General features: G+C 42.6%; 7 protein-coding genes across 12 annotated transcripts; 2 read left to right on the top strand and 5 right to left on the bottom strand.

The window, feature by feature from the left end:
• Positions 1-5,569: 5,569 nt before the first annotated feature.
• LOC118370571 (L-rhamnose-binding lectin CSL3) lies at positions 5,570-8,786 on the bottom strand. 2 transcript variants are annotated; one of them, XM_035755618.2, is made up of 9 exons: positions 8,693-8,786; positions 8,381-8,416; positions 8,256-8,300; positions 7,980-8,115; positions 7,735-7,853; positions 6,458-6,502; positions 6,227-6,362; positions 6,042-6,149; positions 5,570-5,810 (listed from the first exon to the last, which is right to left on the bottom strand). In XM_035755618.2, the coding sequence occupies exons 1-8, from the start codon at positions 8,721-8,723 to the stop codon at positions 6,044-6,046; spliced, it is 654 nt and encodes a 217-aa protein (XP_035611511.2). In that variant the 5' UTR covers positions 8,724-8,786; the 3' UTR covers positions 5,570-5,810; positions 6,042-6,043. The 2 variants fall into 2 exon arrangements, with proteins under 2 accessions (XP_035611511.2, XP_035611512.1); XM_035755619.2 differs by lacking the exon at positions 6,042-6,149.
• Positions 8,787-14,953: 6,167 nt separating this feature from the next.
• si:ch211-105j21.9 (sialomucin core protein 24-like) lies at positions 14,954-23,207 on the bottom strand. Of its 2 annotated transcripts, none has more exons than XM_035796248.2 (4): positions 23,095-23,207; positions 19,257-19,831; positions 18,994-19,149; positions 14,954-18,758 (listed from the first exon to the last, which is right to left on the bottom strand). In XM_035796248.2, the coding sequence occupies exons 2-4, from the start codon at positions 19,816-19,818 to the stop codon at positions 18,511-18,513; spliced, it is 966 nt and encodes a 321-aa protein (XP_035652141.1). In that variant the 5' UTR covers positions 19,819-19,831; positions 23,095-23,207; the 3' UTR covers positions 14,954-18,510. The 2 variants fall into 2 exon arrangements, with proteins under 2 accessions (XP_035652141.1, XP_035652142.1); XM_035796249.2 differs by lacking the exon at positions 23,095-23,207 and adding an exon at positions 21,860-22,006.
• Positions 23,208-23,700: 493 nt separating this feature from the next.
• LOC118399968 (sodium-coupled monocarboxylate transporter 1-like) lies at positions 23,701-40,393 on the bottom strand. Of its 2 annotated transcripts, XM_035796247.1 has the most exons (16): positions 40,322-40,393; positions 33,860-34,785; positions 32,477-32,542; positions 32,208-32,259; positions 31,901-31,968; positions 31,489-31,643; positions 31,223-31,363; positions 30,981-31,110; positions 26,915-27,003; positions 26,542-26,654; positions 26,219-26,286; positions 26,038-26,124; positions 25,616-25,809; positions 25,261-25,370; positions 24,988-25,073; positions 23,701-24,781 (listed from the first exon to the last, which is right to left on the bottom strand). In XM_035796247.1, exons 2-16 carry the CDS (start codon positions 34,214-34,216, stop codon positions 24,656-24,658), a joined length of 1,842 nt encoding a protein of 613 aa, XP_035652140.1. In that variant the 5' UTR covers positions 34,217-34,785; positions 40,322-40,393; the 3' UTR covers positions 23,701-24,655. The 2 variants fall into 2 exon arrangements, with proteins under 2 accessions (XP_035652140.1, XP_052329196.1); XM_052473236.1 differs by lacking the exon at positions 40,322-40,393 and having other exon boundaries at positions 33,860-37,220.
• A 4,021-nt stretch (positions 40,394-44,414) lies between these two features.
• Positions 44,415-48,844, top strand: tshba (thyroid stimulating hormone subunit beta a). The gene is made up of 4 exons (XM_035795985.2): positions 44,415-44,445; positions 46,736-46,871; positions 47,063-47,264; positions 48,185-48,844. The coding sequence occupies exons 3-4, from the start codon at positions 47,103-47,105 to the stop codon at positions 48,464-48,466; spliced, it is 444 nt and encodes a 147-aa protein (XP_035651878.1). The 5' UTR covers positions 44,415-44,445; positions 46,736-46,871; positions 47,063-47,102; the 3' UTR covers positions 48,467-48,844.
• A 7,767-nt stretch (positions 48,845-56,611) lies between these two features.
• Positions 56,612-72,120, top strand: LOC118399966 (mitochondrial glutamate carrier 1-like). Of its 2 annotated transcripts, none has more exons than XM_035796242.2 (10): positions 56,612-56,760; positions 60,205-60,317; positions 60,486-60,611; positions 62,296-62,351; positions 63,474-63,564; positions 65,881-65,999; positions 66,086-66,275; positions 70,273-70,427; positions 70,543-70,618; positions 70,775-72,120. In XM_035796242.2, the coding sequence occupies exons 2-10, from the start codon at positions 60,298-60,300 to the stop codon at positions 70,920-70,922; spliced, it is 981 nt and encodes a 326-aa protein (XP_035652135.1). In that variant the 5' UTR covers positions 56,612-56,760; positions 60,205-60,297; the 3' UTR covers positions 70,923-72,120. The 2 variants fall into 2 exon arrangements, with proteins under 2 accessions (XP_035652135.1, XP_035652136.1); XM_035796243.2 differs by having other exon boundaries at positions 56,706-56,760; positions 66,089-66,275.
• Positions 72,121-72,198: 78 nt separating this feature from the next.
• Positions 72,199-92,135, bottom strand: tspan2a (tetraspanin 2a). Its single transcript, XM_035796244.2, has 8 exons — positions 91,923-92,135; positions 81,322-81,424; positions 76,717-76,814; positions 76,074-76,148; positions 75,851-75,946; positions 75,663-75,725; positions 73,899-73,982; positions 72,199-73,754 (listed from the first exon to the last, which is right to left on the bottom strand). The coding sequence occupies exons 1-8, from the start codon at positions 91,989-91,991 to the stop codon at positions 73,689-73,691; spliced, it is 654 nt and encodes a 217-aa protein (XP_035652137.1). The 5' UTR covers positions 91,992-92,135; the 3' UTR covers positions 72,199-73,688.
• Positions 92,136-102,953: 10,818 nt separating this feature from the next.
• ngfb (nerve growth factor b (beta polypeptide)) lies at positions 102,954-127,866 on the bottom strand. Of its 2 annotated transcripts, none has more exons than XM_035795984.2 (3): positions 127,727-127,866; positions 107,579-107,722; positions 102,954-103,906 (listed from the first exon to the last, which is right to left on the bottom strand). In XM_035795984.2, the coding sequence occupies exon 3, from the start codon at positions 103,892-103,894 to the stop codon at positions 103,280-103,282; it is 615 nt and encodes a 204-aa protein (XP_035651877.1). In that variant the 5' UTR covers positions 103,895-103,906; positions 107,579-107,722; positions 127,727-127,866; the 3' UTR covers positions 102,954-103,279. The 2 variants fall into 2 exon arrangements, 1 of the variants encoding a protein (XP_035651877.1); XR_008074066.1 differs by lacking the exon at positions 102,954-103,906 and adding an exon at positions 106,761-107,171.
• Positions 127,867-136,364: the final 8,498 nt, after the last annotated feature.

Genomic DNA, 136,364 nt, shown 5'->3' with positions numbered 1-136,364 from the left:
TATGACATCCAGTCGAACAGCCACTTTACAATAGTGCATCTAAATCTTTTAGGGGGGTGAGAAGGATTACTTATCCTATCCTAGGTATTCCTTAAAGAGGTGGGGTTTCAGGTGTCTCCGGAAGGTGGTGATTGACTCCGCTGTCCTGGCGTCGTGAGGGAGTTTGTTCCACCATTGGGGGGCCAGAGCAGCGAACCGTTTTGACTGGGCTGAGCGGGAACTGTACTTCCTCAGTGGTAGGGAGGCGAGCAGGCCAGAGGTGGATGAACGCAGTGCCCTTGTTTGGGTGTAGGGCCTGATCAGAGCCTGGAGGTACTGAGGTGCCGTTCCCCTCGCAGCTCCGTAGGCAAGCACCATGGTCTTGTAGCGGATGCGAGCTTCAACTGGAAGCCAGTGGAGAGAGCGGAGGAGCGGGGTGACGTGTCTTTCATGGAGTTATCAGAATTATTTGAAAGGTCTACTCAGTCCAAGATGATAATCAATTGATTACAGCATTACCCCAAAAATGGAGGCAGGCGGCAGCAGGAGGAGGTAGGGAAGTGGTCTGTCTGCCCAATATAAATTATATTGCAACTTCGTATTTCGTCGTCCTAACGTAGTCTACACTGCTATCTGCCCAGCAGCTAGCCAGCTAGCAAACGTCCACCGTCTACCGAATAGCAGCACTGTAGAAACTATTACACTCAACTGAACGACTTGATTAGTGTAGTGTTAGCTAGCTACATAGTTGTCTTTGCTGTCTTCGTATCCAAGATAATTGTGTAGTTTAGAGCGTGTAGTCTTAGAGTGATTATCTTAATTTACCGAGGTTAGCTAGCCAGCTATTTGTCGTCCTTAACGTAGGAGACACTGCTAGCTAGCCAACAGCTAGCCAACGTCTACTGAATAGAACTTCCGCACTCAACAACCCGGTCGCATTCCGCTTCGCTCCACAGGTAGTATCACATTTTCATTTCATTTCATTACAGCACAACGGTTTGATTTGTTTGATCGTAGCTAGCTACATAGCTAGCTACATAGCCGTCTGTGTATCAAAGATAATTGTGTAGTCTAGAGCGATTTTCTAGGTTAGCTAGCCAGCTATTGTCGTTCTTTTAACGCAACGTAACGTAATCAACACTGCTAGCTAGCCAGCTAGCCCCGAATAGCAGCACTGTAGAAACTATTACACTCAACGGAACGACTTGATTAGTGTAGTGTCAACAACGCAGCCACTGCCAGCTAGCCTACAAAGTCAACAACGCAGCCACTGCCAGCTAGCCTACTTCAGCAGTACTGTATCATTTTAATCATTTTAGTCAATAAGATTCTTGCTACGTAAGCTTAACTTTCTGAACATTCGAGACGTGTAGTCCACTTGTCATTCCAATCTCCTTGCATTAGCGTAGCCTCTTCTGTAGCCTGTCAACTATGTGTCTGTCTATCCCTGTTATCTCCTCTCTGCACAGACCATACAAACGCTCCACACCGCGTGGCCGCGGCCACCCTAATCTGGTGGTCCCAGCGCGCACGACCCACGTGGAGTTCCAGGTCTCCGGTAGCCTCTGGAACTGCCGATCTGCGGCCAACAAGGCAGAGTTCATCTCAGCCTATGCCTCCCTCCAGTCCCTCGACTTCTTGGCACTGACGGAAACATGGATCACCACAGATAACACTGCTACTCCTACTGCTCTCTCTTCGTCCGCCCACGTGTTCTCGCACACCCCGAGAGCTTCTGGTCAGCGGGGTGGTGGCACCGGGATCCTCATCTCTCCCAAGTGGTCATTCTCTCTTTCTCCCCTTACCCATCTGTCTATCGCCTCCTTTGAATTTCATGCTGTCACAGTTACCAGCCCTTTCAAGCTTAACATCCTTATCATTTATCGCCCTCCAGGTCCCCTCGGAGAGTTCATCAATGAGCTTGATGTCTTGATAAGCTCCTTTCCTGAGGACGGCTCACCTCTCACAGTTCTGGGCGACTTTAACCTCCCCACGTCTACCTTTGACTCATTCCTCTCTGCCTCCTTCTTTCCACTCCTTTCCTCTTTTGACCTCACCCTCTCACCTTCCCCCTACTCACAAGGCAGGCAATACGCTCGACCTCATCTTTACTAGATGCTGTTCTTCCACTAACCTCATTGCAACTCCCCTCCAAGTCTCCGACCACTACCTTGTATCCTTTTCCCTCTCGCTCTCATCCAACACTTCCCACACTGCCCCTACTCGGATGGTATCGCGCCGTCCCAACCTTCGCTCTCTCTCCCCCGCTACTCTCTCCTCTTCCATCCTATCATCTCTTCCCTCTGCTCAAACCTTCTCCAACCTATCTCCTGATTCTGCCTCCTCAACCCTCCTCTCCTCCCTTTCTGCATCCTTTGACTCTCTATGTCCCCTATCTTCCAGGCTGGCTCGGTCCTCCCCTCCCGCTCCGTGGCTCGACGACTCATTGCGAGCTCACAGAACAGGGCTCCGGGCAGCCGAGCGGAAATGGAGGAAAACTCGCCTCCCTGCGGACCTGGCATCCTTTCGCTCCCTCCTCTCTACATTTTCCTCCTCTGTCTCTGCTGCTAAAGCCACTTTCTACCACTCTAAATTCCAAGCATCTGCCTCTAACCCTAGGAAGCTCTTTGCCACCTTCTCCTCCCTCCTGAATCCTCCTCCCCCCCCCCTCCTCCCTCTCTGCAGATGACTTCGTCAACCATTTTGAAAAGAAGGTCGACGACATCCGATCCTCGTTTGCTAAGTCAAACGACACCGCTGGTTCTGCTCACACTGCCCTACCCTGTGCTCTGACCTCTTTCTCCCCTCTCTCTCCAGATGAAATCTCGCGTCTTGTGACGGCCGGCCGCCCAACAACCTGCCCGCTCGACCCTATCCCCTCCTCTCTTCTCCAGACCATTTCCGGAGACCTTCTCCCTTACCTCACCTTGCTCATCAACTCATCCCTGACCGCTGGCTACGTCCCTTCCGTCTTCAAGAGAGCGAGAGTTGCACCCCTTCTGAAAAAACCTACACTCGATCCCTCCGATGTCAACAACTACAGACCAGTATCCCTTCTTTCTTTTCTCTCCAAAACTCTTGAACGTGCCGTCCTTGGCCAGCTCTCCCGCTATCTCTCTCAGAATGACCTTCTTGATCCAAATCAGTCAGGTTTCAAGACTAGTCATTCAACTGAGACTGCTCTTCTCTGTATCACGGAGGCGCTCCGCACTGCTAAAGCTAACTCTCTCTCCTCTGCTCTCATCCTTCTAGACCTATCGGCTGCCTTCGATACTGTGAACCATCAGATCCTCCTCTCCACCCTCTCCGAGTTGGGCATCTCCGGCGCGGCCCACGCTTGGATTGCGTCCTACCTGACAGGTCGCTCCTACCAGGTGGCGTGGCGAGAATCTGTCTCCTCACCACGCGCTCTCACCACTGGTGTCCCCCAGGGCTCTGTTCTAGGCCCTCTCCTATTCTCGCTATACACCAAGTCACTTGGCTCTGTCATAACCTCACATGGTCTCTCCTATCATTGCTATGCAGACGACACACAATTAATCTTCTCCTTTCCCCCTTCTGATGACCAGGTGGCGAATCGCATCTCTGCATGTCTGGCAGACATATCAGTGTGGATGACGGATCACCACCTTAAGCTGAACCTCGGCAAGACGGAGCTGCTCTTCCTCCCGGGAAGGACTGCCCGTTCCATGATCTCGCCATCACGGTTGACAACTCCATTGTGTCCTCCTCCCAGAGCGCTAAGAACCTTGGCGTGATCCTGGACAACACCCTGTCGTTCTCAACTAACATCAAGGCGGTGGCCCGTTCCTGTAGGTTCATGCTCTACAACATCCGCAGAGTACGACCCTGCCTCACACAGGAAGCGGCGCAGGTCCTAATCCAGGCACTTGTCATCTCCCGTCTGGATTACTGCAACTCGCTGTTGGCTGGGCTCCCTGCCTGTGCCATTAAACCCCTACAACTCATCCAGAACGCCGCAGCCCGTCTGGTGTTCAACCTTCCCAAGTTCTCTCACGTCACCCCGCTCCTCCGCTCTCTCCACTGGCTTCCAGTTGAAGTTCGCATCCGCTACAAGACCATGGTGCTTGCCTACGGAGCTGTGAGGGGAACGGCACCTCAGTACCTCCAGGCTCTGATCAGGCCCTACACCCAAACAAGGGCACTGCGTTCATCCACCTCTGGCCTGCTCGCCTCCCTACCACTGAGGAAGTACAGTTCCCGCTCAGCCCAGTCAAAACTGTTCGCTGCTCTGGCTCCCCAATGGTGGAACACACTCCCTCACGACGCCAGGACAGCGGAGTCAATCACCACCTTCCGGAGACACCTGAAACCCCACCTCTTTAAGGAATACCTAGGATAGGATAAAGTAATCCTTCTCACCCCCCCCCCTTAAAAGATTTTGATGCACTATTGTAAAGTGGCTGTTCCACTGGATGTCATAAGGTGAATGCACCAATTTGTAAGTCGCTCTGGATAAGAGCGTCTGCTAAATGAAATGTAAATGTATAAATTATCAGAACTTGCAGAGGAATAAAAATAGCATAAATAGGAAAGTATACCAGCTTCATTTGAGGACCAGGATGTTGTCATTTCGATTGCCAAATAGTTGGGAAGCGATATTTGATTTACCGATTCCATGGGACAGGGTGTATGAGTTGATTTAAGACTTGGTTTTCAGCTAATGCAGATTTTGTTGTGAGAATACAGAATCAATTGACCATTTATTTTAGTATTGCCCTCAAGTAGCTTCTCAGGAATGGTTGAAAATGCAAAACATTGATCTAAAATTGACACTAAATATCCTTTGAGATCTGGAGACCAGGTCAATTACTAATATATAGTTTCCCAACTCAGAGTCTATTCAATAGAAATTGTATGTTAATCACAGCATAGTTGAAATATATATGCTGCGTAGAAATCCAAAGTGTCTGGCCAGCAGAGACAGGTGGGATGGGCTAAGGGAAGCTGAGGTTTGGGATGTGGAATTGGAGATACTGGGGGAGTGGAGTTGCTGGGCGAAGGATAGAATGACAGATGTAAAATAAACTCCAACAAAAACTTGAATGACACGGAGGGGTTTGGTTGATACAGTTGAGGCTGATGCCATGCAGGTTTTTGTACAAATGCATACTCATTCAAATGCTCATAGATGGACATGGTTCCATACATGGTTGGCCTTGCTGTTATATTGGCCTGTATGTTTCTCGTTCATTGGTGGTGCAGGGAATGGAATTCAATGTATTTCTCAGGGTGGAATCTGATGCTTGAGGGGCAGCGCTTGGAGGGCTGTATCGGTCAGGTCCCCATTTGACAGTGGGAGATCTGTCTCTGGCTAAGAGGCTGTTAGATGACGAATGTGATGTGGTTGGGCAGCTTCCCTGCAAGTATGTTTATTACCAGATGAAATAGTCAAACTGAATCTACACATCAAGGGAACATTTGGTTCATGAGCCAACCACTTAACGATCAAGGTTTGTAGGGTCTACACAGTGTATTAAAATGTTTACCCATCCAGGCCTGCTTTGTGACCAGATTAGCTGTTGATGCATACGAATTAGGACCAGTAAGAGAGAATAAAGGACACATGTTCAGTAATATTGGTGTGACATTTATTAATGTACAAGAGGCAACTAGTATCGTCTTCCTGCCGCTTCGTTTAATTCAGACCAACAACCACAGTTCAGAAATTGTTTAAGTAATGCTTCAGCACAATGTACACAGGTTTACAATGGTCATTGAAGTTGATTTAGAGGTTGGAGGAAAACAGCACGACCTGATGAAGATATCCCAGAAGCCTTGTACATCTTCAGGTTCCCCAGGAAGATATCCTGCAAGACAAAATCGTCAGCAGGGTAGCCTAGTGGTTAGAGAGTTGGGACTAGTAACCGAAAGGTGCTGACAATGTACAAATATTTCGTTCTGCCCCTGAACAGGCAGTCAACCCACTGTTCCTAGGCCGTCATTGAAGTTAAGAATTTGTTCTTAACTGCCATGCTAAATAAAGGTAAAATACAACACGAATTCTAGTTCCCAGTCATGTGCACCTATACAAAACTCACATTCAGTCACAGGTGTAAGCCACATCCAAGTACTTATAGGTTCCGACACAGGGGTCACCGAACACAGAGTTGGATACCTTGACGATACACTGGCGCTTTCCATCACACCTGTGTGTCAACAGGGAGAGGTTAACACCACAGCCAATGACTTCCAACAGCTAAATGCACACTGAAGGTTTCAGTACCTTTCTGCCATTTTGCTGGTGGTGGATTGGCTGAGGCAGTTGGTGTTTTTGAGTTGTTGATGTGGGCGCCCAATGGAACACACATCGTGTTGACGACGACCATAGTTGGCACGCTGAATACGGATCTCACCTCGATCTGAGGAAGAGAAAGGACAAACCTCGGTGTGGGCTAGTGACTAATATACACGTCACCACACGATTAAAACTGTACGGAAGTGTTGACCAGCTTACCACATAGTAGTTGAGAATCAGAGCCTTCACATATGATGCTGCTTACTGCAAAGACAACACAGGAGTTACACCACTGGCCAGACAAATTAAGACATACATTAGCCTGGTGAAGTGTTAGTGATGGGCACTAACAGGGAATGTTGATTTCAGGTGCATTTTCTAAAAGTCATTATAAACTCGTTAGCATGAACCAAAGTACAAAAAGTTAGGCGCGTCATCTTCCACCATTACCTTTTAGTTTCACTTCCTTATGAGCAGTTCTCGAAATGCTAACATTTAAGGAAACTGGCTGGCTAGACCTAAACTGGTGAAAAAATAAAGTCAACCCGCTACACCTAATCTGTGCAGTTTGTGCCATAAACCCTACAAAACTGTGGGAGTTGCGCTAGCTAGTTACCATTCACTGAAACATGGTAAACCAGATTAAGTGCACAAGCATCAAATAAGCTTGAGACACTTCCCTTCCATGTTCTTGCTGGCTAATTGAGCTAGATATGTCAATTTAACAAGGAACAGCAGCAGCATATGAGACAAGTCAAAAAAAGTTACTGCAAAAAGGGTCAATGCAGATAGTCATTCAGCAGTTATGGCTTGGGGGAAGTAGAAGCCGTTCAGGGTCCTGTTGCTTCCAGACTTGGTGCATCCGTACCATTTGTTATGGAGTAGCAGAGACCAGTATAACTTGGGTGGCGCGAGTCATTGACAATGTAGGGCCTGCCGACACACGGTGTCGAAATCCTGATGCAGGGAGCGCGGCCTCTGATGTACTGGGCGGTACGCGATACCCTCTGTAGCACCTTGTGGTCAAATGCCATACCTAGTGGTGATGCAGCCAGTCAAAAAGCTCTCAATGGTGTAGAATTAATTCAGAATCGGAGGGCTGATACCAATCCTTTTAGCCTCCTGGCAGGGAAGGGCTCAGCCCTCCGTTTCCTGTAGTCCACTACCAGTTCCTTTGGCACCACACTGCCAGGTCTCTGACCTCCCTATAGGCTACTCAAACTAAACAAGTTGCATATCCACAGCTTGCTAGGGTTAGTTAGCAGTTGAGGGTGGTTTACACTTGGAGAAACAAAAGTTAACAAGCTGGTACCATAGGGGAACCAACCCATTATATTCCTTTTCTAGCAATCAGCTGAGCTTACTTTTTTACAAGATTAAAAGTGGGTAGGAGAATTAAACAATGTCCCAATATGCCACAGTCATACCAACACTACGTCGAATCCAAATATGGATGCCCACCGCTAAATATTATTAGCACACATTCAGAGACTGACTTGTTTCTTGCTGTTGGACACAGGAGTATTTGGTGTCCAGGTACTTATAAGTCCCGACACAGGGGTCTCCAAAAACGAAATTGGATGCAGGGACAATACACTCGCTCTTCCCACCGCATCTGTGTGTTTCAAAGACATGTTGAGGTCATGAGTTCATACAGGTAAACACAACAGGTTCCAGCACATTTCTGCCATCTTGCTGGTGGTTGTTTACACTACAGCCAAGGAGTTACAGGTTCTAGTACCTTTCTGCCATCTTGCTGGTGGAGGATTGGCTGAGGCAGTTGGTGTCGGTGAGTTGGTTATCAGGGCGCCCAATAGAACAAACATCGTGTTGACGACGACCGTAGTTCGCACGCTTGATATGGATCTTAGCTCCATCTGAGGGAGATGGAGAACAGTGAGGCACGAAGGAGAGCCAAGTATGGGTCTCTATGGTGTGGGCTAGTGACGTCAATCTACAGTAGAAACTATCATAGGTGGTGGGTGAGTATACTGTTCAGCAGTGTGGACTATCTTACCACATTGCAGTAAAGCATCAGAGCCTTCACACGTGATGCTGATTGCTGCCAAGACAAATACACAGGAATTACACACCACTCACATTAGCTTGGTTAAGTAGTATCATCATTATTACATACAGTACCTCCATCTGTTAGTGTGCAGCAAGCTGTAGCCAGCACTGAAACGACATCACACAGCTCATTCAGCAACATCATATGCACTTGGACCATGAAGCTACAACTCAGCAATGGTCTCTATACTCAAGCATTTCAGTTATACTAAGTGTATTATAGTCAAGTTCAGCATTTGGTTTCATATTCCATGCCTTTTTGCCCAAAAGGAACTGAATGTCCCTCAAATCATATTACATGTACTTCTTTTTACTCACAAATACAAACATTGTCATATATATTGAAATTCTAATCTGCATCAGATACAGATTTTGTATACTCACATGTGACCACCGTCAGTCTCAACATGCGCATGATGCCAGGTACAAACAGAGAAAATGCAACTGATGATAACAAGACCCAATACACCTGGTATTTATGTTCTGTGACATGTCTTAATTTACCCAGGTGTATCTATTTGTCTCCAGGTGCACCTCATTGCAATTAGGGGCCGGCGTTTGCCGTTCAAAACCTGGCTATTGAGTCAGTCTCATGGAGTTAGATAGAGGACTCGAGATGGATGAAATCCATGTTGGCATGAACATTGCCACTGAGGGCTTCCAACAAAGTAGCCATCTCGGTGGAGCTTCTTCGTTAAGGAAGAATCTTTCAGTCGCAAAACCTTTGAGCATTGCAGATATACATTTCATGAATAGAGACAACGTATTTCCTTAATAATCTCCATGTCGGGGAGACATATTTGTTCAATATAGCATATTTTTATCTGAACCTTCCAAAAGGTTGCATCCTGCCTAACGCTCCCCATTATTCAATCCGGGTAATCAGGAGGGATCAGCCAATTAATTATACTCTTGAGCAAACACTGCATAACTGTAGGTGGCATTAAATTGCCAACTTTGGCTTCATACAGTACCTTTTCAAACAACACACTCTGTGATGGTGTGCAGCCTTTAAATTTGTTTGCCAACTCATAGAAATTATAGAAGACAATGGACTACTTTAATAAAATGAATATTGCCTTTATTGTCTCTCATGTAATTACATTTGTTATTTGATTTGAATGGAGCTGCCCTTGCGCTCACGTACTCCATAATGGGACACATATAAAGATGATATACTGTGACTATCATTCACTATGGTCCGATCCCTACGATGTGTTGTTCTGGTGGCTGAAAGTGTGTCCTCTTCCTCTCAACTGTCCATTCTCAGGGCTGCTGGACAGGTGCCTTGCCCGTCAACGTTGCAGCCCTTTGGGTGTTGCACTTATCAGGCTTCACCGCCATGGACCAGAAAGGCTGGTCCTAGTCATTTTGTGCATTTATATGTTCCCAGTTGCCACTCCTGTGATGGGAGACCGCTGCGCTTGAAGGCAGTTTGGTGACCACAGAACCCCAGTACAGGTACTCTATTGTAAACATTATTAAAGTGAACCGTGTTGAATGACCATGTACATATGGCAGCAGTCTGTCTCTATGGTACAGGGTAGAGTACCAGGTGGTATCAGCCCAGTACCCTGCTTTTAACAGTGACTAAGTGTGGGCTGGGTGCTGGGAGGAGGCCGGCTAGAGGAGACTATTTCAACGTCCGATGGACTGGAGTAAGAAACTTCTATCTCCAGTTTCTCAGTCTCTAGGTCACAGCTTTGATGCTCCTGTATTATCACCTCCTTCTGGATGGTAGCGGGGTGACCAGGCCATGGCTCGAGTGGCTGAGGTCCTTGATGATCTTCTTGTGACACCGAGCGCTGTAGGTGTCCTGGAGGGCAGGCAGTGTGCTCCCTGTGATGCGTTGGGCTGACCGCACCACCATTTGGGGAAACCTTTGGTTGCAATTGCCATACTAGGCGTTGACACAGCCCTACAGGATCCTCTCAATGGTGCACTTGTAGAAGTTCATGAGGGCCTTACAGGACAAGCCACATTTCTTCAGCCTCCTGAGGTTGAGTAGGTGCTGTTGCGCCTTCATCACATTTTCTCTACGAATAGATCATTTCAGGTTGATTTTGATGTGCACGCCGAGTAACTTGAAGCTTTTCGTCCTCTCCAGTGCGACCCTGTAGAAGTGGATGGGGACTAGCTCTCTCTGCTGTCTACCGTAATCCACAATCATCTCCATTGTTTTGTTGACATTGAGGGAGAGGTTATTTTCCTGGCACCATTCCGTCAGGGTCCTCACATCCTCCCTGTATGCCGTCTTGTCGTTGTTGGAAATCAGGCCTACCACTGCTGTCAGCAAACTTGATGATTGGAAAAAAGATGCACGTAAACTCAATTTCGAGTCTCATAGCAAAGGGTCTGAATACTAAGGTATTTCTGCAAAACTTTCAAAAAAACGGTTTTGGCTTTGTCATTATGGGGTATTATGTGTTGATTGCTGAGGAATGTTTTTTATTTAATCCATTTAAGAATAAGGCTGTAACGTAACAAAATGTGGAAAGGTCAAGGGGTCAAGGGGCACTGTAGGCTTTGACAAACCTTATACACTTCTGTAAATTTCATTAAAACTACAACATGTCAATGTTCAACCTTATCATGCGATATCTATGCAACAGAACAGATGAACAGGAATGACATCTACTCTTATGAGTGGCTAAAACGAACTAGCTGAATGCCACCACCTTACTAAACTACGCCACCAGTCTTCTGATGTGACCCGCTGGATTCATATCTTAATAACCCAACATCAATAACCCAGCAGTTTTTAAAGAAAAGAAAACAACCCAACTAAGTGGGAAAACAACCCAACACCTGCAACCAAGCAGTTGGATCAACCAGCATGTCTTTTTTAGAGTGTAGGCTCCACTGTTGACTTGTGCTTGGCAGCCAAATGTATAGGTGTCCCCATAATATTTCAATTGAGGAAGTGTGAACATAATAATTTATTTAGCTATCCACGGTTCTCGTAAAAATGCCCCCATCCCGCTGATTTGAGCTGCTGAACAGCAAGCTTATTTACACTTGAGATGCATTTATGGAAGAGCAAGTGTATTTGCCTTTTCCAAAAAAGTTTAGCTCAGTGGGAAATCAGGGATGCCCCGATTTGCGATCTGGAAATCTTTTGCCTACTACATCAACAGACAGGGTTTCATTAAATAAGTCTATAGCCACAATACTTTTTTATTGCACATTAGGCGATGTTCAACTTTAATTCACTGGCACAAAACGTATAAACAAAGTACTCAATATAAAAGTTGATAGATGCAGGCCATTCATATAAAATAATGTATATGTGCAGCACTGTGTTTTCAACATCAATTGATCAAATCAGTTCTATGTTCTCTTGTCAAACTCTGTAATGTCATGGAAAACACAGGGACGTCAATTGAGACTAGTAGTGTCAGCAGACTTTGGCGTGTGCAGAAAAACAGTCGGTTATGCTGGCTGGAAGTGTTGCTCTCCTGCCATGTAAACATTACTGCCATGTCAGATTCACATGGGACTAAAAGGATGGATGTGGTGTATCGTTCTCGTGCACATACTTACATTACCCAATAAAACTAATCCCATAGGTCTTAGTGAACTTTTTATTTCCATTTCATGCATTTTACTGGAAGTGAAACTTTAAGCATGGAAGTTGCATCGTACTGTCACTGCTTTACTCCTGTATAAAATCAGGATTTATGACAAGAGCGTCGTATTTCTTTTGACAGAGCAACATCAGGAAGCCCTTCGATGTTTCAAACCAGAACAAGAATCCCTGTGAGAACGTCTGCAGAACAGCGCAGAACAGCTCAATCAAGACTGCAAGGTTAGTACGTTGTTTATTTCACCAATATGCTGATGAAGAGAATATTCCAAACACAGGTTATGTAATTCATCATGCCCATTCCAATGGGGCATATATTGGTCATTTTATATTCTATAATGTTATTTAGCTTTGTGGCTGTGTAATGAGACAATGGAAAACATGCATTGTTACTTTCAATATCTCTTTAGGAAAGCAGAAGAGCTATTGTGATGGCATTGGATCTCAACAAATAGGAGAATGCAAAGGTCATTGCCAAGAAAGACTCAGTCTTGGAAGAACTGGAACAAAATAAAAGATCAACAAGCAAACATGCATGTAGAGATTCAGGCCACAGCCGATGATATGTAAAGATTATATAAAAAAATATTTTAAAAACGCTGAATGTGAAAAAGAATCTCACGACAGACATTGCCCAGCATGAGTGAGTCCTTTGATGTTCAAACATCACTTATCCAATAACCCGAGGGACACTTTTCCTCCATGTCTCCGTTTAAATAATGCTGAATGTGAAGTCTTCCCCAGGGTGAGTTATGAGGAGCTATCAGAAATGTTCAATCAGCTGCAACTGGAGAAGACTATTCTGGTGTAGATGCAGAATGAATCCTCAGAGGCAACTTTTCTTGTAGCACAACTTAAGGTCTGTATGAATTGAACATGCATTGCTGTATGTATAGAATAATTAAGCAATACGGCCCGAGGGGGGTTGCGGTATATGGTAAATGTATGGTGGGTGGGAAAAAGTACCCAATTGTCATACTTACACAAAAGCAAAGAAACCTTAATAGAAAATGACTCAAGTCAAAGTGAGTCACCCATTAAAATCTCACTTTTAAAAATAAATCCCACTTTAAAAATATATATATTGGGTTTTATATATACTTAATAATCAAAACTAAATGTAATTGCTAAAATATACATAAGTATCAAAAGTAAAAGTATAAATAATTTCAAATTCCTGGGGTGACAGGTAGCCTAGTGGTTAGAGTGTTGGGCCAGTAACTGAAAGGTTGCTAGCTCAAATCCCCAAGCTGACAAGGTTGTTCTGCCCCTGAACAAGGCAGTATACCACTCTTCCTAGGCCACCATTGTAAATGAGAATTTGTTGTTAACTGACTTGCCTAGTTAAATGAAATAAATTAAGCAAACCAGATGGCAACATTTTGATTTAACTTTTTCTGGATAGCCAGGGGGGACACTCCAACACTCAGACATAATTTACAAACCAAGCATGTGTTTAGTGAGTTAACCAGATCAGAGGCAGTAGGGATGACCAGGGATGTTCTCTTGATAAGTGTGTGATTTAGACCCTTTTCCTGTCCTGCTCAGCATTCAAAATGTACTTTTGGGTGTCAGGGAAAATGTATAAAGTAAAAAGTACATACTTTTTTTAGTAATGTAATGAAGTAAAAGTAGTCCAAAATACCAATAGTAGAGTAAAGTACAGATACCCCCAAAAACTACTTAAGTAGAACTTTCAAGTACCTGTATCTTTACTTTACACCATTGCCAATATACCACGGCTAAGGGCTGTTCTTATGCACGACACAATGAGGTGTGCCTGGATACAGCCCTTGTCCATATACCACAAACCCCTGAGGTGCCAATTTATTTAAAGAATGTAGGGGGTAGATCAACTTTAATATTGCAGATAGATTGTAGCTTCCATCAATGTAATTGTCTATATCATTTCCAATCCCCCACATATATTTTTTGTTATTATATACTCTACCAGTCAAAAGTTTGGACATACCTACTCATTCAAGTGTTTTTCTTAATTTGTACTATTTGCTAAGTTGTAGAATAACATTGGAGACATCAACACTGAAATAACACATATGGAATCATGTAGTCACCAAAAAGTGTTAAACAAATCACAATATATTTTATATTTGAGATTGTTCGAAGTAGCCACCCTTTGCCTTGATGACAGCTTTGCGCACTTTTGGCATTCTCTCAACCAGCTTCTTGAGGAATGCTTTTCCAACAGTCTTGAAGGAGTTACCACATATGCTGAGCACTTGTTTGCTGCTTTTCTTTCATTCTGTGGTCCAACTCATCCCAAACCATCTCAATTGGGTTGAGGTCGGGTGATTGTGGAGGCCATCATTTGTTTGTTCATCTTTCCATCGAACCTGACTAGTCTCCATGCAGCTGAAAAATATCCCCACAGCATGATGCTGCCACCACCATGCTTTACTGTAGGGATAGTATTGGCCAGGTGATGAGCGGTGCCTGGTTTCCTCCAGACATGACGCTTGCATTCAGGCCTAAGAGTTCAATCTTGGTTTCATCTGACCAGATAATCTTGTTTCTCATGGTCTGAGAGTCTTTTAGGTGCCTTTTGGCAAACTCAAAGCATGCTGGCATTTGCCTTTTAGTGAGGACTAGCTTCCGTCTGGCCAATGATTGACCTGATTGGTGAAGTGCTGCATAGATGGTTGTCCTTCTAGGCCCTTCTCCCCCGATTGTTCAGTTTGGCCAGGCGGCCAGCTCTAGGAAGAGCCTTGGTGGGTCCAAACTTCTTCCATTTAAAAATGATGGAGGCCACTGTGTTCTTGGGCACCTTCAATGCTGCAGATCTGTGCCTGGACACAATCCTGTCTCGGAGCTCGAAGGACAATTCCTTTCGACATCATGGCTTGGTTTTTGGTCTGGCATGCACCGTCAACTGTGGGACCTAAAATAGAGAGGTTTGTGCCTTTCCAAATCAATCAATTTAACATACCACAGGTGGACTCCAGTCAAGTTGTAGAAACATCTCAAGGATGATCAATGGAAACAGGATGCACCTGAGCTCAATTGAGTCTCATAGCAAAGAGGCTGAATACTTATGTAAATAAGGTATTTCTGTTTTTTTATTTTGAATACATTTACAAACATTTCTAAAAACCTTTTTTCACTTTGTCATTATGGGGTATGGTGTGTAGATTGATGAGGAAAAAAACATATTTAATCAAATTTAGTATAAGGCTGTAACGTAACAAAATGTGTAAAAAGTGAAGGGGTCTGAATACTTTCCGAATGCACTGTATATACACTGAGTGTAGAAAACATAAGGAACACCTTCATAATATTGAGTTTCAATCCCTTTTGTCCTAAGAACAGTCTCAATCCATGGGGCATGGACGACAAGGTGGTCGAAAGCATTCCATAGGGATTACTCCAATGCTTCCAACAGTTGTGTCAACTTGGATAGATGTCCTTTGGGTTGTAGACCATTCTTGTTACACACGGGAAACTGTGGAGCATGAAAAACCCAGCAGCGTTGCAGTTCTTGACACACTCAAACTAGATTGCCTGGCACCTACTACCATAACCTGTTCAAAGGAATTTAAATATTTTGTCTTGCCCATTCACCCTCTAAATGGCACACATACACAATCCATGTCTCAAATCTTAACAATCCTTCTTTAACCTGTGCCCTCCCGTTTATCTACACTGATTGAAGTGGATTTAACAGGTGACATTAATAAGGGATCATAACTTTAACCTGGATTCACCTGGTCAGACTGTCACGGAGAAAGCAAATGTTCCTCATGTTTTGTACACTTAGTGTACAATCAGTTTCAAGTGTCCTCCTTTTTACAGAGTTGGCTACAATTTCATTTCCATCCTCCAGAAAAGGAAGATCTAATTTTACAGCAAATAATATAATAATAATAGAATAATATTAACTCCAATTTACTGATACAGAAAAAATCATGAAAGAAAATTCTAAACTTATGTCACACAGGCATACTAACAACAGTGTATGGAGGTATTTGCTCAATCCAAAAAGTATAACCAACTCATTGCAGCACTGCCACAAAATGGGAAGAGACCATTAATTTTTGAAGAAATTCCAAGAATGAATCTGCCTGCCACCCATTCAAAATCATAAATGGTTTAAAATGAGTAGTGTAAATCGAAAAATGTATCAGTCAAAGTGTTTGACAGCAATACCGTATAAAATTCAAGTCATATGAGAACAGTGGTCCTTCTGTAGCACAGTTGGTAGAGCATGGCGCTTGTAACGCCAGGATAGTGGGTTCGATTCCCGGGACCACCCATACGTAGAATGTATGCACACATGACTGTAAGTCGTTTTGGATAAAAGCGTCTGCTAAATGGCATATATTATTATATTATATATAGAACAGGCTTTTGATGGCTCAATACCTTGGCATCGGATCTATGAATTGATATATAAAACAACAATTGACACTTCAATCAATTATTTTAAATTTAAGCTATAGTATAAAATACTTGCTACAAAATGAATCCTCAATATATTGGGCATTGAACAGTCAGCCTTGTGCAGACTGTCATGAGGACACAGAATCAATAGAACATATTTTATGGTACAGTCCATTGGTGGCTCGATTTTGGAGTCAGGCCCAGGAATGGTTGTTCAGTCTTAATGTCTGTGTTCAGCAGGACCTGCAACCTACATTGTTAGGGAATCTGAAAAACCACAATCAGTCAATGCGAAGTATCATTATACTCCTAGGTAAAGTATACAGTACAGGACCCTTCGTAAGACATCATAGTAAAATGAAGGGATGAATTGTAAAATAGAAAAATGCCATTATACTGGGAAAGATGGGTTAATCTGTGGACATCGGAGCAATGGAGTTAAGATCAGAATGAATAATGGATTGGCCGCTGTGGGTGAAAATCCAACACTTGAAGAAAGAGGAAGTTAGGAATATATATATAATTATTTAACTACAGGTATCATAGAGCGAAATAACTGTAAGTAGCGGTATAAGTATTGTTGTCCATTAGCTGAATCCAATTAGGGTAGAGATGGAATGGTAGGGTGACAAAAGTACTAAGAAGAAAAAATACAAATAATATACATACAAAAAATGTATACAGTTGAAGTATGAAGTTTACATGCACAAATACATTTAACCTCAGTTTTTCACAATTCCTGACATTTAATCCTAGTAAATATTCCCTGTTTTAGGTCACTTATTTTAAGAATGCGAAATGTCAGAATAATAGTAGAGAGAATAATTTTTCAGATTTCATTTCTTTCATCACATTCCCAGTGGGTCAGAAGTTTACATACACTCAATTAGTATTTGGTAGCATTGCCTTTAAATTGTTTAGCTTGGGTCAAACGTTTCGGGTAGCCTTCCACAAGCTTCCCACAATAAGTTGGGTGAATGTTGGCCCATTTCTCCTGATAGAGCTAGTGTAACCGAGTCAGGTTTGTAGGCCTCCTTGCTCGCACACACTTTTTCATTTCTGCCCACAGATTTGATATATAATTGAGGTCAGGGCTTTGTGATAGCCACTCCAATACCTTGACTTTGTTGTCCTTAAGACATTTTGCCACAACTTTAGAAGTATGCTTGGGGTCATTGTCCATTTGGAAGACCCATTTGCGACCAAGCTTTAACTTCCTGACTGATGTCTTGAGATGTTGTTTCAATATATCCACGTAAATTTGTAAGTCGCTCTGGATAAGAGCGTCTGCTAAATGACTTAAATGTAATGTAAATGTAAATTTCCTCCCTCATGATGCCATATATTTTGTGAAGTGCACCAGTTCCTCCTGCAGCAAAGCACCCCCACAACATGTGCTTATTGGTTGGGATGGTGTTCTTCAGCTTGCAAGCCTCCCCCTTTTTCCACCAAACATAATGATGGTCATTATGGCCAAACAGTTCTATTTTTGTTTCATTAGACAAGAGGACATTTCTCCAAAAAGTATGATCTTTGTCTCCATGTGCAGTTGCAAACCATAGTCTGGCTTTTTATTGTGGTTTGGGAGCAGTGGCTTCTTCCTTGCTGAGCGGCCTTTTAGGTTATGTCGACATAGGACTCGTTTTACTGTGGCTACAGATACTTTTGTGCCTGTTTCCTCCAGCATCTTCACAAGGTCCTGGCTGATTTATTTTACATTTCCCATGATGTTAAACAAAGAGGCACTGAGTTTGAAGGTAGGCCTTGAAATACCTCCGCAGGTACACCTCCAATTGACTCAAATGATGTCAATTAGCCTATCAGAAGCTTCTAAATCCATGACATCATTTTCTGGAATTTTCCAAGCTGTTTAAAGGCACAGTCAAATTAGTGTAATTAATGTAAACTTCTGACCCACTGGAATTGTGATACAGTGAATTATAAGTGAAATAATTTGTCTGTAAACAATTGTTGGAAAAATTACTTGTGTCATGCACAAAGTACATGTTCTAACCAACTTCCAAAACTATAGTTTGTTAACAAGAAATTTGTGGAGTGGTTGAAAAAGTTTGAATGACTCCAACCTAAGTGTATGTAAACTTCCGACTTCAACAGTATAAACAATGCAATTGTTAAAGTGATGTTTAAAAAAAGCCCATTGGCTAGTTTGGACATCATTTACAAACTGGAGTAAAAAAAGAAGAAGCTAGATTTGACATTAAAAATCATCATCAATTGGCTGAAAAGTATGAAAGGTAGAGGCCTCATAGCCTGGGGAGCTCTCTCGTTCTTCAGTTAAGAACTCCAGGCGGAACTGTGATCGCTGGGACACATGTAGACGGTTATCAAAATTGAACTCATCCTCCGTCATATCAGTAGTTGTCATAGTTGGATTATAGATTTGTGAACCATCGTAGAGTCCTCCTGAAATTACAAGTGTGTCGTCTGCTGCTAGGGATCCACCCACTGAAAATGAATTGAGTAGAGCTGTAAGAACCAATGTAACATTCACTACAGTAGCACACATGTGTCAGCTGTAATAAAACATATATTAATGTACTACACAAGAATGAAACTCATGTATTATTCATTTGGAGCCTGCATGCACTGTCAATGTGTCTACATCTTAGTGAGACTGACAAAATGCATTTGAGATATTGAAAAAAGATCTAATGAGAACATGATGTATGAATTCTCTTACCTTCGGCCTCAGAGTTGTTATGGAGAGGTCGATGTGAGTATTGCCTCATCTGGTTCCATCTATTCAACATGTACATAAATATTCCCAAAACAAACACCCCAAGCACAACACTGAAGAAAACCGTCATGCCTTTTTCTGAATTGTCTAGTCCAAAACCTGTTGAATAAACCAGGAAAGATGTGAATAATTTAAATTCACTTACATTTGTGTTGCATCATAACTAATCATCTTTAAAGACAGACATATCAACCAGCAGCAGTTACCTTGTGTCACATTATGTGTTGCGGTTGTCATCGACATGGCGGCATTTGTGGTTTGAGGAAGATTCTTAGTGGATTGTTGTGGTGGGATAGTTGATGTACTGTTTTGGTTTTCAGTGGTCTTGGCTGCTTGGGTGGTTGGTGCAGTGGAGGGGACAATACCTGGGACTGTAATGGCTGCAGATGTAGCATTAGCTGTAGGGGCCAAAGCTGATGGTGTTGACTCAGTGGTTGTGTTTGAGCTCACAGCCAGTGCTGTTGTGGTTGTTGAGTTGTCCTGCACAGCATTGTGAGTTGTTGTTCCAGTGCTGTTCTGACTTGAGTTATGGTAACTTGTAGTAGAGAGAGCACTGTCAACAGTGACATTTGAAGGAGTTGACATGGCTGTGGTGTAGGTCTGGTTTGGCGCCATTGTCTCTGTGATTGCAGTAACCAAACGGATATTTGCGACAGTGGCATTATTTCCTCTCTCAGAAGAGCTTGTCAGAGTTGTAGTTGTAGTCAAGGAAATGGCCATAATAAAACTTGCCAGGGGTAGAGAAAGTCTGTGATCAATGGCCATCATGTTCTCTTTGGTCCTATAGTGAACAACATAATAAAGACATGTATTATAAGGATCCCCCCCCAAAAAACAGCTGTGTATACAGTGTTGACCAATCAAGTCCCTCAGGCTGTGTGTTCTAATATAGAAACAACACAAGCCTGTACTTGTTCTATTTTTCACAGTCCAAAAAGGATACCATACATATGAGTCACAACCAATGTTCTCTTAAAATGTTTTAGGCACTGAGCAAATTTCTGGTCTGCTGAGCTCAAACGTTGTGAAAATTCTGTGCAACTTCCAGCGCGCGTTTACTGTGACCACTGAGGCTGTACCCTCTTTAAGTTACAGTTTTAACAGTGGCCAAGTAGGCTACTGTGGCTATTTGATTGTAATGTAGGCCTATCAGAGTGGCCTACCATCAAAAACAATGGACATCAAACAATGCATCCCATAACATTTTAACATGGAAACAGCTGTTCTATCATTCAGCCTACAGTAGCAGCCAATGTGTGGTTTTCAATGTAGGCCTACATGAGACTTTTGAAGAAAAAAACTGTCAGGGCTCGACATTAACCTGTTTATCCACTTGTCCTTCAGACAAGGAGGTAACTGAAAATGAGGTTGTTTGATGCAAGAAACCACTTTACAAAATCAAATGCGTTACTATTCCCATACCATTATTACAGAGAATCAGACAAATTATGCTAACATCTGCCTACTGGCTACTTAGCTTATTCAAGCCTGTCTCAAAATACAACACTGCCCCTTTAACACATAAAAAAAGCTCTTTACCTGACTCACTTTTCAAAAATGTCTAGAAAAGGTACACATGTTGGGCTCTTGTAGGAAAAAAATCACTCCCCTATTGCTGACTACACATTATCTATAACTGGGCTAATAACAAACTAGCAAAGGATATGAACAAAAATGTGCACAGGTGGCCACATGCAGCTCTTGCTTTAATCGCAAAAGAAGCACATCTACTCACGACCACAGCTGTAAAGTCCAGATCAAAGCAAATGGCATGGATCCATACCCCCGAGCTGACAAGGTACAAATCTGTCGTTAACCCACTGTTAACCCACAAATCAGTTAACCCACTGTTCCTAGGCCGTCATTGAAAATAAGAATTTGTTATTAACTGACTTGCCTAGTTAAATAAAGGTAAAATAAAAAAATAAAAATATATGGCAATGGTCTATTTGCATATAGGTTTACTGCAGCTCTGATTGGTTATGCCGCACCCGTCTGCGTACTTTACGAGATGAGACCATGCCTGTCAATGCAATATAATCCTACCCTGTTGCGTTCTGCCTACAATGCAATATCTTGCATTGAAAGTGGCTAATATTGCGTTGATTCGATCACCATTTCCACAGTAACGCAAACGCTGATAGTGTTAACTAACATGGAAAACTCGAGAAAGTTGAGCAAAATTCAATCTCGTTCTTCTCTCAGTGGGCTGTATTTCTTCTGCGCAGTAGTCCCAGGGGAGCTGCGCAGCAGTCACGTGTTACTGTACGCGGGTAGTTTGGAGGAAACGTTGGTGACGACCCATGTTTTGTCATTGTATTCAGGTTGTCCTGCTGTGCCTTTGTATTAGCAAAATGTTACAGCACATGTGTATTTGACCAAGGTAGGCAGAATCGCACCTCTTTCAGCCCACTAAAGAATTAGCATCATAATAACTAAATGAGAGTCTACAGTATAAAAAAAACTACCAGCTCGAAGACGGAGACAGTACAGGTGCATCAAAGCTGGGACATAGAGACTAAAAAACAGCTTCTATCACCACTAGCCGGTCTCCGCGCAGTACCCTGCCCTGAACTTAGTCACTTACTAGCCAGCTACCACCAACCCTTCACCTTAGAGACTGTTGCCCTATGTACATAGTCATTGAACACTGGGTACTTTAATAATGTCTACATAACATTTTACCTACTTCATATGTATATACTGTATTCCAGTCAAGGCTCATTCTATATACCTACTGATGCACACACCTTTCCTATTCATATACTGCCCATACACACCATTATATACATACAGTATATATATATACCAGTCTCAACGTCAACAGTGAAGAGGCGACTCCGGGATGCTGGCCTTCTAGGCAGAGATGCAAAGAAAAAGACATATCTCAGATAAGCCAATAAAAAAAAGATTAAAATGGGCAAAATAACTCAGACACTGGACAGAGATATGGCTTTTTCTTTGTAACTCTGCCTAGAAGGCCAGCATCCTGGAATTGTCTCTTCACTGTTGACGTTGAGACTGGTGTTTTGCGGGTACTATTTAATGAAGCTGCCAGTTGAGGACTTGTGAGGCGTCTGTCATTGGAACACAGGAGTGATGGTTGCTGATAATGGGCCTCTGTTCACCTATGGGGCGACAGAGTGGTTAGAGCGTTGGACTAGTAACCGAAAGGTTTCAAGATCGAATCCCCGAGCTGACAAGGTACAAATTGTCGTTCTGCCCCTGAACAGGCAGTTAACCCACTATTCCTTGGCGGTCATTGAAAATAAGAATTTGTTCTTAACTGACTTGCCTAGTAAAATAAAGGCAAAATTAAATGTAGATATTCCATAAAAAATCAGTTGTTTCCAGCTACAATAGTCATTAACAATGTCTATACTGTATTTAAGATACATTTTATGTTATTTTAATGGACAAAAAAATTGCTTTTTAAAGAAAACAAACAAGGACATTTTAAGTCACTTAGAAATGTCCTTGTTTTTTAAAGAAAAGCAAAAAAATGTGGCCATTAAAATAACATAAAATTGATCAGAAATACAGTATAGACATTGTTAATGTTGTAAATGACTATTGTAGCTGGAAACTACTGATTTTTTAATGGAATATCTACATAGGCTTACAGAGGCCCATTATCAGCAACCATCACTCCTCCATCACCCTACCATTTTTTACTACTGTTTATAATATATATACACTACTGTTCAAAAGTTATATTCCGGTCTCTGACATTGCTCGTTCTGATATTTCTTCATTTAAATTAGTGTTATGTATACAGCACTGACGAAGCTAGAAACATAAGCATTTCGCTGCACCTGCAATACCATCTGCAAAATATACAGTATGCGTGCACGACAATAAAATGTGGTTGGAACCGGAACAATACCAATGCACCTGCCTTCTGAAACTAAGTAGAGGGCAACTGAAATATTAAGCACACATGGTGTTTCATTAATACGTTATCTTTCGACTGTGTTTTTGACCTTCCCTATACCCTACCATTTTATTTTCACAGTTAACATTCAGAAAATAGTTTTAGCTCACCTTACACAGCCAGCACCCGTGAGAGTGAAACCAGGAACTTGGTTTATTGCTTTGTTCTCCACTCCCTACAGACCGCAGAGAGCAGAAGGCTTGCTTTCATGGCCCAGTGAAATGTGAAGTGGGCGGTCCCCTTCTGTGTTCACTTCCTCTATTGTCTGCTGGTTGGCAAGGAGACCTGGTCATTAGTCAGAAGAACTCTTTACATGTAGGTTTACAGTCAACAAATCAGAACTTTTTGTTGATACATTATTAAAACCAGTGTTCCCGAGAGGTAAGAAAGGAAGAAAATGTTGCTGCACAAATCGCTGCACAAATCGCTTTGTCTACTGCATGTTAACTGTATGTGACCCTGGGTATTTGCCCCAGGAAAACAAATTTAAGTAGTATGTTAGTAGTGTACAGTTGTTTGTGGTTAATGAATATGGTCACCTTGGTAAAGATGCATGTGATGTATACAAGATACAGTATAACTGTTGCACTCCAAACCTGCTTAGAAATAAGCATGCATTTGTGTCTAGCTCATTGGCCTTACCAAGCATGTTTATGAAAACAACTTGACAATGAAAGAAATCCCAAAAAGAACAATCACAGCAAGCTAACTCACTATACATTTCAACACAATCTTTATAGCCACAAAATGAATATACAGTCAAATGTGTTGTATCAGCCTCAAGGCCGTAAAACACAAAATAAACATGATCACATATCAACTGCATATTCTCATATTACAAGTCCATTATTTGTAGTGACAAGTAGGTTAGATGTACATTTTAATTTATGTATTTTTAATTAAACCTATTTTATCTATAATCTTAACACAATGTTAAAAAGTCATAAACCCCCACCTCACAACCCATCGACCCCAAACTGTTCACACCCCTCTTGTAGACGATTTATTTTTGTTGTTGTTGGTGTTGTTGCAGTTTTAAAGCTAATTTCCTCCAATTATAGACATTTTGCCATGTCATATGTGCGTTCACATGATACTTTAGTGACTCAACAAAAACAAAGGAGGCCGCTTTGTGGTTGAGGTCCCTGATTAATTCATCTGGCCATGACAACTACAACTATAAGATAGCTGGTTAGCCTCACATACCTACCTAGCTACCATAGGCTACCTAGTTGATCAACTGGACATTTTGGACAGGTTATAAATGGCTCTTTAAAGTCTGTCAGTGAGTGAAATAGCAAGAGGAAAACTGCCCATACACTAACACATTTTGAATTGGTGCCTTGTGCATTCTCTACTATTACAACTCTCGACAGCAAGAAACTGAAAGCCCAGCTGAGTTAAAATAAATACATAAAAATAACATGACTGTTTTGTCGAACCCACGGTTCATATTGACCCTGTTGAATATGGGGTTAGTAATGCTAGTCCTTTGTTCTTGTTCTTCACACACATTTGCTGATTAGGGACTTCATCTGCGTAATTACACACTCGGGCTTCCTTTCTTAGCAATGAATTTCATTACAATAAAACTAGAATGGAAATGTGAGAGGACAAATTGTTCTCTTGGAGCACTCCAGTTGACAGAGTGTATTTAGCTTGGTGACAGCATCACATTTTAGTGACCTTTTCCACATCCTTTTCCACAATGTTAAACTGAGAGTCTTTGAATGCAGCGTTGTTTGATCCATTCTTCAGCTCCGATCCAGCCTTTTCATTTATCTCAGAGTCTAATGCCTGTGGAAGACACACAAAGACCACACCAGTAGCCAGTTAACACACAGACAGATAGGCACAGCCGCAGAACATTCAATACAGACGTAGGCCTACAGTATGAGAGAGAGAGAGAGAGAGAGAGATGGGGGAAGAGAGAGAGAGAGAGATGGGGGGAGAGAGAGAGAGAGATGGAGGAAGAGAGAAAGGGTTGGAGGAAGAGGCTTTACCTCTGAGTCCTTGCCACAGCCAGCGCAGAATAGATCACGTCTCCTTACAAAGAGATCCAAGCGTAGATTGTCCTGCTTGCAACCACCTGGAAAGACACGACACAAGGAGATGTCTGGCTTAAATAAATGCATCCAGTATCAATTTGACTGAGTCATTATACTTAGGGCTAGGAGTTTTTCCGAAACCAAACTCCTCTTCGGGTCATGATGTCAAAACATAACTCATAACATGCACTATGCTGTTAGGGTTAGCGCTAAAGGAGGTGTCCTCACCTGTGATAGCGCTTACCACCAGGCCCACGATCACAGTCACCAGACTGCCCAGGAGACAGAAGTACAAGTAGGACAGGGAGTACCATGAGTCTGCCAGAGCTGGCCGGTCACTGTAACAACAACAAAGAGAGAGAGTCATACCTGAGCAACATTATCTCAGCCCCCCTAACACATTAGCCTCGTGAAATCAGATTCCTTTCGGTGACACAGGATGTAAGCTAGCAAGATCAGGCTGATTTAACAAGGCTGCTAACCCATAGCTATAAGCACCATCGGACTGGTCAAAGGTAGTGCACTATATGGGGAATAGGGGACCTTGGAGACATTGGTTATAAAGTGACTGTGAGTAACTCACTCAGGCAGAGGGGTCAGTGTTACTGCCCCGGTCCATGGGGCCAGGGTGGTGTAGTTCAGGTCCTGTGTGCGGTTACAGCCTGCCACACTGATTGGCAGGGGGTTGGTCTTATCAGCTAGGGGTGGGTATATCTGCGCACCAATCCCTACCCACAGTGTAATAACAAGGCCCACAATCAGTCCTGTTAGTCCCCCCTGCAGGGCATAAGGAAGCAGTCTCAGTACTCTCTTACCTATAGAGATACCGCACATACATTTTTATATTGCCTAACCTTTGACGTTGTTGTATTTAACGACACAATATTGATTATTATGTCAGGACTTTTATAGTGTTTACAGATGTTCATTTCTCTTTGAGTAATGAGTTAATCAGTCTTTGAGTATGAATGATGATTGATATGAATGAGATCGGGGGATGCCTACTGTTGAGTTTGCTGTGCGCCAGAACATGCCTAGTACGTAAAGTCCAAGAAGAGGTCCACTTATCATTCCAAATATGGACAGTGCTGCCTGAAAAGAGACAACTGTTAGAAACATAAAGCGGAGGGGATGACTACCAGACAGCAGGTGGTGCTACAGAGCCACATCTGATTGTTTTTCCTACCTGCAAAATGCTTCCCATCAGTGAAGCTATTGCAGCCATCCCAATGCACAAAAACCCGAAGAAAACACCTGGAATATGTCCAAAGGTAATTAAATATCCCATAAACGTATGATGAACATATGATGATTAAGACTATATTTACATGTAAAGTAACAACATATAATGAAATATAATGAACATACTAAAGGAAAATTCTAACTGACCTTCTATATTTGTATCACAGCATTATTTGAATGAACTCACGTGTCATTTTGTTACTCTGACATAGGGCTGTGGCGGTCATGACATTTTGTCAGATTGTTATTGTTTTGTGTGAAACTCACTGAGGCCCATGTTGATCCAGGACACCTGTTTCTCTGTCAGGTTTTTCCACACTGGCCTGACAAAGTCCTCCACAGTGACAGCCACCAGCGCATTGATGCTGGAGGACACAGTACTGAAACAGACACAATGGCAATAGATGAGGGGAAGAGAAACAATGTCCTTTGTCTGCAGGGAATTCATAGTTAAACACATTCATTGATAGGTTAGTAGTGGAATACCGCTTGTGTTTGGACCCAGGACGGGGTAGGGGGTCGTGAGGTTGGGTTTTCTTACTATGCCAATCAATTTAAATATCCATCTAGACCTTTTCCACCTAGAACATTTGTGTGACCAAACCTTCTCTATTTGGGTTCCCCTTGGGAGTATTCTCACCTTAGGGTGCCACTGTATGCTGCAGACACAAACAATCCAGGGACTCCAGGATAGGCTGCCAGAATGTCCATCACCAGGTAAGGAAGCAGCTTGTTTACACAAACACACACACACACGCACACATGCACACACACACGCACACACACACACATGCACACACATGCACACACTGGTCAGTTTCAACATTTGACAACACTGCCATAGACAAATCAAATTCAAATCTAATCACATTTTATTTGTCACATGCTTTGTAGACAACAGGTGTAGACTAACAATGAAATGTTTACTTATGGGTCATTTTCCAACAATGCAGAGTTAAAGAGAAGAAGAAAGAAAATAGTGACACAGTGAATAACATGGCTATATATAGGGAATAGAAAATAACACGGCTATATATAGGGAGTAGAAGATAACATGGCTATATATAGGGAATAGAAAATAACATGGCTATATATAGGGAGTAGAAAATAACATGGCTATATATAGGGAGTAGAAGATAACATGGCTATATATAGGGAATAGAAAATAACATGGCTATATATAGGGAGTAGAAAATAACATGGCTATATATAGGGAATAGAAAATAACATGGCTATATATAGGGAGTAGAAAATAACATGGCTATATATAGGGAATAGAAAATAACATGGCTATATATAGGGAGTAGAAAATAACATGGCTATATATAGGGAGTAGAAAATCACATGGCTTTATATAGGGAGTAGAAAATAACATGGCTATATATAGGGAGTAGAAAATAACATGGCTATATATAGGGAGTAGAAAATAACATGGCTATATATAGGGAGTAGAAAATAACATGGTTATATATAGGGAGTAGAAAATAACATGGTTATATATAGAGAGTAGAAAATAACATGGCTATATATAGGGAGTAGAAAATAACATGGCTTTATATAGGGAGTAGAAAATAACATGGCTATATATAGGGAGTAGAAAATAACATGGCTATATATAGGGAGTAGAAGATAACATGGCTATATATAGGGAGTAGAAAATAACATGGCTATATATAGGGAGTAGAAGATAACATGGCTATATATAGGGAGTAGAAAATAACATGGCTATATATAGGGAGTAGAAAATAACATGGCTTTATATAGGGAGTAGAAAATAACATGGCTATATATAGGGAGTAGAAAATAACATGGCTATATATAGAGAGTAGAAAATAGCATGGCTATATATAGGGAGTAGAAAATAACATGGCTATATATAGGGAGTAGAAAATCACATGGCTTTATATAGGGAGTAGAAAATAACATGGCTATATATAGGGAGTAGAAAATAACATGGCTATATATAGGGAGTAGAAAATAACATGGCTTTATATAGGGAGTAGAAAATAACATGGCTATATATAGGAGGTAGAAAATAACATGGCTATATATAGGGAGTAGAAAATCACATGGATTTATATAAGGAGTAGAAAATAACATGGCTATATATAGGGAGTAGAAAATAACATGGCTTTATATAAGGAGTAGAAAATAACATGGCTTTATATAGGGAGTAGAAAATAACATGGCTTTATATAGGGAGTAGAAAATAACATGGCTTTATATAGGGAGTAGAAAATAACATGGCTATATATAGGGAGTATAAAATATATCATGGCTATATATAGGGAGTAGAACATAACATGGCTATATTTCGGGAGTAGAAAATAACATGGTTATATATAGGGAGTAGAAAATAACATGGCTATATATAGGGAGTAGAAAATAACATGGCTATATATAGGGAGTAGAAAATAACATGGTTATATATAGGGAGTAGAAAATAACACGGCTATATATAGGGAGTAGAAAATAACATGGCTATATATAGGGAGTAGAAGATAACATGGCTATATATAGGGAATAGAAAATAACATGGCTAAATAGGGAGTAGAAAATAACATGGTTATATATAGGGAGTAGAAAATAACATGGCTATATATAGGGAGTAGAAAATAACATGGCTATATATAGGGAGTAGAAAATAATGTACCCGCCTGCCTGACCATTCTGCCTGCCTTGACAACGAGCCTGTCTGCCACTCTGTACCTCCTGGACCCTGATCTGGTCTTGACCTTTTTGCCTGTCCACAACTATTCTCTTGCCTACCCCTTTGGATTATTAAACATTGTAAGACTCCAACCATTTGCCTCCTGTGTCAGCATCATGGTCTCGCCTTGTGCCTTGATAGTACGAACTATCAAGGCACAGCAGACTTGGATCATCTCTGCCATGCTGTCTCCCTGCAGGGAGCCACCATTAGGAGACATGAGGAGTTGGTACAGGGCCTTTTGGAAGGGCTGCCTCCTGTGTCTGCATCTGGGTCTCACCTTGTTCCTCGATAAATGCAGCCAGTCAAGATGCTCTCGATGGTGCAGCCATTTAACTTTTTGAGGATCTGAGGGCACATGCCAAATCTTTTCAGCCTCCCGACGCGGGAAGAGGCATTGCCATGCCCTCTTCAAGATTGCGTTGGTGTGCTTGGACCATGACAGATCCTTAGTGATGGGGAGACTGAGGAACTTGAAGCTCTGACATGCTCCACAACAGGCCCGTAGATGTGAATGGGGGCATGCTCGGGCCCTCCTTTCCCTGTATCTTTTTTGTCTTGCTGACAGCTTTTTTGTCTTGCTGACGTTGAGGGTGAGGTTGTTGTCCTAGCACCACACTGCCAAGTCTCTAACATCATCCCTATAGGCTGTCTCCTCATCATTGGTTATCAGGCCCACCACCGTTGTGTCGTCGGCAAACTTAATGTTGGTGTTACAGTCATGCAAAGCCACTCAGTCGTGGGTGAACAGGGAGTACAGAAGGGGACTAAGCACACACCCCTGAGGGGCCCCCGTGTTGAGGGTCAGCGTGGTAGATATGTCTGGAAACATGTAGGTATTACAAACTGGGTCAGGGAGGGGTTGAAAATGTCAGTAAGGACACTTCGCAACTGGTCAGTGCATGCTCTGAGTACGTGTCCTGGTAATCCGTCTGGCCCTGACATATTTTTAATTTTAATCTGTTAAAGGTCTTAATCACATCGGCTTCGGAGAGAGTGATTTCACAGTCTTCCGGAACAGCTGGTGTTCTCACGCATGGTTCGCATTTCCCTCATTTGGTAGGCCCATGTCACTTTGCAGCTCGTGGCTATGATTCCCTTTATAATCCATGATAATTTGCAAGCCCTGCCACATCCGACGAGCTGGTGTAGTAGGATTTGGTCTTAGTCCTGTATTGAGGCTTTGCCTGTTTGATGGTTCATTGGAGGGCGTAGCAGGATTTCTTATAAGCGTCCGAGTTAGTGTCCCGCTCCTTTCAAGCGGCAGCTCTAGCCTTTATGTCAGTGCGGATATTGCCTTTAGTCCATGGCTTCTGGTTGGGATATGTATGTACGGTCACTGTGGGGAAGACGTTGTCGATGCACTTAGTAATGAAGCCAGTGACTAATGTGGTAAACTCCTCAATGCCATCGGATGAATCCCGGAACATATTCCAGTCTGTGCTATTGAAACAATCCAGTAATTTAACATCTGCTTAATCTGCTTAATCTGACCACTTCCGAATTAAGCATGTCACTGGTACTTCCTGTTTGAGTCTTTGTATGTAAACAGAGTCATCGTCAGATTTGTCAAAAGGGGGGGCGAAGGAGAGCTTTGTATGTATGTCTGTGTGAGTAAAGATCATCTAGAGTTTTTTTCCCCCCCTTTAGTCGCACAGTTGACATGCTGGTAGAAATGATGTAAAACGGATTTCAGTTTTCCTGCATTGAAATCACCAGCCACTAGGAGCTCTGCCTCTGGAAGAGCATTTTCTTGTTGGCTTATGGCCTTACAGCTTGTTGAGTACGGTCTAAGTGCCAGCATCAGATTGTGGTGGTAAATAGACTGCTACAAAAATATAGATGTAAACTCTCTTGGTAAAAAAGTATGGTCTACAATTTATCATGAGATATTCTAACTCAGGCGAGCAGAACCTTGAGACTTCCTTAATATTAGTGCAGCAATTTATATGCCGTCCATGCCTATATTAACCATAGCTGTCTTACACTTACTTACCTGATCAACTGCCCCTACATCACCGTTAGTGAATGGATCACAGTCTTTGTAAATGGAGTACATGGTGAGGCCGGAGAACACTGCTAAGCTCACAGTCAACCAGAGACCAATTATATTCCCATACAGTGACCTGAGGGTTTTAAAGAAAGCAAACATGGAAAAAACACTCATATTGCTATTCTTCTTTCACAGCTTTTCCTGTATGATTGTTGTACATTGTGGAAAGTAGGAGTGCACCTTACAGTTTGGCTTGGGTTAGGGTTTTGCAAGAGATGTAACGCTGCACCTGTGACTGGTTGATGGAGTAAATGGACACCCACATTACACTGCCACCAACCACGATCGTCCAGAACGTGTGACGCTTCAAAGGGTCTGGATCAAAACTGCATTAGAAGGTATTAAATTGAAAACGCTCAGGAAACTATGCGGGGTCATACTGTGCTGGTAATAAATTTGTATCATTGTAGCTATTCAATCCCTGCATGACATTTGTGGACATTATACTTACTCAAACGCGCTGAGCCTGCCTCCCTGGTAGCAGTCATCCCAGATCTTCCCCAGGCCCCCCTGGATGACAGCCCCCCTTGCGATGACAGCCACAAAACCTGCTAACATGATCACCATCTGAAACACGTCTGTCCATATCACCGCTTTCAGACCTCCCTGAGAACCACAATACAACATGGAGTCAGGGGAAGGAATGTACAGTGTGCCGTAACCTCATCTACACAAAAGAGGTATGTTCATGTGTAGGTTCTGTTGTGTTTCCTGGACCCTAGTAATTGCCCATAACTGGGTTACAGTTTTCCCTGCACGGTCATGTCATGGGGTCAGGAAAAACTCCTGGCCTTGGTCATGTGTATTGTCACAGCAGGAAGGTGTTGATTGCTGATTGGGAGTGTGTGAGATGAGCCACTGACCAGGGTACAGTAGAGGATGCACACCACCCCAGTGGCCACCAGCACTCCCCAGAGGTTCATCCCTGTGACTGAAACACAAAGAAGTTCAGCCCTGTGACTGAAACACCCATAGGTACAAACCCGTTTACATGACTTTTGAGCTGCTGATAGCGTCAATTCATGAACAATTAGACAACACAATCATCAGATCTTAGACCAATTGAATTAGCTAAAGATGTATAATCAGTCAGACCCTCGATAAACGCGCATATAATATTATTGTGGTTTGGATAAGGGACATTACAGAGGTACTTTGCATATGACTTACTTTGATTGAGTGCGAGAGCTGGCGCATATATGACCATACCAGTGTACAGGGCCTGAAAGAAACACAGCAATTAGTTGATTGATGTAAACATATACTTGATGCACATTCATTACCTGAGATGGCCAGATGGCTTCAGAAAAACAGGCAATGGAAAAAAAGGGACATTGTTTGTCGTTAAAGTATTACAGATATTATTGTTTCCACCAAATCCTTGGGGAAGTATTGCCTATCTTTTCATCCCATCTTCATGATGTTAACTGAATATTTACCGTTTGTGTGATGTACATGGATGTCCCGATCACCCGAATCAACTTATTAAAGCGCATCTCCAGATACTGCAGAGAAAATAAATATTTTAGTCAAACCTGGCCTGATTTCATTGGCTTTTTACACTTGTAAATATTTGTTTCTACCCAGCTAACAACAACATGTTCCCAAATTGTTTGAGAACGTTCCCGTAAGTGTCTCATTAGGTCAAGAACCCTCAGAAAACTGAACACGTTCATTTTCTTGTAACGTCCCATGAAATGTTTCTAGAAAATTAATATTGTATATTCTGAGAACATGGTAACCATGTTCTGAGTATGTTCTGTTTCAAATTAAGGGACTAACTCTGACATCAACATCTGCTAAAAGGGTTCTCAGAAGGTCTTTGTTAACACAGATTGTTCCCCTAACTAATGGAAAACTGAACACTCGGACATTAGGGGAACATTACGGGTAACATTACAAAAATGTTCTTTCTCCCTAGAATTGTTATCTGGGTAATCAGGAAGTGATGATAATGAAAGATGCATGTACTTTTCAAGTACATCCTGGTTCACACCTACCCACAACTCTGGACCCAAGTATCTCTTGTACCTCATTCTACCCTCCTGCCCCACATGCACCCCTCGCTCCTCCAGCTCCGTCTACCTTCAGCACCCCAGCAGCAGACTAAAAACTATGGGTGACAGGGCTTTCAGACACTATTAGGGCTGCAGAGTCTCGTTCCCACTTTAAGGCATAGCTCAAGACTGTGCTGTTCGGAAAAGCTTACAAGGACCTCAGCTAATTCTGTTATTGTGTCCTCTGTATCTGGCGACACCTGTATATAGCTTTGATTGTTGTCTGTGTTCTATGTTCTGGATTGTTTTTATTATTATTAATTATTGCAAAATGTTTGCACCTTGGGTCTGAGAAAAGCGCTTCACAAATTAGAATCATCATCATTATTATCTGCAAGCCTAAAGTCTCAACATTATTTTGGATTAAGTCATCAATGGTTTCTTTGTCAAAACAAAGGACATAATTGAATGGACTTTTAATGCAGTTAGTCACACATTTAGTCCTCATAGATGCTGAATGTGACAGATGTAACAGGAAGACACCCCTCCTGGATTAGATTGATTTCATGGATCAGTGATGAATCATCAGTTAAATGACAACGGATAGACATGTTAGAGCACACCCCTCTCATCAACACCTCTCCCTACTGATTCATCTTAATTCCTACATCTAACCTCTTACCCAAGTTCCCCTATTCCTCTTCACTTTATCTCCATCCACGTTGATTGCACTTGCTGTTTGACCGGTACAATAGACCCAGTGGAATGGTCCCAAAAGTACAATGTACCCAAGTGGGTCTGACACTGTCTGGTATATCTCCTTACCTCATAGGTGCTGGTGATGCCCAGGCGGTAGAAGAGAGGGACAAATATCTCGGCGGTGATGATGGACATGATGGCATAGGAGATGGCAAAGATCCAGTAGTCCGCCCCAAACCGATAGGCTTCGGCTGGTGTGCCGATCACGGTGATGCCAGACATGAAGCTGGCAGTGAGGGACATGGCAACGGGCACCGCTGTCATCTGACGGCCCCCCAGCAGGAACTCACCGCTGCTGTTGTTCTTGCGGCCCCGGATGGCTTGGAACAGGCCAATGCCAGCTGCCCCCAGGACTGTGCCCACAAATACCACATAGTCCCACACAGAGAACGAGGCCACGGGGCCCCCTGTGCCCATCGTCATGGTTAATGAGCCCAGAAGAGATCTCTCAGGCAGGGACGACACTTATCTCACCTTTACTATCTAAACACCTTCACCCACTGCTCGTAACTTAGATCTTACAGTTTGATTGTTAGGCAATGTTGCTAATATTTAATTTCCTTTCTTTCCAATGCACACAATTTTTCCCATTTAAAATTCGATCAAATGAATGTTATATGAATTACAGAATTATTTAACTTTCACAAAGTTAAATCAAGGTCAAAATAAAACACTTTTACTAAAATTGAGGCCAACCGTTTTTCAGTCTTCCAAGAGAACAAACCAATAGCACATAAATTCTCAGTCAGCACCTCAGGAATGCCAGTATCAATACAGATTAAGTGTTGAAATTATTGCAGTTATTTGACACTTACAATAGACATCCACAATGGAAAGAAATGTCCTTCTACAAGCATCCTAGAATCCCAAGAACTAATGTCCAATATTCCTATGTGATAAGTCTTGCTTACTTGTTGATGTTGAACAACGCTGAAAACTACTAGCAAAGCATCCTCCCGTTTAGCAAGACTTCCTTGTGTGCTCCCCTTGTCCTGACAAAATCATGGAAGAACACACTATTGGTGCTGGTTAACCATAAATACAACTTTAATGAATCATCACCCAAGGACAACAGATACAGAATTCACTGCACCGCCTTCCAAGATTGTAAAACGGAACGATCTTTATATCTGACTTCATAAAGTGTGTTTGGCCTGCCGGCTGCTCTACCATTCAATAGAAATATACTGTTGGTTTTATTATTGAGGTAAAACACCATGCATTGTCAGCCTGACACTGTTGTAACTGTCGAAGCATGGGAGCCGCATCAAGAACTCCTGCAATATTTATGAACTCTAAGACCAAACATTTTTATTATATTTTGTATCATTTGTGTGTGTTTTTGTTCTACCTTATGTTATTTTTAGTACCACAATTATATTGATTACTGCATTGTTGGGTTTAGAGCTTGCAAGAAAGGCAATTACAATGCATTTACAACCCTGTACTAGTGAACATGACATTAAAACTTGACTGATTAGACTTTCCAGACAAGCCAAGTCAGCTGTGAGATAGAACAACACATGTAGTCATTGATCAGCCATTGATGAGTCATTCGATCCCATTGCATGAGTCAGTATATTGGAAAAATAATTTTAGATGCGAGCACTTTTTGAAATAGAAGACAATGCCCAGTTTTGGGGGAAATTAAGGATACTGAATCACTCAAGGACTCAGTTACAACCTTACATGACCATGAGATACAGGGATTTTTTATTTTTTTATTTCACCTTTATTTAACCAGGTAGGCTATTTGAGAACAAGTTCTCATTTGCAACTGCGACCTGGCCAAGATAAAGCATATCAATTTGACACATACAACACCAAGAGTTGCACATGGAATAAACAAAACATACAGTAGAACAAAGAAAACAAAAAGTCTATATACAGTGGGTAAAATTAAGTAAGATAAGGGAATTAAGGCAATAAATAGGCCATGGTGGCGAAGTAATTACAATATAGCAGTTAAACACTGGAATGGTAGATGTGCAGAAGATGAATGTGCAAGTAGAGATACTGGGGCACAAAGGAGCAAGATAAATAAATAAATACAGTATGGGGATGAGGTAGGTAGATAGATGGGCTGTTTACAGATGGGCTATGTTCAAGTGCAGTGATCTGTGAGCTGCTCTGACAACTGGTGCTTAAAGCTAGTGAGGGAGATATGAGTCTCCAGCTTCAGAGAGTTTTGCAGTTCGTTGCAGTCATTGGCAGCAGAGAACTGGAAGAAAAGACGACCAAAGGAGGAATTGGCTTTGGGGGTGACCAGTGAGATATACCTGCTGGAGCCACGGAGGCCACGGTAGGAGAGTTGTATGGCAGTGAAGCTCGTCTGGAGGTTAGTTAACACAGTGTCCAAAGAGGGGCCAGAAGGATGCAGAATGGTGTCATCTGCGTAGAGGTGTAGCAGAGAATCACCAGCAGCAAGAGCAACATCATTGATGTATACAGAGAAGAGAGTCGGCCCAAGGATTGAACCCTGTGGCACCCCCATAGAGACTGCCAGAGGTCCGGACAACAGGCCCTCCGATTTGACACACTGAACTCTATCAGAGAAGTATTTGGTAAACCAGGCGAGGCAATCATTTGAGAATCCAAGGCTGTCGAGTCTGCCAATAAGAATGTGGTGATTGACAGTCGTCGAAAGCCTTGGCCAGGTCGATGAATACGGCTCCACAGTAATGCCTCTTATCGATGGCGGTTATGTCATTTAGGACCTTGAGCGTGGCTGAGGTGCACCCATGACCAGCTCTGAAACCAGATTGCATAGCGGAGAAGGTATACTGGGATTCGAAATTGTCGGTAATCTGTTTGTTAACTTGGCTTTTGAAGACCTTAGAAAGACAGGGTAGGATAGATATAGGTCTGTAGTAGTTTGGGTCTTGAAGTCCACCCCCTTTGAAGAGGGGGATGACCGTGGCAGCTTTCCAATCTTTGGGAATCTCAGACAATACGAAAGAGAGGTTGAACAGGCTAGTAATAGGGGTTGCAACAATTTCGCTGATAATTTTAGAAAGAGAGGGTCCAGATTGCCTAGCCCGGCTGATTTGTAGGGGTTCAGATTTTGCAGCTCTTTCAGAACATCAGCTATCTGGTTTTGGGTGAAGGAGAAATGGTGGGGGCTTTGGCGGGGTTGCTGTAGAGGATGCTGGGCAGTTGACCGGGGTAGGGGTAGCCAGTTGGAAAGCATGGCCAGCCGTAGAGAAATGCTTATTGAAATTCTCAATTATAGTGGATTTAATGGTGGTGAAAGTTTTTCCTAGCCTCAGAACAGTGGGCAGCTGGGAGGAGGTGCTCTTATTCTCCATGGACTTTACAGTGTCCCAGAACTTCTTTGAGCTAGTACAACAGGATGCAATTATCTGTTTGAAAAAGCTAGCCTTAGCTTTCCTAACTGCCCGTGTATATTTGTTCCTAACTTCCCTGAAAATATCACTGGGGCTATTCGTTGCTAATGCATAATGCCACAGGATGTTTTTGTGCTGGTCAATGGCAGACAGGTCTGGAGTGAACCAAGGACTATATCTATTCCTAGTTCTACATTTTTTGAATGGGGCATGCTTATTAAGATAGTGAGGAAGGCACTTTTAAAGAATAGCCAGGCATCTTCTACTGACGAGATGAGGTCAATGTCCTTCCAGGATACCCGGCCAGGTCGATTAGAAAGGCCTGCTCGCAGAAGTGTTTTAGGGAGCGTTTGGTCGCAGACCCATTACCGATGCAGGCAATGAGGCAGTGATCTCGATTGAAAACAGCAGAGGTGTATTTGGAGGGTGAGTTAGTTAGGATGACATCTATGAGGGTGCCCGTGTTTACAGATTTGGAGTTGTACCTGGTAGGTTCATTGATCATTTGTGTGAGATTGAGGGCATCTAGCTTAGATTGTAGGATGGCCACGGTGTTAAGCATGTCCCAGTTTAGGTCACCTAGTAGCACGAGCTCAGGAGATAGATGGGGGGCAATCAATTCACATATGGTATCGAGGGCACAGCTGGGGGCAACAGTGAGCGACTTGTTTCTGGAAAGGTGCATTTTTAGAAGTAGAAGCTCGAATTGTTTGGGTACAGACTTGGATAGTAATACAGAACTCTGCAGGCTATCTTTGCAGTAGATTGCAACACCGCCCCCTTTGGCAGTTCTATCTTGGCGGAAAATGTTATAGTTAGGGATGAAGTTTTCAGGGTTTTTGGTGGTTTTCCTAAGCCAGGATTTGGACACGGCTAAGACATCCGGGTTGGCAGAGTGTGCTAAAGCAGTGAGTAAAATACAGTTAGGGAGTAGCCTTGTAATGTTAACATGCATGAAACCAAGGCTTTTACGGTTACAGAAGTCAACAAATGAGAGCACCTGGGGAGTGGGAGTGGAGCTAGGCACTGCAGGTCCTGGATTAACCTCTACATCACCAGAGGAACAGAGGAGAAGTAGGATAACTGTACGGCTAATTGCTATACGAACTGGCCGTCTAGCACATTCGGAACAGAGAGTAAAAGGAGCAGGTTTCTGGGCACAATAGCATAGATTCAAGGCATAGCATACAGACAAAGGTAAGGTAGGATGTGAGTACATTGGAGGTAAACCTAGACATTGAGTAATGATGAGAGAGATATAGTCTGTAGAGATGTTTAAACTAGGTGATGTCATCGCATATGTAGGAGGTGGAATAACATGGTTGGTTAAGGCATATTGAGCAGGGCTAGAGGCTCTACAGTGAAATGAGACCGTAATCACTAACCAGGACAGTAATGGACGAGGCATATTGATATTAGAGAGAGGCATGCGTAGCCAAGTGAACATATGGGTCCAGTGAGTGGTTGGGCTGACTCGGGACACAGCGATTCAGACAGTTAGCAGGCCGATGCTAACAAGCTAACAGTTAGTAGGCTGGGGCTAAACAAGCTTGCAGTTAGCAGACCGGGGCTGGCAAGCTAGCAGTTAGCAGACCGGGTTAGCAAGCAAGCAGTTAGCAGGGGCTAGCAGCTAGCAGACCGGGGCAGGCAAGCTAGTAGTTAGCAGCCCGGGCCAAGTCTGGTTTTGCCTCTTCATGCGGTGACATCGATAGACCAGTCGTGGAATTAGTAGGGTTCCAAGTAGCTCTAGGTAGCTAGCAGGCCTAGCAGGTTAGCAGAATGGGCCTTCAGCGGGCAGATTGGAATCCTCGGGCAGATTATGTCGGTATTCCAGTCGTAGAGGATCGGCGGGGTTCCGTGCCCCATACCGGCAGTAGAAGGGGTCCGGATATTGTAGCCCAGGAGTGGGCTTCGGTGGTAGCACAGGAGCCCTGGCCGGGCTAGCTTCAGGCTAATTGGTGCTTACTCCGGGATGGAAACGCTAGCCAGGAGTGGTCACCCGGAATTGCGATTAGCTAGTTGCGAAGATCCAGATGAAAATGTTCCGAGTTTGCGGTAGGAATCCGGGGATATGGAGAGAAATAGGTCCGTTATGCTCTGGTTTGAGTCATGTTGTTTGAACTGGCGAGAGCTTTCCAAAGATTAGCTGATGACCACTAGCAATGGTTTGCTGACTGATAGCTGGTAGGTTGTTAGCTGGCTAGCTTCAGTTGAGGGATTCCAGATCTGAAGTAAATAGAAATACTTAAGAAAAAAGCAGATCCACGCCAGATTGGGTGTTGCGGGTTGCAGGAGAGTATTTAGAAGTTGAGGTTGAGGAAAATATTTTAAAAGATATGCGAAGAAAAATATGTAAAAATATATATACAAGGGACACGACAGGACAAAGACGTCTGACTGCTACGCCATCTTGAGACGGTATCAAACATCAAATTAAAACACTTAAACTGCAATATGCAACTTTTTGGGCTACTCACATAGAAATGTGAGTTATAGATCTGTCACTTTCAATGAAAGCAAGTCTAAGAAGCGGTATATTTGTTCTATGTGCGTTGTTTTTATGCTTCCCTGTTGTTTTCGTTTCATGTTAATTAAATTACCCCCCTCATTATATTACCCCCATTAAATTACCCCCCCCTCATTATAGCTGATTTTAAATCCATAATAATAAACATATTATCACCTAATGTCGTGTTGGATCTTTTTATCAACTTAAGTTATTGTGAACATTACAAGTTTTGAACTTCTATTTGCTATTTATGGCCTGTAGGCCTCATTGACCTGAGCTCAAACAACTTGTTTTTGAGTTAAAAAAGCATAATGTATGGATTATTTTGACTATAACAAATACTCAGATTAAACATATTGTGCTATTTATCAGACTATCTTGTGTCAAAGATTAACAAGGACATTTGTTTTGAAATCGTTTCAAATTTTTAAATAGTAAGCCCAAAATAACATCTGTTGTGTTCCTGGTCAAAACAGACCGGTATGATTTTATTAGTAAAGAAAGGACATAGGCCCAAAACTACACATGAAAACTTTACCATATTACAAAATGAATGTCTGAACATATTAAAGATCAACAGTAACAATAACAGTACTACTAACAATAACAAAAACATTCAAATAGAGTTGACTCCATAAGTGAATGAAACTTGAAAGATAAAAAATAACATACCTTATCAAGGTTGCTAACTCCCCCTCTGTTGTAAATCCAGGACAGTGTTGGGCTTCTTGTCCTCCCTGATACTCACAGTGGTGTGCAGAGTTGTAATCAGGAGCACATTCTTCTTTTTCTTCGGGCAGTAGGACACAAGAGTGTGTGTGTGTGTGTGTGTGTGTGTGTGTGTGTGTGTGTGTGTGTGTGTGTGTGTGTGTGTGTGTGTGTGTGTGTGTGTGTGTGTGTGTGTGTGTGTGTGTGTGTGTGTGTGTGTGTGTGTGTGTGTGTGTGTGTGTGTGTGTGTGTGTGTGTGTGACTAAAGACGGATCATTTTTTAACAGAAACACCAGAGGTTTACAAAAGTTAAATAAAACACCCACAATGGAATGAAAATCTTCCAATTGTAATTTGTGTGGTCAGATGCCCTGTGAGGACTAAGGATTAAAAAGTATGTCTGACATGTATTGGGGTACACAATTATGGATTGATTTAAAAAGCAATATGAGAATCTTAAAATTAATTTCTAAAACTCACAGGCAGCCAGTGCAGAGACCTTAAATTAGATTAAATGAACTATATTTTTCAGAGAGAAAACTTGTAAATTGCTCCAATTCGACCGGAACACAACAGGTGGGTTAAGTTAAGTTTTGTAAATTTTAGTGGTGTTAACCATATTCAAACAACTGAAAATACAATATTTTGGGATAGGGAAAATATATTTCACGGAAGTTTAGAAAGTACAATGATTCTCTTGCTTATTTTGTCACATACACTGAAATTAGGCAAATTAGAATTTTAGAAACTAGGAAATGGCTGAGCAATTTCTGCATTGTGCACCTTCCATTGGTTATCTGTTCCCATCAATGCAGTAGATTCTTTCATTTCCTGGAAGGCAGTACCTCATAAACAAGGTGTATTGAGAGCTTACTATATGCGAATCAAGCACGTTGATTTTACAGTTGGGTGAAGTTTGTTTAAGATTGTGGGGTATAATATGAGATTTCAGATGAAAATAAACCTTCCAGAGCCTGATAGCTTTCAAATTTCAAGTCCCTGTTCTCAGTACTTACTGTTGACAAGAATATTTACTGTAACCAGGAACTGAACATTCATTGGCTTTGAGCCTACTGCTGAGGAACACTGAACAATTTGTTCTGTTATTTTTTCATTGCCACTAGTGTTTCAATTAGTTTAAAGTCAGGTTGCCTTGGTTATCCGGTCAGGCTGCGATAGCCTGTGTCACAGAACAAGCTCTACACCAGACACACTCAATAGGCAGACCGTGGCCAAGTCCGGACCCAGGACCACGGGTCCTGTCTTAATATATATATATATTTTTTTTAAAGTATTATTATTACATTTTCTATTCGGTCAGGATTCGTATCCTGGTTTCATAAGACATGAAAATGTGTCAAATTGAGAGAAATGGGCATTAACGGCAAAATGTTTCCATTACTCCATGTACGGTGTCCAATCAAAACATCTTATTTTGACCAATGGGTAAAATAACATATATTTGAATTGTGTAGATACTACTCTAAGAAAACCTATGGTCCAAACCTCATGTCTCTTTCATAGTCCGTTCAAAAGTTATTGGAGTTTTCCCCCTTCTATTATAGACAGAATTAGTGTGACTAAATCTATCGAGGACAGAGAAAAAAAAGTCTGTAGAGTCCATGCACAAACTAAGAAATTAAGATGTATCAGAAAGAGCAACGTCAGAAGGCTTTCCAATAGATGTTGCAACGTTGCTGTGGGGACTTCCATTCAGCCACAAGTGCATTAGTGAGGTTGGGCACTGATGTTGCGCGATTAGGCCTACCTCACAGTGGGTGTTCCAATTCGTCTCAAAGGTGATTGATGGCGTTGCGATCAGGGCTCTGTGCAGGACAGTGAAGTTCTTCCACACTGATCTTGACAAAACATTTCAGTATGGATTTTGCTTTGTGCACGGGGGCATTGTCATGCTGAAACAGGAAAGGGCCTTCCCCAAACTGTTTCCACAAACTTGGAAGCACAGAATCGTCTAGAATATCATTGTATGCTGAAGCGTTAAGATTTCCCTTCACTGGAACTAAGGGGCCTAGCCCAAACCAGCGCCAGACCATTATCCCTCCACCAAGCTTTACAGTTGGCACTAGGTAGCTTTCCCCTGGCATCCGCCAAACCCAGATTTGTCCGTCGAACTGTCAGATCGTGAAGCGTGATTCATCACTCCAGCAAACGCTTGGCATGGTGATCTTAGGCTTGTGTGCGGCTGCTCGGGCATGGAAACCCATTTAACGACGCTCCCGATTAACAGTTCTTGTGCAGACGTTGCTTCCAGAGGCAGTTTGGAACTCGGTAGTGAATATTGCAAACGAGGACAGACAAGATTTTTATGCGTTACGTGCTTCAGTACTTGGCAGTCCCTTTTTGTGTGCTTGTATGGTCTACCACTTTGCAGTTGAGATGTTGTTGCTCCTAGACTTTCCACTTCACATGAACAGAAATTACAGTTATCCAGGACAGCTCTAGCAGGGCAGAAATTTGACAAACTGACTTGTTGGAAAGGTGGCATCCTGTGACGGCGCCATGTTGAAAGTTACTTAGCTCTTTAGTGAGACCATTCTACTGCCAATATTTGTCAATGGAGATTGCATGGTTGTGTTCTCAATTTTATACTTCTGTCAGCAATGAGTGTGTCTAAAATAGCAGAATCCACTCATTTTAAGGGGTGTCCACATACGTTTGTATATATAGTGTATATTCAAATATGTATAGATAGTATGGACAGCATATGAATGGAAAACATGTCAACAGCAGTAGTTATATTGGATGAGCCATGACTACAACACACTTTACATATATAAAGTCGGCATAAAACTGTATGTAAACATTATTAAGTTGACCAGTGTTCAAGGACTCTATGTACAGTGCCTTCGTAAAGTATTCATACCCCTTGACTTAGTCCACATTTTGTTGCGTTACAGCCTGAATTCAAAATGGATCAAAAATATAGTCTTCACAAAATAACCCTCATTGACAAAGTGAAAACATGTTTTTAGTCATTTTTGCAAATTGTTTGACAATGAAATACAGAAATATTCTATTCACTTAAGTGTTCACACCCCCGAGTCAATACTTTATAGAAGCACCTTTGGAAGCGATTATAGCTGTGAGTCTTTCTGGGTAAGTCTCTAAGAGCTTTCCACACCTAGATTGTGCAACAGTTTCCCATTATTGTTTTAAAAATTCTTCAAGCTCTGTCAGATTGGGTAGTTGATCATTGCTAGAGAACCATTTTCAGGTATTGCCATAGATTTCCAAGTAGATTTAAATCTAAACTGTAAACTGTTGAGCACTGTCTTCTTGGTAAGAAACTCCAATGTAGATGTGGCCTTGTGTTTTAGGTTATTGTCCTGCTGAAAGGTGAATTAATCTCCCAGTGTCTGGTGGAAAGCAGACTGAACCAGGTTTTCTTCTAGGATTTAGCCTGTGCTTAGCTCCATTTTGTTTCCTTTTTATCCTGAAAAACTCCCCATTCCTGACTAAAAGCATACCCATTACATGACGCTGCCATCAATATGCTTGAAAATATGAAGGATGGTACTCAGTGATGTGTTGTATATAAGGGCAAAAGGCAAGACCCAAATGCAGACACAGGAGGCAGATGGTTGAGCTACGATATTTATTATACCCAAAGGGCTAGGCAAAAGGCAGGTCAGGGACAGGCGAGAGTTTATAAACCAGGTCAGAGTCCAAACAGTTCAAGGGGATAGGCAGGCTCGAGGTCAGAAGAGCCAGAGTGCTCAGGCAGGCGGATTCGGCATCAGGACAGGCAAGGGTTAAAATGAGGAGGGCTAAGAAAAGACAGAGACTGGTGAAAAATAGGAGCTAGGCGAAACGCTGGTTGACTTGGCAAAACAAGACAAACTGGCACAGAAAGACAGGAAACAGAGGGATAAATACACCAGGGACTAATGGGGAAAACAGGAGACACCTGGAGGTGGGTGGAGACAATCACAGACAGGTGAAACAGATCAGGGCGTGACATTGTATTGGATTTCCCCCAAACATAACACTTTGTATTCAGGACAAAAAGTTAATTGCTTTGCCACATTTTTTGCAGTATTACTTTAGTGCTTTGTTGCAAACAGGAGGTATGTTTTGAAATATTTACATTTTCTGTACAAGCTTCCTTCTTTTCACTCTGTCATTTATGTTAGTATTGTGCAATAACTACAATGTTGTTGATCCATCCTCAGTTTTATCCTATCACAGCCATTAATTAAACTCAGTAATTGTTTTAAAGTCACCATTGGCCTCATGGTGAAATCCCTAAGCGGTTTCTTTCCTCTCCGGCAACTGAGTTAGGAAGGACTCCTATATCTTTGTAGTGACTAGGTGTATTGATATGCCAGCCAAAGTGTCATTAATAACTTCACCATGTTAAAAGATATATTTTTTTTACCCATCTACCAATAGGCGCTCTTCTTTGCAAGGCATTGGAAAATCTCCCTGGTCTTTGTGGTTGAATCTGTTTGAAATTCACTGCTCGACTGAGGGACCTTAGAGACAATTGTGTGTGGTACAGCGATGATTCTAAAAATCATGTTCAATTATGTTCAATTATCTCATACATAGTGAGTCCACATAAGTTATTGTGACTTGTTAAGCACATTTTTACTCCTGAACTTATTTGGCTTGTAAAATGTTCTAAGAACACAATTCCACTTTGACATGATGTGGTATTGTGTGTAGGCCAGTGACCAAAGAAATCTCATTTTAATCCATTTTAAATCCAGGTTGTAACACAACCAAATGTGGGGGGGAAAAATCAAGGGGTGTGAATGCTTTCTGAAGGCAGTGTACATAGGGCAGCAGTATCTAAGGTGCTGGGTAGAGTCCTGGTGGTAGCCGGCTAGACCAGTGACGAAGGTTCAGGGGTGGGTAATGGGCGAAGGCCGGCTACTGGTGACTATTGAACAGTCTGATGGCCTGGAGATAAAAGCTGTTTACCAGTCTCTCGGTCCCAGCTTTGATGCACCTGTACTGTCTCCACCTTCTAGATGGCAGTGGGGTGAAAAGGCCATGGCTCTGGTGGCTGAAGACCTTGATAAGCACATGGGTGGTGAGAGGAGCCTCACGCTCACTTCACTACAGCGACCTAAAGTGGAAGTATCAAATTCCTTACAAAACCAAAACGTATAGGTGATGTAAATACAAAAAAAACATCTTATGTAACAGCAAATAGTTCAATTGGAGTAGGTTGCAGTTATAGGCATGGAATCCTGTATGACTTTGTTATAGAGCTCATCAGAGTTTAATAGACAAGGTATTTCAGGATGTTACACGTCTTTATGGCGTTGTATGAACTTTGACCATATTTCACAACACATGATTGCTTGCAAAGCTTGATATTTTTAAGCTCACTTTCACATCTTTTTTCCCCAACCAATTGAAAGTGTAACAAAACAAGAAAAGTAGGCCTATGTCCAGAAATAACCTCTCACATTTACATACATTTACATTTAAGTCATTTAGCAGACGCTCTTATCCAGAGCGACTTACAAATTGGTGCATTCACCTTATGACATCCAGTGGAACAGCCACTTTACAATAGTGCATCTAAATCTTTTAAGGGGGGGGGGGGGTGAGAAGGATTACTTTATCCTATCCTAGGTATTCCTTAAAGAGGTGGGGTTTCAGGTGTCTCCGGAAGGTGGTGATTGACTCCGCTGTCCTGGCGTCGTGAGGGAGTTTGTTCCACCATTGGGGGGCCAGAGCAGCGAACAGTTTTGACTGGGCTGAGCGGGAACTGTACTTCCTCAGTGGTAGGGAGGCGAGCAGGCCAGAGGTGGATGAACGCAGTGCCCTTGTTTGGGTGTAGGGCCTGATCAGAGCCTGGAGGTACTGAGGTGCCGTTCCCCTCACAGCTCCGTAGGCAAGCACCATGGTCTTGTAGCGGTGATTTCCCGGTGTTTTTACGTTCAACAATGAAAATTAAACAAACAAAAATATATATATATATATTATTTTATTTTTTGCTCAGTAAATTTGTGGGGCCAAATAAAACCACCCACGAGCCAAATTAGGCTCACTGGCCGCCAGTTGGCGAACCCTGTTGTAGGCCCTATATGCTTAGCAGATCCTGTTCCTAGATTTGAACAACATTTACATTTTTGTTATTTAGCATACACTTCTAGGAGTTGCTCGTCTAGGAGTTGGAAACAGGGTTGTTACTGGACTGGACCAATCTCTGAATTTACCACTTAGTTTTCTATTGTGCCACCAAGTGGGAATGCCACACACTGCATTACATACTGCCAAAGAGCAGGGTTATTATGAGGTTATTACAGGTTAACCCCACACAGTGCTGTACTGGTAATGGAAGTTTGTAGTTACAGAGGATGCCTTTTATTAATGCATGTCATCCTCATAATGGGCCAGGAGTTTCCTGCGTCCACACTGTCAGAGATGGGAGATAATGGTCCAGTAGGATCAAGGTGGATTAGGATGACTGTATAAAGACCATCGGGCTCCATCAGACAGCATCATCAGACCTGCAGGTGCCCAGCTCTACCAGGTGAGTGAGCAGAGCTGACCTGACAGTAAAACTGGTACAGCTTCTTTGTCGTGCTATTGGTGCATGACTGAGTTGTGTTTTATTAAAATGGCTTCTCAAATGCATCAACCTCAATTTTTTTCATATTTCCAACTACAAAACGTTCGATTTGTTCATATTTTATTCTTGCCATTTGCTCTACTTCTATGCAGGTTCTTGATTGTGTGACGGAACATCTTCGCTGTTTGCCAAATGGAATTGTCTGTGGCCATGTGTGGTCTCCTTTGCCTGCTCTTCAGCCAAGCTGTGCCCATGTGTGTGCCCACGGACTACACTCTGTATGAGGAGAGACGTGAATGTGACTTCTGCGTGGCCATCAATACGACCATTTGCATGGGCTTCTGCTACTCAAGGGTAAGTAGCCTATAACCTCAACCAGACATTCTTAGTTCTTTAATGGATCTGTAAAATGCACTCACTTATAAACTTTTATCCCCCCATAAAATATTTGATGTTTTACCTTTATTTTATCAGAGTAATCTCATCGAGATTTTGCATAATATTTTATAAGACCGACCTGGCCATGATAGCAGCAGACTAGTAGATACAGACAAGGTCAATATACAAAATACAACGTGTACATTATATATCCTGTCACACGTTTTGCATTGCAGAAGAGACGCTAAAATATAAGTGCAACTTAAAACTTCAGCTATAACAAATTCCAATCGCAGGAATATTTGACCTACATTGCATGTACAGTATGTAATGTACTGTATATACTGAGTGTACAAAACATTAAGAACACCGGCTCTTTCCATGAATCCAGGTGAAAGTTATGATCCCTTATTTATGTCACTTGGCAAATACACTTCAATCAGTGTAGATGATCGGGAGGAGACGGGTTAAAGAAGGAATTTTAAGCCTTGAGACAATTGAAATTGTGTAAGTGTGCCATTCAGAGGGTGAATGGGCAAGACAAAAGATTTAAGTGCCTTAGAACGGGGTATGTTAGTAGGTGCCAGGCGCACGGGTTTGTGTGTGTCAAGAACTGCAACGCCACTGGGTTTTTCACACTCAACAGTGTGCATCAAGAATGGTCCACCACCCAAAGGACATCCAGCCAACTTGACACAACTGTGGGAAGCATTGGAGTCAACATGGGCCAGCATCCCTGTGGAACAGTTTCAACACTTTGTAGAGTCCATGTCCCAATGAATTGTGGATGTTCTGAGGGCAAAAGGGGGTGCAACTCAATATTAGGAAGGTGTTCCTAATGTTTGGTACACTTAGTGTGTGTTAAGCATTGGTGTTTGTGTGTGTGTGATTACCAGGACAGTAACATGAAGGAGCTGGCCGGACCACGTTTCCTTATCCAGAGAGGCTGTACCTATGACCAGGTGGAGTACCGAACAGTCATACTACCTGGTTGCCCGCTCCATGCCAACCCTCTCTTCACCTACCCCGTGGCCCTCAGCTGCCACTGTGGCACCTGCAACACAGACAGTGATGAGTGTGCCCACAAGGCCAGCAGTGGAGACGGCGCCAGGTGTTCCAAGCCACTCAGACACATCTACCCATACCCTGGCCTGAACAGCTACATCCACCCCAACTGATAACGCTCTCCCTTCCCTGGATAGTTTGGCTGTAATGACCATACTGACCAATACGGCAAGGAGAATGGTCCTTTCAAATCAAGTTTATGGTCAGTAGCCTAATCATTATGATAACAGAACAGCATTGTCGTACTCGTGTGTTTGCGGTGGATACAGTGAGCTACAGGGTGGTGTATCCTATTCATTGTGACATGTATTGTTGCTGTTGTGTTTGGTATGTGAATATGCCTTTTTGTTTGCCACTTTGCTTGCAATGGAGGCTAATCCTGGTATTTCTGTCTGCCTCATGTCTTTCCTGTCCATTGACTCACTGAGCTATTTTGTTTACGGTGAACCAAAAATCATGAATGGGACGTTATTAAAGCTGAAGTCTGTAAATAGTTGTAACTCATCTGAATGAATCACATTCTGTGTAGGAACACAGCATGCGGTCACACTCCACACACATCGCAAATCAATTGTTAATTGTTCATGCTTCGTAAAACAACACTTGTAGACTAACAGTGTAATAACTACTTATGGGTCCTTTTCCAACAAGGCAGAGTTACAGATAAAGATAAAACAAATATAAAATAAAAATATAAATAGTGACACGCAAAATAATTACAGTGAATAACAATAATGAGTATAAATTACAGGGCTATGTACAGGGAGTACCAGTATTGAGTCAATGTGTGGGGGTACGAGGGAATTGAGGTAGCTATGCACATACACTGTACATACAAAACTATGTGGACACCGCTTCATATTAGTGGATTCGGCTATTACAGCAACACCGTTGTTGACAGTTGTATAAAATTGAGCACACCGCCATGCATTCTCCGTAGACAAACACTGGAAGAAGAATGTCCTTACTGAAGAGCTCAGTGACTTTCACCGTGGCACCGTCACAGGATGCCATCTTTCCAACAAGTCAGTTCATCAAATTTCTACCCTGCTAGAGCTGCCCTGGTCAACTGTAAGAGTGGAATTGTGAAGTGGAAACGTCTAGGCGCACCAATGGCTCAGCCACGAGGTGGTAGGCCAAACAAGCTCATAGAACTGGACTGTTGAGTGCTAAAGCAAGTAGCACGTCTATCCTCAATTGCAGCACTCACTATCGGGTTCTAAACTGCCTCAAAGCAACGTCATCGCAATAATTTTTCGTCGGGAGCTTCATGAAATGGGTTTTCATTGCCGAGCAGCCACACACAAGCCTAAGATCACCATTCGCAATGCCAAATGTCGGCGGGAGTGGTGTAAAGCTCGCCCCCATTGGACTAGAACAGTGGAAACGCGGTCTCTGGAGTGATGAATCACTATTCACCATCTGGCAGTCTGACGGACTAATCCGGGATTGGCGGATGCCAGGAGAACGCTACCTGCCCAAATGCATAGTGCCAACTGTAAAATTTGGTGGAGGGGGAATAATGTTCTGGGGCTGTTTTTCATGGTTCAGGGCCAAACGCCATATACACAGTGCCATCGGAAAGTATTCAGACCGCTTGACTTTTTTCACATTTTGTTAGGTTGCAGCCTAATTCTAAAACAAATTAAATTGTTTTTTTTCCCTCATCAATCTACACACAATACTCCATAATAACAAAACAGATTTTTAGAATTTTTTCCTAATTTATAAAAATGAAAAAATAGAAATATCACATTTAAATAAGTATTCAGACCCTTTACTCGGTACTTTGTTGAATTATTTCATTTAAATGCAACCTTTATTTAAGTAGGCAAGTCAGTTAAGAACAAATTCGTATTTACAATGATGGCCTACTGGGGAACAGTGGGTTAACTGCCTTGTTCAGGGGCAGAACGGCAGATTTTTACCTTGTCAGCTCGGGGATTCCATCCAGCAACCTTTCGGTTACTGGGCCAATGCTCTAACCACTAGGCTACCTGCCACCGCTAAAGAAGCACCTTTGGCAGCAATTACTGCCTCGATTCTTGAATAAGATGCTCCAAGCTGGGCAAACCTGTACGATTTGGGAGTTTAGTATCAAGTCGCTCCGAGAAAAAACGGAACACTGGGGTGCGGGTCTCTTCATCCTCATGCGTCCAATCACACTCTATTCATACCCACCAAGTGTAGAGCTGATAGCATTTGACTTTTGGCTAGGTTCAGAAGGTCGTAAGGTGGGGAAAAGGTGGATAAAGCAAAAAGACAAATCACTGTCTCACAACTTTTCTTCAAAGAAAATGACCTAGTTGACAATTAATGTTCTTCTAAAAAAAAGACCAACTGCAATATAATATCACACAAATAGGATTCATAACAAAAAAGAAGAGCAGCATGCACTTTAAGACGGCATAATTATACACTGAACAAAACATTGACACATAAGAAGGTAGTACAAACCTTGAGGCTTTCTGGAAGCGGCATTGCTTGCGATTCCCATCCACTGTGAGCAGTCAGGACAATGGAGGAGATCGCGTCCAAGATGGTCTGGTGAGTCATGGTGGCTGTCCAGTAGCCACTGTTTACAAGTTCATCCAGCCCCACTGTCCAATGTCTCAGACACCGGGAGAAGTTCAGAACAGGAAGGGACAGGTTGTAGTGCCCTGAGTCAGTAGTAATTATTAGGAAGTCATTAATTCCATTCTTTAAACAACCACACAGCTGTGGCACAGCCATGGGCAAAAGACAAACTACAAACCAAAATGTAACACCAAAAAAAGAAAAAATAAATTATTCTATATATACAGTGCATTCAGAAAGTATTCAGACTCCTTGACATTTGTTACATTACAGCCTTATTCTAAAACGGATTTTAAAAATCTACACACAATACCCCATAATGACAAAGTGAATATAGGTTTTAGAAATGTTAGCAAATTTATAAAATATAAAAACAGAAATACCTGATTTACATAAGTATTCAGACCCTTTCTAATGAGATGAGCTCAGGTGCATCCTAATTCCATTGGTCATCCTTGAGATCTTTCTAAAACTTGACTGGAGTCCACCTGTGGTAAATTCAACTGATTGGTCATGATTTGGAAAGGCACACACCTGTCTATGTAAGGTCGTACAGTTGACAGTGGATGTTAGAGCAAAAGCCAAGCCATGAGATCAAGGAATTGTCTGTAGATCTCCGAGACAGGATTGTGTCGAGGCACAGATCTGGGGAAGGTTACCAAAACATTTCTGCAGCATTGAAGGTCCCCAAGAACACAGTGGCCGCCATCATTCATTTTCATATGGAAGAAGTTAGGAACCACAAAGACTCTTTCGAGAGCTGGCCAAATTGAGCAATAGGGGGAGAAGGGCTTGGTCAGGGACGAGACCAAAAACCTGATGGTCACTCTGACAGAGGTCCAGATGTCCTCTATGGAGATGGGAGAACCTTACAGAAGGACAACCATCTCTGCAGCACTCCACCAATCAGGCCTTTATGATAGAGTGGCCAGACTGAAGGCACTCCTCAGTAAAAAGCACATGACAGCCGGCTTGGAGTTTGCCAAAAGGCACCTAAAGACTCTCAGACCGTGAGAAACAAGAATCTCTGGTCTGATGAAACCAAGGTTGAACTCTTTGGCCTGAATGCCAAGCGTCACATCTGGAGAAAACCTGACACCATCCGTACGGTGAAGCATGGTCGTGACAGAATTATGGTGTGGGGATGCTTTTCAGCGACATGGACTGGGAGACTAGTCAGGATCGAGGGAAAGATAAACGGAGCAAAGTACAGAGGTCCTTGATGAAAACCGGCTTCAGAGCGCTCAGGACCTGAGACTGAGGCAAAGGTTCACCTTGCAACAGGACAACAACCCTAAGCACACAACCAAGTCCATGCAGGAGTGACTTGGGGACAACTCTCTGACTGTTCTTGAGTGGCCCAGGCAGAACCCGGACATCAACCTGATCGAACATCTCTGGAAAGACCTGAAAGAAGCTATACAGTGATGCTCCCCATCCAACCAACAGAGCTTGAGAGGATCCGCAAAGAAGAATGGGAGAAACTCCCCAAATACACGTGTGCCCAGCTTATAGCGTCATACCCAAAAAGACTCACGTCTGTAATCCCTGCCAAAGGTGCTTCAACAAAGTACTGAGTAAAGGATGTGAATACTTACGTAAATATTATATTTCTAAAATGTGACATGAAAATAATAGCTTGGCTGTAATAGCTGGTAGCTATGTTGGTTAAGTGTGCCTCAAAATCTAAATCAATCACAGACAGTCACTAGCATAACATCCCCACACCATCACACCATCTTCCTTCATGCTTCACTGTGAGAACCACACATGTGGAGATCATCCATTCACCTACTCTGCGTCTCACAAAGACACGGCGGTTGGAACCAAAAATCTCAAATTTGTACTCATCAGAACAAAGGAGAGATTTCCACCGGTCTAATGTCCATTGCGTGTGTTTCTTGGCCGAAGAAAGTCTCTGCTTTTTATTGGTGTCCTTTTGTAGTGGTTTCTTTTCTTTTTCAATTTGACCATGAAGGCCTGATTCACGTAGTCTCATCTGAACTCTAATCTGGATGGTCTGACCTAGAAAACATGGACAAATACAAATACCTAGGTGTCTGGCTAGACTGTAAACTCTCCTTCCAGACTCATATCAAACATCTCCAATCCAAAATCAAATCTAGAATCGGCTTTCTATTTCGCAACAAAGCCTCCTTCACTCACACCGCCAAACTTACCCTAGCAAAACTGACCATCCTACCGATACTCGACTTCGGCGATGTCATCTACAAAATAGCTTCCAATATTATACTTAGAAATTTGGATGTAGTCTATCACAGTGCCATCCGTTTTGTTACCAAAGCGCCTTATACCACCCACCACTGCGTGACCTGTATGCTCTAGACGGCAGGCCCTCGCTGCATATTCGTCGCCAGACCCACTAGCTCCAGGTCATATATAAGTCTATGCTAGGTTAAGCTCCACCTTATCTCAGCTCACTGGTCACGATAACAACACCCACCTGCTCCAGCATGTATATCTCACTGGTCATCCCAAAGCCAACACCTCCTTTGGCCACCTTTCCTTCCAGTTCTCTGCTGCCAGTGACTGGAACGAATTGCAAAATTCGCTGAAGCTGGAGACTTACATTTCCCTCACTAACTTTAAACATCAGCTATCTGAGCAGCTAACCGATCGCTGCAGCTGTACATAGTCCATCTGTAAATAGCCCAACCAATCTACCTACCTCATCCCCATATTGTTTTTATTTACTTTTCTGCTCTTTTGCACACCATGATGATGTTTTCACTACATCATCATCTGCTCATCATCATCTGCCCATCTATCACTCCAGTGTTAATCTGCTAAATTGTAATTACTTTGCTACTATGGCCTATTTATTGCCTTACCTCCTCACGGCATTTGCACACAATGTATATAGACTTTCTTTTTTTCTATTGTGTTATTGACTGTACGGTTGTTTATTCCATGTGTAACTCTGTGCTGTTGTTTGTGTCGCACTGCTTTGCTTTATCTCGGCCAGATCGCAGTTGTAAACGAGAACTTGTTCTCAACTAGCTTACCTGGTTAAATAAAGATTAAATATATATTTTTTAAACAGTTGATGTTGAGATGTGTCTGTTACTTGAACTCTTGTGAGGTAAAATCTTAGGTGCAGTTAATTGCCGATTTCTGAGGCTAGTAACTCCAATTAACTTATTCTCTGCAGCAGAGGTAACTCTGTGTATTCCTTTCCTGTGGTGGTCCTCATGAGAGCAAGTTTCATCATAGCGCTTGACGGCTTTTGCAAATGTAGTTGAAGGAATTTTCAAAGTTCTTGGTCTTTTACCAAATGGGGCTATCTTCTGTATACCACCCCTACCTTGTCACAACACAACTGATTGGTTTCAAAAGCATTAAGAAGGAAAGACATTCCACAAATGTACTTTTAACAAGAAACACCTGTTAATTTAAATGCATTCCATGTGACTACCTCATGAAGCTGGTTGAGAGAATGCCAAGAGTGTGCAAAGCTGTCATCAAGGTAAAGGCTGGCAACTTTGAAGAATCTCAAATATAAAATGTTGATTTGTTTAACACTTTTTTGGTTACTACATGATTCCATATGTGTTCTTTCATATTTGTGATGTCTTCCCTATTATTCTGCAATGTTAAAAATAGTTACAAAAATAACTTGTTGAATGAGTAGGTGTGTCCAAACGTTTGACTGGTACTGAATGTCATTAAATGACATGTGCTTAACTATGTGGTTTTAATGTACATTAGCTGTGGTTCCTCTTATTTTGGGAGTATTATAACATTTTGTATATATTTTCAATGCATACAACCTAAGAGTTCATGCCTGCAAGACAGAGGCTTAGGTTACAGTCAATCGGTCTGAGGGTTTGAATAGTTTTATAGAACTACTTTTTATTTTAACCCACATTGAAATGAAAGCCAGTGAGACAGCTCAAATTGGTCGGTATATTACAACTGTATTTAGTACTAGATAGAAATGTCCTAACAGGGTAATTGTGCTGCCTGACAAGTTGAACAATGCTAGCCTTGATGAGGTCCTTACTTCTCTTGGGGTTGTTGTATGCAGAGTGATTTCCTTAGGGTCAAGCAACCTGGCTTCAAGCCTACCTCAGGTCAATACCCCCTTCTACCATTTACTGCTCTGATGAGCAGAAGTAAGATAGTGTATGAGGATCAAAGGCTCGTCCTGTTAAGGCATGAGGGATTTGTGATAAAGAAGCACATGTTGTGTTTTCTGAACCGAGGGAGTAGTGTTAAGATCCTAGCCTTGATAAATCGCTCTTGGCGTCTCCCTTGGCGTTCCTTTAGGGCAGGGTTTCCCAAACCTCTCCTTGGGCCCATCCAGAAGTTTCACATTTTTGTTTTAAAACTTAACTGGCACACTTGGTTCAATTAGTCAACTATTCCTCAAGCCTTTTGATTAATTAAATACGGTTTGGCCATTTAGGGTTAAAACAAAATGTGAAACTTCTGGGAGGGCAGGTGGAGAAACGCTGTGTTAGGGTCAGATGCCCCAGGGTAAAGCTCTATTTAGGGAAATACCTGCAATATGCTGCAATATGGTCACCTGTTCCGGTGAGGTCTATGTCTTCTGCTGTGACTTCTGATGACAATCATATACAATTAACATGAGACAGCCAGGACTGGCATATAAGCTCTCTATTTAGAAACAAAACGAAATAGGTACATAACATTTACCATGTCTTGAGGCCTTCTTAAACCTTTTTTTGTCCAGGTTTTTGGTGAATTATGTTGCTGCGGCTGTCTTACTCCATCCATTGGACAGGGGCAAGGCTAATGGAAGGAGCAAGTCACTCGCTTTGCAGCTCGCTCCTTCTGATCCTAAACGATTTATTAATATCAAACATAGAATGGGAATCTGTCTGTGGTTAAAATTTCAACAGTGTGGTATGTACCCATAATTCAAGTGCATTAAAAATATAGAGGGGAATTGGAAAGAAATGGCACTTACAGCTAGCTACATGTTGAAATTATATTGCTGTGTGTTAGCTTTCTTGAAGTGCCTCCTCAAATGCCACCCGTTGCCTGTTGCCGCATCCCGCTCTTTGCTCAAGCTTTTTTTTCTCTATAATAGCATTATTGTATGTTGACATAGAAAAGCAAGTACTTAAATGTGTGATCATATCCTGTGAGACAGTCAAATATATAGTAGATTCACATGTCAGAAGTAAATTGGTATACATTGTGGATGGTTGATTTTCATTATCGTGGGAACTGCCTTAAATTGTGCAAAAGCGAAAGGCAAAGCCTCCACAGTTAACATGTTTTTGTTATTTATCTGCATTAACTCAACTTTATTAACTAGATTTGTATATTGACATTTACACAAATTGTATACAGACAGCAAAATGAGAATTACAGTTTAGTTTAAAATGTGCAGACACCCGTGTAGATATGTAATCATATTTCTATGGGACACACAGACCATAAATAAACTAGCTACGCCATCAAATATCTAATTAAAAGGCTTTTTATGCAGTTTATTGGTTGCAACCCAGCCTCTCATTAACTATGTACAAATAAGCACAGTGTTTTGGGGTACTAATTAATTAGATACTGGGTTGGACTTGACCATAGTCTTAATGTGGAGCGCATGCTACCGCCCACCACACGCTCTTCTACAACTAAAAGGACCAATGAACCGTCAATATGTAAATCTACAAACCACGATTGGATGGATTGGAACTCCACGTTTGACGATTTGGCCCCTCCTTTACATGAATGAATGGAAATTTCCATTATCTCGCGTTCGGTAAATTACACGACTACGAGGCTGACGATACTTTCAAGTACAAGAACGAAAGATCTCATCTCACATTTATTTTAGGTGAGTATCATTATCGAACGTTGGCAAATATCAATATTAATGTATCACCATTGTATTGACAATTGCTATGTCATCGTGGCTCTTTTTCCTAGCAATGCATTATTGGAAGAGGAAATGCAGCGGCTTGTTGGAAGTTAGCCAACGAGCATGCCCGATATCAAATAGCTCACGCTAGTGCTGTTAAATGACATGTCAGAGATTTGAGTACGAGTTGTTGCTATAGATACACTTGATCAGTAATGTTTCAGCAACGTTAGCTATAGCTAGCGAAGTTATTGAATTGGCCATTTCCAGATAAATACAAGCTTACTAACGGTAGCTAGCAAGCGACAAGTTAGTCATCATACGTTACCCTGGCCTTGGTAATGTTAACATTAGCTAAATCAGTAAATGAGGCAATGTTAATAACACATGAATGTTATTGAATAAGGTTGCGTATAGAAAATATAATGGATGAATACACAAGTTAGACTGGAGTTGAATCTTGTCCACATTCGGACACGGACTGTGTCTTAGCTAACTTAACAACTGAGCTGATGCCTCCGGGCCAAGGACACTTTCAATTCATGCAAACGGATGCCTTTGGGGGTAGCTTCATCCAAAGGACACTGATCAGCACTAACCTTTTAACGTTACTAGCTACATGCCCATCTTACTCAAGAGTAGCAAGCAGGTTGTAATATTGCGTTCGTAATAAGTGGGAAACTCGGACAGTACTACTTGAACTGGGAGCAACGAGGCGTGCTCTTTATTTATTTAATTTTTATTTAACAAGCAAATTCGTATTTACAATGACGGTCTACTGGGGAACAGTGGGTTAACTGCCTTGTTCAGGGGCAGAACGACAGACTTTTACCATGTCAACTCGGGGATTCGGTCTAGCAAATTTCAATAACTGGCCTAACGCTCTAACCCAGGGTTGGGGAACCTTTTGCCATCAAGGACCATTTGGATATTTATAAATTAATTCGGGGCCCATATTATTACAAGTGGCAATCTTCTATTTTATTCATGTGTTAATGTGACTTTAATCACGGACATTGGTTTCATAGTTTTAAATATGACTTATGTTTCTTGTGTCCTTGAGAATTTAGAAAAGTGTCAGTCCTATTTAAATAGATATTAGTATTGTACATAATGTTATTATGATTGCTTGTTCAAACTCGCCTCTAATGCGAGTCAGCTGGCAGTGAAGATGATGCTACTGGCAGCTGGTTTTCCAGGTTTGTGTCAGTCAGTCTTGAGCAGAATCGAGTCTTTGTCAGAACACCGATGCAAGTTTAAGTGCATGTCTCCTCAGAACAGAAAAATGCTCTGCACTAATGTACATTTTGTAGGAGAGGGAGGTTGTACCTGGCTTTGAGCTCGTCATTGCTTTGCAGCTCAATGACTGTTGTAGGCCATCCGGCACATCCGCTGGTTCGACGTTAAACGAGGTTGCAAATATGTTCAACTCCAGTTGTTTACTTTTTACACCCTTAAACTGCTCACAAAATGCCTTTGTGAGCTTTCCACACTCACCGGCACATTCCCAAGTAATCTCAGGCTCTTGTCCTTGCGGAGTAGGAATATGCACTGTGTTACCCCTTTCTAGTTGGATTTGCCACAGCTTTAATTTTGTACAATTTCACCTTTGACAGCAGATTGCTGAGAAGCTGTTTCAGCCCTTTTGAGCTTGACGTTCAAGTCAGACAGATACTTGGTTATGTCCACCATGAAGGCCAAATCACACATCCACTTGTCATCACTCAGTTCCGCGACAGGTTTCCCCTTCATATCTATTAATTTTTTTACTTCATCCTTCAGTCCGTAAAACCGCGCAAGCATATTTCCACGGCTCAACCATCATACCGGCAAACCAGAACCATACTCCAATTCAAGATCACTCAATAGCTCCTTAAATTGGCGGTTATCCAGCCCTTTGCTTTTGATAAAATTGATGTTCGACACTACAGATGCCGTTACATTGTTCGGCTTCAGGGACTGTGCGCACAGACTTTCTTGATGTATGATGCTGTTGCATACAATTAAATCACTTAGATTAAGACTGAGACAACTCGTAATTTTTTTTCACTAATGTGGTTAACCTCTTTTTCGAGCCAACCATGGCTGGCCCTCCATCTATAGTAAGGCCACTTAATTTTTCAAACTGTAGCTCAAATTTGCTCATAGCCGAGACAAGTTTCTCAAACAAGCCCTCACCTCAGGTGGTGCCATGCATGGCTTCCAAAGACAGTGATTCCTCCCTTGTGTCAAACTCAGCGGTAATCCCACACACACAAATGGCAAATTGGGCAGTATTTGTTACGTCAGTCGTTTCATCACATGCCAAAGAGAAACTGGATTTAGGAAAAAATAGTTTTTTTTTGGGGGGAAAGACGTCTACCTCCTCCCTGTAGGCTGTATCGTTGTTCTTGACCATGCACCCTCCTGGCTCATGTGTTGAGGATCGGGGAAGTGGAGGTGTTGTTTCCTACCTTCACCACCTGGGGATGGCCCGTCAGGATGTCCAGGACCCAGTTGCACAGGGTGGGGTTCAGACCCAGGGCCCCGAGCTGAATGATGAGAATAGAGGGTACTATGGTGTTGAATGTTGAGCTATAGTCAATGAACTGCATTCTTACATAGGTATTCCTCTTGTCCAGATGGGAAAGGGTGATTGCATCCTCTGTGGCTCTATTGGGACATTTTGCGTGTTTGATTGCCTTACGGAGGGAATAACTACACTATTTGTATTCGGCCATATTCTCAATCACCTTGCCATGGTTAAATGCAGTTGTTTGCGGTTTGTGTTTTGTGTGAATGCTGCCATCTATCCACGGTTTCTGGTTTGGGTACATTTTAATAGTCACAGTGGGTACAACATCTCCTATACACTTTCTGATGAACTCAGTCACCGTATCTGTGTATTTGTCAATATTATTGAAGCTACCCAGAACATATCCCAGTTCACGTGATCAAAACAATTTTGAAGCATGGATTCCGATTGGTCAGAACAGCATTGAATAGACTTTAGCATGGGTACTTCCTGTTTGATTTTCTGCCTATAGGAAGGGAGGAGCAAAATGGAGTCGTGGTCAGATTTGCCAAATGGAGGGCGGGGCAGGGCCTTGTAGGCATTTCAGAAAGTTGAGTAGCAGTGATCCAATGTTTTACCAGCGCGAGTACAACAGTCAATGTGTTGGTAGAACTTCGGTAGTGTTTTCCTAAAATGTGCTTTAAAACCCCCAATTACCATAAATGCGGCCTCGTGATATGTGGTTTCCAGTTTGCATCAACTCCAGTGTAGTTCTTTGAGGGCCGTCGTGGTATCATCTTGAGGGGGAATATACACGTGACTATAACCGAAGAGAATTCTCTTGGGAGGTAATGTTGCGTTTGTGTACCTCGTCCTCTAGACTAAAAGTCTAAATATATATAATCTCCCTGCCTCTTCCCCTCCAGAACTCGACTCAGCTGCTCATCAGCACTTGATCTACTGACCACTACAATATCTCACAGCTCCGTTCTACATCTGCTACCGATCTCAAATATACCATGACCAAGCAGCAGATCAGGTACTGTCACTGTAGGCTTCTCTATCTCATACTGTATGTGCAATAGATGTCTAGATGTTACAGTACAGTTTTCATAAGGGCATGCATCCATTATATTTGATCTATTTCAAGTGCTTTGAAGTTCTGTGATATGCCAATCTGAACATAATCTCAAACTGTTTTTTCCAGCCTTCCCGCTAAACTGATTAATGGTGGTATTGCTGGCATTGTGGGGGTTACCTGTGTGTTTCCCATCGACCTGGTAAAGACCAGGCTACAGAACCAGAGGCAAGGCCAACAGATCTACAAAAACATGTGAGTCCTTCACTCTGTCCTCCCTTCTCGTGTCATGCTGTGTGACTGCATAGTTAAATCTAGATCGTTTTTTGGATGATGATGATAATAATATATATTTTTTAAACTCAAAGGTGTGGAAGGATGACACTAACAGACCTGCCAACCTGAACAATTACAGTTCAAAGTAGCTGGTACTCGGGCGAGTTGTAAATATCTGTAGCGCTCCGTCCCGTGGTCGTAGTACTATTGTCCTTCCGCCAACTGGATGGCAGCTCCCCACTTCGTCCATTGATACCACTTATGTGTGAGGGGAAAAATAGAGTTGGCTCCTTAGTTAACGCGTCATTACGATGAAGGTCGTTAGCTACAGAGTTTAGTTAACTAAGTGAGAATACTTTCTTGCCCACGCATGCTTTGATATCCGCAACGGTAGTGGGTGTGAGGGCATTGACGGGCAAGGAAACGTGCAGGGTTGCGGTAGTTTAGTGCACGTCGCTGCATGGATGGAAACAGACATGGCAGAGAGAGCTGTTTCCGCTAATACTGTCCTTCAGTGGAAGTTGTTAGGCCCACTAATCTGAACAGTATGTTCATTAATCAGTACTTGATCTGTCCTCTTGATATGGCTGTATGTCAACAGTAGGCTGCTAATGATGTGATAATAGTCAGTTCACCAATGACAACAGGGCATGCTGAACGAATGGGAGCCTAGTAGTCGGACCTAACTTGATGGATGAGGTCAGGGATAAAGATCTGCAACAAGCTCATATAGGCCTAGTTCAGTTGTTTCATATTCCATATAGCCTACAGTAAACTAGAGTACGACGTTTCATCCAGTAATTTAATTATTCCGAATTTTCTCTCCGAAACAAAATTAAGAAGCCAGTTTACATTTTCACTAGACTATCCACATCGACACCTATTATTTAGAATAATCACTACCCCAACATTTTACCTAGAAAAATTGTCATTGGGACTACAATTTTATTTAGGATCATACACAAGACTTGGATAAAATGTTTGATATAGTTTCAGACTCGAGTTTCAGGAAATGACAGTTGGAGTTTTTCCTTCCTGACCTTAGGCCTACATTTGCACCACTTTGTCAGAAGATCCTAGGGAGAACCCTGATTGAACATTTAAACATATTTCTTGTTGGCTACTGAAGAGCAGGCAATTACCAAGTACCCATATGTCTATAGCCCATCCTTCTTATTGAGACACTCTTTTTTGCCAACATCATTATTAGGCTTAAAAGGTGCTCAACTGGTAAATTCTTCAAGGTTAGCAGGTCTGCACTAAATGTATCGGATGGGATATCTTGGTCAGTACTTCGAAGAATCCGGTTGCCATTGTGAAAGCATAGACTAATGCCAGGTTTTGAATCCGGTGTCTGTAACGACTGACTCCTGCCATTGTCCTATACTTTCCCATTGAGTAATCCTGAGGAATGTGCGAGAGGGGAGATGACATTTCCCTCTGCTCTGTGCACCCATTCAGCTGTCTTCTCCACTCCCAGCCTTAAGCCCCTTGATGTTCCTTAGTTCTGTTTTACCTACATGGGTAGAAATGGCTGTACTTTGTATTTACAAATTATTTGTTGGATGATGTCTCTCAAACTTTTTGTCACGAATGCAACTATTCGAGAAATAATTCGTAGTAATTAGTTGTTGTGAGAAATTTCCCATCTTTTCTCTCTCAGGATGGACTGCCTTGTCAAAACCGTTAGATCAGAAGGATACTTTGGCATGTATAGAGGTAAGAGTAATTTCATTTTTAGTCTTGGTTTAATAGTAGTGGTTCTTTACCTAGTCAACAGGGGGGGGTTATTAGTGAAATTGCAACAAACGGATGAGAATTTAATTATATATTTGACTTAAAGTATAAGCTGTCAAGTTGCTGTTCACAATTAATGCAGTAGTTGCTCATTACTGATAGAAAAAAAGCAATATTCACATGTGATCTTAAATTGATTGATTGTCACCACAATGTAGTGATGTTTATATGCATCCTTCGTTATGCAAAATGTTTGTTACTTAATTTGAATTTTAATTGAATGACAAATGGTGTTCTCCATCAATCCTTATAAAAGGAAATTGACACATTTTCAATTGATCACATGATCAGTGTTCAGTGACTTGCATTACTATAGCCTTACTGAAACTGAATATTGTATGTAACACATTTATGAGTGGCAACAGTGTCTATTGTGGAGAGGAGGTTGGAGCCTGTTTTATCGGGCTCCATTTGTGTGAGGAATGCTTGTTTTTTTTGCATCTGTGTTTTTCATATTACAGACGTGGATCCCCCTGGGATATTGAGAGGCTAGCCGATATGGCGCAGCCACGCTGGAGGCAAATCATTTAATGGTTCTTACTACACTGCTCTATTTCAACTAGGCAAACATTGTTTTTTTTTTATGTGCTATTTGTGAAATATTTTGCTCCTTCATGTCTTTATACAACTTATTCTCACCTCTCCTGTTGACTCCTTTTGACTTTCTCTGTTCATTCACCAACACTTGTGATCATTGACATTCAGTGTTCTTGGGAAAATGTATATTGTAGAAGTGGCTAAGGCTACCTTCATTCTCGTCTGTCCATCCCCCACTGGCACGTAGACTAGCCTACACCTTAATCTAAAGTCTTCTTCCCACATAGTTTTCTAAAGAAATGTTGGTCTTTCTTACATTAGACGAGCCTAACTTTTCACATTCTCAATTTTCATTTCCCATTCTCTCACTGCATGCCCTTTTCTGGTCTCTTCTTTCATTCATGTTCTGCTTTCATCATGTTTCTCATGTTTTAATGTAACTTATTGTGTTGACTTGCTCGTGATGATTTTTAAGGTTTGACTAATGGTCAATTGTTTTGCCTTCAGGTGCTGCTGTGAATCTGACCCTGGTCACTCCTGAGAAGGCCATCAAACTAGCCGCAAATGATTTCTTCCGGCAGCATCTTACCAAAAATGAGTAAGTGACCGTTTACATTTCTGCCATTTAAAGACAGTGGATTGAGAGGAAGACTGATGTAGTTTAATAGATGTATACTAATGCATGCTTTTGGATTGATGGCAGCATTCGCGTCAAACTGAAAGCGCGAACCACTGAAACATGACCGAATACAAACAGTGTAGCTATTCCCTCCGCAAGGCAATCAAACAAGCTAAGCGTCAGTATAGAGAAAGTAGAATCTCAATTCAACGGCTCAGACACAAGAGGTATGTGGCAGGGTCTACAGTCAATCACGGATTACAAAAATAAAACCAGACCCGTCACGGACCAGGATGTCTTGCTCCCAGGCAGACTAAATAACTTTTTTGCCCGCTTTGAGGACAATACAGTGCCACTGACACGGCCCGCAACCAAAACATGTGGACTCTCCTTCACTGCAGCCGATGTGAGGAAAACATTTAAACGTGTTAACCCTCGCAAGGCTGCAGGCCCAGACGGCATCCCCAGCCGCGCCCTCAGAGCATGCGCAGACCAGCTGGCTGGTGTGTGTACGGACATATTAAATCAATCCCTATCCCAGTCTGCTGTTCCCACATGCTTCAAGAGGGCCACCATTGTTCCTGTTCCCAAGAAAGCTAAGGTAACTGAGCTAAACGACTACCGCCCCGTAGCACTCACTTCCATCATCATGAAGTGCTTTGAGAGACTAGTCAAGGACCATATCACCTCCACCCTACCTGACACCCTAGACCCACTCCAATTTGCTTACCGCCCAAATAGGTCCACAGACGATGCAATCTCAACCACACTGCACACTGCCCTAACCCATCTGGACAAGAGGAATACCTACGTGAGAATGCTGTTCACCGACTACAGCTCGGCATTTAACACCATAGTACCCTCCAAGCTCGTCATCAAGCTCGAGACCCTGGGTCTTCGACCCCCCCTGTGCAACTGGGTACTGGACTTCCTGACGGGCCGCCCCCAGGTGGTGAGGGTAGGCAACAACATCTCCACCCCGCTGATCCTCAACACTGGGGCCCCACAAGGGTGCGTTCTGAGCCCTCTCCTGTACTCCCTGTTCACCTACGACTGCGTGGCCACGCACGCCTCCAACTCTATCATCAAGTTTGCGGACGACACAACAGTGGTAGGCTTGATTACCAACAACGACGAGACGGTCTACAGGGAGGAGGTGAGGGCCCTCGGAGCGTGGTGTCAGGAAAATAACCTCACACTCAACGTCAACAAAACTAAGGAGATGATTGTGGACTTCAGGAAACAGCAGAGGGAACACCCCCCTATCCACATCGATGGAACAGTAGTGGAGAGGGTAGTAAGTTTTAAGTTCCTCGGCATACACACAGACACGCTGCTGCGCCTTCTTCAACCTCAGGAGGCTGAAGAAATTCGGCTTGTCACCAAAAGCACTCACAAACTTCTACAGATGCACAATCGAGAGCATCCTGGTGGGCTGTATCACCGCCTGGTACGGCAACTGCTCCGCCCACAACCGTAAGGCTCTCCAGAGGGTAGTGAGGTCTGCACAACGCATCATCGGGGGCAAACTACCTGCACTCCAGGACACCTACACCACCCGATGTCACAGGAAGGCCATAAATATCATCAAGGACAACAACCACCCGAGCCACTGCCTGTTCACCCCGCTATCATCCAGAAGGCGAGGTCAGTACAGGTGCATCAAAGCTGGGACCGAGAGACTGAAAAACAGCTTCTATCTCAAGGCCATCAGACTGTTAAACAGCCACCACTAACATTGAGTGGCTGCTGCCAACACACTGACTCAACTCCAGCCACTTTAATAATGGGAATTGATGGGAAATTATGTAAAATATATCACTAGCCACTTTAAACTATGCTACCTAATATAATGTTTACATACCCTACATCATTCATCTCATATGTATATACTGTACTCTATATCATCTACTGCATCTTTATGTAATACATGTATCACTAGCCACTTTAACTATGCCACTTTGTTTACATACTCATCTCATATGTATATACTGTACTCGATACCATCTACTGTATCTTGCCTATGCCGCTCTGTACCATCACTCACTCATATCTTTATGTACATATTCTTATCCCCTTACACTTGTCTATAAGGTAGTAGTTTTGGAATTGTTAGCTAGATTACTTCTTGGTTATTACTGCATTGTCGGAACTAGAAGCACAAGCATTTTGCTACACTCGCATTAACATCTGCTAACCATGTGTATGTGACAAATACATTTGATTTGATGTGTCCAACTAGTCATTGACGAGACCAATCCCATGCATGCTTTCTAATCTGATTCTTTGTTGCAGGAAGGGTTTGACAGTGTTTAAGGAGATGTTGGCAGGTTGTGGTGCGGGCATGTGCCAGGTTGTCATTACTACTCCTATGGAAATGCTCAAGATTCAACTTCAGGATGCAGGAAGGCTAGGTAAGCGGGGTCACAGTATTTTCCTGATTTGATTGATGTTGGAAGTTTATGCAAATATATGAATGTATTTTTGTTCTTCATCCCAGCAGCTCAGCAGATAAAGCCAGCCTCGATGTCACCCACTAAGCTGGCTGCCACCAGGGTGCTGAGCAGGTCTTACAACGCGGGGCCCAGCACTGCAACCAGTGCGCTGTCTGCTACCCAAATCGCCCGGGAACTTCTCCGCACTCAAGGCATCCCGGGCCTCTACAAAGGCCTCTGGGCCACCCTCATGAGGTAAGGGATTGTTACACATGAATGTAACTCATGTGAATTTTTTTTTTTTTATGGGGCGCTGGGCTTGAAAACAAACAGGAATATAACTTTTATATATGTGTGTGTTTAAGAACACCTACTCATTCAAGGGTTTTTCTTTATTTTTACTATGTTCTACATTGTAGAATAACAGTGAAGACATCAAAACTATGAAATAACACATGGTATCATGTAGTAACCAAAATATTGTGTTAAACAAATCAAAATAGATTTGAGATTCTTCAAATAGCCACCCTTTGCCTTGTTGACAGCTTTGCACGTTCTTGGCATTCTCTCAACTAGCTTCATTAGGTAGTCACCTGGAATGTATTACAATTAACAGGTGTGCCTTGTTAACTTCTCTGGGGTATGCACCTGGCCAACATCCAGTGAGATTGCAGAGCGCCAAATTCAAATACAGAAATACTCATTATAAAAATTCAGAAGAGATACAACTATTAAACATAGGTTTAAAGATGAACTACTTGTGAATCCAACCACTGTGTCAGATTTCAAAAATGCTTTACGGCGAAAGCATACATTTGAGAACATAGCCCAGCAGACAAATCATTACAAACAGTAACCAGCCAAGTAGAAGAGCTACACAAGTCAGAAATAGAGAGAAAATGAATCCCTTACCTTTGATCTTTGTTTGCACTCTGAAGACATTCATTTATTCAATAAGTGTTCCTTTTGTTCGATAAAGTCTCTCTTTATAAAAACCTCCCTCATTTTTCAGAATACAAGCCTGAAACAGTTTCTAAAGACTGTTGACATCTAGTTGAAGGCATAGGAACTGCAATTTGAGTCCTAAGTCAATGGATACTGTAATGGCATTGAATAGAAAACTACAACAAATTCCTTCTTCCTGAATGGATTTTTCTCGGGTTTTCGCCTGCCAAATCAGTTCTGTTATACTCACAGACATGATTTTTCACGGTTTTGGAAACTTTAGTGTTTTCTATCCAAATCTACTAATTATATGCATATCCCATCTTCTGGGCCCGAGTAGAAGGCAGTTTAATTTGGGCATGCTTTTCATTCAAAATTCCAAATTCTGCCCCCTACCCTGGACCTTAAGTCAATTTGTAGAATTTCTTTCCTTAATAGATTTGAGCAAATCAGTTGTGTTGTGACAAGATAGAGATGGTAAACATTAGATAGCCCTATTTGGTAAAAGACCAAGTCCATGTAATGGCAAGAACCACTCAAATAAGCAACGAGAAACAACAGTCCATTACTTTAAGACATGAATGTCAGTCAATACGGAACATTTCGAGAACTTTGAAAGTTTCTTCAAATGCAATAGCAAAAATCTTTCAAGCGGTATGATGAAACTGGTTCTCATGAGGGCTGCCAAAGGAATGGAGGATAAGAGGATAAGTTCGTAATAGTTACCAGCCTCGGAAATTGCAGCCCAAATAAATGCTTTGGATGTTCAATTAACAGACACATCTCAACATCAACTGTTCAGAGGAGACTGTGTGAGTCAGGCCTTCATGGTTGAATTGCTGCAAAGAAACCACTACGAAAGGTCACCAATAAGAAGAGATTTGCTTGGGCCAAGAAACACGAGCAATGGACATTAGGCCGTTGGAAATGTCAAATTAGTCCAAATTAGAGGTTTTTGGTTCCAACCGCTGTGTCTTTGTGAGACGCGGTGTGGGTGAACGGATGATCTCCGCATGTGTATTGGGGGGGATGCTTTGCTGGTGACACTGATTGGGATTTATTTAGAATTCAAGGCACACTTAACTAGCATAGCCTTCACAGCATTCTGCAGTGATACGACATCCCATCTGGTTTGCGCTTTGTGGGACTATAATTTGTTTTTCAACAGGACAATGACCAAACACACCTCCAGGCTGTGTAAGGGCTATTTTATTAAGAAGAAGAGTAATGGAGTGCTGCATCAGATGGCCTGGCCTCCACAATCCTCCAACCTCAACCAAATTGAGATGGTTCGGAATGAGTCGGACCGCGGAGTGAAGTAAAGCCAACAAGTGCTCAGCCAGCATATGTGGGAACTCCTTCAAGACCTTTGGAAAAGCATTCCAGGTGAAGCTGGTTGAGCGAATGCTAAGAGTGTGCAAAAATGTCAGGCGAAGTCGCTATTTGAAGATTCTCAAATATTAAAAATATTTTTTGATTTGTTTTAACACTTTTTTGTTACTATATGATTCCATGTGTTCAGTTTTGAGGTCTTCACTCTTATTCTACAATGTAGAAAATGGTCAAATAAAGAACCCCTTGAATGAGTTAGTTCTAAAACTTTTGACCGGTGTTATGTAATGTGTGTGTGTGTGTGTGTGCAAGCAAGCAAGCACGGGCGTATACGTACGGGTTGGTCTAATCCTGGATGCCATTTGGTTAAAAACGCATTCCAGCCGGAGTCTATTTCAACAAGTTACCACCTGTTAAATCTATGACTTTGAAATGCCTATTTACTCTTTTCCACCTGACTGCGCAATCCACTGTCTCATCAGCCCAGGCAGACAATTTATAAACTTGATAAACTTCTGGCTGCACTGCTTGACCTGAGCATAAGTTAGCTGTAGTTAGCTAGCAAGCAAGGGATAAGAATGTTGTCAGCCAGTCTCGGGCCTTCGCCTCGGGCCTAACAACTGTGCCAATTTATACTACAAACACCGGCTTCTCTGGCATTATCACTTAAATCTATAACTCAACTCAGCAAAATAAGAAACGTCCCTTTTTCGGGACCCTGTCTTTCAAAGATAATTTCTAAAAATCCAAATAACTTCACAGATCTTCATTTGTAAAGGGTTTAAACACTGGTTTCCATCCTTGTTCAATTAACCATTAACAATTTATGAACATGCACCTGTGGAATGGTCGTTAAGACACTACAAGCTTACAGACGGTAGGCAATTAAGGTCACAGTTATGAAAACTTAGCACACTAAAGAGGCCTTTCTACTGACTCTGAAAACCACCAAAAGAAAGATGCCCAGGGTCCCTGGTAATCTGCATGAACGTGCCTTGCATGCTGCAAGGAGGCATGAGGACTGCAGATGTGGTTAGGGCAATAAATTGCAATGTCTGTACTGTGAGACACCTAAGACAGGGTGGACAGCTGATCGTCCTCGCAGACCTCGTGTAATAACTGCATGGGATCGGTACATCCGAACATCACACCTACGGGACAGGTACAGGATGGCAACTGCCCTATACACCAGGAACGCACAATCCCTCCATCAGTGCTCAGACTGTCTGCAATAGGCTGAGAGAGGCTGGACTGAGAGCTTGCAAGCTTTTTTTAAGGCAGGTCCTCACCAGACATTACCGGCAACAACGTTGCCTATGGACACAAACCCACCATCACTGGACTGGAAAAAAGTGCTCTTCACTGACGAGTCACGGTTTTCTTTCACCAGGGGTGATGGTCGGATTTGTGTTTATCGTCAAAGGAATGAGCGTTACACCGAGGCCTGTACTCTGGAGAAGGATCGAGGTGGAGGGTCCGTCATGGTCTGGGGCAGTTTGTCACAGCATCATCGAACTGAGCTTGTTGTCATTGCATGCGAACTCAACACTGCATTACAGGGAAGACATCCCCTCCCTCATGTGGTACCCTTCCTACAGGCTCATCCCGACATGACCCTCCAGCATGACAATGCCACCAGTCATACTGCGCATTCGGTGTGTGATTTCCTGCAAGACAGGAATGTCAGTGTTCTGCCATGGCCATCGATGAGCCCGGATCTCAATCCCATTGAGCAAGTCTGGGACTTGCTGGATCGGAGGGTGAAGGCTAGGGCCATTCCTCCCATAAATGTCTGGGAACTTGCAGGTGTCTTGGTGGAAGAGTGGGGTAACATCTCACAGCAAGAACTGGCAAATCTGGTGCAGTCCATTAGGAGATGTACTGCAGTAATTAATGCAGCTGGTGGCCACAACAGATACCGACTGTTACTTTTGATTTTGACCCCCAGCAGTAAAATACTTGTTTTATGTTTCAGAGATGTCCCCTTCTCCATGGTCTACTTCCCACTATTCGCCCACCTCAACCAGCTGGGCCAGCCCTCTCGAGATGAATCCGCACCCTTCTACTGGGCTTTCTTCTCTGGCTGTCTGGCTGGCTCTACCGCAGCTGTGGCAGTCAATCCTTGTGATGGTGAGTTCGTAATCTCTTGTCTCAGTTTGTGACACACTTTTATTAAGCTAGTGGAATGTGTGTTTGATTTACTGCTATAGTTCCTGCTATAACAAGTTCTCGCACTTTATTCCAGTTGTGAAAACGAGATTGCAATCTCTAAACAAAGGTGCCAGTGAGGAGAGCTACAACGGTGTGGTTGACTGTGTCAGGTACAGAGTCAGTCTTTTATCACTATTTTAATACTTGTATTTTCCTGCTTTTTAGATCTTTTTGCAACTTCACAACCAGTGAGGTCTAATAATTGATTTACACACATTCCTGAAGTTCAAGCAGTGATGATTTATTTACTCTCTGTCTCATGGCAGTAAGATCATGCGTAAGGAGGGTCCCTCTGCCTTCCTGAAGGGAGCAGGCTGCAGGGCGCTGGTCATCGCTCCTCTCTTCGGCATCGCACAGGTCATGTACTTTATTGGCATCGGAGAGTTCATCCTGGACCTTTCCCCTTTCAACTAACTACCCGTCTGCATGAGATGAGCAACCCTGCCTGGCTGTGCATGGGACTCTCACACGTCGGATGAAAAGTATCTCAGCAAAAGACTTGCAGCTATACACCGTCAGTATATATTACAGAAAATAAACCCACGTAAGGACTGTTGAGGTGTCAGAGCTTTGGAGCCTGGAAAAGACAGGAAAAACTCCTGTATGGTCTAATGGCTGTACTCCACTTCCTCCAAATGTTTTCCTGGCTTATTTAATGGGCTGTGACCAATGTTTTTGCAAGTTTGCAGAACTGGGGACCGAGAACTGCAGGAGGGGCTTTGGCTGGGGAGTCCCTCTGGTTCCTCTTTCTCTGTGAGGGACAGGAGGTGGGGACCACTTCAACACAACCAATGACTGAAGGCCATTTCAAACTTATTTTTTTTTGTCATTCATTGTTTGTCTGCAATTTTTGGGGGGATAATTTAAGATTCTACATCTGTGCTGTTGCTTGAATGCAATACTGTGGAGTAAGGAGATTTTGTGTGGGTATTTCAAAGCAAGTACTGTATTTGCAATCATGTGACTTCAAGCCTTCAACTAATCTGATTTACATGTCTGAATTGTTCAATTCACTGAGGCCAAAAATCTCTCAAAATATTCTAGAAGTAGCTTTTTAACATTTTTTTTTAAAGAAACTGTCACCATTTCACCAAGGTTTAGTTTGCGATCGATGGACCAAGCACTTAATGACTATTCCACAGCAACACCTCATGGTTTGTTGCCAGACAGATGACCCCATCATGGTTTAATGAATTGTCAGCACTGTTAATCTTTTTTTGTATTTTTTATTCTGAATACTTGAGATTAATTCATATGTAGTATATATATTAGAGTTGTGGAGTGTTCTGTTATTGTCCATGTTACTTCAGGGATATATATATTAGGTCAAGACTTAGATTAGTTAATGGTCATTATTTTTTATTTCTTTTATTAATAACATGCCCCTAAATTTCATGCAAATTGTTTTGTATTTTCCTTGAGTGGATTGGTATTTCTACACACTGTAAGGAAGCAATACTTTATCCAGACTGACTGACAGCCTGCCAAATGGCATCACTAATACTATCTGCACCCAGGTAATCTAACACAGGAGTTGACTGTGACATTGGTTCGTATGATGTATTTCTAGTTTTGTTTTAGATGTTTATTTGATAAACTTATACTAACAGCCGTCTGCTCTTAACCGGGTTAAATAGTCTGTATTTATTTGAGCTTTCTCTCGGGGTATCCCAAACATTTTAAAAGAATAGAAACTTGCTCCCATTACTTTTATTTTTACAGGCAATTAAACGGCTACTAAATGGACATGCATTATTAGCATAAACTGGATTCTACAACACAGACGGTGTGCTCGCACAATCTTAACATCCCACAAGAATTCACACAATGTACACTAACTCACTGTAACAGTTCACACATTGCATGCTCTAAAAGAGATCACTCGGGACAATGCTAAATTACATGTATCATCTAGACTTCAGAAGGTTAGACATTTACAGAATGACAGTACTTCATAAAATGTAGCTGCTTCCCCGACCCAGAACACTGACAATTGTTATTTCAGAATGTCAGTCAAGTTGAAACAGGCTCTTTTTGGATTGTAGGCCCACACTCCCAGCTCATAAAAATGCAGGGGATACTTCTTAGCAGAGCACCACTTTGCTAATGGAGGTAAGTGAGGGCAAAAACCATACAGGTTTGTTCAAGAGAAATATGCAGTTGTGTGAGGATCGGTCACTTGGGCTTGTCTGTACAAAGATGTGAAATGTATGCTGCAAGTCCCAACAACAGTTATGTAAAACTCCCAAGACTGGAGTTGTTACTGACCGACATACAAGCAGATGATGGGTGACTACAGTAGCCCCTGTACACGCAATTAACCCTTAAAATGGGAAAGCTGCATTTGCTACATCCATTCTTGGACTTAAGTTAATATGTACGCATTGATACTTGAAGAATATACCGTATTAACGCCTTCATGGGTTTAGTTCAACTCTTGTACCCCGCCAGAACCCCCATAAATGCTTGTAAATGTAAACAAACATATGGCCCCAAGACATGGTTAAAACTCATTTTTATATCATGAATGGTCAGTCCTTGCATCCATAGCTCTGTCTATTCATTTGAGAGTGGTTACAGCCCCATCCCTCAGCTTTTTACCAAAACGGGTTGGTAACACACTGTTTCAACTGTTGATTGCCCTTTTAAGCTGAGGTTACCAAAGACATTGGATCAATAAGGTTTTTAAAAAAAGCACACACAAAAAGGGAGTTTATATTTACAGCAATGCTCCTCCGCCAATCACATTTCTTTCGTCAAAAAAGGAAGACGTTACATGGAATGCTAGCGGTGTTAGAGGGGAAAGATGGAGAATGTCTCAGTGTACTGCCAAATCCTGAGACATGTTGCGCTTGGAGAGAAGCGCAGAGAGGGACCAGATATTTAGTTAACAGAGATGCCAGAGGAAAGAGAGATGGCCTGGTCCCATTGGCTCCACACAGTGCTGGCCACTGTCTAGGGGATGGGGAAATCCTGGTGATATTTCGGGTGTGATATCACACCCACACCACCAAATTGACCCCATGGACTTGTATGGTTTGTGTTTAAAAAAAAAAAAATATTTAAAAGGCTCCCCTTGTCATCCAGCCCAGATGTGATGTCGCCTCCTCATTCAGGCATGGCGATTACAAAAGGGCTGGTGGGTCTGCAGGGTGGGAGGGGTAGAGATACGGGGCCTGTCTATATCACCTCCCTGTTGTTCCGAATTGCACAGCAGAGGACCATACTGAAGATCATACCAATGACCTGACGGGAGAGCAAAAAAAACATCTATATTAGTAGGCTATAAGCTTGTAATACAGTTTTTTTTGCAGTATACTGTGTAACATATTGTAATTAATCATATGTAACATAATGTAATTTGTGCCCGAGTGTCAGTAAGATCCTTACCATTACTCCTGCTACACCAATCCCCACATATCCGATAATGTAGAGCTTTTCATTGAAAAAGACCATTATTGCATTCAGACAGTCCTGGAAACATATAGATATAGGATCATGTCACTTACAATACCTTTATTTACTATTTCTTACAAAACAATAAGAGCATATTAAGGGTATATTAACCATATGCTCTAAGCACAGTTAATGGCACCACTGTACTATAACTAGCTTATAAAACTAAGATTTTTTTTAGTTTGTAATGTGACTAACAACTGTAGGTCTACAGTAATGGCGCTCAGTAGGGGAAAATCAGTTGGCCTATGGTAAAAAAAAAATTGTTTCAACATAAGAGGATTCATCTTTGCATCTTATAGCGTGAAAGCGTGGGAAAGGTGCCTCTTCTTTCCCCAGGAAATGTGGTGTCTTTACTGTCCCTAGGAAATATCACTTCTTATTTAGTGTAAAATGTGGATTCCAAAAGGCTTTAAATATAAAGGTCAGGTGTCCTTTACTTTAAATACACAAAAATATGGTTCTTGAAAGGGAAATGAATAACTTTTTAATACTTTTATTCAATGGATGTAGGAGTTTTTGCCATGTCCCCAGTTGTTATTCAGCAACTTCCACGAGAAATATAAGCCATATTTTTTTTTTTTACAAAATTTAAAATCCTTCATTATTTTATAGTTCTAGTTAAATTCTCTCTTATCAATAACGTTTTTTCTTGATTATTTTATTTAAGATATTCTTTGTGTTCCTGATATCACTTTCTATCCTGTTAATTTGTTGAAATTCTCAGTTTAAGAAAACAACCTCTTCCTACAATGACACCACATTCAGGAAGTGTCATAATTTCTTTGGTGGTAAAACAATGGTGAAATGATCAATTAAATATAAACACTATGTCTCACTCATACATTTCCACCTTATTAGGCTATATTTTTGAGAAAATGTACCAAATTTCTAAAACACTATGTTTGATAGAGAAATTAAAATCCTGTTCAAGTGCTCAGCAGGTAGCCTAGTGGTTAGAGCGTTGGGCCAGTAACCAAAAGGTTGCTTGACTGAATCCCCGAGCTGGCAAGGTAAAAATCTGCCTTTCTGCCCCTGAGCAAGGCAGTTAACCCACTGTTCCCCAGGCGCCGAAGACGTGGATGTCGATTAAGGCAGCCCCCCCGTAACCTCTCTGATTCAGAGGTTCGGTTAAATGCGCAAGACACATTTCAGTTGAAGGCAGTCAGTTGTACAATTGACTAGGTATTTCCATTATGCTAGCTCAATCTTGCTCACTGACAGAGCTTTGGCTAATTTAGGGTCCAAATGTATGCACCTAACAGGTTGGAAAATGCACCAAAATAAAAATGAAGTGCCTGAGATTGACCAATATGTTTTTCTGAAAGTCAAACATGTCCCTTTTCTGATAGAATAATTTTGAAAAGTCCCCTAAAGTTATGAGTTCCAAAGGTCACTGCATAGTATGAATGACCCAGCAGCGCCATTGAGGCAACCTCCATTTTGATGTAGTCACTTTTCTACACGATTGAAAATTAAATACCAAGATACATAAAGAACAAACTCTCAGCTTTAGGCACATACGGCAGATTTAAGCGGCGACCCGGTCGGACACGACTCCAACAGGGTCACCAGGAGGGATTTAGCCAATGAAGTTGGAAGTCCAACCCAGTTGTCTAAAAATGGTGGAAGCCCTCAATGTCGCTGCCCATATTAATATAGCCTTTTGGCCACTAGAGGCCTCTATCAGAGTTGTACCTTTGTGTCTTCATCAGCATCAGGACACAAAGGCGAAGGCATGGAGACACCACAGCAATTCAGCTACGGCAAAAAAAAAAAACATAGGATGTCAAAAATAAATATTGTATATCAAAACATAGAAATGGACAACACTGACACATGATCATGAACATATGAGAGCAAAAATAAAATGTAGTTTAACTCACAACATTGTGGTACATTTCAGCTACAGTAGTGCCGTTGGAATGTTCAGAATTCTCTGAAATAGATTCACTATAGAATTGTTGAACGTCTTCGATGATCTAAAACATAGATTAAGGATGAATCAGTAATTCAAATAAGTAAGAGATCGAGATTGCAGTATAAACAAGTGGTTGTCTTTAACTCACGTTTAATTAAATATCGGAACATTGATTAAAGTGGATATACCTTGTCTTTGCTCATGAATCCAAACACACCTGCAGAAACCTCTGCACCAAAGATTACAAGAAGGCAGGCAAAGAACTGCAAAACAGAGAGGGCAGTGGTATGTTAATTCACAGAGTATCCTGTACATTTGGCCAGGAGATTTCCCTGGTCAGGACATATGGTCAGCTAAAGGTCAGGGCCTACAGTATGCTAATACAGTCGCTAGTGAAAGTCTACACACCCCTAGCATAATCTTCACATTTTGTTGCCTTAAATTTAAATAAAATATATATATATATATATATATTTTTAAAATCTGATCTCCACAACCGACTCCAAATTTTCAAAGTGAATTCAAAATCAAAGTCTTGTGGTGGCAGCATCATGTATCGGCAGGAACTGGGGAGTGTCAGGGTCAATAGAAATTTTAAAAAAAAAAAAAAAAAAAAAACCTAACTCTGGATAAAGTAGTATTTTTTTGCAGAACAATTACACACATGTGAAGGCCAAAGAGATACCAGAACGACTTTCCAATAGGTGTTGATTGTTCTTGAGTGGTCTGGTCTCAGTTCGGACTCAAATTTGCTTAAAAATCAGAGGCAAGGTTTGAATATTGCTGTCCTAAGGCTAGGCACCTAAGGTAAATCTCCCACCAATTACCCACCGACGCAAGGAGACACTGTGACTCCTTCACAGCTCCGCAGCAACCAAAGAATCCCACCAGCATCATGACCCCGCCTGCACCAATCAGGATGTACACAGCTGAGAGAGAGAGAGAGAGAGACACACAGAGAGAGACACAGAGAGCGAGAGAGAGCAGTGAATCAACAGAGGGTGGCAGCATTAGGCAAGAGTGTTAAACATGGATTCTACCACGCAGCAACACAATCTAACTACAAAGTCAAGTGTTGGGAGTATCCAGTATGTAATACTATCTTCATGCTGACTTTATGAACTGTAAGTTCAAATGAGTCACAGAGGGAAAAGTGGTGAAAATTCTCATCATTAAAACAAAGTACTTTCCCACTTCAAAGTGCTCATTGCACATTATTCAAAGTTACTCTCGGTTGATTTGAATATATTTTGCACACCCTGGATAGCAACGTGTTGCTAAGGTAACCCAATGTTCCACTTTGCTGAATTTGCAGCAGTATATATATATATATATATATATATGTCTCTGTAATCTGTCTCATCAACACAAAGCTCATATTTTCAGAGGCCTGTGGATGTCCTCATTAGCTGCTCCACCCCTGCCTGAGCAACAATAACCCTCTCAATACAAGGAGCAGGAAGAGAGACCATCATCGCAGGGCAGGCCTAACAAAGACTCTGCTGGGGTAGCATCTGCTCTGAGACTAGTGTCACGGTCACCACAGCACTGCGGCTGGGATGGTGTCATCTCATCTCCCCTGTGATGCTCCCCCATGCCCCCTCAGCCCAGCCTTCACGACCAGCCCTTCCCCGAGACAGTGAAACAGTGCGACACTTAGACGATGTTAAGGTAGAGTAATGGTACACCTGGGAAGTCCCCATGCTCAGTGTTTGGCTTAAAATCGACGACACAGGCAGGAACTGCTACGGCTCCCTAATTAAACCACATGGGGGCCCGTGGTGCGCTGAGGTTGTTTTCGTTGTTTAAGAACAATAGATAGGAGGTGAGGCGAAACGGTCCACTGTGGCTGCACTCTGGCTGGGAGAGGAAACTGGAAAGAAGAGGGCTTGGCTAAGCTCATAACTGATCTCCTGCTTTACACAATGGAAAACATCATGAGACAAGACAGGCACCTTGCTTTACACAAGCAAAAGCCGGCGATGTTGAGAAGAGAGCCCTCCAATCCAAACACATGTACAGCTCCTTTTCAGTGTCTGCGATATCTAAGCATTTGCATTTCTGTGCTGCCCCAACATTGGTGGAGGTTATCAATGGGCAATGCAAATCTTTGAGCGTTCAGTGTGCACATTGACGAGCACTGTAAGTACACTGCTCCCCATAGGCTTGGCTCAGCTTACACAGACACAGAGGCACAGAGGTGACAGAATGGAAAGTGAATCATCCGTAGGGAATGCTGCCTCCTTGTCCCTCTATGATATCCCTGTCTAATTAGTCTTGTCTTCAGTGCAACTGCAAAAAGGTAACCTTTCCCTCACACATTGTTCTTATGCTGCCCAATATAATATTTATCTTGTATCCAAGGCTCCCTTGGACTATGACAAAACATGATCAATCTTAGTGCTATGTTTCTGCCCGGACGTTTGTAACGTCTCCACGTTAAAATGTGAACTCAAAATGGATCCGAATACGAGGCTGTGCGTGTATTGTTGGCCACAACAAATACAGAAAGCCTTATTGGATACGATTTTGAGTTTGGTTTATGATTCCTGTTGCTGCTGTTCTATTGCTACCATTTCATTACTAATCGAAGCTGTCATCTGATGCTTTATGGGGCTTTGTTTTTTTACTGTGAGCCGGTCGCACATTTACTATCTGCAGACTGCTTGCTTTTCCGCAGAAAAGTCTAGGGGTCCAAGTTATATGTAACACGATTCTCTCGCCTTGTTTTATATAGCACATCTGTTCAGGACAGGTGATTGTTATACATTGCCTGGACATGACCAAACTCAAGACGTCCCTATGTTGGTGGTAGCTCTCTTTGTACCACATGGTTTGGATGCCCAGGCAAGAGCTGGTATAGCATTTGCATTGAAAGCCAAAATGAAGTTATGGTGTCATCATAGCCAGCTACATTGCATACATCATCCCATCAGTGATGACACACCAACCCAAAAGGCTTGGGCATGTACCCAGTTCTTCTTTTTTACTCTTCTTTTACTGCATTTAACTAGGATTTCATAGAAAACGCTGGCATCAGATGTCGGTATCACAATGTGCAATGAATTATGCAGTTTTTGATGATATCATGACTCTCTGGCTGATGGGAGTGGCGGTCGCTAGGAGACAGTCGACTCAGAGGCCACCCAATGAGCTACAGCACCCTGAGGGCAGCAGCCAACTGGGTGAAGGCACGGTGAAGAGTTGGTAAAGTGAGTCACCATTTTTAGGTTACACTCTAAATTTGAAATAACAAGAATAGGCTGCATTCTACTCATGTCCATGGTGACCAGGATATTATACGGAACACCGATACTTAATAATGAATGTTGAGAGGTCACTTGAAACACAAGACAGTCTTTGAATACATACAGTATACAATGGCTAATATAGATTGTGCCACGACATGGGGCAGGCAATGTGTGAATAAAATGTTATTTCAAGTGTAGTTTGCATTTAACCGGACGCTCAGGAAAATGCCCCTCCATGCACTTTCTCTTCAACAAGCTTTTGTGGAGAATATGTGTCTGTTGTTGCAGAAATCAACCTATTATTATGTCCTACGAGGGTATGACCGCAGGCGATTTAGTGTAACTTTAATTTTAGAATAATCCTTTAAAAAAAATACAAGGTTCCTGTCATAGCGTATATGTTCCTATGGGACAGAAACAAGAACAGGTTAGATTGATGGGAAATGCTCCAACAAACACAAAGATACTAGAGGTCGACCGATTATAATTTTTCAACTCCAATGCCAATTATTGGAGGACAAAAAAAAGCCGATACCGATTAATCGGCCGATTTTTTAAATGTATTTGTAAGAATGACAATTACAACAATACTGAATGAACACTTATTTTAACTTAATATAATACATCAATAAAATCAATTTAGCCTCAAATAAATTATGAAACATGTTCAATTTGGTTTAAATAATGCAAAAACAAAGTGTTGGAGAAGAGAGTAAAAGTGCAATATGTGCTATGTAAGAAAGCTAACGGTTAAGTTCCTTGCTCAGAACATGAGAACATATGAAAGCTGGTGGTTCCTTTTAACATGAGTCCTCAATATTCCCAGGTAAGAAGTTTTAGGTTGTAGTTATTATAAGAATTATAGGACTATTTCTCTCTATACCATCTGTATTTCATATACCTTTGACTATTGGATGTTCTTATAGGCACTTTAGTATTGCCAGTGTAACAGTATAGCTTCTGTACCTCTCCTCGCTCCTACCTGGGCTCGAACCAGGAACACAACGACAACAGCCACCCTCAAAGCAGCGTTACCCATGCAGAGCAAGGGGAACAACTACTCCAAGTCTCAGAGCGTGTGACGTTTGAAACGCTATTAGCGCTTACCCCGCTAACTAGCTAGCCATTTCACATCACATCGTTACACCAGCCTAATCTCGGGAGTTGATAGGCTTGAAGTCATAAACAGCAGAGATGCTGGCAAAACGCACAAACGTGCTGTTTGAATGAATGCTTACGAGTCTGCTGCTGGAGCCTGTACACGTTGGAGCAACGACAGTCCTTTTTCGCGAATGCGCACTGCATCGATTATATGCAACGCAGGACACGCTAGAAAAACTAGTAATATCATCAACCATGTGTAGTTATAACTGGTGATCATGATTGATTAAGTTTAATGCTAGCTAGCAACTTACCTTGGCTTCTTACTGCATTCGCGTAACAGGTGGGCTCCTCGTGAGGCAGGTGGTTAGAGCGTTGGACTAGTTAACCGTATGGTTGCAAGATTGAATCCCTGAGCTGAAAAGGTAAAAATCTGTCGTTCTGCCCCTGAACAAGGCAGTTAACCCACCATTCCTAGGCAGTCATTGAAAATAAGAATGTGTTCTTAACTGACTTGCCTAGTTAAATAAAGATTAAATAAAATGTGTAAAATAATAATAATAATAATAATAATAATAATAATTACAGATTGTTATGAAAACTGGAAATCGGCCCCAATTAATCGGCCATTCCGATTAATCGGTCGACCTCTAAATCGGTCGACCCATTAAATACTGTACTTCAAACGTATTCCTACCTAATTAACATTTACATTTAAGTCATTTAGCAGACACTCTTATCCAGAGCGACTTACAAATTGGTGCATTCACCTTATGACATCCAGTGGAACAGCCACTTTACAATAGTGCATCTAAATCTTTTAAGGGGGGGTGAGAAGGATTACTTTATCCTATCCTAGGTATTCCTTAAAGAGGTTAATTAATTAAACGTTGTAGGTGGCTGGGCCATGTTCAGTACTAGGATATGTGCAAAACATTTTTGAAACAGAGGAAGATGTAACACTTTGCTTTGGCTATGTTGTGCAATACTGACCATGGTAACTAAGTACAGTACAATAATTCCAACAGAACCAGTGGGGAAGGTGTTCAGCCGGTCTAGGGTCCTGGTCTAACTGTGGACTCACCTATGAAGAAGGTCTCAGGGGCTCCCTCTTCATTCAGAAGCTGGTCTGTCTTTGGGTCAAACATCAGCCATAACCCCACTGCCAACACCAACGAGCCACACAGCTGGGGAGCAGAAAAGATAAAGCATGCACATACATGAAACAAATAAATCCTCAACATTCAGGGAACATTCACTGAACAACAACGCAACACAGTAATCAATCAGCACATCTTGCACACTACTGTTTAGTCTACACAAATGTGTATTTTGTCATCACAAACCTTGACCTTTTTTTAAAGCTTCATGTTGCATACTACAGATGTGAGATACTGTACAGACCGTCTAGTGTCTATGACCTGACCTTGAGAACAGATCAGGACACTGCACAGCATTGGTCCCCATGAGAGCTTAAATAGAATAACCCATTGATTGAAACCCAGTAACACAAGGTGGTGTCACCCATGACTCCATGTGACTTTGTCACATGTACCATCTGGCTTTTTGTAGAGGCCTGGGCAGATATTCTTGGGCAGATACTGTTCAGTAAAATGCTTTACTCTGAAAACCACAATGACTGTCAAAAAGGCTGTTTCAATGAACATTCAGTATCAAATAATTGACTTCACAACTAACTAGCCCTTGTGTCCGAGGTGTCGATGTTGGCGCCACTGCTGAAATCTAATTAGCATAATGAAAACATCCCCATCAAAATCTGTCAGTTTAAGCTAGAGATATCAGTTTTTTTTGCATGGGCTGCGTCTCAATCCACCACTTCCGCCAATGGTGGCCTTCTGCATCTGCAGTGGAAGGTGGCCAAGCTACAGTGGTGTTTGTCAGACCATGAGACATCCCGAAAATCTGCCTGTAGCAATCCAAAATAACTAATATGACACCTATATGGAAAGATGAGACTCTCACGAGGGTGTTCTGTTATGCTCCATGACCCCCACAAGCGGCACCGTACCGCCGATCTGCCAACTTCTGTCTGTAGCATCCAAACAGTTTGGGCTACACACTAATATGACCCCTATATGTTTTGCTCTAAGACACCCACAAGCCTCACAAGATTTGTCTGAAGATAGCTCGGTACCAGCTAAAATAATTTTTGGAAGTAACAATTATTGAAAATAGTTTAGTGCCAAAAAAAAGGAGATAAATATGGGTAAAAATGTATGACTAATTTCCTGATCTCTCAGAAATAGGACAGAAATTATAAAACAAACTTCCTTTTGATTTATTTTTGTTTTTCCATGTACAGTTGAAGTCGGAAGTTTACATACACTTAAGTTGGAGTCATTAAAACTAGTTTTTCGACCACTCATCAAATTTCTTGTTAACTATAGTTTTGGCAAGTCAGCTAGGACATCTACTTTGTTCATGATGCAAGTAATTTAAAAAAATTTGTTTACAGACAGATTATTTCACTTATAATTCACTGAATTACAATTCCATTGGGTCAGAAGTGTACATACACTAAGTTGACTGTGCCTTTAAACACCTTGGAAAATTAAAGAAATTGATGCCATGGCTTTAGAAGCATCCGATAGGCTAATTGACATCATTTGAGTCAATTGGAGGTGTACCTGTGGATGTATTTCAAGGCCTAACTTCAAACTTTTTCACAAGTCTGGTTCATCCTTGGGAGCAATTTCCAAATGCCTGAAGGTACCACGTTCATCTGTACAAACAATAGTATACAAGTATAAACACCATGGGACCACTCAGCCGTCATACCGCTCAGGAAGGAGACGCATTCTGTCTCCTAGAGATGAACGTACTTCCATGCAAAAAGTGCAAATCAATTCCAGAACAACAGCAAAGGACCTTGTGATGATGCTGGAGGAAACAGGTACAAAAGTATCTACAGTGGGGCAAAAAAGTATTTAGTCAGCCACCAATTGTGCAAGTTCTCCCACTTAAAAAGATGAGAGAGGCCTGTAATTTTCATCACAGGTACACTTCAACTATGACAGACAAAATTAGAAGAAAAAAAAATCCAGAAAATCACATTGTAGGATTTTTTATGAATTTATTTGCAAATTATGGTGGAAAATAAGTATTTGGTCAATAACAAAAGTTTATCTCAATACTTTGTTATATACCCTTTGTTGGCAATGACAGAGGTCAAACGTTTTCTGTAAGTCTTCACGAGGTTTTCACACACGGTTGCTGGTATTTTGGCCCATTCCTCCATGCAGATCTCCTCTAGAGCAGTGATGTTTTGGGGCTGTTGCTGGGCAACACCGACTTTCAACTCCCTCCAAAGATGTTCTATGGGCTTGCGATCTGGAGACTGGCTATGCCACTCCAGGACCTTGAAATGCTTCTCACGAAACCACTCCTTCGTTGCCCGGGTGGTGTATATGGGATCATTGTCATGCTGAAAGACCCAGCCACGTTTGATCTTCAATGACCTTGCTGATGGAAGGAGGTTTTCACTCAAAATCTCACGATACATGGCCCCATTCATTCTTTCCTTTACACGGATCAGTCATCCTGGTCCCTTTGCAGAAAAACAGCCCCAAAGCATGATGTTTCCACCCCCATGCTTCAGAGTAGGTATGGTGTTCTTTGGATGCGACTCAGCATTCTTTGTTCTCCAAACACGACGAGTTGAAAAAGTTATATTTTGGTTCTATTTTCATCTGACCATATGACATTCTCCCAATCTTCTTCTGGATCATCCAAATGCTCTCTAGCAAACTTCAGACGGGCCTGGACATGTACTGGCTTAAGCAGGGGGACACGTCTGGCACTGCAGGATTTGAGTCCCTGGCGGCGTAGTGTGTTACTGATTTTAGGCTTTGTTAATTTGGTCCCAGCGCTCTGCAGGTCATTCACTAGGTCACCCCGTGTCATTCTGGGATTTTTGCTCACTGTTCTTGTGATCATTTTGACCCCACGGGGTGTGTTCTTGCGTGGAGCCCCAGATCGAGGGAGATTATCAGTGGTCTTGTATAACTTCCATTTCCTAATAATTGCTCCCACAGTTGATTTCTTCAAACCAAGCTGCTAACCTATTGCAGATTCAGTCTTCCCAGCCTGGTGCAGGTCTACAATTTTGTTTCTGGTGTCCTTTGACAGCTCTTTGGTCTTGGCCATAGTGGAGTTTGGAGTGTGAATGTTTGAGGTTGTGGACATGTGTCTTTTATACTGATAACAAGTTCAAACAGATGCCATTAATACAGGTAACGAGTGGAGGACAGAGGAGCCTCTTAAAGAAATTGTTACAGGTCTGTGAGAGCCAGAAATCTTGCTTGTTTGTAGGTGACCAAATACTTATTTTCCACCATAATTTGCGAATAAATTCATTAAATATCCTACAATGTGATTTTCTGGATATTTTTTTTCTCATTTAGTCTGTCATAGTTGAAGTGTACCTATGATGAAAATTACAGGCATCTCTCATCTTTTTAAGTGGGAGAACTTGCACAATTGGTGGCTGACTAAATACTTTTTTGTCCCACTGTATATCCACAGTAAAACGAGTCCTATATCGACATAACATGAAAGGCCGTTCAGCAAGGAAGAAGCCACTGCTCCAAAACCACCATAAAAAAAAGCCAGACTACGGTTTGCAACTGCACATGGGGACAAAGATCGTACTTTTTGGAGAAATGTCCTCGGGTCTGATGAAACAAAAATATAACTGTTTGGCCATAATGACCATTGTTATGTTTGGAGGAAAAAGGGGGATGCTTGCAAGCCGAAGAACACCATCCCAACCGTGAAGCATGGGTGTGGCAGCATCATGTTGTGGGGGTGCTTTGCTGCAGGAGGAACTGGTGCACTTCACAAAATAGATGGCATCATGAGGGAGGACATTTACGTGGATATATTGAAGCAACATCTCAAGACATCAGTCAGGAAGTTAAAGCTTGGTCGAAAATGGGTCTTCCAAATGGACAATGACCCCAAGCATACTTCCAAAGTTGTGGCAAAATGGCTTAGGGACAACAAAGTAAAAGTATTGGAGTGGCCATCACAAAGCCCCGACCTCAATCATGTAGAACATTTGTGGGCAGGACTGAAAAAGTGTGTGCGAGCAAACCTGACTCAGTTACACCAGCTGTCAGGAGTGGGACAAAATTCACCCAACTTATTGTGGGAAGCTTGTGGAAGGCTACCTGAAACATTTGCCCCATGTTTAACAATTTAAAGGCAATGCTACCAAATACGAATTGAGTGTATGTAAACTTCTGACCCACTGGGAATGTAATTAAATAAATAAAAGCTGAAATAAATACTATTATTCTGACATTTCACATTCTTAAAATAAAGTGGTGTTCCTAACTGACCTAATACAGGGAATGTTTACTAGGATTAAATGTCAGGAATTGTGAAAAATTTAGTTTAAATGTATTTGGCTAAGGTGTATGTAAACCTCCAACTTCAACTGTATGAACCTGGTATTCAATGTGTGTTCTATGGACTAATAGAAGTAAGGCCATATTCAATGTTTCATCAATAAAAAATGTATATACTTTTTTTTTATAATTAAAGGAGTCTTAAAATTCCAAATAAAATGGCTAAATGATCCTTGGTATAACCATCTTCAGGCAATTCCATATGTTAGCTTACTACAACCCCCCTCCTTAAGGATTACAAGTGGACAACTAATAGTGTAATGTTGTAATAAAAAAAAGACATATCTCGTCTGTCTTTAACCTCTGGGGACTTTGGCCTTCAGAGTACTATGTAGCAGGGTAGCCAGATTAGACACTGCCTTAAGGTCAGTGTTGCATTTGAACCCCCTAATGATAATGGCAAGTATAGGCAGAGAGTAAGCTGATCCTAGACCTGTGCCTACAGCTAAAACTCAGAGCAGGACAGCCCATAGTGTCTCAGCCACAGGCTGTGCCAGCCTCACAGGCCTACAGATGGGTGATGTAACACACTGGCATTGGCTGCCCGTTGGCACTGTACCCCAAACTGACGCTGTACGCTTTCTCCTGTCCACTATGACCCGCCCTCTTTGGCTCGTCTCACAACGCCACTGTTTTTTGTCTCTTAACTGGTAACAAAGGGCTGATGTCTGACAAAGTGACATCACTCTTCCCAGCAAAAAGAAAGTCACATCACAGTGCCAACTTGTATGAGAGAGGGGGATAGGAAATATGGTTGGCCATCGTAGCTACAGTATGTTGGAAATGTACCAACAAACTGCAGTTCTGCAAGAAGTTCAGTAGGCTTATGCTATATGTACACGCTGTAAAATATTACCTGTAAAATTTACAGTAACTTCCTGGCAGCGATTGGCCTAAATGTGTACTGTAATATAACTTACAGTAAGTACCAAGTCAGTTACAGTAATCTCATTTACAGTATAAATTAGAATTACAACATCTTACTGTTATTACTAAGTGACATATTACCCAGTATTATTTACAAGTTTTAATTTGTACATTTTGGTAATTTAGCGGGCGCTCTTGTCCCTTAGCAACTTGCATTTGGTGCATTCAACCAAGGTGGATAAAAATATAAAAAACACACAAATCATAGTCATAGCAAGTTAAACGTTTCTGTAACAGTTACTGAAAATGTGGCTGTAGTTGAGGATGCACTGGTCTTCAAAATAATTACAACAAGATATCTTATGATCTCTGGATAGTGCCAATACATTACTGGAGATATTGATGAGAACTTGATGCCAGCTTCCTGTAAGTTACTATAATGTCAAAGTAATGAAACATACTACAATACTGTAAAAGTGACTAATGAACTGTAAGAACGTAATTTTCTCCACAGTATTTTACAAGGGATTGGAGCAAGCAGGTTGGCTGCTAGGCATTTGTAAAGTTCAGCACATTAACAAATAACTATGTGTTTCAAATCACTTACCATTTTAGAGGCCTTAAACAAAGGCTTCCAAACTGGCTGTGATTACATGGCAAAACAGATCAAATGAATGTGGTTAAATATTCAACCATTAAAAGTTTAAGACCTGCTGCTACTCTGATCTCTCCCCTATATACATACATGTAACTGTTAGGGAACCACTACAACATATCAGTTAAATTCATACAGCTTTCTTACTAACGGGTGCAACGAATATAGCCTCTTACAAGACACACCTCAAAATATGTTAACGAGTCAGAAACATCAATACCATGCACTCACTATTAGTGAGTGACGTTTACGTGTAATACTGGAGCTCTGAAATATGCGTCGAAATAGCTAACGCCTCAAACACACCTACAGTGTTTTTTTGTGTTAAATGGCACACAGCATCATCTGGATATGAGTGCAACAAAAGTTCAATATTCACCTTCTGCAACCATTTCTGTCAAGCTGTCTACACATATAATTTGATGCATGTTCGATAAACCCAACGTGTGCACCACACAGAACGCACTGCAACTGCCTCTGCAACGCAATGCTGCAAGGCACACAAAGCATTGAATTGGAAATGAATGTGCTTCCGGTGTACCAAAACGCAAATGACACTGTTGGTGTGATCGAGGCGTAACTTCAAAGCAGTGTGCGGATGTGTGTATCACTTTATCAGAAGTACGTCATCAGCTTCGTTTGATCACGTGCATTTTTCAAACCCTGTGTTGCAAAAACGCAAGATCCCACTGATTTTACTGTGGTTCCAGTGCTTTCTTCGATTAAGCGGCTTTCAAACACCAACCTTTACTGGATAACATACTTAAAAATATATAGTTAGGATTTTGTACATGTCATTTTACCTGAATGGTAGATTAGAATGTTGAGTAGGGAACATTCAGGGACATCAGGGTATGAGGTTGAATCCTGTTTAAAGTGCATTAGTTTGAAAATAATTTAATGTGAAACCAAACATTCTGCCCTGTTGTTCAAATAATTCATTTGATTTAGTATAGTATAAGCTTCTGTGTTAAGCATCCTAAATAATGCCATATATTCTGTTTTTGAAAAATAGTCAACTTGAAGGCAAAAAAAGGAAAGTATGACGTAAGATGGAATACAATTGATTGTAGGCTATTAAAGCAAACAACTTACCGCTGTGCCACAGAGTTTAGACAATTTCAACAGTAAAATGTTTTGTAAAATGTGCATTCTACAGTGTCTTAGTGTTGAAATTACAGAAAAGTATTACAGTGTGCTGTAAAACACATTTGCAGTATTTTGCTGTGCATTCTACAGTGTTTACTGTTGAAATTAGAGAAACGTCTTACAGTGTAAATCACAACAGTCTAGAGCAAACTATGCATACTGCTGAAATAGATGTCGTAATAGTGCAATTACATAAACCATTTCTTTCATATTTAAATAACATTTTATGTGGAGGTTCATTCACACTTTGAGTTGACACTAAACATGAAGTTCAGTCAGTCCTGTAGAACTGTGACCTCAGAATCTCAGGTACAGATGTAATAATCAAATCCAAATGTAATAGTCACATGCGCCGAATACAACAGGTGACATTTTTTATTCTTTATTTCACCTTTATTTAACCAGGTAAGCTAGTTGAGAACAAGTCCCCATTTACAACTGCGACCTGGCCAAGATAAAGCAAAGCAGAGCGACAGAAACAACACAGAGTTACACATGGAATAAACAACCGTACAGTCAATAACACAATAGAAAAAAATAAAGTCTATATACAGTGTGTGCAAATGGCATGAGGAGGTAAGGCAATAAATAGGCCATAGTAGCAAAGTAATTACAATTTAGCAGATTAACACTGGAGTGATAGATGAGCAGATTATGATGAGCAGATGATGGTGTGTAAGTAGTGATACTGGTGTGCAAAAGAGCAGCAAAGTAAAAACAATATGGGGATGAGGTTGGTAGATTGGGTGGGCTATTTACAGATGGACTATGTACAGCTGCAGCGATCGGTTAGCTGCTCAGATAGCTGATGTTTAACGTTAGTGAGGGAAATGTAAGTCTCCAGCTTCAGCAATTTTTGCAATTCGTTCCAGTCGCTGGCAGTAGAGAACTGGAAGGAAAGGCGGACAAAGGAGGCGTTGTCTTTGGGGTTGACCAGTGAGATATACCTGCTGGAGCGTGTGCTACGGGTTTGTGTTGTTATCGTGACCAGTGAGCTGAGAAAAGGTGGAGCTTAATCTAGCATAGACGTATAGATGACCTGGAGCCAGTGGGTCTGGCGACGAATATCTAGCGAGGGCCAGCCGACTAGAGCATACAGGTCGCAGTGGTGGGTGGTATAAGGCGCTTTGGTAACAAAACGGATGGCACTGTGATAGACTTCATCCAATTTTCTGAGTAGAGTATTGGAAGCTATTTTGTAGATGACATCGCCAAGTCGAGGATTGGTAGGATGGTCAGTTTTACTAGGGTAAGTTTGGCGGCGTGAGTGAAGGAGGCTTCGTTGCGAAATAGAAAGCCGATTCTCGATTTGATTTTGGATTGGAGATGCTTAATGTGAGTCTGGAAGGAGAGTCTACAGTCTAGCCAGACACCTAGGTATTTGTAGTTGTCCACGTATACTAGGTCAGAACCGTCCAGAGTAGTGATGCTAGTCGGGTGGGCGAGGGCAGCGAACGGTTGAAAAGCATGCATTTGGTTTTACTAGCGTTTAAGAGCAGTTGGAGGCCACGGAAGGAGTGTTGTATGGCATTGAAGCTGGTGTGGAGGTTAGTTAACACAGTGTGCAAAGAAGGGCCAGATTGTATACAGAATGGTGTCGTCTGCATAGAGGTGGATCAGGGAATCACCTGCAGCAAGAGTGACATCGTTGATATATACAGAGAAAAGAGTCGACCCGAGAATTGACCCCTGTGGTACCCCCATAGAGACTGCCAGAAGTCCGGACAACAGGCCCTCCGATTTGACACACTGAACTCTGTCTGAGAAGTAGTTGGTGAACCAGGCGAGGCAGTCATTTGAGAAACCAAGGCTATTGAGTCTGCCGATAAGAATACGGTAATTGACAGAGTCGAAAGCCTTGGCCAGGTCGATGAAGACGGCTGCACAGTACTGTCTTTTATCGATGGCGGTTATGATATCGTTTAGAACCTTGAGCATGGCTGAGGTGCACCCATGACCAGCTCGGAAACTGGATTGCACAGCGGAGAAGGTACGGTGGGATTCGAAATGGTCAGTGATCTGTTAATTAACTTGGCTTTCAAAGACTTTAGAAAGGCAGGGTAGGATGGATATAGGTCTAAAACAGTTTGGGTCTAGAGTGTCACCCCCTTTGAAGAGGGGTATGACCGCGGCAGCTTTCCAATCTTTGGGATCTCGGACGGTACAAAAGAGAGGTTGAACAGGCTGGTAATAGGGGTTGCAACAATGGCGGCGGATAAATAGGGGTTGCAACAATGGCGGCGGATAATTTTAGAAAGGAGAGGGTCCAGATTGTCTTGCCCAGCTGATTTGTACAGGTCCAGGTTTTGCAGCTCTTTCATAACATCTGCGATCTGGATTTGGGTGAAGGAGAAGCTGGGGAGGCTCGGGCAAGTAGCTGAGGGGTGTGCGGAGCTGTTGGCCGGGGTTGGGGTAGCCAGGAGGAAAGCATGGCCAGCCGTAGAGTAGAGCTTATTGAAATGTTTGATTATCATGGATTTATTGGTGGTGACAGTGTTTCCTAATCTCAGTGCAGTGGGCAGCTGGGAGGAGGTGCTCCTACTCTCCATGGACTTTACAGTGTCCCTCAACTTTTTGGAGTTAGAGCTACAGGATGCTAATTTCTGTTTGAAAATGCCAGTCTTTGCTTTCCTGACTGACTGTGTGTATTGGTTCCTGACTTCCCTGAACAATTGCATATCGCAGGGACTATTCGATGCTATTGCTGTCCGCCACAGGATGCTTACTTACAAGCCCATAACCATCAATGCAGTTCAAGAAATTGTATTTAGTTTATTTGGTAAATATTTACTTAAAGTAAAAAATACTTTTTTATTGTAACACAATGAAATAACACTATATAAAGAGGGCAGAGGTTAGTCAATGTGTGGCACCACCTAGTATATCGGTCCTGGATGACAGGAAACTTGGCTCCATTGATGTACTGGGACGTACGCACTACCTACCGTCTGTAGCGCATTACAGTCGGATGCCGAGCAGTTGCAACAGGATTTGAACATTTAGTCCATTAGTGCAGTTGCTTGGTCAATAAAATTGACAAAAGTAGGCTACATGAGAAGTGCAATACTGTTAATATAACCAAGTGTTAGTGCGTGTTTTCAGTAAATGTATGTAAATCATGAAGCTCATGCGCAAATTCAACAACAACAAAAGAGTGATCAAACTAAGATCCTTCAACTATATCTGGAGGGAGGTGAGTCGTGGTTAAAGGAGTTACCATGAGAACATGTCTTTGAAGAAATACTGCTGTAAACATTTCATATAACGTGCGAGAGAGCGCGCACACTCGCGCTTTCTATCTCAACCATCAAATAAGAGAATATGATTATATTTGGTAACAGCATGCGTCCATGAAAATGAGTTACGTTGATAAAAATCCGACAACAACAGAGGAAATGTACTTTCCCTCCGGACCAGCAGAATAATATAAATGAATCAGCTTCAGCAGCGTGAGAGATGGATTTGCTGCAAAAAGCATCTGCAATTTATGAAGAATCACTATAAATCACAATAAACATGCATGCACACATGCAACCATGTTTATGATCGAATAAATGTATCGGTGGTAGGATCAACACTTACCCAGAATATGAAGTTGAAAACAAAAAGAAGATATTTCACGCATTTCATCCCACCTTGCACTTTACTCATGATTCCAGAGATTCTGTAAATCCGTCTCTAATACGACCAATAAAACAATGAAAAGACAGCGATACTTTGTTCTACATGCGTCTTTGACATCAACAATAGTCTACAGCCGCGCTGCAATCTCAAAATGACAACATTGGAGAAGCTTTACGCGTGTTGTTGGACCGCCCATTTCCGTCATTGGTTTATGAGTGGTACAAATTAATCCGATGGCAAAACTACTATGCCCTCATTAAATAAACCAATTATCAATATTTTGGGATTTTAAACGTCCACTTAATTTGATTGTATTTGTTTCTTGTAACAAGCCTATTTTATCCTAGGCTGAAACACTTTATCAAAGGACTGCATTCATAAGTGTATGTTTTAAACTCGTGCAATATGAACTATTAACGGTTTGTTATAAATCTATATTATTTAAATACAGTAATGTTTCCCTAAAGACATTATAGCATGTAGAAAAACATGTCTACGCTAAATAGAAATGTGTGGGTTGATTTCATGCTCAATCAAATGGCATTCTATCTACAGATTATAGTTTAAGATTGTATTTCCAAAAACTGAAACTTGTTTGGGTGCAAATGTTTACATTCAATAACTTTCTACCCAACCCGTTGAACTGCATTATGCCAAAAGAAAGCCGAATACATTTACACCAATAAGATAAATCGTCATGGCTGTAATGATACACTCTTAGAAAAGGGTTCCAAAAGGGTTCTTTATGGGAGGGATAGGGTTATACCAAGAGCCGTTTTGATCTGAAGAACCCTTTTTGGAAGACATGGATTCTGTATCGCGACTGTATCGCGAGGATATGAACCAGATGCAGATACAGGAGAAAGGTGCTTTGGTTCTCAGAATATTTATTATCACAAAGGGTCAGGCAAAAGTGCAGGTCGAGGGCAAGCAGAGGTTCGCAATCCACGGCAGAGTCAACAAGGGGCAGAACGGCAGGCAGATAAACAGAAAACGTAGGTATAAATACACAGGGGATATTGTAGAAAAATAGGAGACACCTGGTGGGGGGTTGAAAAAAGCACAAGACAGGTGAAACAGATCAAAAGGTTCTAGAAAGTAGTTTTTTATGATTCTTTGAAAGGCAAGAAGGGTTCTACATTGAACGTTATCATATTTCCCAGCATGCGCGATGGCAGGGTGATTTTCAGAATTGTTTGTTTTGATATGTGTTTTTTTGCATGTATATTGATTGGTTGATTAATGTTATGCTAGACAAAGATACATAGCATAAATGTTTCTAAACTAATCCATACTGTTAATAGGTGGATTTATTGCACCCCTTACCGAGATGGTTGTTACAGTTTATATGATTGAGACAGTCTCAATAATTATTTTTTTCAATCCTGGCAGTCATTCGGAATTCAGGTTGTGGGTAATAAAAAAAAATCACGCTTGTTTGGACATCATAACTCTATTGATGGGAAACTACATTTCCTAAAGCATTGAAGCTTTCCAGGCAATTGTGTAGAAAAACGGTTCATTTACTCAGAGCTTCATTATCAGTTCACAATGCACATTAATGACGTATACTGATCAGCAATTAAAAACAAAGTGAGTATCAGTTTATTTTTTTCTCCACTGATTTATCAAAACTTAATGGCGCGGCTGTAAAGTTGTTTGCTTTAATAGCCTGCAATCAGTTGGATTCCATTTTACATCATGCTTCCCTGTTTTGCCTTCACATGGACTGTTTTTCAAAATGGAATCTATAGCAGTGCAGAAAGTGTGGTTCCACAAAACTCTTTTCAAAATAGTGTGCCATCAACATGATTCGACTTAATACCTTCACATCCCTGGATTGTCCAAAGTTCCCTACTCTACCTGCTAAGCTACCAGTCAGGTGAAATGATATGTACAAAATCCTAACAATATTTATAGGTACGATATCCAGTAGAGGTTGGTGTTTGAAAGCAGCTTAATTGAAGAAAGCACTGGAACCACTGCGAGATCAGAGGGATCTCGCATTTTGCAACACACGGTTTCAAAAAGCATGTGATCAAACTAACCTTCCGACGTCATTGATGACGGACTTCTGATAAATTGATACACTCATTGGCACACTGTTTCGAAGTTAGCTGCTTAGCAATTTCGATGTATGCCTTGGAGCTCCAGTATCAAATGTAACCTCACTACCTAACTCTGTCTGGATTCAAATAGGAATTAAACATCACATTGCAAGCCAGCACAGTGTGACTTACAGGCCTGATGTGGCCTGTAAACCAGGAGTTTCCCCATCACCACTGAGTTAGGGTATAACTCGACCTTCAAATAAAGGCCTTATGATATATGTAATGTTTTGTCATAAATAATTTAATTTTAAAGGATAATAAGGCTGGTGGAACCTTGAGGGTTCCAGGAAGAACCCTCCAAAGATAAAAGGGTTCTCGGTATATCCCTTCATAGAGGGTTCTAGGAAGAACCTTCAGATAATAGTGGTTCTCTGTAGAACCCTGTAGATGTCCTGGAACCATCTATGAAGAACCCTACATAGATGGTTCTAGGTAGAACTCTGCAAAGGTTTCTACCTAGCACCAAAAAGGGATCTCATTTGAGCACAAACCTAAGAACCCTACATAGTTCTACTTAGTAACTTTTTTTTCTAAGAGTGTAAGTAGGCCTTTATATTCGTTCCTAAATTATAAATAAATAAATGAGCAGTGTCCAATGGGCTTTAATCTAGAATCAATATGTTTATTATGGAAATAGTCCTGTGGAATTTTCGTTATACCCAAAACACCATCATGACTTTTGTAGGTCCTATTGCCTCTGATCTGGTGGATTCACTAAACACATGCTTCCTTTGTAAATTATGTCTGAGTGTTGGAGTGCCACTGGCTATCCGTAAATTAAAAAAACTAGCAATGTAAGGAATATGAAATTATTAATATTTTTACTTTTGATACGTAAGCATATTTTAGCAATTATGTTTACTTTCAATACTTAAGAATATTTAAAACTAAATACTTTTAGACTTTTACTCAAGTAGTATTTTACTGGGTGACCTTCAATTTGACTTGTCCTTTTCCATCAAGCTACAGTGAGGGAAAAAGTATTTGATCCCCTGCTGATTTTGTACGTTTGCCCACTGACAAAGAAATGATCCGTCTATAATTTTAATGGTAGGTTTATTTGAACAGTGAGAGACAGAATAACAAAACATCCAGAAAAACACATGTCAAAAATGTTGTAAATTGATTTGCATTTTAATGAGGGCAATAAGTATTTGACCCCCTCTCAATCAGAAAGATTTCTGGCTCCCAGGTGTCTTTTATACAGGTAACGAGCTGAGATTAGGAGCACGCTCTTAAATGGAGTGCTCCTAATCTCATCTGTATAAAAAACACCTGTCCTATCAATCAATCAGATTCCAAACTCTCCACCATGACCAAGACCAAAGAGCTCTCCAAGGATGTCAGGGGCAAGATTGTAGACCTACACAAGGCTGGAATGGGCTACAAGACCATCGCCAATCAGCTTGGTGAGAAGGTGACAACAGTTGGTGTGATTATTCGCAAATGGAAGAAACACAAAAGAACTGTCAATCTCCCTCTGCCTGGGGCTCCATGCAAGAACTCACCTCGTGGAGTTGCAAAGATCATGAGAACGGTGAGGAATCAGCCCAGAACTACACGGAAGGATCTTGTCAATGATCTCAAGGCAGCTAGGACCATAGTCACCAAGAAAACAATTGGTGACACACTACGCCGTGAAGGACTGAAATCCTGCAGCGCACGCAAGGTCCCCCTGCTCAAGAAAGCACATATACATGCCCGTCTGAAGTTTGCCAATGAACATCTGAATGATTCAGAGGACAACTGGGTGAAAGTGTTATGGTCAGATGAGACCAAAATGGAGCTCTTTGGCATCAACTCAACTCACCGTGTTTGGAGGAGGAGGAGGAATGCTGCCTATGACCCCAAGAACACCATCCCCACCGTCAAACATGGAGGTGGAAACATTATGCTTTGGAGGTGTTTTTCTGCTAAGGGGACAGGACAACTTCACCGCATCAAAGGGACGATGGACGGGGCCATGTACCATCAAATCTTGGGTGAGAACCGCTTTCCCTCAGCCAGGGCATTGAAAATGGGTCATGGATGGGTATTCCAGCATGACAATGACCCAAAACACATGGCCAAGTCAACAAAGGAGTGGCTCAAGAAGAAGCACGTTAAGGTCCTGTAGTGGCCTAGCCAGTCTCCAGACCTTAATCCCATAGAAAATCTGTGGAGGGAGCTGAAGGTTTGAGTTGTCAAACGTCAGCCTCAAAACCTTAACGACTTGGAGAAGATCTGCAAAGAGGAGTGGGACAAAATACCTCCTGAGATGTGTGCAAGCCTGGTGGCCAACTACAAGAAATGTCTGACCTCTGATTGCCAACAAGGGTTTTGCCACCAAGTACTAAGTCATGTTTTGCAGTGGGGTCAAATACTATTCCCTTATTAAAATGCAAATAAATTTACAACATTTGACATGCGTTTTTCTGGATTTTGTTGTTATTCTGTCTCTCACTGTTCAAATTAACCTACCATTAAAAGTATAGATAATTTCTTCGTCAGTGGGCAAACGTACAGAATCAGCAGGGGATCAAATACCTTTTTCCCCATCACTGCATCTTTACCTTAACTCAAGTATGACAATGGGATACTTTTTCCCCCCACTGTTTTCACCTTCTCCACTGAGGCTCCGTCGATGTGGATGGGGGTGTGCTCCCTCTGTCTCCTGAAGTCCATGATCAGCTCCATTGTTTTGTTGACGTTCAGGGAGAGGTTATTTACCTGGCACCACTACTCCAGGGCTCTCACCTCCTCCCTGTACGCTGTCTAGTCGTTGTTGGTAATCAGGCCTACCACTGTCGTATCTTCTGCAAACTTGATGGTTGAGTTGGAGATGTGCATGGCCACGCAGTCATTGTTGAACAGGGCGTACAGGAAGGGGCTGAGCACACACCCTTGTGTGACCTCTGTTGAGGATCAGCGTAACAGGTGTTGTTGCCTACCTTCACCACCTGGGGGCGTCCCGTCAGGAAGTCCAGGACCCTGTTGTTCAGGGCGGTGTTCAGACCCAGGGCCATGAGCTTGTTAATGAGCTTGGAGGGTACTATGATGTTGAAGGCTGAGTTGTAGTCAGTGAACAGCATTCTTACATAAGTATTCCTGATGTCCAGATGGGATAGGGCAGTGTGATGGTGATTGCGTCGTCTTGGATCTATTGGGGAGGTATGCAAATTGCAGTTGGTCTAGGGTGTCGGGTAAGGTGGAGGTGATATGATCCTTTACTTGCCTCTCAAAGCCCTTCATGATGACAGAAGTGAGTGCTATGGGGTGATGGTAACTGAACTAAATTACTGTCCTCATGAGCAGAGGTAGCCTGCTTCGGCAACACTGTGTTTTCCTCTAAGCAGGCAAAGAGGGTGGTTTTCCCTTTATAACTGTTACAAATCCCTTTGGCCCGGCAGTCTAGGGGGGGATGGTATCGAGACCCGTAACATACATCATGCAAAGTGGAATAGTGACAAAGTAACGGTGAGAACGAAATAACCACAGACAACTAATGTCTACCGTCAAAACACTCAGGGTTTATTTGCAAACACATGGTAAGGGGGGGCAGGAAAAAGGGGCTGAGCTGGACCCAAGGAAAGAAACAAATATCCAAAAATACCCCTAAGCTAGACTAGCCTACTTCCATACAGCTAACTAACTAACCAAAAATACAGTGGGTGGTCCGCCCAGTTCTAACTAGTTTTCATAGACAAAGTAGTCCTACGGGTAGTGTATGCCCATGGGCAACTTGTCTTGGTTCCCCCTTTTCCCACCGTCAAACACCATAACAAAAACAATACTCACAGGTGGGGACAAAGTGACATGTAGTTGCGAAAACAAAACCAGAGAACTCCAGAGAGATTGACAGAGAGATGGAACTACAAAGAGATCGAGCTTCTGAGAAAACAACTGATTGGGTTTTTAAATCAAGGGAAAGGAAATGTGAGAGGGTAAGGGAAAATGAGGTGTGTCTTCTGATTGATGACTCTATGTTGACTGATTGGGGAATGATGATTGCCCCCTGTGAGGGGAGAATGAGAGAAAAGAAATACACACACACACACACAGGATACACACACAGAATATCTGTATCTGTAACAATAACCCATTATTGTTTGGAGTCCCTGTCACATACAGTACCTGTCAAAGGTTTAGACACAAACAAGGGTTTTTGTTTATTTTTACTATTTTCTACATTGTAGAATAGTAGTGAAGACATCAACACTATGAAATAACACATATGGAATTATGTATAAAACAAAGAAAGTGTTAAAAAAATCTAAATATATTTAACATTTTAGATACTTCAAAGTAGCCACTCTTTGCCTTGATGAAAGCTTTGCACATTCTTGGCATTCTCTCAACCAGCTTCGCCTGGAATGCTTTTCCAACAGTCTTGAAGAAGTTCCCACATATACTGAGCACTTGTTGGCTGCTTTTTCTTCACTCTGCGGTCCAACTCATCCCAAACCATCTCAATTGGGTTGAGGTTGGGTGATTGTGGAGACCACATCATCTGATGCAGCACTCCATCACTCTCCTTCTTGGTCAAATAGCACTTACACATCCTGGAGGCGTGTTTTGTTATGTTGAAAAATAAATGATAGTCCCACTAAGCACGAACAAGATGGGATGGCGTATCGCTGCAGAATGCTGTTTTAGCCATGCTGGTTAAGTGTGCCTTGCATTCCAAATAAATACTGACAGTGTCACCAGCAAAGCACCCCCACACATCACACCTCCTCCTCCATGCATCACGGTGGGAACCACACATGCGGAGATCATCCGTTCACCTACTCTGCATCTCACAAAGACACAGCGGTTGGAACCAAAAATCTCTAATTTGGACTCATCAGACCAAAATACATATTTCCACTGGTCTAATGTACATTGCTCATGTTTCTTGGCCTAATCAAGTCTCTTCTTAATATTGGTGTCCTTTAGTAGTGGTTTCTTTGCAGCAATTTGACCATGAAGGCCTGATTCAATCAGTCTCCTCTGAACAGTTGATGTTGAGATGTGTCTGCTACTTGAACTCTGTGAAGCATTTATTTGGGCTGCAATTTCTGAGGCTGGTAAATCTAATGAACTTATCCTCTGCAGGAGAGGTAACTCTGGGGTCTTCCTTTCTGTGGAATTAGAAGGAAATAAATTCCACAAATTAACTTGTAACAAGGCACACCTGTTAATTGAAATGCCTTCCAGGTGACTACCTCATGAAGCTGGTTGAGAGAATGCCAAGAGTGTGCAAAGCTTTCATCAAGGCAAATGGTGGCTACTTTGAAGAATCTCAAATGTAATATATATTTTGATTTGTTTAACACTTTTTTGGTTACGACATGATTCCATATGTGTTATTTCATAGTTTTGATTTCTTCACTATTATTCTACAATTTATAAAATATTACAAATAAAGAAAAACCCTTGCATGAGTATTACAGTCCAAACCTTTGACTGGTACTGTATGTCTCATGTGTGAGCTGTTGAATTGCGATTCCACTTTGTGTCTGTACTGACATTTTGCCTGCTTGATTGCCTTTCAGAGGGCATAACTGGGCTGTTTGTGCACGTCCATGTTCACAGTCACCTTGCCGTGTTTAAATGGGGTGGTTTGTGCTTTTAGTTTTGTGCTAATGCTGCCAACTTTCCAGTGGCGACCCATCATTCAGAGCCCCACCTGTTCAGCAATAAAAAAAAATACATGTTTTTTTGTTTTTGTTGCCTGTTTTGCATTAAAACATGTCACATAATGTATCAGTTTGCATACAATGTAAAAATATATATATTTAAAAAATTGCCAGTGGAAAATATTCAATGTTCTCTAGTTGCGCAATGATTGGCTCTGTGTTCTGTCACTCATGGGGACACTACGTCACCGCAAAATCTACAGGGAGAGCTTGAAAATTCAAGCCCATTGGGTGCTGCCATAGATTTACATTAGAAGTGCCCATCCAAGAAGGCTCAAGGTCATTGGCCACATATACATTTATGTCAAATTACCTTATATCTACCGTAGCTTGGATTGGACTGATCATGTCAACGTCATACTTTCAAAATCTCAGCTAGCAAGCTAGACAAGGAGTCATCATAAAAAAAAGGTATCCCGAGTGGCGTAGCAGTCTAAGGTACTGCATCTCAGTGCAAGAGGCGTCACTACAGTCCCTGGTTTGATTCCAGCCTGTATCACATCCGGTCGTGATTGTGAGTCCCATAGGGCGGCACACAATTGGCCCAGTGTTGTCTGGGTTTCGATGGTGTAGGCCATCATTGTAAATAAGAATTTGTTCTTACCTAACTTGCCTAATTACATAAAGGTTTAATGTAAAAATGTAATAAGTCATCATGAATCAAGTTGGCAATCTAAAAAAGAATTGGGGGAGATTGCCCCACCAAGGTTTACATGCACCAAGATTCCACAGTAGGAACAACATCCTCTATGCATGTCCTGATGAACCCAGTCAATGTTATTCTCAGAGGCAACCTGGAGCATATCTTAGTCTGCGTGATCCTAACTGCCATATCATTGTTCCATTCAACCAAATTAAAGGATGTTTTATTCAATTTTTTTTACAGTTAAGTTATCTTCTGTTTTCTTTTCATTGTAAGACTAGCAGAGGACCTCTAAGCGTGTATTCTTAGGGCCTCTTGTCCATGGGCAGGAAGGAGGTCAAGCAATTGTGGCAGTGATGGTCAAAGCTACAGTATCTCTGATCACTTTGTTTTGACTCTGTATTGGCTGAAGGGATGTAAACAGTGACCCCTTATGGATCTGTGTCAGAATGGCTGCTTTCTCCAACTAGCCTGTGAAAATCCCTGTTTGACAAATGTTTTTGAAGCAAAATGTTTGTTTTCAACTAGGAATAGTTAATGGTTATTAAATGTAACTAGTTGGTAAAGAAATCACGCATAGAGATTGTTGGTTTAACATTATTCTCTGAGAGGCGTTTGTAGTTGTCTTTACCTGTCCTTTTTCCATGACCAGAATTGTACCAGCTGTCTATGACAGTATGAATGGGATGGGCGATGGTCAGTGTTGTGCAGTCTTTGAACTGTAGGGAGGTTGTAGATCATCTAAAAGAACACCAGAGGGGAGTGTGGACACGTGGTTTACTCTCCACTATTCAATGTTGGCAAAAGTTCAGTGTTTAGCTCTTCTTCAGCTTTAAAACATCCCCTAAAAGGTCTGCCTTTCAAATATCACAGTGGAATAAAAATGCATTTTAGTGTGAATTTGAAAATAAGCACTGTAGGCCTACTATTCATCCAAATACAGTTTTAATAGTAGATGTGGGAGACTGGGAGTTGCAATCGAGACAGCATTGGTTATAGAACCATGGGTCCAAAATAGTAGTTTCAGATACATATTACTAGCCAATACGTCCTTGGTCGATAGTTTGTCTGCATTCTTCACCACAATGTCACTTAGGTTATGTAAACAAAAACATCACCTCTACTTCCTCTGGAATTAACAGAACAAGGGCTCTGAAAACGACTAATGCTGGTCTGCTCTTATATTTCTGGCTTTGGGATCAAAGTATACTGTCTATCTATGACTTCTGTAAACTCTCAGACTGTAGATCCGTGTTCTTCAGTCCTAGTCCCAGGAAACCCACAGGTATGCATACGTTTGTTCCAGCCAATGAGTACACTTGATTTCAAAAGAACCATTGTTTTTGTTTCAATGTAGAACCATTTTGGGATCCATGTAGAACCTTCTGTGGGAAGGGTTCTATGTGGAACCATAATGGTTCTACTTGGAACCAAAAGTGTTCTACCTGGATCCAACAAGGGTTCTTCAACGGGTTCCTTTATGGGGACAACTGAAGAACCATTTTAGGTTCTAGATAGCATCTTTTTTTCTAAGAATGTAATCATGGGCTTCCTGATTAGTTGAATACATTGAACCAGCTGTGTTAGCACTGGGCTGCATTTTTTTTTCCATTAGTAAATTCTGAATAAATGCATATGCCACACATAATAAATGATAAATGAAATACATATGCAACATACATTAAATACATCATTATCCGTGCAAACTTTCATAATATACAATGCATAAATTATAACAAGTCAGACCATGTGGGTCTTTTCAGGCATGGGGTTGAAGACCAGTGCCGTAGCTCGCTTCACAGATGTGACCTCATTGCCCTGTGGTTAACCTGACCTTTATTAGTGTTTACACCCGACCTGCCCAGGTCCTGGGGTCACAGCCAGGAGGAGGATGGATGGCTATCCAGCTGAGTGTTTGGGCTATGGAAATGCTCTACGCAGCCAGGAGAAGATTCCAATCCCTTGATTTCGACCACCTAGCCAGGACTGCTGGACCACATTAAAAGTGTGTGAGGGACGCTGTGTGCGGGGAGTTTCCCGAAAGCGGTGGTCTGTGTCAGTATTGTATTTGCGTTTAGTCATGGGTGAAAAAGCAAAATATGGGAGAAATTAAAGTGCTACTTCAGCTACGGAGCTAACGCGAAACCTTTCAAGGGTGATGAACATGACACACACCTTCTAAAAATAAAAAGTCAAATAAAAAGTGGCAAAAATATGTTTCCTGGGGTGAGTTTCCTAAAGGCTTCGTAGCTAACAAGGACCTTAGCTATTCTCTACATGTTATTTCTTTCCATGATGCAAACGGATTGAGGCAGTGAGGAAAGTCAGCCCGTGGAGAGAAATGTTATCCACAGGGACTTTTTATTTTAGGTATGGCTTGTTCATCCGCCTTGAAATTTGCTCAATTGGAAAAAACAGAACTGAATTTGTTCTGGAGTAAAAGAGATACATCTCAGAGACGCTATGAGCCAAATGCTGACCAAAGGACCTCAAAGTGAGGCTGTATGTTTCTATTCATCCACTTTCTCATGGAGCAGACATTTCTACAGTTTAAAAAAAGTGTAGACACTTCTTTTGACATTGGTCCCTGTGACAGCCACCACCCAGACAATAATGCCAAACAACATGCAGTGCATGTACTGAGGTGTTTAATAAATAACAATATCAACAACAAAACAACAAGTGATAAAGAAATGGTTGGTTTATATACTTGTAGTCCTCATAATCAATAATTTACTTTGTGCAGACGGCTAGGTGAGGGCTGTAGTGGGGCAGAGTCTCAGAGCACTCCAGTGGGTAGGTGGTGGGGGGTTGGGACTGCAGTACTGCAGTGACCATATGATAGTACCAAGTGGTCCTGTCGTCAGTACTGAAGTGACCACATGACCCGTGAGAGTACGGTCACTGTCGCCAGGACTTTCGGCTAAGCACACAGACACAGGCCACGTTGATGCGGATCAGTCTCCAGGCCACCAGGTTTTTGAAGGAAGTCAGCGCCCGCACAAAAGTGTGCGAGTTGGTGCAGTAGGAGTTCCAGTGTCGCCCATCGATGCCCAGGCAGCCATTGCTGCCTCCCCGTGCGCCACGGCACGTGGTCTCAAAAAAGTATTGCTTCTTCTTCACGTTGTTAATGTTCACGTCCGGGAGCACCTCCACCTCGTTGCCAGATATATCTGTGGCCTTGGTCTTGTTGCCTACCCAGACGCTGATGCTCTCACACACAGAGTACACCCCCCGGTGCTTCGGCTGACCAACCCTGCGCCTTGCCCTGCTGGCCCCGGACCCCTGGTGTCCCATGGGCTCAGTGTCGGGCGGCTGGGCACTGAAGAGAACGCGGGGTGAGCGGTAGCGTCGCTTGGTGAACAGTTTGGGATCCACGGTGGGGGCAGAGTTAGGGGTCCTTTTGGGGGCAGGGCCTTGCTGCTGAACGGAGACCGGGGGGCAGAAGTCCCCTCCCATGGTGGCCACTGCCTGGGCACTGACCATGAGGAGCAGGACCAGCATGGACGACCTCATGGACTCACACACCTGGCGGGATCAAACACACACACACAGACATCAACATCAGGGATCAAATACACACACAGACATCAACATCAGGGATCAAATACACACACAGACATCAACATCAGGGATCAAATACACACACAGACATCAACATTAGGGATCAAATCCTGTTCAAGAATTGTAGAAACTGACTGGATTCCCGCTTCATCCATCATCGAGCATACAGACAGGTGGTTTCAAAATAGGTGAGGGACTTTGTCATATTCATCCATAGAGAAAGGTAGTTTGAGGATTATAATGTGTGACACTTGTTAGAGTGTGGGCTCAGTGTGATGGCAGTACTGTGCAGGGATGGAGAGATACAACAACAGCTGTGTCCTTGTCAGGTTACTGGTAATGGCAGCTCGCACAATATGCTTTACACAATACATACTGTGCAGCAAGAAAAACATGTTTATTCTTGTGGTGGGTGTGGGAAAAAATCGAATCACCTTTTATTTATCCCATGCGCCGAATACAATACAACATTTCACCTTACAGTGAAATGCTTACGTATGAGCCCCAAAGCAACAATGCAGTTAAAAAAATATGGATAAGAATAAGAAATAAAAGAAAAAAGTCATTAAAGAGCAGCAGTAAAATTACAATAGTGAGAATATATACAGGGGGATACCAGTACAGAGTCAAACCAGTGCAGGGGTACTGGTTAGTTAATTATGTACATATAGGCAGAGTTATTAAAGTGACTATGCGTAGATGATAACAACAGAGAGAAGCAGCAGTGTAAAAAAGGGAGGGGCAAAGCAAATAGTCAGGGTAGCCATTTGATTAGATGTTCAGGAGTCTTATGGCTTGAGGGTAGAAGCCGTTTATAGAAGCCTCTTGGACTTCGACTTGGCACTCCGGTACCGCTTGTCGTGCGGGAACAGAGAGAACAGTCCATGACTAGGGTGGCTGGAGTCTTTGACAATATTTAGGTCCTTCCTCTGACGCTGCCTTGTATAGAGGTCCCGGATGGCAAGAAGCTTGGCCCCAGTGATGTACTGGGTCGTTCGCACTGCCCTCTGTAGTACCTTGTGGTCGGAGGCCGATTTGTTGCCATATGAGGCAGTGATGCAATCAGTCAGGATGCTCTCGGTGGTGCAGCTGTAGAACCTTTTGAGGATCTGAGGACCCATGCCAAATCTTTTCAGTCTCCTGAGGGGAATAGGTTTTGTCGTGCCCTCTTGGTGTGCTTGGACCATGTTAGTTTGTTGGTGATGTGGACACCAAGGAACTTGAAGCTCTGAACCTGCTCCACTGCAGCCCCGTTGATGAGAATGGGGGTGTGCTCAGTCTCTTTTTCCCTGTAGTCCACAATCATCTCCTTTGTTTTGATCACGTTGAGGGAGAGGTTGTTGTCCTGGCACCACACGGCCAGGTCTCTGACCTCCTCCCTATAGGCTGTCTCAGTGCTGTCGGTGATCAGGCCTACCACTGTTGTGTCATCTGCAAACTTAATGATGTGTTGGAGTCATGCCTGGCCGTGTAGTCATGAATGAACAGGGAGTACAGGAGGGGATTGAGCACGCACCCCTGAGGGGTCCCTGTGTTGAGGATCAGCATGGCGGATGTGTTGTTACCTACCCTTACCACTTGGGGGTGGCCCGTCAGGAAGTCCAGTATCTAGTTGCAGAGGGAGATGTTTAGTCCCAGGTTCCTTAGCTTATTGATGAGTTTTGAGGGTACTATGGTGTTGAACGCTGAGCTGTAGTCAATGAATAGCATTCTCACTTAGGTGTTCCTTTTGTCCAGGTGGGAAAGTGCAATGTGGAGTGCAATAGAGATTGCATCTTCTGTGGATCTGTTGGGGCGGTATGCAAAATGGAGTGGGTCTAGGGTTTCTGGAATAAAGGTGTTGTGAGCCATGACCAGCCTTTCAAAGCACTTCATGGCTACAGAAGTGAGTGCTATGAGTCAGTAGTCATTTAGGCATGGTACCTTAGTGTTCTTGGGCACGGCACTATGGTGGTCTGCTTAAAACCTGTTGGTATTACAGACTCGGAGAAGGAGAGGTTTGAAATGTCAGTGAAGACACCAGTTGGTCAGCACATGCTCGCAGTACACATCCTGGTAATCTGTCTGGCCCCGCGGCCTTGTGAATGTTGACATGTTTAAAGGTCTTACATCGGCTGCGGAGAGCTTGATCACACAGTCTTCCGGAACAGCTGGTGCTCTCATGCATGTTTCAGTGTTATTTGCCTCAAAGCGAGCATAGAAGTAGTTTAGCATGTCTGGTAGGCTTGTGTCACTGGGCAGCTCTCGGCTGTTCTTCCCTTTGTTGTCTGTAATGGTTTGCAAGCCCTGCCTCATCCGACGACCGTCAGAGCCCGTGTTGTACGATTCGATCTTAGTCCTGTATTGATGCTTTGCCTGTTTGATGGTTCGTCGGAGGGCATAGCGGGATTTCTTATTAGCTTCTGGGTTAGAGTCTCGCTCTTTGAAAGTGGCAGCTCTAGCCTTTAGTTCAGTGCAGATGTTGCCTGTAATCCATGGCTTCTGGTTGGAGTATGTACGTACGGTCACTGTGGGGATGACATCATCGATGCACTTATTGATGAAGCCCATGACTGATGTGGTGTACTCCTCAATGCCATCGGAGGAATCCCGGAACATATTCTAGTCTGTGCTTAGCAAAACAGTTATGTAGCTTAGTATCTGCTTCATCTAACCACTTTTTTTATTGATCTAGTCACTGGTGCTTCTTGCTTTAATTTTTGCTTATAAGCAGGAATCGGGAGGATAGAATTATGGTCAGATTTGCCAAATGGAGTGCGAGGGAGAGCTATGTGTGGAGTATAGGTAGTCTAGAGTTTTTTTCCCTCTGGTTGGACATTTAACATGCTGATAGACATTTGGTAAAACAGATTTATGTTTCCCTGTACTAAAGTCCCCGGCTACTAGGAGCGGTGCCTCTGAGTGAACGATTTCTTGTTTGCTTATGGCGGAATATAGCTCATTCAATGCTGTCTTAGTACCAGCCTCAGTCTGTGGTGGTATGTAAACAGATACTAAAATACAGATGAAAACTCTCTAGGTAGATAGTGTGGTCTATAGCTTATTATGAGATACTCTACTTCAGGCGAGCAATAGCTCGAGATTTCCTTAGATATCGTGCACCTGCAGTTATTTACAAAAATATATAGTCCGCCGCCCCTTGTCTTACCAGACGCCACTGTTCTATCCTGCCAGAACAGCGTATAACCAGCCAGCTGTATGTTGACAGTGTCGTCGTTCAGCCACGACTCTGTGAAGCATAAGATATAACAGTTTTGAATGTCCCGTTGGTAGTTTAATCTTCTGCGTAGGTCATCGATTTTACACTCCAAAGATTGCATGTTTGCTAGCAAAATGGATGGAAGTGGGGGTTTATTCGATCGCCTATGAACACGCCTTCTCCGGCATCATTTTACACCAAAAAAAATGAAAGCAGCATTACAGTGTGTTGTATTCTAACTCTACACCAGGAGTTCTTATAGTGACCTGACCAGGAAAAACTCTGTAAACAGGTGACCCTTTTTGAAATTGTGACCCGCGCAGAAATCTTCAGTGATTTTTGCATGTCACTACTCTCACGTAAAGCTTTATGAAAATAAAATTATTCAAATTTGAATTGGATTCAATACATATTTAAAAAAATCTTGTTCAGCTCACCTGTGCAGTGTTTCCGCGTGAAGTGTGGCCCCTGGCGGGGCGGGCTCCTAGAGCACGTGTTCAGAGCAGACTGCCTTCCAGGTTTCTGCCATCAGGCCTGTCTGTCTGGCTCTCTATGGCCCCCAGCTTGGCTCTGGCACCTGCCTATGGCGAGAGAGAAAGACACAAATAACCTGAGGAAGGCATGCAACCAAAGCACACGGTTTTAACAACAACAAATGATTTCTAAAGCCAACGTCAACGGTCCTGCCAAAAGTTGCGGAATATCTTCAGCTTACTCTTTCAGTGTTCATGCACCTTGGTTGGAAAGTGGGGTAGCCACAGTATTATTTCCCCTCTGCGCTGTGGTGAGTCATGCACAGGGTTTGTAAAGCAGCCCATCAAGCCACTCTAAACACGCTGACATGGGAGAGGGATGGCCAAAGAGCGCCAGTGTAATATACTTGTTACATACCAGTACACACACGTGATACACAGGACCTGTGGGATTCATTGTACAGTATGGAACCCACAGGTTTGAACAAAACATTGCTCAAGAAATATATTTAATCAATCCACAGTGAGACATATTAACACATATTCCTCACATGCAGCTGAGGTGATATACTGTCTGTATTAGTGTTTCCATGTGTGGTTTCCCATATGAAAACTATAAACTAGATTTGGGTCTTAGTGCATTAAACTCAATGACTTTGCCACAGACATTTTTCTCATAGATCTGCGAACAGAACACTAAACCCTCTCTCTGTATTGCTCTCCCAGGAATCTCCAAAACATTCCAGTGTAATCCCTCTACCCCCTCTCGCAGAGGCAGCATTGTAAGGACAGTGGATAACCATTTGGGCAGAGAGAAAGACTTAGCTCCTCACCAAATAGCTCTTCTCCAACAACACCTTGTTACTGTCACACAGTCTGACTGCTACTATAAATCAACCACATAGAACACACAGTATCATCCACAGAATCATCCCAACATAATAATTGAGAACACACCACACCAGACAGTCTTTCTCCTGAAGTTAGACAAATGGATGGATGGATGAAGAGGCAAGGAACTTAGCAGATCTGCTCGTAGTATACACTATCTACAGAATACAGTTTTGAGCTGTAAGTTCCTCATCATAGTCACAGCCAACAGGCCTAGAAGAAGGGAGAACGGAATCATATAGTTTGTCAGCCCAATTGCCTTGAACCTTGCCAGATGTCTATCAACACTCTTCGAAAAAAAGGTGCTATCTCGAGCCTAAAATGCTGTCCACAGAAGAGAACACATTGAAGAACCCTTTTTGGTTCCAGGAAGAACCCTTTCCACAGAGTGTTCTCCATGGAAGCCAAAAGGGTTCTAGCTGAAACCAAAAAGGTGTCTCCTATGGGGACAGCTGAAGAAACCCTTTTGGAACTCTTTTTTTAAAGTGTAGTGTACTGTATATAAAAGCCATGTTTGTCTTTCTCTCAGGGAAAGACACATTTTCCAAACCAATATGGAACTCTATAAATGACAGAATCCGAAACATCCTGCTTGCTTTCAGTTACATAACCTTCCAAGAATCTTTGAGACCAGTTACTTTGTACCATGACCACTATATTATTTAAGACTCTGTGGAAGGCACTGTGTGGTTTTTAACGAGTTTACATTGAATATACATGTATGCAATGACAAAAAAAATTGCAGCGTCACTGACAAGTGCAATTACACCCAGTAATCGATATGGTCTGTTAGCTCAGAATAGCGCGGCCCACCCACAACTACTGACCTACAACTCATTAGCTCTAATGGAGTCAGTCCATTTAATGAATTCCGTCTGGCATGACTGACAACCAGACCCCGGCGACACAGACAATCCACCGTCTGCCACACGGGAACAACCCCCCCACCCCTCCCAGAAAACGTTGGCTTCATTTATATGGTAAAAGTCACACAGTGCCTCTGGTAACCTGAGCCTGTCTGCCCGGCCCCCATTCAAAGCCGTCCGGCGTAGAGGGAGCTGTGGCACCGGTGACTTTATCTGAGGGCCACCTCTGGGCTTTGAATGACATGCTGCTCAGTGCGTTGCCGTGGGCATTCTTGCGAAACTGCTCACAGCAGGAATGAAACATAGCATTGTGCTGGCCTAGAGCCTGATATAGCAGGGCTCGGGGGGGGGCAAGCACAAAGAACAGGAGAGAGATATGGATACTGAGAATAGTTTGGTCTTTACATTGTAGAATATCTGTAGTTACCGTAGATAGTTTTATGCTGTGTGAGACTTTTTTTTAATCTGCCTTTATTCAAAGTGACTCATAGAGAGATGCTGCAATGCTTCATGAAGGTTTAGCAGATGCTAGACCAAATGTGTTATCCTAATCAATTAATCAATCTACGCTACCATTCAAAAGTTTGGGGTCACTAAGAAATGTCCTTGTTTTTGAAAGAAAAGCACATTTGTTGTCCATTAAAATAACATCAAATTGATCAGAAATACAGTGCAGACATTGTTAATGTTGTAAATTACTATTGTAGCTGGAATCGGCTGATTTTTAATGGAATATCTACATAGGGGTACAGAGGCCAATTATCAGCAATCATCACTCCTGTCTTCCAATGGCACACTGTGTAAGCTAAGTTCATCAAGTTTATAATTTTAAAAGGATAACTGATTATTAGAAAACCCTTTTGCAATTATGTTAGCAGAACTGAAAACTGTTGTGCTAATTAAAGAAGCAATAAAACTGGCATTTAGACAAGTTGAGTATCTGGAGCATCAGCATTTGTGCGTTCAATTACAGCCTCAAAATGTCCAGAAACAAGTAACTTTCTTCTGAAACTTGTCAGTCTGTTCTTGTTCTGAGAAATAAAGGCTATTCCATGCGAGAAATTGCCTAGAAACTGAAGATCTCATTCAACGCTGTGTACTACTCCCTTCACAGAACAGTGCAAACGGGCTCTAATCAGAATAGAAGGAGGAGTGGGAGGACCCGGTGCACAACTGAGCAAGAGGACAAATACATTAGACTGTCTAGTTTGAGAAACAGATGCCTCACAAGTCCTCAACCGGCAGCTTCATTAAATAGTACCCGCAAAACACCGGTCTCAACGTCAACAGTGAAGAGGCGACTCTGGGAAGCTGGCCTTCTAAGCAGAGTTCCTCTGTCCAGTGTCTGTGTTCTTTTGCCCATCTTAATCTTTTCTTTTTATTGGCCAGTCTGAGATATGGCTTTTTCTTTGCAACTCTGCCTAGAAGGCCAGCATCCCGGAGTCGCCTCTTCACTGTTGACGTTGAAACTGGTGTTTTGCAGGTACTATTTAATGAAGCTGCCAGTTGGTTACTACATGATTCCTTATGTGTTATTTCATAGTTTTGATGTCTTCACTATTATTCTACAATGAAAACAGTGAAACAATCCAAAGGGGTGAGTAGGTATTATATACTCACTGTAGGTATTAGATCATCATATGACTGTTTTGGTCCTGGGGTCATCTCAGAAAATTCAATTAGCGGGAGATGATAAGGATACATTTCAAGCAAAAATGGGTATGTTGTCATACAGTAGAAGGTTTGACCTTTAAGGAGTTGATGCAAAACACATTAGCTCAATTGAAGCCCTTATTTTATAAGGCTGCATTTTACCCCGCTCCAGCGTGAACATTCTAAGAAGTATAATAGCATGCAATTGAAGCATTCTGTTTCCCATTTTCTTGACAACATTCTTGTTTGATCTAGTTGGGGGGTGTATTACTGTTATCACGTGATCACTTTGTGGGAAATAATCTTAAATATGACAATTCCAGAGAGTGAAATTGGCAGGCTGTTTTGATTCACTGCAGATGTGTGAGAGTGGAGGAAGGAGGCTGTCGTCTAGGCCTGCTGAAAGCCAAAGAGGACCTGTAGTAATCAACTGCAGGACGGCTCTGCGTTCCCAGCACACTTGCTCTGACTGTAGAGTTGTGGAAGTGCGATGTAGTCCAGTGTAACTGCTGATCTCGCAGATTGAGCCATCACTTACTATTCCATTCAGAATACCAAGAACTCAAAATCAACAAATGGGATTGTGAAGGGGCTGTGTCTACCTGGAGATAATGTGCAGAGCGTGTGTTAGAAGTTCCTGCAAAGAGGGTGTTTAGAAATGTCTGGAAAGAGAATGTAGAGACGTCTCCGCCAGTGAAACGGGTCTGCATTCTGCTGTTGTGAATTCTGCAATAAAATAAAAGTTTGATGTAATATTGAGAATCCGGTAGACCCCCCCCCCCCCCAAAAAGAGACATCAGAATAAACACTTTTATCTTTCCTTCCGCCATTCGTCCTTAAATGTTTCAGTGTTGAAAACATAATTCACCAAGAAAGAAAAAAGTTCAAGCAGGAAGGCACCGTAAACTTGTATGGAGCTGGAGTTTTACTAGGACAGTTTCATTAGTCACTGATGGCTGTGTTTGGTCTCTGTGCTTGGAGGGAACACAGCGGACCCTTGTCTCTGTACACACTGTCACTTCATACACATTATCCTCACTTAAACACATCTGTCAAAAAGAAGACAGCCATTCCTGTGAACTACAACTACCACAAAATAATACTGAGCAAAACGCATGAAAGGCTTTGTTTTTCCGCTGTAAATTATATATTAAAACTAGATGGTAAAGATTCAAAGATCAGTATTGATTTCTCCATTCAATATGATGTCTTCCTGTCCGATCCCGATCCCTGGTTAGGAGAGGTGTTGGTAAGCAACATTGTAGAAATTGTCTAGCACGTTGTTCTGCTCACTTAAACAAAGAGCCTGAAATATTTTGTCGACCTGAATTGGTCAACGTGATCCAGTTTAACCTAATGGAAAGAGTCTTAGCAGGAATAACATTGATCTCATATCATTCCAATGAAGTGATATCCACGAAGTAGACCTAGAAAAGGCAAACAAGGATAGGATGAAATTGTGTTCCTGGGTTAACATTACAGTTTACAGACACAAAGGACAAATTCAGCTATTATAGGACAGATTATCACAAGGCCTTAAACGTTATGCGTGACCAATGTATCAAGACTTGGGAGATGATTTTACCTTGATCGTAGTCTGTCCCAAAGCATCCACACCTGGCCACTGAAATAACATGTCCTTTGATGTAGCTAGAGAATAAATGTGTCAATGAACAAAACATTTTGATACAGGCCTCACATCTGGCATACCCTACAAAACATTGAAGAGAGCACATTTGAGTGCATCTCACAGCCAGTAATGCATTGTACAGTGTTTAGCTTGGACCAATGGCAGCCAGCAGGCCACTTTTGGCTCGTTCAAGTCCATCGAGCTCACAATGTTTTGCTGTGAAATTACGGAGGCTCCGTCTGTTTACACCGTTGTTTCATCGGTTTGTGTGTAGCTGCGGCTCTACTTGTCAGTCAGTCGGCGGGGCTCAAAGCCTCTGCCTCAGGTTGCATGTTGCTTTATGACTGCTAGCCGTGTCAGGATGAAAGCATTGTGTTTGTTATGGTCTTTCTCCCCCAGAGTTGCAGAATGTGTTAAATGGCACTGCTCTATTTCAAAGGTAAGCCAAGAGCCCCCCCCCCCCAAAAAAAACCCCACGAGTTTCAGTACCTTCGTGCTGTGTGGCCCTCTCACGTTTCCGGTTCTGGGGTAGAGACCACATTAGTGGGGGGCAATGAAGTGAGCAATCGTGGCCCTGTTGTAACTTTGCAAAGGGCAGATCATCTGAGCAGATGTTCAGATTTACATTATGTCCCTTGGCACTGTATACAACTGTCTGCGGTTCCTCTAAATATTGAAATTAGATCCCAAGTTTAGATGGCATACATAAATCTAGTCACGCAGAATATCAGAGATGATTGCCCCTCTGCAAGTAAAATAAACTTGACTTAACGCTTGCGATATACAACATTTTCTCTGGTGTGTGCAATTTCACATGCACTGACCCTCCTTCACCAGTCTGGGCTCAGGGTTCTTAAGAGGGACCTCTCCATGTAACGGCGTTAGAGGCTGTGTAGTGTATCCATCCATCTGACTCGTATCGGAAAAGCTGCCAACAGACTAGAAGAAACATCTTTCCCCATAGAAGAAAAAAAAACTATGCCTGCAACTGTCAGTGACAGTCTTACTGTGCACGAATCACACCACGGTCTATTTAGAATGTACTTTACTAAAAACGTATGCAGTAAGTAACAAATGTCAACATACTAGGCTCACCCATTCTGAGAAGGCGTCCTTTAATGAGCAATTGTTTCCCGCCATTCATTCATTTGGTAAAGCGCAACAGCTGGATATCAGCTGTTGTCAAACACACGTGGGTCTGAAAAGAGGATTCTCCTTCTCAATAGCATGCAGCGAATTCATACTAGATTTTTTTTTAAATTAATTAGCATGACATCCTTGCATTTAAAGCATACTCAGTTTCAGTGTTGGGGAGTAATGAACTACATGTAGATCAGCTAGTAATTTAACTACAATGAACAAAACTATAAACGCAACATGAAAAGTGTTGGTCCCATGTTTTGTGATCTGAAATAAAATCCCCAAATTTTTCCATACGCACAAAAAGCTTATTTCTCTCCAAATTTTTTGAACCAATTTTTTTTACACCCTGTTAGTGAGCATTTCTCCTTTGCCAAGATAATCCATCCACCTGACAGGTGTGGCATATCAAGAAGCTGATTAAACAGCGTGATCATTACACAGGTGCACCTTGTGCTTGGGACAATAAAAACCCACTCTAAAATGTTCCGTTTTGTCACACAACACGATGCTGCAGACGTCTCAAGTTTTGAGGGAGCATGCAATTGGCATGCAGGAATGTCCACCAGAGCTGTTGCCAGAGAAGTTAATATTACATTTTTCTACCATAAGCTGCCTCCAACGTCATTTTAGAGAATTTGGCAGTAAGTCAAACCAGCCTCACAACCGCAGACCACGTGTATGAAGTCGTGTGGGCGAGCGGTTTGCTGATGACAAAGTTGCGAACAGAGTACCCCATTGTGGCGGTGGGGTTATGCTATGGGAAGGCATAAGCTACGGACACAATGAACACAATTGCATTTTCTCATTGGAAATTTGGATGCGAGATCCTGGAGGCCCATTGTCATGCCATTCATCTGCCAACCTCACCTCATGTTTCTGCATGATAATTGTTGCAAGGACAGTAAACAATTCCTGGAAGCTGAAAATGTCCCAGTTCTTCCACGGTCTGCATACTCACCAGACATGTCACCCATTGAGCACGTTTTGGATTCTCTGGATCGACATGTACGACAGCGTGTTCCAGTTCCCGCCAATATCTAGCAACTTCGGACAGTCATTGAAGTAGAGCGGGAAAAACATTCAACTGGCCACAACCAACAGCCTGATCAACTCTATACAGAGGAGATGTGTGGCGCTGCATGAGGGAAATTGTGGTCACACCAGATACTGACTGGTTTTCTGATCTTACGCCCCTATCTTTTTTTAAGGTATCTGTGACCAACAGATGCATATCTGTATTCCCAGTCATGTGAAATCCATAGATTTGGACCGAATGAATTTATTTCAGTTGACTGATTTCCTTATATGAACTGTAACTCAGTAAAATCATTGACATTGTTTCTTCTTGCATTCATATTTTGGTTCAGTGTACATTTTGCAGTAGCTTGGTGGTAGTTGAACTAAATTTAAATCTTGGTAGTGTGTTCAGTAGTTGATTACTGTTTTTCCATGTAGCAGTGTAGCTAACCACTCGAACTTCACACTACTTTTTTTGTCAAAAGAAAACAAACTATGGGTGAAGTAGGCAATAATTTCCTTTCTTTTTAGGTACCAGGTCTGCCTTATTCTCCCTTGAAACATATTTTGTGTGTTTAATAGGCTAAATAACACATTACGTTAACATATGACTCCAAAGTGATCTGTCCTTGAAATTTGTAGTCTATGACATTTCAGATTTACACATTTTCACCAAGCAATTTATATGTAATGAACAATTTTTTCAAAGTACATTTAGTTCAGTAAACTATATTTTTCTTAAGGGTAGCTTGAATGTAGCTTAACTTCTTCCAGTTTGAAGTAATTGGTAGCTTGGTAAACTATATTTTCAGAGTAGCTTTTTTTTCCCAGTTTTCTATGTTTCACATACTACAAAATGTTTTTTTTTTTTTTTTTTTCGCATTTCCAAACAGCCTACTGTTTAGGATACAAGTAAGGGTATCCGGACATGGCCAATCATCTTGAAAGGTTCACCCAAATGTTTGCCTTTGGACAAAGGAACAAGAGAACTGACTACCTGAGACATTGAATTCCGATTTCGAGTAATAATTGAGACTCACGTCGTTTGTGACATAGTCAGCATGGAGTTAATGTGCAACCAGTGATGGTTCAACACTTCATTGCCTTCCCACCTACCCCCTTGTTGATCATTATTAAATTAGCTATTCCTTCAAGTGTGTCTTATTGTCTACAGAGAATGTAGAGGTGAGGTACAGAGTCTGCGCTTCAAATTATTTTGCACGACCTTAAGAGGCCAAACTGTTTACAGTAATATTATCCAATCAGGACTTCATAGGTTCCCTTCCATTTCAAATGGAAATTTGGATCTTGTTCATCCTCTCGCTGACCTTCATTTAGCCTCTTAACTTGTCCAATGTTATTGTACTGGTTTTTCCATGACAATTAAAGATGGATTCTGCATTAGGGGAAACCGTGTAACTGTCCACTCCAGCACCTTTGTTAATGTCTTTGTTTTGTGGACAAAACAAAGGTGTGGGCGTTGAGCAGTGTGGTAAAACAATTAGCAGTACATATTCTGCTGTTCTATCACATGTGCAATGATGTCTGAGGGACAAAAAACAATGTTTGTTGTTTCCTGTAACTTCTTCGTTGGTGTAATATCCCAAACGGATATGACAGTTTCACCATTAAGGACTCCAGCTTTAAAGGGTAGGGTTTATTAACAAAAATTACACGTCTAAACAAATTGCATAGTAGATCTACACGCACAGTTGAAGTCGGAAGTTTACATACACCTTAGCCAAATACATTTAAACTCAGTTTTTCACAATTCCTGACATTTAATCCTAGTAATTACTCCCTGTCTTAGGTCATCACCACTGTATTTTAAGAATGTGAAATGTCAGAATAATAGCAGAGAGAGATTTTTTTCAGCTTTTACTTCTTTCATCACATTCCCAGTGCTTCAGAGGTTTACATACACTCAATTAGTATTTGGTAGCATTGCCTTTAAATTGTTTAACATGGTTCAAATGTTTCGGGTAGCATTCCACAAGCTTCCCACAAAAGTTGGCTGAATTTTGTCCTATTCCTGCTGATAGAGCTGGTGTAACTGAGTCAGGTTTGTAGGCCTCCTTGCTCGCACATGCTTTTTCAGTCCTGCCCACAATTATTTTATGGGATTGAGGTCAGGGCTTTGTGATGGCCACTCCAATACCTTGACTTTGCTGTCCTTAATTTTAACACAACTTTGGATGCTTGGGGTCAATTGGAAGACCGATTTGCGACCAAACTTTAACTTCCTGACTGACGTCTTGAGATGTTGCTTCGGTATATCCACATAATTTTCCTCCCCCATGATGCCATATATTTTGTGAAGTGCAGCAATACACCCCCACAACATGATGCTGCCACCGCCTTGCTTCACTGTTGGGATGGTGTTCTTCGGCTTGCAAGCCACCCCCTTTTCCCTCCAAACATAACAATGGTCATTATGGCCAAACAGTTCTATTTTTGTTTCATTCAACCAGAAGACATTTCTCAAAAAAACACAATCTTTGTCCCCATGTGCAGTTGCAAATCATAGTCTGGCTTTTTTATGGAGGTTTTGGAGCAGTGGCTTCTTTCTTGCTGAGCGGCCTTTCAGGTTATGTCGATATAGAACTCGTTTTACTGTGGCTAGAGATACTTTTGTACCTGTTTCCTCCAACATCTTCACAACATCTGCACCAAAGTATGTTAGTCTCTAGGAGACAGAACGCATCTCCTTCTTCAGCGGTATGACGGCTGCGTGGTCCCATGGTGTTTATACTTGCGTACTATTGTTTGTTCAGATGAACGTGGTACCTTCAGGCATTTGGAAATTGCTCCCAAGGAGGAACCAGACTTGTGGAGGTCTACAATTTTCTTTCTGAGGTCTTGGCTGATTTCTTTTGATTTTCCCATGATGTCATGCAAAGAGGTATTGAGTTTGAACCTAGGCCTTGAAATAGATCCACAGGTACACCTCAAATTGACTCAAATGATGTCAGTTAGCCTATCAGAAGCTTCTAAAGCCATGAAATAATTTCTTTTAAATTTCCAAGCTTTTTAAAAGGTACAGTCAACTTGGTGTATGTAAACTTCTGACCCTCTAGAATTGTGATACAGTGAATTATAAGTAAACAATTGTTGGAAAAATTACACGTGTCATGCACAAAGTAGATGTCCTAACCGACTTGCCAAAACTATAGTTTGTTTACAAGAAATTTGTGGAGTGGTTGAAAAACGAGTTTTAATGACTCCATACTAAGTGTATGTAAACTTCTGACTTCAACTGTATGCCTAAAAATACATACAGTGCATTCGGAAAGTATTCAGACCCCTTGCCTTTTTCCACATTTTGTTACTTTTCCGTCTTATTCTAAAGATGTAGTAAAATACATTTAAAATTATTTATTTTTTTAAACTCAATAACTTATTTACATAAATATTCAGACCCTTTGCCGTGAGACTTGGAACTGAGCTCAGGTTCAACCTGTTTCCATTGATCATCCTTGAGATTTTTCTACAACTTCATTGGAGTCCACCTGTGGTAAATGCAGTTGATTGAACATGATTTGGAAAGGCAAAGACATGTCTACATAAGGTCCCACAGTTGTCAGTGCATGTCAGAGCAAAAACCAAACCATGAGGTTGAAGGAATTGTGTGTAGAGCTCCGAGACAGGATTGTGTAAAGGCACAAATCTGGGGAAAGGTACCAAACGATTTCGGCATAATTGAAGGTCCCCAAGAACACAGTGGTTTCTATCATTCTTAAATGGAGGAAGTTTGGAACTATCAAGACTCTTCCTAACTGAGCAATCAGGGAAGAATGGCCTTGGTCAGGGAGGTGACCAAGAACCCGATAGTCACTCTTACAGAGCTCCAGTGTTCCTCTGTGGAGATGGGAGAACCTTCCAGAAGGACAACCATCTCAGCAGCACTCCCCCAATCAGGCCTTTTGGATAGAGTGGCCAGACGGAAGCCACTCCTCAGTAAAAGCCACATGACAACCCTCTTGGAGGCACCTAAAGACTCTCAGACCAAGAGAAACAAGATTATCTGGTCTGAAACCAAGATATAACTCTTTGGCCTGAATGCCAAGCATTATATCTGGAGAAAACATGACATCATCCCTACGGTGAATCATGGTTGTGGCAGCATCATGCTGTGGGGATGTTTTTCAGCAGCAGGGACTGGGAGACTAGTCAGGATTGAGGGAAAGATAAACGTAGCAAAGTACATAGAGATCTTTGATAAAAACCTGCTCCAGAGCACTCAGGACCTCAGACTGGGGCAAAATTCCAACAGGACACCAATCCTAAACTCACAGCCAAGATAATGCAAAGTGGCGTTTGGACATTTAAAAAAAATAATAATAAATTCGCAAAAATGTCTAAAAACCTGTTTTTGCTTTGTCATTGTGGGGTATTGTGTGTAGATTGATGAGGAAAAAAATATTTTATCCATTTTAGAATAAGGCTGTAATGTAACAAAAAAAAGTGAAGGGGTCTGAATGCTTTCCGAATGCCTTGTATCCCTGAGCATGTGTGCCAAATTTAATCACTCAAATCAACAGGGTCAAACAGATCAAGAGATATAAACATGTGCCCTTTATAGCGCCACCGTGAGGTCAATATGAATGTTCTTGCATATGTTGAGTCTTGACAGTGTTTGCAACATGTGTACCAAATTTTTGTACAGATTTTTTTATATTAATGTGCAAGACCACTCCCATGTGAATGTTTAGATGACACATATCTGTAGCTCCCTTCAGTAACCACGAGCACAACCGTTCCTTGATTTTAACTGGCGGCTTTATTCTGTAGTCAGAATTATCACCTTCCGTGAGAACTATAAAGTTAATGAAAAATACAGTTAAGCACACTCTTACAACCTTATCTTACGAGTGACTTATTAGCTTGGTATAACTCTGAAGTGCTTAGATACATAACAGTTTAACTGGCGTTATAACGGGTTCAGATTAAACACATGAATAAAGGAAAAAATACCTTATTGGCTGCTTATTACAGAAGGGAGGAAATCAAACTTCACACTTATTATTCCTGGCATGAATTCACACTTCATCCTAACATACACTCTTCAACCTTTATGAACTACACCCGATGACATGAAAACTTAGCTAACGCAGCGCAGGATTGCCTTCCCTCCAAAAGTGTGTTGCTACAATAAGGATCCCCGTTACAACAGTATTAGCTACGTAGTTCGCTTGTATTATCATTATCAAACAATTAATTATCAAAAATTATCAAACAATTCAAACAAAAGACAACGACATAACCTGTAAGTCTAACTGTCAGTTACAATATCAACTTTTGTGCAGATCGGTCATTCTGTCCCAGAAGAGTAGCGTTTTTTCAAAATGGCAGAAAATCCATCATGGTGGACCTTATGCGTCCCTGAGGCAAATGTGTTCCTTGTGAGGAGAGGGACTTATGTAGCGAATGTCGTGACTTTAGGTCAAATGGGATCAAGGGCTTTACCTTTCAAAATTTGTTATAAACTGGGTGGTTTGAGCTCTGAATGTTGATTGGTTGAAAACCGTGGTATATCAGACCGTATACCATGGATATGACAAAACATGTATTTTTACTTTTCTAAATACATTGGTAACCAGTTTATAATAGCAATAAGGCACCTCTGGGGTTTGTGGTATATGGTCAATATCCCATGGCTACAACTGTATCCAGGCACTCCGCTTTGAGTCATGCTTAAGAACAGCCCTTAGCCGTGGTATATTGAGCATATACCACACCCCCTCAGGCCTTATTGGTTAATAATAGTGCCACCATCTGAACAATCAGTGTAATTTTGTAAATGCCAGATTTCTATGGCAAGATGCATCATTCACCCAAGTTGTCAAAATCGGGCCAGTTCTGTCTGAGATATCACGTGTGACTAATGTACGAACCGACGTATAAACGAACAGAGACAGATCCACAGTCCCCTCCCCGATGTCATTGAGTGGGACAAAAATATATATTTTTTATCTGCATTAACATGATACTTTTTCAAGTTATTTTCATTTTAAGGAACTATTTTGGCCTTCCATGGCTTCCTGTTTCACTGGGATATAAAATTGTGGTAACACGCATGTATAATCCCTTTCTCATCCATCACAGATGAAAAGAGATAAAGGCTGTTGACCTTCATGACTCAGGTAATGAGCGCAAAACAAAATGCTTAAAAAAACACTACTAGGGCAACAATTAAGACTATTGAAACCAGTGGAACAGTGGTAAACATGCCTGGTATTGGACACAAGTGTATCTTGTCCCCATGCACAGCGAGGAAGATGGTTCGGGAGGCAAAGGCAAATCCAAGGGCCAAACTTGGCAAATTACAAATCTCCGGGTCTCCAAATCTACAATTAGACACGGTCTCTGTCTCAGTAGACTGTTTGGAAGGGTTGCCAGAAGAAAAAAAACTTTATTGAGAGCAGCCAACAAATTTAAATGCCTGGAGTTTGCTAAATAACATTGGCTCTAGGATTGGAACCGATGCTATGGTCAGATGACACGAAAATAGTGGTCTTTGACCCCACAGATCAGTGGTGGGTTTGTCGTCGAAAGAAGCATGCATATGCAGAAGACAACTTCATGCCTACTATAAAATATCATGTTATGGGGCTATTTTCCTTCCACTGGTCCTGGGACCCTTGTTAAAGCTGGAATTCTTAATGGTGAAACTGACATGTCCGTTTGGGATATTACAACAGCAAAGAAGTTATTGCAATTGAATTGAACAGGGCAGTCCATAAGCGCAGACCAAAGGATATCAAGGATCTGGAAATATTCTATATGGAGGAATGGTCTACGATTCCTCTCAATGTGTTCTATAATCTCCTAAAATCTTTCAGAAAAAGGCTCAGTGCCGTGCTGGTGTTGAAAACAGTGGTGCCAATAATTTTGAGACCTATATTTTACCAAATTTTTTGTGTCACTTGTTATGAACCAAAATGTAGTTCTCTGAACAGTATAGTATAATAAAATCCAATTTCATGAGCATGCGATAGCTCAGTATTTGTATTCTATATCTTTATCAAGAGGGCCAATAAATTGGGATGTGACTGTATGAAAGCAAACTAACACAGTCTGTCTATGGTTCTCCTCAACCCAATGCAACACATACTGGGTCTGCTACAGATCTCTTTGCTCTTTTGTGCTTTACTTAGACTTTCTCTTTCGATTTCAATAATCAAAATTACAGTTTTTCCCACAACTGCAACTACTGGCTTGATACTGTCACGCCCTGGCCATAGATATGCTTTTATTCTCTATTTTGGTTAGGCCTGGGTGTGACTAGGGTGGGCATTCTAGTTGTATGTACGCTCATCACGCTGCGCTTTGGTCCGATCCTTTCCAGGAAGACATCCGTGACAGAACTACCCACCACAAACGGACCAAGCGGCGTGGCCGGGAGGAGCAGCTCTTTCTGGAGGAATGGACATGGGAGGAGATATTGGAAGGCAAGGGACCCTGGACACAGGCTGGTGAATATCACCGTCCTAATGAGGAGCTAGAAGCAGCAAAGGCGGAACGGCGTTGGCACAGCGGAGCAAGCACGAGAGGCAGCCCCCCGATTATTATTTTTTTGAGCCAACTCCCCGTGCTTACCAAAAGGAGCGTGGTACTGGTCAGGCACTGTGTTATGCGGTAAAGCGCACAGTGTCTCCAGTGCGCTCTCATAGCCAGGTGCACTATATGCCACGCTAGAGTGGGCATCCAGCCAGGGCAGATTGTGGCAGCTCAGCGTGCTTAGTCTCCGGTGGGCCGTTTCATATCCTGCGCCGGCTCTGCGCACTGTGTCTCCTGTGTGCTGTGACTGCTCAGTGCGTCCTATGTCTGCGCTCCGCCCGTGCCGGGCTAAAGTGGGCATTCTGCCAAGAGGAGAAGTGCAAGTGTTAGGCACCAGATCTCCAGTGCTCCCCCACAGCCCGGTTCGACCTGTGCCTGCGCTCTGGAGGTGCCGGGCTAAAGTGGGCATTCAGCCTGGAAGAGTGGTTCCAGGGATAAGCACTAGGTCTCCAGTGCTCCCCCACAGCCCGGTTCATCCTGTGCCTCCTCCAAGGACCAGGCCTTCAGTAGGTCTCCCCAGCCTGGTGAATCCTGTGCCTGCTCCACGGGCCAGTCCGGGGCCCGCAACGAGGGTCCCCAGTCCGGGGCCCGCAACGAGGATCCCCAGTCTGGGGTCCGCATCGAGGGTCCCCAGTCCGGGGTCGGCGGCGAGGGTCCCCACACCAGAGGTGCCACCAAAGTGGAGGGAGCCAGAGGCGGAGGGGGGTCTACGTCCCGCACCAGAGCCACCGCTGTAAGGGATGCCCACCCGGACCCTGCCCTTTAGAGTCAGGTTTTGCGGCCAGAGTCCACACCTTTGGGGGGGCCATAGAGAGGCCCTAGGGTGGGCATTCTAGTTTCTTTACTTCTATGTTTTTCTGTTTCTAGGTGTTGGCAGGGTATGGTTCTCAATCAGGGACAGCTGTCTATTGTTGTCTCTGATTGGGAATCATACTTCGGCAGCCTTTTTTCCTTTCGCATTTGTGGGTAGTTGACTTTGTTAGTGGCATTGTTGCCCAAGTTAAGCTTCACGGTCGTGTCCTTGTTTTGTTGGAGACATTCATTAAAAATAAAATAAATGTACGCTCATCAAGCTGCGCTTTGGTCCGGTCATTTCCAGGAAGATGTCCGTGACAGATACAGGGTAAGTTATTACAGCGGTAGACTCGGGTAGAATATTTGTGTTATGTCGACTGTGTGGCCAGGCATTCTAGTGCTGTAGATTCTTGTCTTCAAAATATGATATTTTGAAGGGTTAACTTCAATGTGTTTTTCATATGATTTAAATTGGTTCATTCTTGTTTGGCAGTAATGACATTTATTGAAAGTTAAGCAAATGTGACATTTGCAATCTGTGATATAGACGGAATAGATTTGCAGTATAAACATAATCTTATATTCACTTTTGATTGAAAACGCCTCATGCGCTGAAGCATATTACTTTAATGAGTAAGGCGATCTCACGTCTGGGAGTCCAGGCCCACCCACCAACCCACCTGTGGAACAGATTGTTTGGCAGATGAACCGGACCATAGGGTCAAATAGCTGTAGACTTCCTGAGTGCACTGCAACCCCGCAGCAATGCAACTCAGCTCATACCAGATGAGGAGAGACAAAAGAGGAGTAAAGAGAGCGGGCCAGCAGTCAAATAGGGGTGCTTAGATTTGTCCTGTTTCATACATGTACAAATATGCTCAAATATATAATATAAATCTAATATTTCTCCCCTGTGCCCTTTCCGGTTTGAACTTCTACTAGTAATCCTGGGGATCAGTCAGAGGAACGCCTGGGGGCTTTGGTTCGCACCGTGAAACCCCTCCAGCAAGCAGGGAAGGATTATCTGTCCCTCGGGACCTGTTTTCAAGCCCTTCACACTGTCAACTCTGAGAGACATAGTGTGTCAGGTGAGACTAACCACTGTAAAACACCTTCCCTAAAACCAAACACCTCACGTAATACCTCAGGATAAGAGACTCAAAAAGGAGTGGCCGAAAGGCGATTGGGCTCGAAAAGTATTGTATTTAAGCCACAAAAGAACTTGCTGTGTGTACAGGTAAGATTTGGAAGTAAGTTGGATTTGCACAGACCCCAAGAGCAGGAAAATGTGTTGAGGTTAGGGAGTGTTTTCCCTTATTAACAGTGATAATAGCACTGATACAGTGCCCATCTCCCATTCAGATGATGCATGGAATTTGCTATTGTTACATTTTCTGTGTTGACAGCCTCTGCTGAGAGAACGAATGATGATGAGTGTGATAAGAAGGAAAGCATCTCTGGTCTGATGAACTGCATACAGTTCGTCTAGCTCTTGCAAAAATTAAACATCTGTAAGTTGTGTGCTGTCTAGCTCTTGCGAAATTAAACATCTGTATGTTGTGTGCTGTATAGTTGAGGCCCACCCGTTATAAATATCCCGAAATGTATCTGTTTATTTGGAATCCAGCAAACACACAAGTTTATTTCCACAAGTGCCTGTGCGTATCCCAATGCTGTGATAGTTACCACTTTGTTATGATATTTAAATAATAACGTTATTAATTGTATGTTAAAATATCTAATGTGCTAGAATAATTTTTGCTGTACAAACAACAGGATGAACAGGAATTACATTTACTCTCACGGATGGCCAACAATACCTATCTGAAAGCCACGCCTCCAGTCTTTCCGATATGACCAGGTGGAAAGTGATGATGTCTGAGAAGCCGGTGTTTGGAGGATATATTGGCACCGGTGCTGTTAGGCTCTCGAGACGAAGCCGTGCCAATATATATCCTTCAAACACCGGCTTTTATGGTATTAGCACTTTTATTCAATTTATTCATACTATTTCATCCTTCCACAACATATAGTCCCGACACAAATCTAGCGTTCCTACCCAAGCCGGCTGGTCGTTCGTTCTATCGGTTCGGTTGCTAGAGACGCGACCCAGTCATTCAGTCTTTTTGTTCTTCATCTATGGACGCGGCTATGGCTTACTTACAGTCACTTCAAAAAGTGCAGCCAGAATAACAGCAAAGCATTTGTATTTCTTCAAGCTGTTCTCTAGCGGCATTTATTTGGATATATCCATAACAATGAGCTAATGAGGTGTGATTTCGCCTGGCATACGTTCTCACTCGCCTCGACACTGTTGCTCAGAGAAGCTAGCCAACAACATAGCTAACACAATCACTTCAAACTGAAGCTGGAAAGACTGCAAACTAGCTGCACTGAGTTTCGTTTTACCTTGTTTGCCTATATCCATAAAAATTATGCCAGCTTATTCATGATTTCGACTGACTGAGAAACGCTGCATGCCTGTCTGTCTGTCTCGCCCCGACACATTCATTACTATGACACAGCTGGAGATCGAATTTGAGTATTGAAACAATGTTGCAAATGTTGGAGAGACAGACATCAAGATTTATACAAATCTCCGCTGTTGAAAACTAAATGTTAGTATAAAAGAAATGTGAGATAATGTCTAGATGCTTTTTATAGTGGAGATAAAGTGTGTGGCTGGGCTGATGAGACAGTGGACTGTGCAGTCTGATGGAACAGAGTAAATAGACATTTTAACGTCAAAGATTTAACCGGTGGCAACTTGTGGACTAGATACCGGCTGGAATGCGGTTTTAACCAATCAGCATTCAGGATTAGATCCACTCGTTGTATAAAGCTCAATAACCCAGCATCAACAACCCAACTTAAAGAAAACAACGGGTTGTTTGTTACCCAACTGGCAGAGTCAAAATAACCCAACGTGTGTTCTGTCTGTCCAATATTTACCCGAATTGGGTTGTTTTTAACCCAGCAACCTTTAGAGTGCAGGACATTTGAGCACTGCAGAGAGGTAAACATTTAGTACAGCTGCTCTCTTGTTTCCGGCAGCCCCTCAGAATTCCACAATAGGGGTCAATTCCATTTGTCGTTTGGCACCCTCCATTCCCTCCTCTCACTCCAAAACAACTAACTCTGTGATCTCTATGTAAGTGCCATTTGAGTGACAGCTCTTTGAAGGGGAGTGAACATAGGCCTTGGGGGGATACCTCAGTGTATCTCAACAACTCCTTTGAGTGGAGATAACATGTGAAATTCATGTCTGAACATAAATGTTAAAGTCTATAAAATTCAAATTGCTAACTGAAAATGTAATAGAAAGAAAACAAAGCAGAAAATGATTCGCTTTTGGAGTAGTGCCTAGCAGTCCATAGAGGAGAGAGAGAGAGAGAGAGAGAGAGGTGGGTATCTGAGTACAGCTGTAACCTGAGGAGCAAGAGGCTGGGTTTCGAGGCTGGGCTATGAGTGACAACTCTCCCTTAGGGAAAAGATGAGATGGTAGCATCTCATTCAACCACGGGCTTCAATCTCTACCTCTACCACCTCTCTGCTGAGCCCTCAACCAGGCAGCCTGGTGAAGGCCAGTACGGGATTGAAACACCAAGGTAAGAATTTACTATAAGAGCCAAGGACCTTACATGTTAGGTTCAGAGGCGTTAAGCTCTGTTTGCCAAAACAGCCAAATACTCCATCGAAACGTGACTCGATTCTCAATTGTTTTACGTTTCTAAAAGCATGAAGCCCTCTACCTTCATATCACATCAATAGTTTCACGAATACTAAACTGTACTTACTGTACACTGTTTCAACCAGTTTTAACACAGTTGCAGCCGACAGTTTTTTTTTTCAGTTACACTACGTTTGTGGCGCCCTTTCTTCCGTTTCACACAGGTGTTCGGGGATGCAGATGGCTAATTAGCACAGGCCTCTATCTTGCGTCTGTCTTCCGTAAACAAGCGCTGTAACATGGAAATATGGCCGCGTGGGAACCTTAACCCTGCAAAGGTGTGTAGTAATTAAACCTTTAGTTTTTTTTTACAATTATTTGCTGAAATAAAAGTTAAGTTCCATATGCTTCCAAAACTATATTGCATGTGAGGCATATTTGCATTTAGAAAGAGCTTCAGGGCTCTGTCAGAGAGTTGGACAGCTGTTCTCAGCCAGCAAACAGCCTCGTGAATAGACAGTCTATGAATGAGCTAGGTGGCTATTTAAAAAAAAAAATGGTACCCTCTCCCAGTCACTTCAGGGAGACCAGACCACTGACAGAGAAAGTTTTGGCATGCAAGCAAGTACAATCATAAAGACGTAATAAATTGATTTGGTACACAAAAGATGAAGGTATTTGACTAATTGCAAGAGCTTTATCTGGTTGTAATAAGTTGAACAGCATACTTGTATGTTCAATAGCAATGTTTTTTTTTCCCCTGAAAAGCTCAGGTCAAATAATTTTCTCAACCTTTTTCTTTTTACACAATGTATGAGTAAGTATGTTTCCCAATGTGGCTTTACAACACAGCAGCAGAGTGGCTGAACTTGTGTAAAGTCTCCTACCTCTTCACAAGTGGATGTCCCAACCAATACTGAGCTATATTCCAGTGTGCGTGTTATTCCACAGGTTTATCTCCACAAGTCGGGTCTCAAAAGGCCCAGTTCCTTCTGATTTGAGTGAAGACAATCCAGTCAGCCTCTTGTACTTGTTTGGAAATGAACCGTTCTGAAAAGTTATAGCCAGAAGAGTCCCAGTGCCAGTGACTCCTTTCAGCTGAGGAGTGCTGCAGGTCCTAGTGCCTGGCTTCCTGGTCCTGCCACTATATTGCTTTCATGATCAATGCTGTAGACAATCACCTTTAATGTGTAGTTTATAGTATCTGATTATGAAGCACACACTTTTATGTGATGTCAAAACAGGATCTTATTGGGAAAAAAGTAACAAGTCTCTTACAACACAGCATTCACGGACCAGAACAATACAATGCTTTGCAGACAATGTTAATATCAGTGTGTGTGTCCAATGCTAATTTCACTGGGTTACCTCCCTGTACATTCCTAGAGGTAAAACAGGCTGGGATTGAAAAGTGACCAGTTGACAATAGTCATGTAATTGGGTTAAAGATGGCAGTGTGTAGCCTAGAGGTTAGAGTGTTGGGTCAGTAACTGAAAGGTTGCTAGATCGAATCCCTGAGCTGTCAAGGTAAAAAAAATCTGTAGTTCTTCCCTTGAACAAGGTCGTTAACCCACTGGTCATAGGCCGTCATTGTAAATGAGAATTTGTTATTAACTGACTTGTCTTGTTAAATAAAAAAATACTTGTTGAATTGCCATGATGCCCAGTCCCCTTTAGTGACCAGCAGCCTCGCTGGCACTGAGTTTGCTTCAGAATAACCATGCACACTGCACGTGTAAAACAAAAAAACAGCCTTATTCTAAAATGTATAAAAAACTTTTTTCCTCATCAATCTAGAGACACTACCCCACATTGACAAGGTGAAAACACTTTTTTTTAATGTTTGCAAATTTATAGAAAATAAAACACAGAAATAGCTAATTTACATAACTATTCAAGCCCTTTGCTATTAGACTCGAAATTGAGCTCAGGTGCATCCTGCTTCCATTAATCATCCTTGATGTTATCCAAGATGTTTCTTCAAGTTGATTGGAGTCGACCTGTGGTGAATTAAATTGATTGGCGATGAGCTGAAAAGGCACACACCTGTCTATATAAGTTCCCACAATTGACAGTGCATGTCAGAGCAAAAACCAAACCATGAGTTCTAAGGAAATGTCCGTTGAGCTCAGAGACAGGATTGTGTAGAGGCACAGATCTGGGGAAGGGTACCAAGACATTTCTGCAGCACTGAAGGTCCCCAAGAACACAGTGGACTCCATCAGTCTTAAATGGAAGAAGCAAATGGGGGAGAAGGGTCTTGGTCAGGGAGGTGACCAAGAATCCAATGGTCAATCCGACAGAGCTCCAGAGTTCCTCTGTGAGTAGGGAGAACCTTCCAGAAAGACAACCATCTATGCAGCACTCCACCAATGAGGCATTTATGGTAGAGTGGCTAGATGGAAGCCACTCATCAGTAAAAGGCACATGACCGCCCGCTTGTAGTTTGCCAAAGGGAACCTAAAGGACTCTCAGACCAAGAGAAACAAGATTCTCTGGTCTGATAAAACCAAGATTCAACTCTTTGGTCTTTAATGCCAAGCGTCACTGTCACGGTTCATGAATCCACTGCCTCCCTCTCTCTTTCTCTTTCTCTCTCTCTCTCTCTCTCTCTCCCGTGTTTGTGTGGGCGTGGTTCCCAATCTCGGCCTGATTGTCTGCGCCAGCTGGAACCACTTATCTTCCCTTTATATGTTCTGTAACCAGTGTTTCTTGTTGTCAGATCGATGTTACTTCCCTGAGGTTGTGTCGTGTGTCTGTGCTCTTCTCTCGCCGCCCTTGTGTGGATTATCTGCTGTGCTCCTTCCTACCCATCCGGACACACTCCCTGGATTTCTCAGCACGCTATCATTGGAAGATGCGCCTAGTCCCTGGGTCGGATTCCGTCTGAGTACAGTCTGTCTGTCCTGTTGCTGTTGTAAACTATATTCATTAAACCATCGTTGCTTGCATCTTGCATCCGCCTCTGTGTTGTCACAGAACGATCTGACCTTACCATGGATGCAGCGAGTTCAACGAGTCTGACCGAATTCATTTCCCGCAGTATCACGAGAATGGATCAACAAGAGGAGAACATCTCCAGCACAGGTCGGGCAGTACAAGCCCTTGCGACGCAGGTAGCCCAGCTGATCCAACAATTACAACATCTGAGGGGTTCCGCTGCGCCACCTACACCGGCAGTTCAACCCGCCCCGCCAGAGCCGGATTCCCAGCTAGAGCCACGGCTACCGACACCAGAGGGTTATTCAGGTGATCCTGACTATTGCAGAGCCTTTCTTACGAGATGTTCCATGCATTTCTCGTTGCAGCCACGGACCTTCAACCGTGAACAGTCTAAGGTAGCATTCGTACTCACACTGCTATCAGGCAAAGCGGCTCTTTGGGGAACGGCGGTGTGGGCGAACCAGGACCCATGCTGCACCTCTTTCCAGACACTCTCCGAGGAGATGAGAAGGGTCTTCGATCGGGCCGTGGCGGGTAGGGAGGCGGCCAGACTACTCGCTGACCTTCGCCAAGGAGACCGTTCAGTATCGGAATACTCCATCCAATTCCGCACTCTGGCCGCAGAGTGTCAGTGGAACGAGGAGGCGCAGTGGGACATGTTCCTGCATGGGCTGGAGGACCGGATCCAGAAGGAGATTTATGTTCTGGACCTTCCCAGGAGTTTAAACGGACTAGTGGAACTAGCCTTGAGGGTCGACGCTCGTCTGAGTCATATTGGCCGCCGAGCATGCCCTAACAGACCGTATAACGACACGGAGGGCGGGCATGCCAGCGGCGGGAACACGGCCAGTTCAGCCTCCGCTCACGAACCCATGCAGCTGGGGAGAGCTCGCCTCTCCCGGGAAGAGAGGGAGAGGCGGAGATCCCAAGGACTCTGTCTCTACTGTGGTAGAGCGGGCCACTTTATCCACTCCTGCCCGGTAAAATATCAGGCCCGGTAGTAAACATGAGGCTACTATCGGGTGGTGTCACCACAGAGAAGACCTCATCATCTACTCTCCTCCCGGTAAGACTAAGATGGGCCACCCACACGCACGACACCCAAGCCTTACTGGACTCAGGAGCAGAGGGTAATTTCATGGACTTCAAGCTCGCTCACAAACTCCAGATTCCTATCACCTCACTCACGCACAAGATATCCGTCAACGCTCTCAATGGTCAAGAACTCCCCAACATTTCTCACACCACTGAACCTATCACACTCATCACTTCTGGCAATCACACTGAGACACTATCATTTCTACTCATGGACTCACCCCTTGCACCATTAGTCCTCGGCCACCCTTGGCTCACCCAACACAACCCCAGAGTTGACTGGGGTCATAACTCTATATCCATGTGGAGTAACAAGTGTCTTGAGTCCTGTTTAGTGTCTGCCTGTTCGTCTGTGTCTGATTCTGTGTTTCTAGAGGAGGCAGTGGATTTGTCTAACGTGCCCGTTGAATACCTCGACCTGAAGGAGGTGTTCAGTAAGTCCCGTGCTGCTTCTCTTCCTCCGCATCGTCCCTATGACTGTGCAATAGAATTATTGCCAGGTGAGTCTCCGCCTAAAGGCAAGTTATATTCACTCTCTGTTCCTGAGAGGAGGCTATGGAGAGATACATCTCTGATTCTCTGGCATCTGGATTCATTCGTCCTTCCTCTTCTCCAGCGGGGCGGGGTTCTTCTTTGTGGGGAAGAAGGACGGATCTCTGCGTCCTTGCGTTGATTACCGTGGGTTGAATAACATCACAGTGAAGAATACCTATCCCTTACCGTTGATGTCCTCAGCCTTTGAAAGGTTACAGGGAGCATCCGTGTTCACTAAGTTGGATTTACGTAATGCATATCATTTGGTTCGCGTAAGGGGGGGGACGAATGGAAGACCGCGTTTAACACCCCCAGAGGGCACTTCGAATATTTGGTCATGCCTTTTGGGCTATCCAACTCCCCAGCGGTTTTCCAGGCACTCGTCAATGACGTGCTGAGAGATATGATTGATCAGTTCATATATGTTTACCTGGATGACATACTGATTTTTTCTTCTTCTCTCCAGGAACACATTCAGCACGTCAGACGAGTGCTTCAGAGGTTGTTGGAGAATGGACTTTTTGTCAAGACGGAGAAATGCATTTTTCATGCACAATCCGTTCCATTCCTAGGTTACATCGTCTCGACTGAAGGTATTCGCATGGATCCTGACAAGGTTAAGGCTGTGGTGGATTGGCCAAGCCCAGATTCCCGTAAGGCCCTACAGAGGTTTCTGGGATTCGCCAATTTCTACCGGCGTTTCGTTCGCAACTTTAGTCAGATAGTCGCTCCTCTTACCGCCTTAACCTCCCCAGAGTGACGTTCAGGTGGTCCGATACAGCCGAGGCTGCATTCGCCAAACTCAAAAGCCGCTTTGTTTCGGCTCCCATCCTCATAGCTCCCGATCCCTCGCGTCAGTTCGTAGTAGAGGTGGACGCTTCAGAGGTGGGGGTAGGTGCGGTACTTTCCCAACGTTCCTCTTCTGACGACAAGATGCACCCTTGTGCGTTCCTTTCCCATCGGTTATCACCTGCGGAACGCAACTACGACATTGGCAACAGAGAGTTGTTGGCAGTGAAGTTAGCACTGGAGGAGTGGCGCCATTGGTTAGAGGGTTCGGGGTACCTTTTATAGTTTGGACCGATCACAAAATTTGGAATATATCAGAACCGCCAAGCGACTCAACTCCAGGCAGGCGCGGTGGGCACTCTTTTTCGGACGTTTTGACTTCTCTCTCTCGTATCGCCCGGGTTCCAAGAATGTCAAACCCGATTCCCTTTCTCGCATTTTTGACCATTCCGAACGCCCATCCACTCCCAAGTGCATCCTACCCGGGACCCTAGTAGTATCCACACTCACATGGGAGGTTGAATCGAGGGTCAAAACGGCCTTAGAAGGGGTAACGCCTCCGCCCGGTTGCCCGCCTAATCGGTTGTTTGTGCCGGAGGGGTGTCGGTCCGATGTTATTCGGTGGGGGCATTGCTCCAACGTAGCGTGTCATCCAGGAGTCAGCCGCACTAGCTTTTGGTTAAGCAACGCTTTTGGTGGCCACTGATGGCTCGTGACATTCACAGTTTTGTCTTGGCTTGCTCGGTTTGTGCCACTGGGAAGACTTCTAATCGACCCCCAGATGGGTTACTCCAACCGCTGTCGGTCCCTTCGAGACCCTGGTCCCACATCGCGCTAGATTTTGTTACCGCCCTCCCGCCCTCCCAGGGCAAGACGGTGGTGTTGACCGTGGTGGACCGGTTCTCGAAGGCGGCTCATTTTATTCCCTTGCCTAAATTACCATCTGCCAAGGAGACAGCGGTAGCTGTTGTCGATCACGTCTTTCGCTTACATGGCCTGCCGATGGACGTAGTTTCTGACAGGGGGCCCCAATTTGTGTCCAAGTTTTGGCAAGAGTTTTGTAGGTTACTGGGAGCGAGTGTCAGCCTGTCTTCAGGGTTTCATCCCCAGAGCAACGGTCAAACGGAGAGGGCCAACCAAGATTTGGAGAGAGTGTTGCGATGTTTGGTTTCTAAGAATCCCTCTTCCTGGAGTCAACAACTCTCTATGGTTGAGTACGCTCACAATTCGTTGCCAGTGGCAGCTACGGGTCTCTCTCCGTTTGAGTGTAGTTTAGGTTACCAGCCACCTATCTTTCCCAGTACGGAGTCCGAGGTCACTGTTCCCTCCGCTCACGCTTTCATCCAGAGGTGCCGTCACGCATGGAGCAGAGCCCGTGAGATCGCCACCGGTCGAAGCCTCCGGTATACGTCGTTGGCCAAAGAGTGTGGCTTTCTACTAAGAACATTCCACTCCGATCCGTTTCGAACAAGCTTGCCCCCAAATTTATCGGCCCGTTCAAAGTCACCAGGATCATTAGTCCGGTGGCGGTCCGGCTCAAGCTTCCTCCAGCGTATAGGAGAATTCATCCTACCTTTCATGTGTCTAAAATAAAACCTGTGTTTCAGGCATGCATTAACCCGCCGGTCCCGGTTCCCCCGCCGCCACGACTTGTTGATGGGGAACCCACCTTTTCTGTCAATCGTATTTTGGACTCTAGAAGGAGGGGACGCGGATTCCAGTACCCGGTGGACTGGGAGGGTTACGGCCCGGAGGAGAGAAGTTGGGTACCTGCTAGGGACATTCTGGATCACTCCCTTATCGATGATTTCAATCGACAGGTAAATTCGCCTGGGAACGCCAAGAGGCGTTCCTAGGGGGGGGGGGTATTGTCACGGTTCATGAATCCACTGCCTCCCTCTCTCTTTCTCTCTCTCTCTCTCTCTCTCTCTCCCGTGTTTGTGTGGGCGTGGTTCCCAATCTCGGCCTGATTGTCTGCGCCAGCTGGAACCACTTATCTTCCCTTTATATGTTCTGTAACCAGTGTTTCTTGTTGTCAGATCGATGTTACTTCCCTGAGGTTGTGTCGTGTGTCTGTGCTCTTCTCTCGCCGCCCTTGTGTGGATTATCTGCTGTGCTCCTTCCTACCCATCCGGACACACTCCCCTGGATTTCTCAGCACGCTATCATTGGAAGATGCGCCCTAGTCCCTGGGTCGGATTCCGTCTGAGTACAGTCTGTCTGTCCTGTTGCTGTTGTAAACTATATTCATTAAACCATCGTTGCTTGCATCTTGCATCCGCCTCTGTGTTGTCACAGTCACATCTGGAGGAAACCTGGCACCATCCCTATGGTGAAGAATGGTGTTGGCAGCATCATGCTGTGGGGATGTTTTTCAGTGGCAGGGACTGGGAGACTAGTCAGGATCGAGGGAAAGATGAACTGAGCAAGGTACAGAGATATCCTTGATGAAAACCTGCTCCAGAGTGCTCAGGACCTCAGATTGGGGCGAAGGTTCACCTTCCAACAGGACAATAACCCTAAGCACGCAGCCAAGACAAAGCAGGAGGGGCTTTTGGACAAGTGTCTGAATATCATTGAGTGTCCCATCAGAGCCCGGACTCAAAAATCTCTGGAAAGACCTGAAAATAGATGTGCAGTGACACCCCCCATCCAACCTGACAGAGTTTGAGAGGATCTGCAGAGAAGAATGGGAGAAACTTCCAAAATACAGGTGTGCCAAGCTTGTAGCGTCATACCCAATAAGACTCAAGGCTGTAATCGATGCCAATGGTGCTTCAACAAAGTACTGAGTAAAGGGTCTGAATACTTATGTAAATGTGATATTAATGTGATATTAATATATACATTTTTGAATACATTTACAATTATTTCTAAAAACCTGTTTTTGCTTTGTCATTATGGGGTATTGTGTGTAGATCAATTTATTCAATTTTAGATTAAGGCTGTAACGTAACAAAATGTGGAAGAGTCCAGGTGTCTGAATGCTTTCCAAATGGACTGCATGTGGTCATTTGTAGCTTACTTGGTAGAGCATGGAGCCTGCAATGCCCGGATACTGGATTTGATTCCTGGGACCACCCATATGTAAGTGTCTGCTAAATGGCATATAATACATATGACTGTTTCCAGTAAATGTCAAAGAAAGCATCAAAAGATCAACTTTTGACCTGCACGCATGCACAAGACCCAGCCAAGTTCAGATGTTTATGCAGCTCAAAAGTTAATTTGTTGATGCTTTCTTCGACACTTACTGAAAACAATCATATGTAGTAATAATATGCCATTTAGCAAACGCTTTTTATCCAAACGTGACAGTCATGTGTGCGACATTTCCATATGGGCTGTCCCAGAAATCGTACCCACTACCCTGGCGTCAAGCTCTACCAACTGACATTTAGTCCGCATGAAAAATAACATGCTATTCTTTCTTCTGTTCTCTGTTGGTTTAGGATTTCCTGCACAGATGTCATCACTCATTCAGTTCTATTTGGGTCTATGGAGTAGACCCTTTCATCAACAGTTGATTTCTCCTACAGCAACCCCTAACTCCCCAGATCAGTCAAGGATTACTCTTATCCATTCATCAGCATCATAGGCAGCATTTTATAAGCTCCATTGAAAACCAAATACATAGTGTACATTCATTTTACAGTCCCGTGTGCACCCTTCTACATGAGGAACTACCCGGGCCAAACCCTAACCCGGATGACGCCGGGATAATTGTGCACTGCCCTGTGGGACTCCCAATCACAGCCAGTTGTGAAACAGCCTGGAATCAAATCAGGGTTAGCAGTGATGCCTCACTCACTGAGATGCAGTGCCTTTCGACTGCTACGCCACTTGGGAGCCCTCCAAGCTCTTCTGCAGCAGACATATAGTGAGCAATATTTTTGGAACATCAAATCACAATAAAATCGCAGTATCATAACGCAGTACATAGAATCGTGAGAATACATATCATATAGGCACCAAAGTATCCTGACAATATTGTATTGGGAGGTCCCTGGCAATTCCCAGCCCTTGGCGATACTGTATCAGTGGGCAGAAATGGCATAGTGTATACGGATAATGAATGATAATGAAGACTGACATATTTCTCAACATACTCACAACCTGCCATTGGATAAAATAAAATAAATGATACGTCCAGTTATAGTCAAA

This window comes from Oncorhynchus keta, chromosome 21 (genome assembly GCF_023373465.1).
Source record: "Oncorhynchus keta strain PuntledgeMale-10-30-2019 chromosome 21, Oket_V2, whole genome shotgun sequence".
Lineage (NCBI taxonomy): Eukaryota > Metazoa > Chordata > Actinopteri > Salmoniformes > Salmonidae > Oncorhynchus > Oncorhynchus keta.
This window is presented reverse-complemented; position numbering and strand designations above follow the sequence as displayed.

Coding starts and splice junctions, on each gene's coding strand:
- LOC118370571 (XM_035755618.2), bottom strand. CDS start 8,723: ATGCGCATGTTGAGACTGACGGTGGTCACAT. Junction 8,301..8,380: donor CTGCACACTAACAGATGGAG/GTACTGTATGTA, acceptor TTGTCTTGGCAG/CAATCAGCATCACGTGTGAA. Junction 6,363..6,457: donor TGATTCTCAACTACTATGTG/GTAAGCTGGTCA, acceptor TCTCTTCCTCAG/ATCGAGGTGAGATCCGTATT.
- si:ch211-105j21.9 (XM_035796248.2), bottom strand. CDS start 19,818: ATGATGGCCATTGATCACAGACTTTCTCTACCCCTGGCAAGTTTTATT. Junction 19,150..19,256: donor AACACATAATGTGACACAAG/GTAACTGCTGCT, acceptor TTTATTCAACAG/GTTTTGGACTAGACAATTCA. Junction 18,759..18,993: donor TAACAACTCTGAGGCCGAAG/GTAAGAGAATTC, acceptor ATTCATTTTCAG/TGGGTGGATCCCTAGCAGCA.
- LOC118399968 (XM_035796247.1), bottom strand. CDS start 34,216: ATGACGATGGGCACAGGGGGCCCCGTGGCCTCGTTCTCTGTGTGGGAC. Junction 31,969..32,207: donor AGCTCTCGCACTCAATCAAA/GTAAGTCATATG, acceptor TTTGTGTTTCAG/TCACAGGGATGAACCTCTGG. Junction 25,371..25,615: donor ACACTGACCCCTCTGCCTGA/GTGAGTTACTCA, acceptor TTGTTGTTACAG/TGACCGGCCAGCTCTGGCAG.
- tshba (XM_035795985.2), top strand. CDS start 47,103: ATGGAATTGTCTGTGGCCATGTGTGGTCTCCTTTGCCTGCTCTTCAGC. Junction 47,265..48,184: donor TGGGCTTCTGCTACTCAAGG/GTAAGTAGCCTA, acceptor TGTGATTACCAG/GACAGTAACATGAAGGAGCT.
- LOC118399966 (XM_035796242.2), top strand. CDS start 60,298: ATGACCAAGCAGCAGATCAG. Junction 60,318..60,485: donor ATGACCAAGCAGCAGATCAG/GTACTGTCACTG, acceptor TGTTTTTTCCAG/CCTTCCCGCTAAACTGATTA. Junction 62,352..63,473: donor ATACTTTGGCATGTATAGAG/GTAAGAGTAATT, acceptor TTTTGCCTTCAG/GTGCTGCTGTGAATCTGACC.
- tspan2a (XM_035796244.2), bottom strand. CDS start 91,991: ATGAGTAAAGTGCAAGGTGGGATGAAATGCGTGAAATATCTTCTTTTT. Junction 76,149..76,716: donor CACAGTGTCTCCTTGCGTCG/GTGGGTAATTGG, acceptor TCTGTTTTGCAG/TTCTTTGCCTGCCTTCTTGT. Junction 73,983..75,662: donor ATGCTGATGAAGACACAAAG/GTACAACTCTGA, acceptor ATATGTTTCCAG/GACTGTCTGAATGCAATAAT.
- ngfb (XM_035795984.2), bottom strand. CDS start 103,894: ATGAGGTCGTCCATGCTGGTCCTGCTCCTCATGGTCAGTGCCCAGGCA.